Source organism: Manihot esculenta, chromosome 10 (assembly GCF_001659605.2).
Source record: "Manihot esculenta cultivar AM560-2 chromosome 10, M.esculenta_v8, whole genome shotgun sequence".
Taxonomy (NCBI): domain Eukaryota; kingdom Viridiplantae; phylum Streptophyta; class Magnoliopsida; order Malpighiales; family Euphorbiaceae; genus Manihot; species Manihot esculenta.
Window position 1 is genome coordinate 3,155,857 of NC_035170.2, and position 140,785 is coordinate 3,296,641.

Genomic DNA, 140,785 nt, shown 5'->3' on the forward strand with positions numbered 1-140,785 from the left:
TTATAGATTAATTTGTAAAATTATATGAGCTTATTTGTAAATAATATAATATTTAATGATCAATTCATAAAATATAATGACTTTTTTGTAAATAACTAAAATATTTAGAAACTAATTTGTAAAGTATAGTATATTGTTTTTAAATAATTATAATAAGTAAGGATTAATTTTATAAAATTATAGTTCAAAACTACTGAATTAATTATTTTTAGCTAAGGAAAAAAAAAAAAATTATTTAATTCAATTTTAGCTGAAGGCATTCATGTTTTTGTCCCTGCATGCTACTCTTCGGCTTCTTCAGAATATGGGTTTTGTTGTTGTCTTTCTTGGGGTCTTGAATGGGTGGCCATGGAGATTCTCTAGTTTCTTGCTTCACAGTTTTGGATCTCCCATGGTCTTAACAGTGCTCATTTGAAGATGATGATGATGATGATGGCTGCCAAGCTTCTCTGCCCATTACAGATCCAGCCTATCTAAAAGTTTTTTTTTTTGTGGGCTTAGATTTGTGCTAATGGGTTAATGCTTGGGCCTTTTTCTTATAAATAAGCTAGTAGAGTACTTGCATAAGTTGATTTTGCAGTGAAATACAAAGGATGTGTTTGGTATATACTGATTCAATATAAGATTATCAAAATTTCTATTGAAATTTAGTAGAAAATTTGATTTTATTATGTTATATTACCGCAAATATCAAACGTACGAGCTTCGTGTCAAATAATATCAAAATTTCTCATATACTTACAGAAATATCAGAACTATCTTCACGCCATGCAGTTATTTAATTTTTCGAACACATATGCAGACAGGATTGCAAAGTAACTGTACCTATTATTTTTCATCACATCACATCATCGGACTGAATATTTTTTCATCGAAGATGAATTCACAGATAATTCAATTTGTCTCAAATGATGAACCGATCAACTAAAGAAAATTTCATAGGCTTTGGATCAACGGTGTTTTTTTAATCCTTCGTCGTTTAGGAGTGGTGAGACTCCGTAATCATCACATTTCATCTTCTTAATTGGTACCATAAATTTTGGTGATTACATCTCAAAAAGGCAAATGATTATTTACATAATTAATAATTTTTTTTAAAAAAAGTAAAATATAAAATAGAAATGGATGGTCCAATTTACTTTTTAAGACTAAGCTAATGAGGCATGAGAACAATTTAAAAAAATTAAGTGGGACCCTAATGTTGGATCCTCAGAAGAAGCCATTAGTGTTACATCAAAATTAGGGATAGTCTTCATGGACCTCTGTTATCCCTACACCTTTCACACCATATCATTCAATCAAATGCTTTTTCGGAGACAAAGATTTACATAATCTTACATTATTTTATAATTACTCAAACATAGAAGATAATTAATTAATTAAATATTAATTTTTTTTTGTCTCTACTATATTTAACTCTCAAAACCCATTAATTTTATTAATTAAAATTTATGCAAAACAAATTCATAAAGAGAAACAAAGTGTTTTCTCAAATTTTAAAAATATTTTATATCATATTTTAATTAAAATAATTTTTAAATTTATTCTCATTTGATTTAAAATGATTAATTTAAAAGTTTCATACGGTCTTCTTATACCCTGAGAGGGTTGGAAGCCCATCGAGTCATTATCGAGCAGACCAGTCAAACATTGCTTGCCCCAATCCGATGACGTGAAGTAGGTCGAATTGACTACGTGTGTGGGTCTATCCGAGGATAGCTTAGTCGAGTGACGTGACAAGAAGTAAGAGAGCAGGTCTAGTCATCTCACAGCCCTATCAACATGTGCATCAGGGAAAATTAAATAGTTTTCCGATAAAGAGAGATATACTGGCACGTTCTGAATGATAGAAACATGTGACATTATAGTAGAGTGGCAGTTATGCGTCACTAAAAAATAAAAAGAGAGGGAATAGAGGGGAGAAACGTGATCTTCTCAAGCTAAGTTTACAAAAACATTCCAAACTCTATTTTCTGAATATGAGAACATTATATTTTATATCCAGAGTTTAAATTCGAGGCAAGTGATAAGGAAGAAGTGATTTATCCCATTAAGGTTTTCTTTTAATTGATTGAGAGAGATGGCAAATAACTAAGGAAGCACAAAACTCTTATTCCATTGGTGGTCAAAGCCTTATAGCTAGGCTGATAATTAGGATGATTAGTGTATTAAAAAAAAATTTATAGCCATCATTAAGAAAGAGATGTTTCGCTCAGCACCATGAAATTTTTATCTAATATCTTTTAATAAAGGCAAAGATATATTACTTAAGAATTAAGATATAGACAATATTAGCACAACTAGAGACAAAAAAAAAAAAAAAAGAAAAAAATTGGTTGATCAATCTTTGGTCCTAAAGCTTTGGCTAGCTTTAGCTTTATGCATATCTTGCATGATATAGGAGATAAGAATGGTCAATTACTTAAACACGCAACTTAACTGTCCTTTGCATTTAGTAAAGTAATATATTATTACCCCAAAAAAACAATTATTTTAACCTGATGACGTCCTCCAAACAGGACAGATTTGCTTCAACTTCGCCTATAATCATGAAAAAGAGATGCATGATTGCTGAGAAATGTCCCTAAGAAGAAGAAGACTTATAGTCAAAGTAAAGAGTTTCTAATAAAACAAACAAGGAAGTATCCACTAGCCAAGTAATTAGTGGTGGACATAATTTCTCAGTCTATATATATCATCAACAATGGCAAAACAACAAAAACCACTTACACAGTCAAACATATTTTTCCCCAACTTTCTGAATATGATGACATGTGTGTTTGGCTTGATTATTGCATGATTTAGCATGGAATCTCTAAAGGACTGTATGCATGTTTCAATCAAAATAATATTAGTGCTTCTTTATGCAAAATTCCACTATAAATTTACCATCTGGATGATTATGTGATTGAACAGCATGTATAAATATATCAAATCAACAAATTGGCGTCCCTTTGACCCTAGGGAGGGATAACAAAATAAAGTGAAAATTACATTTACATCCTTGAGTTTTTAAAACTTAACATTTTAATATTTGTATTTGATTATGTCTAATGTTCTGAAATTAAGAAAATAAAGTTACATAGATGTCAAAACTTGGCTAGGGAAGAAGATGTTCCTTCTCTTTTATCCCTTTTTCTTTTGTCCGCTAATGACGTCTAATCACCTCTCTGCAACAGTGTCATTGTTTCTGTCAGTTAGATCCGTACGTACGGATGTGTCAGGTAACTCTCCATGCCAGACGGCCATTTAATTCTTCCAATATGCATGCTGGCAGGGCTGCAAAGTGATCGGGTCTACTTTCCTTACATTATGTCACATTACCGGATTGGGCTTTTCATGAGTAGGCCTAAGCACATAATCACTCTGGTCCACCTCTCACTGCAGGAACGGTTTCGCGACGTTGGATCGTCTTACTTGCGTGAAGCTTAATGGGCTTTGAGTTCGTAACCTTCTCTAGAGCCATGCTTCGTTCTCTGGTTAGGGAAGCCCGACGATTATCAATGTCAAATCAATGTTTTTTTATTAGAGATTAACTTTTTTTTTTTTTTTTTAGAAATTGAGAGACATAATTGTTAAGGTAAGATGAATGAAGAAAGATGGATTTAGGGATAGGGAGCAATAGGGGACAATGAATAAGAACATATTTATGCAGCATCAAACGATTTAGCAAAGAATTATTATTAATTATATATTACTTCTACTATTGCTGCAATTCTATTATAAAGGCCTCTATATATTTAATATATATTTTATAAAAAAATTTTAATTTTATTAATTCGGAATATCACATAATTTATATCATATATTACTTTATATAATTAAATAATTTCTGCACCCGAAACATTTTGTGATAGAAGATTTGATATCTTGGAAGTAGACCATACATAACTTTTGGGTTGTATTGCCTTAGGTCCCTCTCCACAAAGGTGTGCTCACATGCATGTAGGGTTGCTTCATGTGAGGTTAATTCACACACATTTGTATAATAGAACGAATAGTTTAGGTATCTTATCGTATTTATTAAGAGAGTTAAATGTTTTAAACTATTATGTTAAGTCAGATCATTCGATTTATATTAAGTCAGATCATTCGATCGATCGATATATAGAAAAATCTCAAAATTATAGAACTTGATGTTAATTAATATAATTATTTTTTTTAGGTATTAATCCCAAGAAGAGGGAAAAAAGAAAGTATGGATGTTAATTAATATAATTTCTTTAGTTTGAAAGAAACGTATACTAAGTAAAGCTTTCCAAAACAGGCATCTAGAAATGAACAAGAATCTAACACAAAACATGATGAATGATTGAGCACATGTGGGGAGAACGTGAGGACTGAAAGACGAAGGCAAAGCCAAGAGCATAGTTTGGAATCTAAGACTGAACAAAAGAGAAACAAGAGAAAGAGAGGTAATAACAACAATGACTTCTTAAAAGCGAAAGCTGCCATCCAAACATACTCACGCCTATACTATTTCATCTACATGTGCCCATCAACTTATCATTATAACATTTCCCACCCATGATTTGGTTTGAAGTTTGAATCGACTCGAACTATTTTATAGAAATATTAAATTTTTTAAAAAATTAAAATTTTAACGTAGGTTAATTAAAACATATAAAATTAATTGAATTTGATTTTTATTTTGATAATAATCATGGGATTGAAGATGCACTTGGGTTAACTAAAAGTGGATTTTAATGGAATTTAGGGCAAATTCAGATATTAAAAGTACTAATTGGATTTGAGGTTGGGTGATTTCAATTGAAAAACCACAATACCTGCCCGCTGAACGCTGGCTAGGTCTACCTACTTTTATTACTAATGGCTTGGATTTCCGAGCACTTCGTCAAATCTTCTTCTTCTTTCTTTTTTAGCTTTTTTCACCATCCTGTTTAGATACCCATTTTGATCTATTAACCAATTTAGGATCAACTATCTCATCTGTACTATACAAACAACCGACCAAACAAGACCATATCCTCAGACCTCAGTCCCTGTTTCTCTCCCGCATATGAAAGAGAAAGGGAAAGAAAAAGAGAGATTTGCTTTTTCGACAGTTTAGGGATAACTTTATTCCTTGTTGGTAGAACAGTCTTGGTTATTGCAAAAGCAGATCCAAAACCCAGATTCCTTTTCTATTATGCAATTCAAACCCAAAAAGATTAACCCTATAACGACAATCTTTAAAAAAAAAAAATGTAGCTATAAGGTTTTGAATATTAATACCAGTACTGTATTATTTTAGCAGTAGTTATGAAATTATTATTTTAATATTAAAATAATAATTTAATTGTTTATTAAGTTTATTAAAGAAAATTTACTTTTTAATATATATATACTTATAATTTTGTTTTTTTTATTATAAAAAAATAAGTAAATCATTTTTTTAATCAATCGTAAAAATAAATAAAACGGTTTTCAAATCGTTGTCACTGATTATAATTATAATTAAAATATACAACGTAATAATTTAAAATTACTGTTTTTATTTTATTTTTATAGTAGTTTAATGTTTTTTTATACCTATATGTTCATAAGCTAGAAAAAAAAAATAGGAAACCAAAATTAAAACAAAAGGGTAATGAGGTGGTCGAGTGAGTTATCGAGCTTTTCTTTTCTTTTCTTTATTTCTTTCTTGATTTTTTTGGGATGCATTCTCAGAACTTTTGACCATGTGTGGAGGCATAGTCTTACGTTAGTTTTTGCAAAAATTTAAAATTTGAGAATCCTAAACTAGGAGCAGAGAGAGGATGAGTGGGTGGGAGGTTTGTTTGCATGAATTTGAGTGGGATTTTGGCCTTATTATTTTATCTTCTACTTGTCCATACATCTCTCTGAGTTTGAAACTGGCATATACAACAAACAAGTACTTCTCATTTTGGTCAATCACCCATAATTGTATAATCATTTTCTTAGTTCCCAAACAAAAACAAACAAATAAATACGTCCATAATTATGCTCCCAAAGCCAGTTTTAACCCTCGCTCTCTCTCTCTTTCTAGTGTCAAATCTAAAGAAAAAGCAGACTTGATTTGTGCTCGGCTGTTTTTCTTGGGTGCATGGGTGAAAAAGTAAGGTAGGTAAAAAAGAATTTCTAAGACCAATCGAGAAACTTCTGGGAATTTGAAATTTCCTAAGGAGATGATCATAGGAACTGAGATTGACAATGACCCAATTCAAGTTTGATTGTGATTAAACAACCCATTTGAAAGATCAGACAAATGAAACAGTAGCAGTACAGAACCATTCAGAAATCGTCCAGAAAAAGATTTAACTTGCTTGCTGTGTTTTGGCGTAAAAAGATCGAGCATGGTGAAATCATGAGTACACTTACAGTTCTACACTTTCTTAGGGTTCTAAACTTTCTCTTTATTCACAAGAAAGAGATGGTTGCAGGGTATGGATCGTCCAATGTTTCATGAAATTAGTGAAGCTAGTCAATTCTGCAGCTTGTTTCACTTAAGCATATGAGACTGAATTCCTCTGCTACTCTAGCATGTGGGCTTTTCAAAAAATAAAAGAGTAAAAAAAAAAAAAAGAAATCTCGACAAAGTAAAGATCTGTGCACACGTTGTGTTCTACCAATGATTAATTGGCAATATGTGGATAATTACTTAAATAATAATTGACTTGACTCCAGCAGGGATTTTTTTTTTAAAGAACTTAAGGGAAATTTTCTCACATATATCATTTCAAGGAAAATCATTTAGCACAGTGCATTGATCAAATTTATAGTAAAATAAGCCATTCATGTCAGATATATCCAACTCCATGAATACATATAAACTCTACTTCTGTAAACATACAAAATAACAAGCAAATAAATTCGAAGACTAGAAGCCTACCATTTCTAACTTTGAGTAGATCATGAGAAAGAGAGCCAGGCAAGTTCTTTCATCCATCCATAGCCTTCCATTTATCACCATCTTCTTGAATTTAGACTCTTGGGATCGATTGGAAACTTGCAAAGTTAGTGTCAAGCTTGGAAATCTTTGTCTTTGGTGAGTCGATTTATCTTTTTGTGGAACCTGTATCAATTAAGTGAATTATAAAACGCCAAGATTTTGGGTGGAGGCTTGAAGATCACAAGAGATGGCTTGTGGAAGAGGAAGTGAACCCAGGAATATCAGTCCATGCATTGCCACCCCAATATTGATCATTTCCTGAAATACCCAAAAAATTCTTCGACGAATTCAATCCTTGATTGTCTTCCATTTTCACTGAAGCCAACTGAGTAACCCCACTGTCCAATGGCTTAGACAACCGAAGCTGACCAACGTAATTTGGTGGCTCAATCCCTTCACCTTCATATGGATACAACCCAGTTGGTGGTTCTAAATTAGCAAAGAAGGGGAATTGCTGCACTTGTTGCAATCTCCACTGATCAACAAGCCCAGTAGATAATAAAGACCCACCAGCACCACCTGAACTTGTACTTCCAATCTGAAACTCCATACCACCAGCACTTTTTGCCGCCACTGGAGGCTGAATTCCGAAGAAATTTAGCCCGATTTCCGTGGAGTTATATTTACTAAGATGATGTAAAGGCGGCAGGATTGGCAATTGTGGTGGTGGATGGACCATGTGCCCTATAATATCAGTAGTGCAACTATTAGAAACAAGTCCACTAGTGGAGCTAGACCCAGCTTTAGTTGGAGATTTCGATCTACTGCTTCCTTTACTCCTTTTATTTCTTCTACATCCACCACCAACTGGTACGTTCCTTAGTGCACCTCCTCTGGTCCAGTATCGCCTGCAAGTCTTGCAAAAGTGGCGAGGCTGAGTAAGGCTATAATTATTGAAGTAACAAAATTTAGTATTTGTTGATTCACATCTCGGACATTTAAGGGCTGTCTCAGGTTGTGGAATCTTAGCCAGTCTAGCTCGTTCAGCCATAGAACCAGGCCTGATTGCTCCAGAGCTGCCACCGCCACCTCCAGGAGGCGGAGGTGGCAGTGGAAGTTGAGGGTTTTCCCCGCCAGCTCCCGGTTGCTGATTCTGCAAATCAGAGGGGAAAACAAAAAATGAAAGAAAGATCAACTATATGGTATATTCAGGAGAAGATTAAAATAAAAGTATGTAGGAATATTATTTATCTTTTGCTTGGCTTTTTCTGGTGAAGAAGCTATGCAGCAAATAGAAAGAAAATGGAAAAAAACCAAAGGAAAGAAAGAAAGAAAATTTACCTGCTGCTCCCAGTTGGGTGGATCTAGATAAACTGGAATGGATGAGAAGACCATGGTGCTTAAGCTTTAATCCTCTCTTTCTTTTGTAAAGGTTAAGGGGTTGTTGTTTTTTTTTTTTTTTGCTGCTTTTTATTTTTTTTTCTTTGAGAGAGATATGGTGGAGAATCACATCAAGAAGAGAGAGTTGCAGAGAGAAAGAAAGAATGAAAGAGCCGAGTGGAGATGGAAAGATAAAGGAGAGTCTTTGTTAAGTATGTGGAAGTGTGTTCATTCTATCTCTCTCTCTCTTTCTTTTTGTTTTATTAAATTTTTAGGGTTTGAAAAGAATGAAATGAAGCCATTTTCTTAACCTGTAAGCTTCTTTTTATACTGTTTTACAGTGGCCATTAAATTATAATATATAAAAGATAGTGGCCATGCATGTAATTCAGACAGTAGAGAATGGAACCCTAAGTTAAATTTAATAATTACACTCTACAAATACTCTTGTTTTTATCTTATATGAATTTAAAATATAAAAAAAAATTTCTATTTAATTTTTTAATGTAAAAGAACTCATTAATTAATCTTAATTTTTAAAATATAAATTAAAATATCTTTAAAGTTTTTAAAAAACTACTAATTAATTTATTTTATTAATTTTAATATTAAATATTTAAAAAGTTTAAAATCTTCTTAATAAAGAGTAATAATTAATAAATATATTAATTAATAAATTTTTTAATATTACAGAAATTAAATAGTAAAATATTTAATAATTAAAATTAAAGAAATAATTAATTAATAAATTTTTTAATACTAAAAAATATTTTAATATATTTTTTAAAATAAAATATTAATTGATATTTTTCTTAAAACCATATACACTAAATAGTATTTTTTATAAATTAACATAGTTTAAAGTAATAAATTTAATTTTTCATTTATATTATTTATGAAATATTAAATAGCACAATTTATTAAATTATTTTTATTGTGTTTTATCTTTAATGTATATTAAATAAAGATATATCAATAAATTAATAGTTAATTTTAAAAAAATAAAATAAAATTACCATTTAATTTAAGATGAATAAAAATAAAATACATTTTTACTTATTAATTAAAAGACAGAAATAATAATAATAATAAAAAAGTAGAGTTAGTTAAATAAATTAAAATGATAAAAAAAAAAAGAATTAAAAAGGAAAAAAAGTTGGTCTTGGTGGGGACAGTCATGGGTGGGAGTGTCACTGTCGAATGTACCTTTGTTTGTGGGTCCCATCTCCTGGCGGATTATTATTATTATTATTATTTTAAAAAATCGTTTGCATGGAAATTAAATATGTAATTCTCTTTTATTTTTTTAATATTATATATATGGTATCGTTCCTTTACGTAGATTATTGAAAGGAAATGCTTTATTTGCCCTTTATGGATTATGATATTTCAAATTCAGGCTCACCTACCACAAGCCAAGAAATGGTTGGCCATGATTTTGAATTATAAAAAATTCTTTAATTAAACTCACTTTATCACAATTTAAATAAATATTAGTAAAATTAATTTATTTTATATAATTATATATTTTTTAATTTATGATAGGTTGAATATAAATTCATTTATTTATATTTATTATTATATAAATAATTAAAATTTAGATGTATTTTTATATGTTTGAATTATAATTCAACTTGAAAAATTTTATACTGCAATCTAAATAAAATATTTTTGTAAAGTTAATATAAATTCTACCTGTTTTAAAAGTTAATGAGAGTTTATAATAATAAAATTTAATATTTTTAAAATAGATATAATTAGAAAAATAATAAAAAAATTATATTTTTAATATATATATATATAAATAAAGTAAATAAAAATTATGAAATGAAGAAAATATATCAGTATTTTTATTAATATTTAATTTTATATTTTTTAAAAATAAATAGAGTATAAAATTCTTTTATATCTATCAAATCAATGGATGTAGATATTATTATATAATAAATTTAAGAAAATTGCAGTAATTTAAATATTTATACATTTCGTTGTCATGATCTAAAACAAAAATTTAATTATCTTTAATAAGCTTATAATTATATAAATAAATTATTATATATAATAAAAAATTAATTTTTTATAATAATTTTAAATATGGGATATTATTTAATTTAAATTTCTTCCTAATATTAAAAGCAAAGCAGATTTTCATGGGAGACCTATCAATTAGTCGGTCAAGATTTAGTTTGACTCATTTTTAATATCAATAAAAATCAATTCTTATAAAATACAAAAAATATTAAAAAATTAATGTTCTGTTAAACTTTTATTGTTAAAGAAGTGACCCGCTAATAATAATTTAAAAATATTTTATTTATTTAATAAAATACTTCAAATTTTAATTTTATAATAATAATAATAATAATAATAATAATAATAATAATAATAATAAAAAATTAAATATGGGGCCCGCGTGGGTCACAGATTAGTACGGTGATTGAACTAGTAATTTGACAAATGAATGTGTTTGGTCATATCTCTGTTATTTTAATTAAGCAGAAAATTCAAAACCAAATAGCAAGCTATGATTTTAATATATATTTCTAACGCGTGTTAACTTAAAAAATTATAAATTTGTAGTCAAAATTTTTAATTTTTTAAATAAAAAATTCTCAATTTTATTATAATTATAAAAAAAATTTAAATTAATTTTAATCAAATTTCAACCACATAAATAAGCAATTTAATTAATTAGAATTTAAATTTGATCAAAATTAATTAATTTAAAAAGTTAATAAATTTAAAAATTAAAAATTTTAATTATAAATATAAAAATTTACAAAATGATGCATTCAAATTTTTTCACAATATTTCTAAAGTATTTGATAATTAATAAAAAAAAGAACATTTTAATTTAAAAAAAATAGTGGTATTAAAAAATAAAGTATATGAATATTGTAAACTAGTTATAAAACCACCAAGAAGCCAAAAGTTAATTAAATTGAAAATTTTATTTAAAGAGAATATGTGTAATTTAACTTTCATTATCTTTGAAAATCAGTTTTCGTGAATTTGAATCCCATATGCCCTTGATTGTGGCAGAATAATCTCCTTTTTTAAAAAGGGAAAATATGGTAAAATAATATTATTTTGACGGTAATTTTAGTCGCTTTTTAATATTAATTATTTTCTCTCTTTCATAATTTTTATTTATTTTTTTAATATTAATTCAAAAAGTAAAATGACTTGCATTATGTTCTACGTTATTCTTTTTTTTTTTCTCAAAAATATTAAATATTTCATTTATAAACTAGAAAAATTACAAAACTCATTATAAACAAAATTAAGCCTAAAGCCTAAAAAAATAAAAAATTTTAAGGGTGCATTTAGTTATAAAAAATAATTTCATGTTTCTAATTTTCAGTTTTATTTTTATTTTCTTTATTTTATTTTTAAAAAAAATGAAAAAAAATGCATTCATTTCATGCAATATTGAAATTTATTTTCAATTTAAAAAATTAGAAAATATATTCAAATTATAATTTTTTATAGAAAATATATTTAATTTGTTTTTAATACTCTCCGTCTTAATTTTTATATTAATTTAAAATAAAAAATCCATGCATTTATATTAATTTGAAATAAAAAAATTCATGCATATTTAAATATATATTTTAATTATTAAAAATCATATTTTATTTATATAAAGTTTATCTCTGTATTTTCTATTTTAAAAATTATATTTTTCAATTTTTCTATATAATAAAAAAATGTAAAAAAATAATCATTACTCAACCACGATGATTTTCTTAGAGCACCACTCTCCTTCTCTAGAACCAAATTGGCCACTGCTACTAGCTGGAACCAAAGGGAGGCCACCAGTGTTATCCGGAATCAAGGCTACCAAAATACTTCTCCAGCTACGGCAGCCGAAAAGGTCATGTACTCAAACTGAAGAACAAGGAGAGAAGACTTAAACATGCAAGTAACCTAGCATTTTAGATCACGAAGGGCAGAATGTCTGTCAATCACATGCAACACTGGACTGAGTGGAAGTTGTGACTGCAGACCCACAAACTGATGGAAGCATCATCAAATTTCGCAAATCACTGCCGCCAGAGTTAGGAAAGATACTGGCATGAATTGACAACTGCCGATCAAAGTATAAAAAAAGTTCAATTTTAATTTTTTTATTAATTAAAGTTTCCAAATTGTTAAGTAAAGTCGCCTTCACTAGAGCTAGCTAATTAAGAAAACGAAGTAGAAGAAGACATAAGGATGGTGGTGGTGGACAAACCACCGGATGTGGAGGGGAAAGACTAGTCGGCATCAGATGCTCAAGGTCGGAGGATGATTGCTTTTTCCCACGTGCCACGTCAGATGGTTTTGGGTCCCACTAAAACTATTGTTGTCTGTACAGTTTAGGTACCAAGAATGTGCATGAACATATATATATATATATGTGCATATGCACAGCCCCATCTCTCCCTGGGTGGGTGAAAAAAGCTTGGTAGTCAGCAGTCGCCATCCCCAATTCTAAGTTCCCCACATCAAACATGAGGCTAAGATTAGTTTACTTCATGCAGTAGCTCACATTTGATCACTTTCCCACATCAAATATCAACCATTTATCTTATTCATCACATAGATTTTCGGTGCTGATCAATCATTAAAAAAAGAAATTTCTATTATTACCTTTTTTTTTTTTTTTTTTGTTTTGAAATGGGGGATGGGGGGATTCGAACCTGAGATCTATCAGGTTTAACCGGATGCACTTACCATCAGGCTAAGCCTGAGAGTGCATTTCTATTATTACCTTGTTTGTTTGCAAAAAAAATAATAAAATTTTTATAAGGTAGAAAATGATATACTTTTTAAAAGTTATATTTTATATTAATCTTACAAATTAAATAATTACACTTTTATAAATGATCAAATATTAAAAATTAATCTATGACCTGATCATAAATGTTTGGAGAAATCTATAAGTAAGAGTATTAACGAGATAATTAGCTTTTATGCGCTGAATCTTATTGCTTAGATTAAGCAATTTAGTAGTAATTTTCGTAAAGAGGCTAATCTCATTCATACAAAACTGGAAAATATAAGGGATAAGGATGATGATATTTTTGTTTATATTGAAAATGGGCTGAAGATGAGAAAATATTTTGGAAACAGCTATCAAAAAATTTCTGCCTTACGGAAGGGGATAGGAATACAAAATATTTTCATACATAGACTTTAGCTTGTAGAAGAACTAATCATATTGACTTTCTACTTGATTCCCATGGAAACCGGGTCTGTGATAAGGATGGTATGGGAAATCTACTTGTTGATTATTTTTTTAATTTTCTTTTTTGATTTAAATGGTGATTATTCAGGTGTAGTTGCTTTACTCAAGCCAGTAGTTACTAGTTGTGATAATGATGCTCTTTTAGCTCCTTTTTCGGTTGATGTGTTTCATAGGGCAGTGTTTCATATACACCCGGATAAGACTTCAGGATCTGATGGTATGAACCCTACATACTTTTAAAAAATTTGGAATATCATTGGCGATTTTGTGGTAGTTTCTTGTCAAGAATGGATAGAGAATAGTAATTTTTCTTACACTCTTAATGACTCTACTATTATTTTTGCTCAAAAAAAAGAAAATACAAATGAGTTAAAAAACTTGAGAGCATTTCTTTATGTAATGTCTTATATAAGATACTAGCAAAAGCCCTTGCAAATTGTCTGAAATTACTTTTACTTGGTATTGTTCCTCTTCTCAATCTGCTTTTGTGCCCGGTAGATTGATTACAGATAATGTTATTGTTGCATTTGACCTTATTCATTGTATGAAAAGGAAAACAAGCGGGAAGAAAGGGGAGGTGTCTCTTAAAATTGATATTAGCAACGTTTATAATAGAGTTGATTGGAACTATTTTAATTTGTTATGCAAATTGTCTAAAATTACTTTTACTTGGTATTATTCCTCTTCTCAATATGCTTTTGTACCTGGTAGATTGATTACAGATAATGTTATTGTTGCGTTTGAGCTTATTCATTGTATGAAATGGAAAACAAAGGGGAAGAAAGGGGAGGTGTCTCTTAAAATTGATATTAGCAACGCTTATGATAGAGTTGGTTGGAACTATTTTAATTTGTTATGCTATAGTTGGGTTTTAGTAATCAATAGGTTGATTTGATTATGTTGTGTGTTTCTACGATTAGATACAATATCGCTTTGAATGGTGATGAATTTGGTCATCTTGTGCCTAAAATAGAGTTGACTCAAGGGGATTCTCTAAGTCCCTATTTGTTTATATTATCTTCAAAGAGCTTATCGGCTCTTTTCCACAATGCTGGACAATGGGGTTTAATTCATAGTACACTGGTATATCATAGAGCTCTTGCAGTTTCACATATGTTATTTACTAATGATAGTTTTTTTCTTTTTTAAAGCAGATGTTCTGGAATGTGGGCATGTGAAGGAAATTTTGGTGACTTATGAGTGTGCTTCTGGTCAAACCATTTTGGCAAATCAAGTATCTTTTTTAGCTCTAATTATACCAGTGATAATAGAGCCTATGTTTATTTAGCTTTAGTTGTTACTAATCCTCTAGACTAAGGAAGATATTTAGGTTTGCATTTTTAATCGGTAGAAGTAAAAAAAAAAGAGTTTTTTTCCTTTCTTATGGATGGACTATGAAAATGGGTGAAATGTTGGAATGGCAAGTTTTTGTCTAGAGTTGGTAAGAAAATTTTGCTTAAATTTGTAGCCCAAGCTATTCCCTCCTATGTTATGAGTGTGTTTGCTATACCTATCTCCTTATATGAAGAATTGAAAGGATGATGAACTCCTTCTGGTGGGGTTCTCAATGTCATGATAAAAGAATGATTCATTGGTTATCATAGAATAAGATGCTTTTTAGTAAAGGAAAGGGGGGTTTGGGTTTCTGAAATCTCAGGTGGTTCTTTAATTTGGCTACGCTTGGCAAGCAAGGTTGGAGACTAGTTTCCAATCAAGACTCTCTTCCTTTTTGTATTCTCAAAACTAAATATTTTTTTAGAGTTGATTTTCTAGATGCAATTGAAAGGTTTAACCCAAGTTTTGTTTGGAAGAGTATTTTGTAGGCTAGGAATTTATTGAATATTAGTACCATATGGAGAGTAGGAAATGGTCAAATGATCAAAGTTTGGGGTGATCTATGGCTTAATAGAGATAATGGTTTTTTTGTGTGGATACTCCATGTATTTTCTTAGAGTTGATTTTCTAGATGCAATTGAAGGGTTTAACTCAAGTTTTGTTTGGAAGAGTATTTTGTAGGCTAGGAATTTATTGAATATTGGTACCATGTGGAGAGTAGGAAATAGTTAAATGATCAAAGTTTAGGGTGATCCATGGCTTAATAGAGATAATGGTTTTTTTGTGGACACTCCATGTATTGAGGGATTGAGATTTTAGTGTATCGGGTTTGATAAATGAGAATGGTACATGCTAGACTTATAATTATTATCTGATCTCTCATTGCCTAGTGATGTTGATTGTATTTCTCGTATTTCTTTGAGTTTCTCTAAGCAAATTGGTTACCTTGTGTGGCACCATACAAAAAATGAAATATATTCAGTTAAATCAGATTATCATTTATTATCCGGTCTTAAGGAGAATCTAGACTAATTTGTTTCTCTAGGCAAATTGGTTACCTTGTGTGGCACCATACAAAAAATGAAATATATCCAGTTAAATCAGATTATCATTTATTATCCGGTCTTAAGGAGAATCTAGACTAATTTGTTAATCTAGGTTCATGACATAAGTAATGGAAGTTGCATGTACAACCAAAGATAAGAAACTTTATGTGGAGAGCTTTACGAAGTATCCTTCATTCCAATGTGAATCTGATTGATAGAGGTTTGAATGTTAGTCTAGGTTGTAACACGTGTGGCATGATAAAGTATGATCTTCATGTTTTACTTTTTTTGTTCTATAACTACTGAATGTGGGCATATTATGGTATGGATTTGCATATCTCTTTACAATCTATGTCTAACATGATTGATTTATTTCATTTTATAATGGATTTATCTGATATCTCTTTACAGGGCAGAGTATGCATGATTCTTTCGAGCTTATGGAACAACATGAACATTATTTATGGAATAGAAAATGTCATATTCAATGGATTATTCATTATGCAGTGGAGTTGTTGTTGGCTTGGAAAAGTACTCAAATACGATCATGTAACACCCCCTACCCGGTTATTTAATTAACTGAGCCGGAGATATTACATTATGCAACAATTCTCTTATTTTTCCACCGAAAATTCGGCAGAGTTTCCTCTAAAATATGGACTTAATTCCACCTGTGACTAGTAATATCACACTTCTATCAATTTCAACCTTAACCCCCAAACTCCTTTCAACATCAACACAATTTCAATCCAGATCAAACACTTCATAAACCATCTCATTAATCTCAACACAAAAACTTATACTACTAACTAATATTTACATCAACATTAACATATTCAAATACATCTAATTCAAACCATATACACATTTATCTCTAAATCTTTATGTACATGCCATATTTTTAAACTCAAATTCATATAAAATTTACAAAATATGCCCAAGATCAATAATGATGTAACTCTAACTGGATTGATGCAGATCTTGCTCTACTGTTTCTTGAATCTACAGCCTGCGCGAGGAAAAACAAATTTCTACGCGCTAAGCAAATTGCTTAGTGGTGCTCAACCTCTTTATTTATGAATAAAACATTTAAATCAAAATTCATGTAATAACAGTAATTCAAACAAATGATTGATAACTATATAACAAATAATTTGATCTAGTCCAAATCATATTATTAATTCACAAATATATATATGTTTTAATTTCCTAATCTTTTTTTTCTTTTTTTCCTTCATCATGTAACAAGTTTTATTCTCTCTTAATACTTTTATTTATTTATTATTTTTCTGTTGGCCCCTATAAATTTAAATGGGACTGTTAAGTCAGATAAGAAAACTGTAACTGTAGGGCACAAAGTGTCAAATAACTGTATGGCTCAAAAGCCGATTCTATAATTGTAGGATACCTCATTGTATCCCAAGAATCAGTGTAACTGTAGTGCAGTACTGCAAGATCTATATACGGCATGCCACACCCTTAAACTAACTCACAATACACACCAAAGTCACTAGGGCCAGACTTTGAATAATTTATACATTTAAACAAAGGACAAAAACTATCAATACACTGTAATAAACATCGTTAACCAAATTATTTTTCTATCCAAGAATATAAGTCATTTCATTTGTTCCATAACCTAATTTGTGATTTGAAAGAAGTGGAAAGGAAAAGTGGAAGTTCCAAAATGAAAGAAAAGGAAGAGTAGAGAAGTAAAGCTTGTAGAATATTTTGGAAATTCTAAGGTTTGTGCTCAACCCCATTTGAATCAATTCAAGAATTTGTTAATTAAGTTTTATTTGAAATTTTACTATTCTAGTAGAAGTAGACCAAGTGAATAATAGATTAATGATATTTGTATAATAAAAGTTCTTTTCTTTTTTTTTTTTTTTTGGGTGTTAGAGATCAGGTGTAGTGAGTTCTACGCTTAAACCTTCTTTGAATATTTAATGGTCTGTTCCTTACCCTGGGAGACTTAAATATAATGTAGATTAATGAGTTTTTTTCACTTTCTAATACTATTAGTTATGGTGCTATTATTTGTAATAAACTATAGTTTGTTCATTTCAACTTGTTTTGGCCACTCCCAGGGTAGTAATCAATCCAAGATAGCTGAGGAGGCACAGACTCTGCATGCAACTCTTTTCTGAATTTCTAATTGTAATATAAATCATGTCGATATTGAGTTAGATACAAAACTTATAATTGATGTTGTCCTCTCTGATAAAGAGAATATGTTTGAATTTGGTCAACTTGACTATGATTATAGGTATATTTTTTCAACACAGGTCTAATTAATTAGTCCTTGTTTTAGATTAGTCAACAAGTAAATACTCATATGTCCATTTGTTAGCTAGAGAAGCAGTATTTTACGCTAGTCCAACCCTCTTGTCCTTTTATCTTGATTTTTTTAGTAATATCCTATCTTCTGATATTATTTCATGTTTTTTCACTTAATACTTTTTATCCTATGTTGGGTGTATTGAGATGACCTGTTGATCTGAGTTAGTATATATCTATTATTTTAAGTTTTTTCTGAATTTGATGAATAAAAATTATATTAAAAAAAAACTATAAGTACAAATAACACATCCTTTGATAAATTGCAAATTTGTTGGAATTATATGCAAAGTCTTAAGTAGTAACCCCATTAGTAAATACCCATTGCTTTGGAAATTTGAGTGTTTGTTTTTACCAATCATCTTCTGAAACTCGCATGTCTCTATTGAATAATGCTTTCCTAAAAAAATTATTTTTTAGCAAATTTTTATTGTTTATATTTAATTTAAAAAATAAAATTTATTAATAAATTTATATATAAAATGGTAATAGGATTTTCAAAATAAAAAAATATTTCCTCCATTAAAAAGAAGTTAATTTCTTTAAAATAATTTATTTTTATTAGAAAAATAATTTTTATTATCTGATTTTTCTCAATATTCTAAATACTAAAAAATGTGAAAAATATTTTTTAAAAAAAGAAAAATCAATAATTTTTATTATATAATTTTTCTCTGTGTTTTAAATACTAGAAAATGGGACAAATACTTTTCTAAAAAAGAAATATCAGTTTAGTCATTTTATGCTTCTGACACTACATATTTATGTTTGTTTAAGAGGAAGTCATGAAAAATACCTATCGTGCGTTGGACACTATTAAAAATATATATAATTATTGGTGATAAAAACATCTTAGTATGAATTATTTGTAATGTGATGCATTGGGCAGGTTTTGTATTAAAATAATTTATACCATATTTCTACTCACTCAACTATCCACATAGTTTACCCTTTCCCCTAACCCTCTCATTTGCAAGTTCAATGTCAAGAGAGAGTCTTAGAGTTTTGCATAGGAATCTTTTATGTTATGATTCAATAATGGATATGTAATATTGTTAATGGATTAGAATTGTACAATGATCCTAAATCTCAATTTTAATGCAATCTTTATTATATGTTTAATTTTCATATTATAATTATTAAACTTTATTGTATATATTTGATGTTAGTATTAGAGCATGATTACCTTTTCATAACTACATTTATTCGCATGATGATTTATGTTGATGTTTTCATATATATTTTGATATCGTAATGAAATTATATCAAATACATATTGTATGTATATTAAGCTTGTTAAAAATTTAACTTAACTCGATTTGAATTAAATTTGAAAATAATAGTTGGGATAATAAATCAAGTCTAATTGGTGGAAAAATAATGAATATGGTGAGTAGGGAAGGCTGAAAAAGATGATAGCATGTTTGATGATTCTGTATAGTTTGTAAATGCAAAGTAAAGAAGCAGTGTGGTCCATTCAACCTGCAATAAACAACCCTTGTTATTGGTCTTTCCTCTTTAGCCAGCCCCACTTTTTTTCTTCTTAAAAATGATAACTTTATTTAATATTTATAATTTTAATTATTTATACTATTTAATTTGTATTAGTAAAGTTAAAAAATAATTAATATTTCCCTTCAAGACAATGTTAATATCACTAGTTAAAATTTATTAATATATATTTTTCTTTTTTAATTACAAAAGAAAAAGTATAATGACTTATTTTACCAATTTGCTAAATCAACACCCTAATTCAAAGTTCCATATGGACTTGACTTCTCAGCAATTTGATTTCTTCTTAAATCAGAATCAAACTTCTTTCATCCTTAATTTAAGATATAAGTTAAAAAGTTGAGATGGATGGTGTTACAAATTCAAATTTATTTGGATACTTGTACGAGATTATAGGATATTTAGTTTGAACTCTTTTCAAATCAAGTCAATCGAAATATTTAGACATTCATCTACATTCACCTACTTAAAGGAATATTTAGTTGAAAATCTCTTATTCTATTCTCGTACAAATCAAAAAAACAACTAATATGATGTAAAAATATCATCATCAAATAATAACAGGAATATAAGCACACCAACATAGCAACTAAGCAAAAATATTTAATGAACAAATTATTTATTTTATTTCAAAGGTAAAACTATAATTACATAATTATAGTAATGTCTGTAAAAAGTGAAGACACAATCTAGAAATTTAATAAGTCTACGGTAGCCAACTGGGCTTAGATATCATATATCATATCACTGATAGCCAACTAATCACTCTCTCCTAAAAAGTTTAGGAACAAATAAAAATATGATAGGAAAAGATATCAATATACCTGACATTTTTTAAATATTTTCACACAAGTTTAAATGATATATATATAAAAAAAGTAAATTTCTTCCTTTTACTCAATTTTAATTTTATTAATTAAAATTAAGTCTAAATACTAATAGACTTGGGAATCCATAATGTGAAACCTTTGAACGAGGATGGATGACTTAAGACTCAACAATATGAAACGTTTGAATGATGGTTGATTATTTACACACGCTTTTACATAGGATATTAAGCAATTGAACAAGAGTGTGATTCTTGCAAGAGCTGGTTGAAAATCAACACTCCGTTTATTTAGGAAAAATTACTTATATTTAGAAAATATTTTTTTGTAAAAAATATTTTTTTAGTAGAATGTTTTTCAAACAAGATAATTTGTTTTTCATATCTTAATTTTAATTTAAAAAATAAAATTTATTAATAAATTTATATATAAATATCTTAATAAATATCAAAAACTTAAATTGACTTTACCTTTTATCAGAAAAATATTTGTTATTATATATATATATATATTTTATAAATTTTGATTGTTTGAAATAAAAGAATCATTCTTTAAATTTATAATTTTTTTAATTTTCAAAGAAAATAAAATCATGTTTGAAGAATAATGAATGTAATTCACATAATTTAAGTTTTTATTTTTATATAATGAATTTTTAATGATAAGAATAATGAACATTTAACTATTAATTCAATTGTTTATGTTTTATTTATCTAATATTATCTACACAAATAAAAATTATAAAATCTCAATAGCAATTGAATTTTGTCACTTTTTCCTTAACACCTCATACTGTGCCTAAAAGCAAGGATCAATATGTCCTACATATTCAATTACTAAAATCTGAATTAAGCAAAATTAAAAATATATAATTAACTTTCCAAAGAGAAAAGAAAAGAATATTCTTACTCTTTTTATTCTTCTAGGAAGAAGATTTGAACTTTCCCCGTATATATTAAGCAGATTCTGTCCATATTATGTTCCCACTTTTAATCTCTCATTTTCAAATTCTGATTGCAATTGATTAAACAGTAATTCCGCGTTTTCATCAATTAAATCATCATTTATATATATTTTATAAAAAAAATCTCAGTTGTTTTTGTTGAATCTAAGATATTTTAAAATAAAAATAAAAAATTTTAATCTATAAAATATAACATAATTAATGAATTTATTTTTTAATTTTTAAAATTGAATATTTTAATCATTAATATTTAATTTCATTTAAAAAGTCAGCCCTCAATCCATTTGTTAGTTAAATCAATAGGTTTACGTGATCAAAGGTGAGAGATTATATTTTATTTCTCTAAATATTCTTAGTTTGTTTCTCTTCCTCTCCTTTCTTTCTCCTTCAGCTTTTTCTCCTTGAAAAATTCATTGAAAAAAAAATAATTATTGCACGTTTGTAAAAATTCAATAAAAATAAATCATAGTAAACGAAGAGATTTAAAAAAATAAAATTGGTGTTATGTTTCTATTGTTTTGAAAAAATTATTATTTAATTTTTATAATATATAAAAATTCATTAATTAATTTTTCAGTTTTAAAATTTAAAAATTTTATTAGTTAGTTTTTCTGATAAATATAGCCGTTAAATATTTTATTATTTAATTCTTATAGTTTTAAAAAATTAATTAATTGATTGTTTAGATTTTTAAAAAAAATTACTAATTAGTCCCTCTTTAATATTAAAGACATTATAGACTTTTTATAATATTTGACGACTTACAGTAATAGAGAAACTAATTAATAAATTTTTAAAAATATCTTAAATATTTTAATATATTTTTTAAAATATAAAAACTAACTAATAAATTTTTTTATAATATAAAAATTAAATAATATATATTTTTTTTAAGGTAAATATATATTACTTAAAGAGCTCTAGGCCCAATAATATAATATCAATAGGCCCAATAATACAATATCCATGCCAGCAAGCCCAACATATTAACATCCAAAGCATTATACATAAGGCGTTAAGTCTAAAGAAAGCAACAAGCTAAAAATGCATAAAAGCACCATACTGGGCTAAGGCCTGCAAAGATTGCATAGACACAACCCCAGAAACCCAAAAAAAATAGCTTATTGAGGAAGGGCAATTTTTTGGTTACGCCACCACAAGGGATGAAAATGCTGATAAGGAGGGACAGAAAGGTGGTTGTTGAGAAGAAAAAAAATACCAATTGGAAACGTAGGCAACCCAGACCTAGAAGTACCCAAGCACATCCAAGGATCAAAAGCTAAACACAACCGATAACCGCTATGGCTAAAGCTTCTCTAAGCGGTAAGAAGAATGCAGAGAAGAGATGCACTAGTGTTCTCAACCCTAAAAGATCGATCATACAAGCCAAATTAAAGCAATTAGAAATCTCTGAAAATCTCTACAGCAAGCCTAACCGACCTTTTGAAAACCAAGATACATTAATTACCTTCTAAAATACATGCACATGAAGGAGAATACTTAACTAAGTGAGAAGAAGCTCCATAGAGAAGATCACCACTCAGGATGGATTGCATTCTTATAAAATTTTATCTCAGCCGAGGCCACATCTCCCGTGCTTGGATCATCCTGATTAATGCTGTACTGGGATCCATGAGCTAAGAGTCTTTTGGGTTGAAACTACGGGCCTTGTATGGTTGGCTGGTTACTTGTTCTGGGGCCTTGGGCCCTGTTGGTCTGGAGTGGTTGATGGTCCCTGTGCACTCATCTTTCAAAATAAATAAATAAATTCTTTGCATTTTAATTTTATTCAATTAGAATTCTTAAAGATTCAGTATTTTAAACTCCTTAATTATTTCTATAGTATAGATCAATATTATGTATGTTTTATATTTTTTTTTCCTTTCAAGCAAATACTTGAATTATATTATGTATTTGTTTTGTTGAGAGTCTACAATTATATATTTTTAATCACTAAATTAAATTAGATTAATGAATTGTACTCTGTATTATATACTTATAAATATTTAAATTTTCATATATTATATATTAAATTATTTGTAATTTTTATATAAATATATGAATTTTATATAATTTTTTTAAAATAGTTAGCTGATTTAGTAACGGATTTTAGGAACTAAATTTTTGTAATTCAGTCCCTTAACACTACCTTTGAAATTGTTAATGAACCAAGTTTTAATAGAGTTACCCATGATTTAAAGTCTAAACCTTCAATAATTTAGTTTCATTTACTTGTGAAAAGTAAAAAAATGAATTATTTTTATATTTAATTATAATATTAAAAAATAAAAAATATTAAGAAATTTATATATAAAAAGTTTAGTGATATTAATATAATTTTTAAAGTCTATATTTTACTTTAAAAATGACTTAATTTTTGTTTATTATCATTTGGATGGGGAGAAATGAAGAAAATAAATGAAAAAAAAAATTATAAAATTTCTCTTATTTTGAAAAAAATAAGGAGAAATGAAGAGAAAGGAGAATAAAAAAAATGGAAAATACATTTTCTAATCACATAAAAATGGTCCAATTTATTTCCCATATATACGTGAATAAGGTGTTATTGTAAAATATGGTTAAAACTCATTTAAATAATTTTTAAATTTATTTTTTATTTAATTAAAATAATTAATTCAACTTATTTAATAATTTTTAAATTAAAATTTATATATTAATTATACAACATTTGCTTTGCTGAATAATGTGGGATTTTAAATCTCATATCAAATTGTCGTTGGATTCTACAATTTTTTTGGCCACGTTTAATTGCAATTTTGATATACTGAATCGAATATAATTATTAAATTGTAATTGAATCTTTAATTTTTATAATTTGTTAGATTTCAAACGGTTTCATTTTTTCTCTTTTCTCGTATGAATAGCTTTTTTTTTCACACTCACTAATTTTGTATAATTTTTTATTTATAATAATTTTGATATCAATTATAATAATACAATCTAAATTGATCTAAATAATTTTAATTATAGATATTTTGACTTTTATTGCTAGTTTATATTGGAGATTTTTTTTTTCCTTTTTTTTTTTCCTTTTATTAGTTTATGAGTTAATATTCTTGAAACATTTGGATAAAGTAAAAAACTCTAATAAATTATTAAGTTCTACCGAAGAAATATAGAGTATAATTAATTCCGTATAATTTTATATTCATAATAGTTTTGATATCAATTATAATAATATAATCTAAATTGATCTAAATAATTTTAATTATAGATATTTATATTGGGGACTTTTTTTTTTTCCTTTTATTAGTTTATGAGTTAATATTCTTGAAACATTTGGATAAAGTAAAAACCTCTAATAAATTATTAAGTTCTATCGAAGAAATATAGAGTATAATTGTTATTTGTCCTCCTTCCTTTTAAGAGTGAAACTTAATTTCTCCTTTAAATCGTTAACATTAGAAACATCACAAAAGAAATCAGATTTCATTTCTTTTATTTTCTCTTTTAAATTTCTCTCCAAATTCTCTTGTACAATTAAAAATTCAAATTAAAGATTAAAATAGAAAAATATTTTCTATTGATAAATTTTTACGAGTCTAAAACATGAACTGAGTCTTGAGCTTTGCATGCAAAACTATTGACGCTCCTATCAACATTAATTTTAACCCAATTGAAGGGAAGAACTTCTCAACTAGACGAAGCAAAGTTAGTGACGTAAGGACATTTTTTTATCCAGACAATTTCACTTGCACATTTGCATACTAAGAGACTGCTTTGCAACGTAATAACAAGACAAAACTAAGAAGTCACATGGATTTCTGCTAATCAAAACAGACTATTATTCACTGGGAGAAATACAAAGTGAAGAAAAAAGAAAGTCCGCATCAAGCAGATGAGTAATTATTTTCTCTGTAACATCTGCTAATGAATTCTGAATGAAAGGGGAGGTGGGAAAATTTTGAGTAGGTATACTGCTGAATAAATGCTCCCTTAGTTTTTTTTTGTTTTTTTAGTATCTGATTTTTCATCTTTAGCTAATTAATTGCAGAAACAAAGCTGCGTGCAGCAATTGAGCTAATCAGTATTAAATAAGGAATCTCAACCACTATGATCCTCCTGACATAAGCCTGATTAACTGAGATTGGACAACTTTAAATTCGCAATCAGAAGAGCCAACAACCAAAAAGAAGAAGAAGAAGAAGAAGAAGAGGAACCAACTTCCAAAAAATGGCTAGTTTTTCCAACAGAGACATGTTCGAAACAGACAGGCCCCATTTTTTCAAAGTAATTCTTGATGAAACCATTCACGACAAGAAGCTTGTAAGAGTCTCACTTAATCTCTCTTGAATTACTACGTTACTTGTAATAATTTTTCAAAAATTTTTCCCAGGGAATTCCTAGGAGGTTTGTAAGAAAATATGGCAAAGATCTGTCAAGTCCTGTTGTCCTTGAAGTACCAAGTGGAAGAACATGGCAAGTGGAGCTTAAGAAATGGGATGATGAGATTTGGTTACAAAATGGTTGGCAAGAATTTCTGGAGTATTACTCTCTAACACATGGATTCTTCTTAGTGTTTGAATATACTAAGAGAAATTGCCATTTCAATGTCATCATATTTGACAAGAGTGCATCTGAGATAGATTATCCCATCAACGTCGTCACTAATGGAGATTTCCTGGAAGGAATACAAGAGCCAAAGATTATTCAAGAAACTGCAAGAGATTCTTCTGCTGAAACCTTGGAAGACTTCATGCCATGCAGAAAAAGAAAAGAGAAATCACCATTGCCATCCCCACTGCCTCACAAGATGATGAAGGTTGAGAATCCCACAGGAAACACAGCTTTGCATTTTCCTGGAAAACAAGATGAAGGTATGAATTTCCTCTTACAGAACACTGTTTTTTTTTTTTCGAAGTTTGGGCTTAAGAAGTTGATTTTGCAGGAAAGAGAGTCGACGGAGAAATTTCTGGTCAGAAACAAACGTCAGATACGATTGTTCTGAGGAAAAAACCTCTGAAAGCTAAAGAAAAAAATGAAGCTCTTCGTAGAGCTAGCACTAACTTCAAATCTAAAAATCCTTTTTTCCTGGTTGCAATGCAGCCATCTTATGTTCATCCAGCTGTAAAATTGGTGAGCTTTAATTCCATCTTTCATGTTTTTAATTTTTTTTTATTTTATAACTATTCTCTCTTTTTTTATGTTTAAATGCTTTTGCTAGAATATACAAGCAAGATTTGCCGTGAAATATTTCCCCAAGAAGCGGCAAAGTGGCGATGCCACACTGCATGGCTTGGATGGGAGAAGTTGGCCTGTTAAATTCTATTTATATAATAGAGCATGCAATGAGAAAAGAATGGCAAAAATTAGTCAGGGCTGGAGGAACTTTGCCAAAGACAATCACTTGGAAGTTGGAGATGTCTGTGCCTTTGAACTGATCATGATCAAGAGTTCTAAAGCTACGTTTCAAGTTACCATTTTTCGACACCACCGAGGTGCAATTTTTCATTCACTGTCCCGTTGAATCTACGTCTGCAAGAAACTCACTCAGCTTTCTACTATCTTACAGGCAAAAAGCAGAAACTAAAAGATGAAGAAAGCAATTCTCCTGAAGCCATTGAAGCTGCCAAGAGTTTCACCTCAGTGCATCCATTTTTCAAAGTGGTTATTTCGCCTGGCTCTGTGGAGAATTCCAACATGGTAATGATATGACCTGTAGATAAGAATCAATTTTTTTGTTTGCCTTTGCCATTACAGCGTTCTTCAAATTTCTACTTCTGTGCAGTGTGTGCCTATGAAGTTTATCAGCAACATGAAGCAAAGCACAGAGAAAGTGAAGTTGCAGATTGAGAATAGATGGTGGCTTGTGAAGCTGAATTTATATCCACAACTTGGCAAAGGAAAATTTACTGATGGATGGAGTGCTTTTGTTAGGGGAAATTCACTGAAAGTGGGAGATGTTTGCATCTTTGAGCTGAATAACAGTGAGAATTTGCAGCTAAAAGTCACCATTTTCAGAAATGTCAAGTAACTTGTTGTTCCAGTTGCTGTGTTAGTTGGAAAGGTTCAGGAGAGTGTTGTTGTGTTGTGGAATTACACTTATTTTACTCTTCTTGGAAGGTTTAGTGGCAGTAAGCTGGAAAGTTTAGTAGGTTTTTTGTGATAATTAAGGGCAGTGATCCACTCAGTGAACTCCTCCAACAAATGTGTGGTTCCACCCAAAAAAATAAAAGCTAGTTTGGATATCATCCTTAGAAATTCTCGTCACGATAACTATTGATTGAGTTGTATATCTTGACATCACCTAAAATTTATATATATATATTGTATTAGAATTTATAAATATATTTTATATTAAATTTTATAAAATATGTCTTAATTATAAGTGTGTAAACTTAGTTCTTCGGTTCATTTCCAATTTAGTATAATTTTGAATAATTACTATTTAATTTTTAATAAAAAATGAAAATTAATTAAAAAAAAAAGACATTGTTGCTAAGTTTGGAAGGATAGGGGAAGAATAATAATAGCACATTGTACTTGTATTGAACTTTGATTTCGGTGACTTCGTTGCGTTTCATGACTCTTTCAATCCTAGATTTGTTGCCCGCCAATTGCTCGATGAAATTACTGAAAGGGCATGACCCGGGTCCGGATCTGGACTCGGGTTCAAACTGTAACGGTAATTCGACTTGGTTAAAAATAAAATTTAAAGCAGTGTTTGCTTATCCGATTTATATTTTTAAATCACTTTTTATTATTCAGTAAAATGATATTAAGGGTGATATTATCGTTCTTGTTATGAATTCATACTCATTATATTATATTCTTAAATAAATTAAATGATTAAAATTTCACCTTGTTAAAGAAAAAAAATAGCAATTAGCAAACTGCCAAACACTGCTTGAAGGAAACTTCCAATCAAAGAAAAAAGGGAAAAACCGACCAAATCGTAACGGTTGACGAAATCTTAAATCGACGATCCAGACTCACCTACCGTAAGCACAGAACATTCTAGAATCAAAGCACAAAAAGCCTATAAATTCCAGGACCCTTGGAGGAGGGAATTTCATACTCAAGGCAAGTTCCAAAAAGAAACCCTATTCTCTTGTCCTTATCTTTTATACCGCCTCCATTCTTTTAAAATATCGTCGTTTTCGTGATCTGCGATAATGGCCGGAAAAGGAGAGGGACCAGCAATCGGAATTGATCTGGGCACCACATACTCGTGCGTTGGTGTTTGGCAACATGATAGGGTGGAGATCATTGCTAATGATCAAGGCAACAGAACGACGCCGTCTTATGTTGCCTTCACCGATACCGAGCGTTTGATTGGCGATGCTGCCAAGAACCAGGTCGCCATGAACCCCATCAACACCGTTTTTGGTGAGTATTTTTTTTACTGAGAGCAAAAATCTAAAATCGGCCGTCTATTTTTATGTTTTTTTTTACTTAGTATTCAATTGGTCGTCGTCGTTTAAATTCAAGGATTTGATTTCGAATGTCTGAGACGGTGAGATCTCATAGATGAGATCCAAAATTTAAGAGGATAGGACAGATGTTTTCGATCTGCAATCCTACGGTGAAAAAGATTATGTTACTCTATGTTTTAATTGATGAAGCAATGTAGATTAGGGTTGTGATCTTATGCGTTTAACTGACTGTTTTGTATACCGTATTCAACGCAATGATTAAATTATGTGAATTGTCAATAAAAAAAAAGATATTGCCTCTGTTTTCATACTAATATGTCTAAATCTGCAATGGTTTCTTAGCTAATCGAGAACAATATTTTGGACTATTGTTGTTTCTTGCCTGTTTCATTGCCCATTGCATTTTTTTTGTATGTCGGTTTGTGTTTAGTAATTGGAAGTCATGTATTGCAGATGCAAAGCGGTTGATTGGTAGGAGATTTAGTGATGCTTCGGTACAGAGTGACATCAAGCTCTGGCCGTTCAAGGTTATTCCAGGACCTGGTGATAAGCCTATGATTGTTGTCAGCTATAAGGGTGAGGAAAAGCAGTTTGCTGCTGAGGAAATCTCTTCCATGGTCCTCATTAAAATGCGTGAGATTGCTGAGGCTTACCTTGGCACCACCGTCAAGAATGCCGTCGTCACCGTCCCTGCCTACTTCAATGATTCTCAAAGGCAGGCTACAAAGGATGCTGGTGTCATTGCGGGTCTCAATGTCATGCGTATCATCAATGAGCCTACTGCTGCTGCCATTGCTTATGGCCTTGACAAAAAGGCTACCAGCGTAGGTGAGAAGAATGTGTTGATTTTTGACTTGGGTGGTGGCACTTTTGATGTGTCATTGCTAACTATTGAGGAGGGTATCTTCGAGGTCAAGGCCACCGCTGGAGACACCCATCTTGGAGGTGAGGACTTTGACAACAGAATGGTGAACCACTTTGTTCAGGAATTTAAGAGGAAGAACAAGAAAGACATCAGTGGAAATCCTAGAGCTCTTAGGAGATTGAGGACAGCTTGTGAGAGGGCAAAGAGAACCCTTTCATCCACTGCTCAGACAACTATTGAGATTGATTCTTTGTATGAGGGCATTGATTTCTACTCAACCATCACTCGTGCCAGGTTTGAGGAGCTTAATATGGATCTTTTCAGGAAGTGTATGGAGCCCGTGGAGAAGTGTTTGAGAGATGCAAAGATGGATAAGAGCACTGTACATGATGTTGTCCTTGTTGGTGGCTCCACTAGGATTCCAAAGGTGCAGCAGCTGTTGCAAGATTTCTTCAATGGGAAGGAACTCTGCAAGAGCATCAACCCTGATGAAGCTGTTGCTTATGGTGCTGCCGTCCAGGCTGCCATCTTGAGTGGTGAAGGCAATGAAAAGGTGCAGGATCTGCTGCTCTTGGATGTCACTCCTCTGTCCCTTGGTCTGGAAACTGCAGGAGGTGTGATGACTGTTCTGATCCCAAGGAACACTACAATTCCAACCAAGAAGGAACAAGTTTTCTCTACATATGCAGACAATCAACCTGGTGTGTTGATCCAGGTTTATGAGGGCGAGAGAACAAGAACTAGAGACAACAACTTGCTGGGAAAATTTGAGCTCTCAGGCATTCCTCCTGCACCAAGGGGTGTTCCACAAATCACAGTTTGCTTCGATATTGATGCCAATGGTATCTTAAACGTGTCTGCTGAGGACAAGACCACTGGCCAAAAGAACAAGATCACAATCACTAACGATAAAGGAAGATTGTCCAAGGAAGAAATTGAGAAAATGGTACAGGAAGCTGAAAAGTACAAATCTGAAGATGAGGAGCATAAGAAGAAGGTTGAGGCAAAGAATGCCTTGGAGAATTATGCCTACAACATGAGGAACACTGTTAAGGATGAAAAGATCAGTTCAAAGTTGGATGCTTCTGACAAGAAGAAGATTGAGGATGCTATTGAACAGGCCATTCAGTGGCTAGACAGCAATCAGCTTGCAGAGGCTGATGAATTTGAGGACAAGATGAAGGAGCTTGAGAGCATCTGCAATCCCATAATTGCCAAGATGTATCAAGGTGCTGGTGCTGACATGGGTGGCGGAATGGACGATGATGCTCCTCCAGCACGCGGCAGCAGTGGTGCAGGTCCCAAAATTGAGGAAGTTGACTAAGGGATTCTTTTGATATTTTTCGAGTAACGGATAAAGTTCAAGTATTATTGCCTCCTCTGTGTTAGTTTACATTTTTATGTTAAACATTGTCTTCTTGTTAGTAGATTTTCATTTCGGCCTTACGTCATTGCCGGACAAGTTTTGCTATTGCCATCAATCAAAAGCAATTGAAGTAATATGTTTCAATTCATAATTTTGAAATTTATTTATCACCTCTAAAATGTAATTGCTTGCTGCTATGCGACTAGAATTGCGATCACTGCAAAATCCATTTAGAAGCACAAACCATTCAAAAATTTAAATTGTGCATACTTTTTACTTTAAAAATGAGAATATTGTAAATTATAAAAATAAATAAATTTATATTTGACAAAAATAAATAAAATTAATAAAATTTTTGTGGAAAATTTAAATTTCAAATAGAAATGAATTAGTATAAATCAAGTTAAGATAGAGACAAGTAGATAATATTGAGTCTTATTTAATAATTTTTCATTCATTAAATAAATGAGAATGGAGGAGATATGATATAAAATAAAATTTTGGCAAGAGGCATCGGGTGAAATTGTACATCTCATGCAGTAATCACAAGTTTACATGTAAAGTTGCCCAGAGTTGTTTGCATAGGCATGAGATTAGATTTTAATTCTTTTTTTTAATTATTATTCTTGATGTAAATTTATTTATATGTACATAAAAGTGGAAAGAGAAAAAATGTTAGGACTTTTTAAACTATTCTTCTTATTATTATTTTATTAATTATAATTTAATTGTTATTTAAAATTTTTTATTTTATTATTTAATTATATTAGTATTTTATTTAAATTCAAATTAATTAAAAAAATCTCTAAACATTTAAATTACTATTGATTAAATTTTATCATAGAAGAATTCTCTTAATATTTAAATTATTTATATTAAAACTTTATTATATATTAAATTAAATTTTTTCAAAAAATATTACAATTTTTTCAAAAAATATTACAATTTTTTTAAAAAAATTAATTTAATTATATTATTAATCTATTAAAATTTAAATTGATTGAAAAAAATTCTTAGTTAAATTTTATTATAGAAGAAACAAAAATTTTTTATATAAAAATATAAAAAAAATAGTATCTTATGTTGAGAATCAAAATTTAATACTGTATTATTTTATTTAAAAATAAAAATTTAAAGCGGTTCTTTAATTTAAAAAATAGTTAGAATTGTAAATATTTTTTAAAATATTTAAAATTATAAGTATTAAATATTTTAATAAATAAAAATTAAAGGATAAAAAATATTTAATTAAATAAAATATTATAATTAAAAGTTAATAGAAATTTAAATATTCTTTCAAATGAAAAATTATTATAAAAAAATTTAAATGTTTGATTTAAAAAAATATTATGTTAAAATTTAAAAATTAAAATATATTTTATTTAACAAAATATGTTAATTTAATTATATTAATATTATTTAATTATAAGAAAATAAAAATAAATAAATTTGTGATGAGTAAGAGTAAAACAAAGGCTTAATTGAGAAGTTGCACGCCAACGACAGTCAAAAGCTAAAGTGAGAAATCAGAAGACTCCGTAGAGTTTCGCTGCTCCTCTCTCAGTATTGTCTCGCTAGTAGCAGGCACAGCCTTAGGCCATGAGTACATCTACAGAAGAACCTCCATCACAGCCACCGGTTGAGTGGGACCAATCCTCATCAGACGGAGAAGAACCATCACCATCACGGTCACCGTCGCAATCGTTTGACAGGGATCGCCACGTGGCTTACTTGGAGATGATGTACCAGATGCTGCCCAGCGATTACCAATCGCAAGAGATCAATCGGCTTACTCTCGCCTACTTCGCCATTTCCGGCCTTGACATCCTCGGTGCTCTCGATCGCGTAAGCTATTGATCTAAATCTTAATTACTCTCTCAAGGGCCTGTTTGCTTCCTGGGAAATTAGGAAATGAGAAGAATTTTACTTGGGAGATCTTTGGTTGTTTATTGCGTAAGATTTGGAATTTTGTTGATTATTTCAGTAGAATTGAAAAATTAGAATTCTAAGTTGGTATCAGGACAAGTTTTAAGATAAGATACTTTTAGACATGGATTTGGATTATCTGCCATGTAGGGGTGATTGTTAACAGTAAGGGCATCAGTATGGTTATTTGAAGTTACTTTGAGCCAAATGATTTTGAAAATGCAAGAAAAAGTTGAACATTTCGGGGGAAAAAGTAGGAATTGAACGAGTGGGTATGAAAAACTTTTAAATCATTAAAATGACCTCTGGAATCAAATTTAACGTATTTCTTATAGTTGAGCTTTGTTTGCTGTGTAAAGCGTGAGGATTGGAATTAAGAGAATTTAAATCTGGAATTAGGGATGGAAAGTCTGAAATTTTCTTCCTGCCTCAAATATAACTTAGTTGTCTCCACAGTGGAAATCACCTTTTTCTTCCATGTCTTCTTTCTAAATTTAATATTCTGGAGACCAATATTGATAAAAGCTTGATGAATTATGTGCTTCAGGTAGACAAAGATGCAGTTGCTAGTTGGGTTTTATCCTTTCAAGCTCACCCCGGTGATAAAGATCAACTGAACAATGGTATGAACTTGCCGTGGCACTACCAGTTTAAGCATCAGCCCTATTGAAAATGAGGAAAAAAAGAATGATGAGCTATTTGTTTGTTGCAGGACTATTCTATGGGTTCCAAGGTTCCCGATCCTCTCAATTCCTTTCGGACAGTGATGGGGTATTACAGAGTTGAGCTATTCCTTGATTATATGCTTGTGGTTGGCAAGCTTGCAATGAGCAGTTCATTTATGTTTTGCTTGAAGGCTTGCAGCTACTTGCCTCCTTGCTACCATAAAAGCTGTAACTTTTTTCGTTTGATTTTCCTCCAGGTTTTGATTAACAACCTTAGTCATCTGGCTAGCACATACTGTGCCCTAGCCATACTGAAAATTGTTGGATATAATTTGTCAAATGTTGACTCCAAATCACTATTGACATCAATGAGAAACTTGCAGCAACCTGATGGCAGGTATACTTTATAGATCTTCTTGGATATCCAATTCCTTCTTGGAAGTTTACTTTTGTATAGCTTCAAGACTATTATTCTGCACTCTGATAGAAATTGTATACAGGTGAACCACCCCCCCTCCCCTTCCCCTTCCCCTGTCTAAAAAAATTTAAACAAATAAATAGAGAGGCCTTGTTTTGTGAATCTGAATTGTCGTTAACCTTTTATTTATTTATGCAGTTTGCTTCCCATACATATTGGGGCAGAGACAGATCTTCGTTTCATATACTGTGCTGGTAAGAAAAGAAAATATTATGCATGTTCATGAATATATTTAAATGATGTAATATCTATACAGCTAATTGATGTATCAGCGGCCATCTGTTTTATGTTGGAGGACTGGAGTGGTATGGATAAGGAAAAAGCCAAGGAGTACATCATAAAATGCCAAGTAAATTTTATTTTCTGATCTCTTTATTTTGTCATATTTATGTTCAAATTGAATCATTGATTCTTATGGTAGTCATCTTTTCTTTATTGTTTTTTTAGTGTGTTGCATATTATTTATGTTGAAGTGAAACTGTCTTTCAGTCATATGATGGTGGCTTTGGGATGGTTCCTGGCTCCGAATCTCATGGTGAGTTGAAAAATTTGTTGTATGCTTGTATGCATTCTCTTAAATTTGGGATCAAGAGCAGTATAAATCAGATTTTCCAAGTTCAATAATTCTGTTGGTTTTAGCAAACTCCACATGAAGCTCAGTTTTAACTGATGTTCTCTTATAGCTCCCCGCCTTTGATTTTTATTCCAATATCTAGTTTTACTCCTTCAAGTGTTATTCAGAGATTATTTTACTGTTTAATTGCAATGATTTCTATGTACTAATTAGTGAAATTTTCACATGGATCGTTTTCATTTCTCTGTTCCATGGTTTTGTGACCTTAATTCTTCTAATGTTATTTACCAACAATGTTCATCATAGTGGACAGGTGGTGGAACTTACTGTGCAGTTGCATCACTTCGACTGATGGGTTTTATGGAAGATGACCTTCTGTCTACAAGCAGAGCATCTTCTATCATAAACCTTCCTTTGTTGTTGGAATGGTGCTTGCAGGTTTATTTTCTTCATTTGATTTTTGGAATCATTTCATAATATTGGTGACAGATTTCATAGCCGCGGTGTTGAGAATTTAAAACAATGAATTGGACTGACCCAAAGGGCATTCAGAGCTAAAAGAACCACAAAACTGCCTGAATATCGTGCAAATCATTGCCTCCATTGTTCTCTATATTGTCTTTGAAGGTTTTCCTTCTGCCCCACTTGTAACTTTCCTTATTATTTTTCTCTGCTTCAGAGGCAAGCAGCAGATGGTGGTTTTCAAGGTAGACCAAACAAGCCTAGTGACACATGTTATGCATTTTGGTAATTGCCCAACTTGAGAAATTTCATGCAATAAGTTCGCATTTCTTCCATGCCTTCACAATGGCAACACACTTGTGCAGGGTTGGAGCAGTTTCGAGAATTTTAGGAGGCTACAAATTGATTGATGGGAAAGCTTTACGTGAATTTTTGATAACTTGTCAATCCAAGGTGCTGATCACCCTTGTTTCCAGAACTTCAGCACATGCATTTAGTCAAGACCTTTAGCCCTGAAAACTAAAGATCTCTTTAGCTTATTAGTTCCTAAGCACATGCATAATAATGGGCTTTTCCATCTTTAGAAAATAGGAATCACGCCAGTGCTGTTAAAATCTTTCCACCTTTTACTGACATTGATAGTTCCTATGGTTGGATGATTATGACCTTTCGCCATTGAAAACTTCCTGGGATAGAAAACAGCAGAAAGGATTTGTGAGAAAGAACTAATGATTGTGATATGCTTAAAATTTCTGAACTTCTTCAACTTCAGATAAAATATGACTATCTAATTCCTGATTGCTTATAATTTTTTTTGCACAGTACGGGGGTTTTGGTAAATTTCCTGGTGAGTGGCCAGATTTATATCATTCCTACTATGGATACACAGCGTTCAGTATTTTGGAAGAACCTGGCCTTAATTCACTCTCCTTCGAATTGGGAATAACAGATGTTGCTGCCTTTGGAATCTGATTTGATTGTTTTTCTTCTTTCGAAGGCTTTGCAATTCCAGCTAATTTGTTCTCTCTGTCACACTGAAATGTTATACATGAAGATTACTAGTAGACATGGTGATTGTCATTGTTGATCTCATTGATCCAACTGATTTTTTTTTTGTTATATAACACTCAGGTGTAACAATAAGGCCCAGAGTGGAATTGTTGTGACTTTGCTATAAGAGTAGTGGTTTTATTGCAGGTTATCGGCTCCGTACCCCCCATCTGCTATCTTTTATTAAAGATAGTTTCATGCTACACTCCTCAATATTTATTTTACCAGCTTTTGGATAATGACAGATTACTTCACCGACTTCCTGTCGTCGGCCACTGTACGAGGTGGATGTTTGTGAAGTCTTGTATCATTGTGGTAATTTGTACTAAACATAATGACTCGAGCTGAGGGCTTATTAAACTTGATGACTTCAGGAGCTTTGCAATGAAGTTTGGCTTCTTGGAAAGGTAAAATTATTTAATAAATATAATAGAAAAGTTTTACATTTACAAATCTCTTATTAGTCTGTTGTTAATTAGTGGATCACTGGCCCTATTATTAATTAATGATAGAATATATTTATGGTTAAATTTAGAAAAACCATTTTATATGATAGATAATGAAAATATTAATTATTTATTCCTTAAATAATAGAACTAAAACTCTTTAATCATTTTAGTAAAAAAAAAAAATAGTTGAGTTAGTTTTAGATTGTAACTATTTGCTTATTAACATTCCAACTATTTATATTATCTAGTCTCATTAGTTTTAACCATTTATACTATTTAGCACTTCTAATTAAGGCTAAAATATATTTATTAATATTTTATTAGACAGAAGGATAAAAACTTTTGTTTTACGAAAAATAATAATATTTAATTAAAATTTGAAAAATAAAGATTAAATAATTAACTTTAACAAATACTTAACTTTGATTTTTACAGGAATCTAATAAATAATTTTACCCAATAATTCATAGTATTAACCCCTTGTCTATCATTTTAATGGTTGATAATTAAAATAAGAAAAAAGTAAAATTTGGTTTACTTGAAGTCATGAGTTTGCTTTCTATTCTTGAATACACGTCATTTATCACCCTCTAAAAAAAAGCTTCTCTTTTTAAGTTTTATAAAAACAGTTCTTCTTTGATTGAGGTTGTTAGTGTGTAAGGCAAGAGGCCATTATCTTGCTTTGCCCCTCCTAGGAAAGGGTGATACTATCCACCCTGTCTCGATGGACATCCTTTCCATAAAATTGTAATTAGTCTTTTTTATTGTTTATTTTTTCTTTTATTTTCTTGCAAGCGAGCTTAGCGAGAAAGTAGATATATGTCCTACCTTGTGTGTGGACATGTGTTTTTTTTGTGTTCGATCTTTTTTGGATCTAGGACTCCATAAGTGCAACAATGGAAGGTGAAATAGCTCCGTTGATGTCTTTTGACCAAGAGTTCTCTCTTGAATCGAGCAGTAGTTTCTCAACGTGATTGTGAGAGAGTCTTTCTTTCCTTTTATGTGGAATCGAGATTCGTTGATTAGTGTAATTCAGTGTTGTTATATCATATGTAGTGGTTGGTAACTTTGTTTTCACGGTATAATAGTAATTTTTATTTCTTGACTCACAAGGGCGGAACATCTTCTTTTTCGGGAGTTGTGTTCTAACTTATGGGCTCTTCTCTAAATAAAATTACAAGTTCTTTGAGTGCCTTTTCTGGAGCTCTGTTTACTGTTAGAGATATTATCAAGTTTAGCTGACAATATTTGACCTCTTGAATCTCTAAAGGTTTCAAGAGGAGAAGAGAAACGTACTGTGGAAGATGATACAATTGAATTTGGGTCTTCTTTTGAATTGCCATTCAAGTCTAGAGTTTTATTCTTTTTGCATCTTAATCTCTAAAACTTCTATATGAGATACCATATATTATAATTTTGGACTTTTTCTAATGAGATACCATATATTTACAATTACATTGGTTCCATTGACAAATTTACTAGTAGAGAGCAGCCACAACAATGTCCCATTTTCCCTAGTTTTACACACAGAAATGTATTCGTTTGCTTTGCTATTAATCTCTTTGGGCACAAGATGTTTAAAATCACTCCACCACTAGAAGACTTGTTTCTGTTAAAACTATAATCGTCAAATGTGCAGGATTGACACCATTATTAGTGCAATTATTGTTTGATGAAATGGAGAGCTTGTTATCCAAGTTGCCATAGAAGAATAAAAAAATTGGGATTTACTATCAGAAGAAGATGACAATGAGGAGAAGTCTCGGTCGAAGATTTTCAATATCTTAATTTGGCTTTCCAAGTGTTGAGGGTGTAGAAAATTAATTTGGTGATATCGAAAATTCCAATGGTGATAACATCATTGGACAAAGAAGGAGAAGGATAAGAATATTGAATTATGCATATATCCTGTTTGATAAAATATCTCATAAAGATATTGAGTGAGAGTTATATTTTTTAGAGATTTTTCAACTTAATTAAGGGTATTATGGTCATTTTTTACTTTATTAACATCAATATTAATAGAAATACTTATCCTTCCACAGCGGAAGGGAATGTTAACAAAGAAAAGAAAATAATAAAAAAAAGTATTTTAGATATTACATTTATTTAACCATGCATCTCATAAGTAGTTTTTGCTTGATTCGTAAACAATCCCACAAAAACCATTTGCTTGCTTTAAGTTTAAAACAACTTCATCTTTGATTTCTTCTTAAATTATATTCTAAGCTTACTCATCTTTAACAATAAATTAAACATCTAAAATCAAAGAGGCACATGATTGGGAAGCTAGAAAATTTGTGAATCACAGGGAAAATGGTTGCATGCCTTAAAAAGAGAAACCCCAGATCCACAGGACATGGGATTCTTCACTATAATTCTTAAGAATTTGTCTAATAATAACCCTGGTAGGTTCAAGGTTGGCAGGTGATCAGCCAGCTAGCTTCAATAATAATAATAACAACAATAATATAAAAATTAACCATTTCCTCAATCTTTGAAGAATTACTATTTAATTTTTATTGTAATGAAATTAATATTTTAGGGAATTAATATGAGACTTTTTGAATTTTTTATTATTTATTTGTTCATATTTTTCTAAAACTTTATTTTATTCTGGCTATCACTAAAATTTGCAAAACTTTTGTTTTAAATATTTTAAAACAGTAGTTTCAAAAAAAAAAATTAAACCAGCATATATATATATATATCAATTATTAAACATCAATTATGAAAAAATAAACAAATTTTTTTTAAAAAAAAAGTTATAATTTAAATATTTTTTCTATTTTTTTCAACAAAAATAATTTTCAACACGTTTTTTCAATTTTTCATAAAAAATAAAACAAAGAAAATAAAAATAAAACTACAGATAGAAAGTAGAAAATTATTTTTTATAATTAAATATACTCTTAAACTTTCAAAAAATGCTCAAATTTTATATATTTTATTGTCAATTTTTTATTGACTCCTTGAAAAGTCAAAGGTAAAATAATTCAAAAGCAAACTATTTGAACCAAAAAAGTCCTCAATTCAAGCCAACTTTCATACCTAAATTCATTCATCTTCTTGTCCAGTACCAATCTAGCAATGCAATCAACAAATATTAAAATAAATTGAATAAAATTGGAGGAAAAAGACACTAAACAAGAAAATGCTTGGTCCAGCACGATTGCCACTACTTTGTCATCAAAACAATTATATGAACTCGCATCTTTCAGGGATGGTGCCAATGGAGCAAAGGTTGACAGCAAAGATGGGTTGGAAGGAGGGTCAAAGGGCTTGGGTGACAAGATTAAGGGATCACAACACCATTGATGGCAAAGGAAACTGATGGTAAGGCTTGAGTGCTCGTGATACAAAGCTAGCCAAAAAGGTGAAGAGTGTGAATTTCAATGGACCACCTACTCAGTTTTTCAGCTCCTTGACCAAATGTTAAATTCACAAAAACATCTTTTAGGCACACACGGCCTTTCCTTTTCTCTATTTCTCTTGCCTTTCTTTTTCCCCAGACACTATTTATGGGATTTCAAATTTGGTCTGATCACTGATCTTGACCTTTTCTTCAATTGTCCAGCTCGTTTAAATCTCCTTCCCACCTTTGCCTATGATGTGCATAATACACTTGAATGCAAATGAGTCCCAAGTTAGATTGTAGAGGTTGATCAAAGTGCAAGCAGCAAAAAGGGTGAAACAAAATTTGCAACACTTCTTTCACCTTCCTTGTTTATGTTCATATCAAATATGAACCTCAATCAAGGTTTAGGATTCAGTAGGTGAGGGACGGATTGAACATCCCAATAGCGAATGTGAATCAAATTGCAGACCACTAATTCTAATTCTTGAGAATCCAAACTGTTACAGCTAAAGCAATTCATGTTATTAGAGCAGCTCTCAAACATCTAAGCTGTGTGATTACTTACTCTCAGTTTGGCAAGAAAAATAATTCAAATGAATTCTTACAAAATCATGTATGATTTCATTTTCTTTAAAAATAAAAACTGTGCAAGTTAAAAATGGAAATGAATTTTTACATTCCAAACATGAAATTTGATAGAAAAGGAATGAATTGTTTTGAATTGAATTGAATTCTTGTGAAATCTTTGATTCCAAACAAGGGGTTAAAGAAACATCAAAGATTCAGAAAGGATGTAGTTCTAGCCTCTAGAGGGCAAGTGGGTTTAAGGGTTTCCACTAAAATTCTCATAACTTTCACAAGAAATGTGAACTAATTTAACAAAGATCACAGGAAATCAAATATGAGAAGCTAGGTTTATACCCAAATGACAGCAGACCATATTAAGGCCAAATCTGCAAGTTTTCCTACAAAAAACTTATATGGATTATAGTTATTAACCAAATGCAACTATACATGTTATTTATTATATCCAGAAATACTATTTTCAGCTAGATCCACCATAGCCTAATGAAACCTAAAATCAAAGGTTTAACTTTCTTCCCTAGAAATGCAAGAAAACAAACAAGCAACTATCACCAATTATAACCAAAAGAGGAAAGGTTTCCTTCCTGCTCCTTCCTTGCCCACCAAATCTCATCTATTCTTTCTCAAAATTAAACAAAACCCAGTTAACAACAAATCCAAATACAGAATTATGCGCTTAATTACTCAAAGCTACGACAGAAGCAATAACAAAGCATCAGCATAAAGCAGTAAAAGTCTTTCTATTAAAGGGAGACGAAGAAAAATATACAGAGATGGATCTGTAACCAGTAGCTTAATAATCCATCAAAAAAAGACCATCAAGAAAACAGAATACGTGCATACTCACACAGATTAAGATGAGTTTATCGTAATCTAATCTGATTTTTTTTTCTTTTTTTTCCCTCTTCAATCCGCACAATAATGTTAAAAAATTGATTTTTTTTTCTAGTCATCATTATCATCAAAGGCATAGACCAGTACACTGGAGATCATCAATAACAAAGTCAACCTGATCCATCGGTGGAAAATTCAGATCGAAAGGTAAGGGCTTCCGGCAGCTCAAGGACGAGGATGATGCAATATCACCATCGTCAATAACCGAAGACGACGAATCACAATCGCTTTGACAATCCTCCGGCACCATCGGTTGAGTCCTCTGATGGGTCTTCTTCGGGGCAGTCGCCGACAACAAAATCCGCGATCTTTTTGTTGCTGTTGTTGACACCGGTGGCCTGGGACCGCTGAAAGATTCCACCGTACTGCTCTGACTGCTAGAAGTGGGTCTCTGGGGATTTACGTGATGCTCATCAAATCCATCTGCTGTATATAACCTGTGATCCATGAAAGAATCGGGGGGGTTTTGGTAGGTGAAAGGGGATAAATGGGAGGATGAGATGACAAAATTGGTTTTGGCCTTGGGTCCACGGAGGGAAAGGGCGGCAGCGTCATAAGCACGGGCAGCATCCTCCGCGGAGTCGAAGGTACCGAGCCAGACTCTAGTCTTTTTCAAAGGATCTCTGATCTCGGCGGCAAATCTGCCCCATGTTCTTTTCCGGACTCCTCTATATCTGGGTTCTTTCCCCTTTATTATATTTTGAGGTGCAGATCCGTTTGGTTCCACTACTCCTTCAGTTGCTGCGGCGGTGGTGGCCGCGGCGGCGGCTGCTGCTCTTCTTCTCCTCATACGGGATTTTGAAGAACAATATGAAAGAATAGAACGAAATAAAAGGGCACAGGGTGGATTGTGAGGAAAACGGAAAGAAAACCCACAATCAACACCAAATCAAGAAATCAGGATCAAGAATTCATATTGTTGAATGAAGCTTCGTCGAATGGATAACGGAGAAGAGAAGGAAGAGGCGAAAATGGTATAGAAATCATAAATGGATGAGAGGAAAAGAGAGAGAGAGAGAGAGAGAGAGAGAGAGAGAGAGAGCAGAGGATGGGAATCAGTGCGCCAGCAACCGGATGGCACACCACCTTCTCTCCTACACAATATTTATTATTTTTAAAATTTTAGTTTAATTTTTTATTTTTAACTTTTAATTGTTTTAGAATACATTTGTATAAACCAAGGTTTAAATATTTTGATAATTTTTATTTGAGTGATTTTTTGGTCATATCTAATAATTTTTTTTTTATTTGCTTGAGTTTGGAGGCGTCTATCAAGGGTTTAAAACGGACAAATTAATCCAAATACAAGGAAATCCAAAGGAAACCTAAAACTCATATATATGAAACCTTACTCTTATGCTTGAAAAAAATTGATCCACCACCTTAAGGGACAAATGCCAAACGAAGGAGGTTTAAGGTTGCTTGGAGACAATCCAGATGAAAGTGCAAGAAACTACAAATGCAACAAATTATAATCAAAGAAATCACCTGGCCGAGAGAGAGGATGGTGACCGTATTTATCAGTAATTTCAACACATCTTAAGAATTAATCGTCTGCAGGTCGAGAGAGAGGATGATGGCCGTGTTTATTAGTAATTTCAACACATTTTAAGAATTAATCGTCCAGCAGACATAAAATGGTACATAATTTTATAATTGATCAACAACAGAGCTAAAATATGTGATCTCTAAAATTATTTGAAAAATAATAGAAGCCTTCCATAAAGGGAGCACCGTCTCTCTCTACCACATGCAAATGGCTTCAAGAAAATGAACAAAATATCAAGACTCTTCGGTCTATATACATATCAAAAAATTAAGAAATTAAAACATAAAGACCAAATAATAAGGAAAGCAATAAATCTAAGGAAATCCTCAAAATTTCCACTGTATTTGTTGTAAGAAAATAAAAATATAAAGAACTACTTAGAGGTGAGGTAGAAAAATGTAACCACTTGGAGGTGAGGGAGAAAAACATACTCTTCAAATGGTAGAAATGAGAGATCTTTTTTTGTTCAGGCAAAGCAAAAAGAGTTCAATGAATAGTAATAAAATGGAGCTAATTTTAAGAGAAAAGAAATAAGATGAAAATTCTCTCTTTAGATTAGTCTAGAGAGGAAAAAAAAAATGTGTAAAGAGAAAAAATAAACGTATTGTGGGTGGTTGGGAGATTTCAAAAACTTAAAATACTAACTTTTAAAATTAAAGAAAAAAACTTTCAAACTTTTAAAATCTCATTATTTCCTATATTTTCATTAAAAAGCGCAATAATATGTTAAATTCTTATTTCAACATATTAAACATTTTAATTTTAACATAAAAATAGATCTATGGAAGCAGCTAATGTCACGCATATTATTTATACATCGGATTGCACAAATTGTATAGTTTCATTAATGCAATTAAAAAATAGAGTTGTACTATGATTAGCTAAACGTGTAAGAAAAAGAATGTGAGGTGGCGGTAGGTGTCTATAACAGTCACTCTAACGCTCAAATCAGTATATTGGAGAAGAAAGTGAATGTAACGAATGGTTTAGAATTTTAGTATAAGAGAATAGCGTACATTTACCTCTGTGACCGCTCTCTTTTTATATTGTAAAAAGATGAAAATAAATATATATAGCATTTCTTGATAATCCAGCAATAATGTAGCTAGCTACTTGATAAGGGATATCGTCAGCTCATAGGTTGATGATCCCGCAATTACAGGCATAATGAGGATATGTTGGATTGTGTCTAATAATGGTAACTTAGTGCCGAGACTTGTATTATCTATGGGAGGGCAAGTCTTAGTGATGAACTTGAGTATCAAGGTGTCTAGATTTTCCTTTTCTCGTGCGGAACTATATTTCTCACTTATCAGATCATTGCCACGTGGATATATTCTGTAGTGATAGCTCATGGCTTACTTTAGATAATATTTATGTAGCATCAAAGGTCCCCTTGTGGGTCTTCGATTCTTCAGATTCAAAGGTGATGGTTTGTCTCTCGATTTGGGATATGTGGCATGATGTGGTTGGCCTTCCCTTCTGGTGCTGCTTTGCCTGCCTTTATCCATAAATGATGATTGCCTTAATTCTCAAGCTGTATTTAGAGCTTTGTCGGCTACTCCTCTATATAAAAATTATTTTTTCTCTACTTTTGCTTATAAATGTCGTCCGAGGAAGAAATGAATAGATATACTTTCTTTTCTTCTTTTTTTTCCATCGATGAAAATTCTACCTTCGGCTTTTTCTTTGTGTTTTCTTTTCTTCTCTGAGGATAACTAGATCCATGTGGAGGATACCATCATAGTGTATGAAGAGCAACTGAAGGCGGATCTTCATGAAGGTGCAAGCATCTTGCTCAGCTCTGTGTATCGGCTGAGGACTGTAACCAGCCTAACTATAATGGTTTTCATTGTCACGGCCCCTGGGAGGGGGGTTCGATTGTGCAAGATTAATTTTGAGGGTCAGGCCAAGAAGGCAGTTGGAGAAACGGTCCTCTCCATAAGATTTTACCTGGACAGACAATATTTTTCCGGAGGATGAGGTCAAGCAAAAAAGCGAGGGACAGGCTGAGGAGAACCCCTCCGACCGAGTCTTTGCTAATGACGTGATAGATGTTTAAGAAACACTAATGTAATAGAGACTTCTGAGGAGGGAACTGTAGTCCTCCTTCTTCCCCTGTGACATTTTATAATGAAAATACATATTTTGCATATCTCTTCACTATTCTTATTAGGTGTTGGTAAGTTCCATATCTGTCCCGTATAATAATCTTGTAATAATTAGCTAAGGGGTTATTACCCCATCCAAGCCATGATCCTAGGCATGTGGCCTGGTGGACTCCCGCCTTCCAATCATAAAACACCTTGGAGAAATTTTGCAATAAGGAACCTTCACCTAGTCACTCGTCTTGAGACTTTGTCATAAGCCTCACCTCATTGACCTTAATCTTTTATTAACACTTTCATCTTTTGGGGATTGGTATACCTATCTTGTGGCCTGGTATAAATGATTTGATTAGTGGAACCAACGCCTGGATTATGGTCTGGCAAGACCCGCCTTGTGACTGGCCTAGCGGAACCCATCTTGTGGTCTTGTTCAGTGGGACCAACATCTAGATTGTGATTTGGCGGAACCCGCCTTATGACCTAGTCTAGTGAAATCTGCCTTGTGGCTTTATTTAGTGGGACCAACAACAGATTGTGGTCTAGCGGAACCTGCATTGTGACTTGGCCTAACAGAACCCACCTTGTGGCCTGGCCTGGCGGAACCCGCCTTATGGCCTCTTCTTGTCTTTTTAAACTTTTTAAGGAAGGCAATCCCATCATTCCTTGTCACTGAAGAACACAACATATGAAAAAAAATACCTCATTAACTTGTTATTGATAAAATTTTCTCAGATTGTAAATATTTCAGAAATGAGGAATGACTTGACCATCTAGCTTAGCCAGCTTATGGAACCCTGGATGAATGACCTTTGAGACCCTAAATGGTCATTTTCAGTTCTCACCCAACTTACTAGACTCAGCACTGCCACTCGTTACATCTATTCTTTTAAGGACTAGGTCCCCTATATTAAAAGCACACGGTCTGACCTTACTGTTGAACATTCTGGACATTTTATTTTTGTAAACTGCCATTCTGATTGCAGTCTTTTCTTGTAGAAATTTGGATTGATTCAAATTAAATTGTATTTCTTCGGGATTTCCTACCATCTCAAGGTGTTGTATCCTGAAGCTGCTTGTTTGGATTTCCACAGGGATTACTGCCTCAGCCTCATATACTGTATGCCGCATAGTATATGAGGTAACTCCTCAAGCCAATTGCCCTTGGCTTGATCGAGCCTTTTCTTTAGCCTTGTAGGATAGTCATGTTTGTCACCCCGGTCATTCCATTGGTCTAGGAGTAATAGATTGAGCTGAACCTCAAGTCAATTTTCTATTTCTTACAGAAGTCTTTAAACCTGGAGCTTGCAAAATGAGTTTCGTTATCAGTGATCACTATATTTAAAATTCAAATCAAGTGAAGATATTTTTGCTGACGAAGGAGATCGCTCGTTGGATAGTGATGGATTGTACTGCCTCTGCCTCTGCCCACTTGCTGAAATAATCTATTGCTACGATTATGAACTTTCTTAACTTGAATGCCTTATGGAACAGGCCAAGGATGTCTATCCGCACTGAAAAAAGGGTCAGGGGCTTCCATTTGCTGCTTGCATTTCTCCTAGGGTCCTTGAGATGTTTGCATGTACTTGACATCTTTGACACTTTCGAACAAGATGTTTTGCATCTTGCATTATCATCGGCTAGTAATACCCTTATCTGAATGCTTTCCGGGCGATTGTCCGAGCTCCTTCATGGCTCCTGCAATTACCTTTATAGATATCCTTTAAGATTTCCTAGCCTTCTTTCTCTGTAACACAACGTAGCCATAGCTGTGTCGAGGACCCCCTGTATAACTAACCATTAATTAGTGCATATTTAAAGGACTTTCTTATTACCTGTTTGGCTGATAACTCATTGACTTAAAGATCATCTTGTGTTAAAAATTTATATAAGGGCGTCATCCATGATTCTCCCTTTTCTATGGGAAAAGATTCTTCCACATCCATAGCTGGAGTGTACAGTTCCTCGAACTGAAGCGGTTGAGTCAGGTGCTATTCACCCGCCACTGCCATCTTGGCTAGAATATTCGACTCTTCATTATTGCCTCTGGCCACCTGGCAAAGCTTGCAGCTGCCCTGCCCGTCTTTGATCATCTCTATTAGGAACTGAACCTTTTCCTCGTATTTGACAAGATTCGGTTCTCGGACTTTAAATTATCCCTGGCACTGACTAACAACCAATTGTGAGTCAATAAAAACAATGGATTTTTGTATACCTAATTCCTTGATAATTCTCAGGGATATTATTACAGTCTCGTACTCAGCTATATTGTTAGTGGCATTGAAGGTGAGCTTTGTCGCATACTGAAACTTTATACTAGTTTAATACTGCAACAGAATCCCAATTTCAAGACCCCCAGCCCTGCAAGCTCCATTTGCCCAAACTTTTCACTCCTTTATGGTTGATTCATGGGACTACGAAGGATCTGACAGCAGAGTCATTTTCGCGACAAAATTGACTGGTATCTAGGCTTTCATGGCCTTTTGAAAAATATACCTGATATCATAAGCCAACAATGTTATCACCTAGGTGTATAATCGCTCTGATAGCTCTGGCCTATGTAGAACCTTTTGCAGAGGATAATCTATTCTGACTTCTATGGTGTGTGACTTGAAGTATAGTCGTAGCTTTGTGGCTGACATTAGGACTGCAAATGCCAACTTTTCGAGAGGAGGATAATTCAGCTCGGATGCCTTCAAAACTTGACTGGCATAATATACTGGGCTTTGTTCTCCATTATTTTCACGAACGAGTACCGAGTAAACTATTTTTTGTGTCATAGACAAGTATAGAAATAAAACTTCACCTTCGACAAGCGGGCTTCACAACGGAGGAAATGATAAAAAGGTTTTTAGACTTTCAAAAGCCTCTCCACATTCAACCCTCCCATTCAAATTACCTTTGTCTTTTAAGGTTTTAAAAAATGGGAGACACCTTCTGGATGAGTATGATATGAAATGACCTAGGGCAGTGAATCGCTCGTTCAACCTTTATAGTTCATTAATGGTTTTGGGTGTTTTTATGTTTTGGATGGAGTTGATCTTCTCAGAGTTTACCTTTATGCCTCTTTCTGAGATTATATACCCCAGAAACCTCTCAGCTTTAATCCCGGAGGTACATTTTTCATGGTTCAGCTTCATATCTCCCGTGTCTAGTACGTCAAAGACTTTCCGGATATCTTCTAGATAGTCTTTCAAGGATCGACTATTTACTACCATGTTATCTATGTACACTTCAACTATTGACCCCACCATGTCTTTAAAGATTCCTTATATAAGCCTTTAGTAAGTCGCCCTGCGTTTTTTAATCCAAATGACATTACCTTATAGCAATAAACTGCTTCATCTATTGTGAACACAGTCTTCTTTACATTCTCGGTGTCCATCACAATTTGCTAGTAACCTGAAATGGCATCAAGAAAGGAAATTACTGTATGACCTAAGGTCGAGCCTACTAAACAGGTAATGATCTTTTGGACATGTTTTATTTAGGTCAATAAAATCCATGCACATTCTCCATTTTTCGTTAGCTTTTTTCATTAGGACCACATTAGCGAGCCATGTGAGATATTGGACTTTTTTTATTAACCCTGCACTCAAAAGCTTGTCAACCTCTTCTTTGATCACTTGTTGTCTCTCTGGTGCAAATCTTCTTTTCTTTTATTGGACCGATTTAACGGTTTTGTCAACAAATAAATTATGGGTGATGAGAGCCGGATCCACACCTATTACATCTTTGGAGACCAAGCGAAAGTCGTTACTCAATTCTTTATCAACTATATTAAATTAGTTTTTATTTCACCAGTTAACGTAGTATCGAACCATACCTTTTGTTCTTTACCTAGTTGGGTCTCCTCTACCGGGTTTGCTGGCTCTGGCTTTACGTGGGATTCCAACTTCTTCAGCAAGTCGATGGACATTGATGCTTTCTCGAGGTTTTTTATTGGGTTTCCATAACCTTTTTTAGCCAACCTCTAATTGCCTCATACTACGGCTGTTCCTCCTAGAGCTAATAGCTTAAGACATATAGCACATTGTATGCAAATAGGATATCTACTACCGTGAATTTTATGTACAACTCTTGCCTATACTTTTCATCACTCAGCAGTACGAGGAGGTTGATGGTGCCCTGTAATACCCGGCTAGATTCCGGCATCGGAATCCCTACCTTCCGGCGGAACCTCCGTTGGAATCTGGAATTTCTGAAGATGCCAGAGGCTCTAAAGAGGTAAAATGTGTTTCTAAAAGGTTTTTACTGATTTCATGGTTTTAAATGAAAAAGAATTGAGTTTTAAAAAGAAAAGACCAAGGAGGCATTTGCCAGGTTCGGCCGCCGAAAGTGAAGTTCGGCCGCCGAACATGGAAAGGCTTCGGGAGCGCCTTTGGCCTCCGAAAGTCTTATTTGAACGAGCCAAGGTTCGGCCGCCGAAAGTCAAGTTCGGCTGCCGAACATGCATGAGTTTAGGTGGCACATTAGGCTGCCGAAGGTCTTCGACCAGGCCACCTATAAAGGGCCCTCAGATCGGAAATGGGCGAGTTTTCTCCCCATTCTAGAGCTCAGGTGAGTTTTTGTCCTCCCTTGGCCGTTTTCATGTTTTTCTTCATCTCCTTCATGTTTTCATGAGTTCCATGGTTATTTTGAAGAGTTTTCAAGCTTAGATCAAGTTTTGGGAGCTTGGAGCTTTTGGAGCTTGGATTCTCCACACCTCCGAGTTAGACATCACGCATGTAACGACCCCAAAATGGACCGTCACCGGCGCTAGGATTCAGGTCGGCTTAAGGCCGCCAGAACCCGTAGCAAGCCTGCTATACTCTCTGAGTACCTGTAAACCTCATACATGATCATACATTTTCTGTGAAACATAAACTCTTTTCTGAACCAAGGCTTAACCTGTGCATGCACTATCTCTGTACTCTGTACTCATGTACTCTGTACTCTGTATCCCTGACTAGAGCTTGCTCTAGATGGGTTAACTCATACCTGTTAAGCCTAGTTTTCACATACAAGAAAACATACATACATATACAGATCATGTACAAAACATACATCACTAGGTCAAGCAACAACTATTACATCTCTTTAATATTACATGTCCACTCTAAGCTATTACAGATCTCTTTACTTTTCTTGTACTCTGCTGGACTGTCCCTGTACACTGTACACTGAACCTGCAAAACTGGGGTTAAGGGAGTGGGATGAGCTCTATAGCCCAGTGAGTCGAACAGTAAAACATCTCAGTAAAATATGATCTCATGGAATGCACCATATCACAGACAAGCCACATCAAGAGTAAACCTGTCACCACATAGTCCCAGTAACTCTGTGCCAGGGCGTAGAATCGAGCACCTGGTCTTCCTGTCATATATGTATATGTGTATATAACACCTGTGTACTTACCATTGCCAGGGCGTAGTCAAAGGCTCCTGGACTTTACTATATACCTGCCAGGGCGTAGTCAAAGGCTCCTGGACTTCTCTATACCTGCCAGGGCGTAGTCAAAGGCTCCTGGACTTCCTGTCTGAGACTATTGGATCATTCAGCATTCACTCACATCACCAATTAACGATGCAATGCAACATATTCGTGAATACTAATGCAAGCAACCTATGGCATAAACATGATGCATGAGATATGCTAAAAGCAGTTTGTGGTTCAATTAAAAGTCATCAGTTTAGTTCCACTCACCTCTGGCTATATTGACTGACTAATTCTGCAGGCTCTGAACCTCTGGAGCAGTACTCACTGCTGCTCTCTCTGGTTCCTCTGGTCTGTACCTATACAGATGGACTCAAATGAGGGACCAAACAAACGTAGAAATAACTCTCCTAAACTGCCCCAAGAATCCCCTTAAACTCACTCAACTATCCCTGCAAAGCATGCAAAAGAAAGCTGGACAGGACACTTTCGGCGGCAGGTTCGGCGGCCGAATGTCCTTTCCAGAGACGAAACTCAAGTACCTTCGGCGGCACCTTCGGCGGCCGAATCCCCCAAACAGAGCCGAACATGCAAAAACACTCGGGGGCAAGCTGTGGCAATTAAGCCACCATGCAAGAGGTTCGGCGGCCGAATGAACCTTCGGCTGCCGAACCTGAGTTCCTCCAGAACTCAGCTTCAACGGCAAACCATCTTCTCCTTCCCTTCAACCACTCAAACCAGATATACTCCAACTCCTCAACACACATATACTCACGTATATGATCACAGGGGTCCAAAACTATCTAATAACCCCAAACACCAAATCAAACATAACGCAGAAACATGTATACATGCATAACTCATCAAAACCACTCCTTCTCACTTAAACATGCAGCTCTCTCCCTTAACTTCCATAAAACCTTCAGAAAACACATAAACAGGTTCAAGAGCGTTACTTACCTCCTGTAACAAGAAGATGAACACTCTGAACAAGGGAAACGGATTAACTCTCCTCAAACTCCGCAAACCCTCACACTCGCACAAACGTAGCTTTTTGCTTCAACACATTCACAACCTCAACATATTCTGCATGAGCTGCTTACCCTCAGCAAATAAACCAAGGGAGACGTGGCCAACTTCTGGACATGGTCCGGTGATAACACCTGGCCACAATGCTGACTAAGGGATACATACCTACTGACCAAGCAACTCAGCGTCGGCTGCCAAAGCGCATGCAAATCCATGCAACATTCGGGGGCCGAACTTACCTTCGGAAGCCGAACACTTTCGGCGGCCGAACTTACCTTCGGCGGCCGAACTTGGCTCAACTACCTTAGGTCCTTTCAACTCAAAACTCACTTCTATTACTCTAACACAAATCACACTACTTTAGTAAACCATAAATCCTACCTGGTTTATAGAATTTCGACACCCCGGATTCCACCAACTAACAGGAATTTCGGTGCCGGACTTTAGCCGGGTATTACATTCTCCCCTCCTTAAGAACATTCGTCCTCGGATGTTCCTAAAATAAACAACAATGACAACAAAAGGAGGAAACAAACCTCAAAAGAGATATGGATACTGCTGGAGCATAGACTCTCGCGTCTCCCAGGTGCACTCTTCTAGATTATGGTGGTTCCATAGAACTTTCACCATCGGAATCTCCTTGTTCCTTAGCTGTCTGATCTGCGTGTCCAGAATCCGCACTGGCTGCTCTATATAGGTGAGATCCGTATGAATCTCCACCTCAGGCTCACTCAGAACCTGATTCGGATCTGACACAAACTGTCGTAGCATAGAAACATGAAATACCGGGTGAATTCTCTCCAGAGAAGCAGGTAAATCCAGCTTATACGACACATTTTCGATCCTCTGCAACACTTCAAAGGGTCCAATGTACCGTGGAGCCAATTTACCTTTCTTGCCAAAACGAACCACTCCTTTCATTGGAGACACTTTCAGCAATACCCAATTACCCTCTTGAAATTCTAACTGTTTTCTGCGAACGTCTGCATAACTTTTCTGCCTACTCTGAGCTGTTCTGATTTTCTCTCTGATCATGGGCACCATTCTACTGGTAATGTCTACTAACTCTGGCCCTGCAAGAGCCTTCTCTCCTACCTCTTCCCAGCAAACAGGGGATCTGCACTTCCTCCCATACAAAGCTTCATAAGGAGCCATCCCGATGCTCGCATGATGGCTGTTATTGTAGGCAAACTCCACCAAAGGTAGATGCTGCCTCCAAGAACCGCCAAAGTCTAACACACATAGTCAAAGCATATCTTCTATGGTCTGGATGGTCCTTTCTGACTGTCCATCAGTCTGTGGGTGGAAAGCAGTACTAAAATCTAATCTCGTGCCCATCGCACTTTGCAGACTCCGCCAAAAGCGGGAGGTAAACTGAGGTCCTCTGTCTGAAACTATAGACACTGGAACTCCATGTAATCTCACTATCTCATCCAGATAGACCTGTGCCAACTTATCCACAGAATAGTTACTCCGTACTGGAAGAAAATGAGCAGATTTCGTGAGTCTGTCCACAATCACCCATATCGAGTCTATCCTGTTGGACGCTACTGGTAAACCCACTACAAAATCCATGGCTATGTTCTCCCATTTCCACTCTGGAATCGGTAATGGGTTAAGCATTCCGGCTGGTTTCTGATGCTCTAATTTCACCCTCTGACAAACCTCACAGGCTGTCACGAACTGCGCCACTTCTTTCTTCATAGCTGGCCACCAATAGACCCTTTTCAGATCCTGATACATCTTGGTGGTTCCTGGGTGAACACTATACCTCGCATTATGAGCTTCCCTCATAATGTCTTCCTTCACACTGCCCCTATCTGGTACACAAAGTCGACTCCCATAGCGAAGGATCCCTTTGCTGTCAAATCTGAATTCTACACCATTGCCTGACTGAACAGTCCTGGCAATTTTCATCAACTCAGGGTCCTCATGCTGTCTCTGAGCTATCTGCTCCAGAAACACAGGTGTCACTCTCATCTGTGCTATTAACGCACCTGTACCAGACAACTCTAGCTGTAAGCCCTCATCAAAGAGCTTATAAAGCTCCATCACAACTGGTCTCCGCTCTGCTGCTATATGGGATAAACTGCCTAGTGACTTCCGGCTTAGGGCGTCTGCGACAACATTCGCCTTACCCGGATGATACTGGATTTTACAATCATAATCACTGAGCAATTCGACCCACCTTCTCTGCCGCAAATTCAGCTCTCTCTGACTTAAGATGTACTGTAAACTCTTGTGATCGGTGAAGATCTCGCATTTAACCCCGTAGAGGTAATGCCGCCACATCTTAAGTGCAAAGATAACTGCTGCCATCTCTAGGTCATGGGTAGGGTAATTCAACTCGTGCTTCTTCAACTGTCTAGAAGCATAAGCTATTACTTTATCACTCTGCATCAATACACAACCCAATCCCACTCGAGATGCATCACAGAACACTGTGAACTCGTCATTACTGACAGGCAGAGCTAACACTGGTGCTGTTGTCAATCTCCTCTTGAGCTCCTCAAAGCTCTCTTCACACTGGTCTGACCAGATAAACGTCTGGTTCTTCTGCGTCAATTTGGTCATAGGAGCTGCTATCTTTGAGAAGTTCTGAACGAACCTCCTGTAGTAACCTGCCAGTCCCAGAAAGCTTTTAATCTCAGTCACTGTCGTGGGTCTGGGCCAGTTAGCTACAGCCTCGATCTTCTTGGGGTCTACCTCAATACCCTCTGCTGATACCACATGTCCCAAGAAGGCAATGCTCCGTAACCAAAACTCACACTTCGAGAACTTGGCATATAAACCATGTTCTCTCAGTGTCTGCAGAATGATCCTCAGATGCTGGGCATGCTCCTCTGCATCTCTGGAATACACTAAGATATCATCGATAAATACAATGACAAAGTGATCCAGAAACTCACTGAATACTCTATTCATGAGATCCATAAATGCTGCAGGGGCGTTAGTCAACCCGAACGGCATCACTAAGAACTCATAATGCCCATATCTGGTCCAGAAAGCTGTTTTAGGCACATCTGCCTCTTTGACTCTCAACTGATGATACCCAGATCTCAGATCTATTTTCGAGAAACAACCTGCTCCAGCTAGCTAGTCAAATAGATCATCAATCCGAGGTAAGGGATACCTATTCTTGATAGTGACCTTGTTCAACTGTCTGTAGTCGATACAAAGTCTAAGGGATCCATCCTTCTTTCTGACAAAGAGCACTGGAGCACCCCAAGGTGAGGTACTAGGGCGGATGAAACCCTTATCTACCAAGTCCTGCAACTGTTCTTTCAACTCTGTTAACTCAGCTGGCGCCATCCTGTAGGGAGGAATAGAGATAGGTCTGGTACCTGGCAGTAATTCAATTTCAAACCCTATCTCCCTATCAGGTGGTAGTCCTGGCAAATCGTCTGGGAACACATTGAGAAACTCTCGAACTACTGGTACTGTGGCTGGTTCCCTCACCTGACTGTCTAGCTCTCTCATATGAGCTAGAAACCCCTGACAACCCCTCCTAAGCAAACGACGAGCCTGAAGGGCTGAAATCAGACCTCTGGGTGTACCTCTCCTGTCTCCTCTGAAGACACACTCTGACCCATCCTGGTCTCTGAGACTCACTAGTTTCTCTCGACAGTCCAACGTAGCACTATATGTAGATAACCAATCCATCCCTAGAATGACATCAAAATCCGTCAAATCTAGAACCACAAGGTCAGCTGGAAGGTATCTACCCTCAATAAACACTGGACTGAAACGACAGACTGACACTGACACTGCCACTGATGGGTCACATCTAGGTCCACTGACCCAGAGAGGATACTCTAACTCAGAACTGATCAAACCCAATCGCTCTATGGCTCTCGAAGCAATAAAGGAATGAGAAGCACCGGGGTCCATCAAAGCATACACATCTGAACACCCAATGATGAGCTTACCTGACACCACTGTGTTCGACGTGTTAGCCTCCTCCTATGTCACTGTGAAAATCCGTGCTGGGGCTACCGGATTTCCACCTCGGGAACCTGCTGCTGAAGTAGAGGCTACCCCTCTCCCTCTACCTCTGCCACTAGTCTGAGGCATGACTGGAGCTGCTGGCCGTACAACTGGCTGTACCACACTGCCTGAACTCATCTGCTGGAATGGTGCAAAAGTCATCTGCGGACAATCCCGAGCAATATGCCCTTCCTGTCCACAGCGAAAACAAGCTGTAGATCCCAACCGACAAACTCCTCCATGTGGTTTTCCGCATCGTCTACAGACTGGAGCTGTGCCAGAGCTTGCGCCACTACCTATTCCCAGACCTGACTTGACTTTACTCCAGAACCCTTTCCTTGTTCCTTTCGCTCTATCCCATCTTTTACTGCTTGGTGTGGGGGCTTTAGAACCCGAAGCCTGTGCCTTTGACTGTTTCTGAATATTGGCACTAGCTTCCATTTTCCTGGCTGCGTCTACTATGGTATGGAAACTCTCCTTTTCTGCTGGAAGAATCAAGGAAGCATACCTAGGATGCAGTCTCATAGTATATCTCCTTGCTTTCTTCTGATCAGTATCATAGGCTTGACCCACATACTGGAGCAGATCCAGGAACTTATCTGTGAATTCATCAACACTCATCTCATCTGTCTGTCTTAACTGTTCAAATTCAATTACTTTCATCTCCCTCGAACTGTCAGGAAAAGCCCACCCTGCAAACTCATTGGCGAACTCTCCCCATGACATGCTGTCCATTCTAGGCTCCACATAATGCTTAAACCATTCTCTGGCTTTCTTGCATTTTAATGTGAAACCTGCCATCTCAATGGCTCTCCTATCATCTGCTCCCAATTCACTAGTTATCATCCTAACTGCTCTGAGGTAATCAAATGGATCATCTCCCGTGTTGTATTTAGGAGCATCCAATTTCAAGTATTCCGTCATTTGGACTTTACCTCCAGATAAGCTAGGTTCATGTCTGTCAACAACAGGGGCTACTGGTTCTGGTGGCAGTACTGGTTCATTTGGCTCTAGGTGTGCTGCACTTGGATGGGTAGGGGAAGAGGGATACATAGGATATGGTGGATAATAAGGATAAGGCATATAAGGAGGATATGGCACAAAACTCGAGTACTCCGACATACCTCCCATCGGATACTCTGGATAGCCAAAACCTGAGGTCTGAGCACCTCCCTGCGACTCTCCCATACCTTCCTCAAAACTGCCTATACCCATGCTGTCATCTCTAGACTGATCAATCTCCATAGCTTCCCTCCTTTCCTCTGATCCTCCCCTAGCTATTCCTCTTCTGCTCTCGTCGACAGACCTTCTAGGGTCTATTGACGTACCTTCCCTGCTAGATCTCTGAGACCTTGCCCTTGGCAAAGCAGGAGGACGAGCAGCTGGTCTCTCATTCTCTGGTGGGACTCCAGTCAATCGAGCTGATCGACGAGTTCCTCGCATCTTTACTCTGGAAACACAACATATAACATAGCACTTTAGCACATAAACATCACATAGCACTCATACACATGCACCACTCATGGCATATCATAACAGATAGGACTCAAGACCCTATCCTAGTGGATATGATTTCCTATTGTGCTTGACCACTTCTAACCTGTCTGAGCCCAACACTGACTCTATAGGTCCGATCATGTGAACCTAGGGCTCTGATACCAATCTGTAACGACCCCAAAATGGACCGTCACCGGCGCTAGGATTCAGGTCGGCTTAAGGCCGCCAGAACCCGTAGCAAGCCTGCTATACTCTCTGAGTACCTGTAAACCTCATACATGATCATACATTTTCTGTGAAACATAAACTCTTTTCTGAACCAAGGCTTAACCTGTGCATGCACTATCTCTGTACTCTGTACTCATGTACTCTGTACTCTGTATCCCTGACTAGAGCTTGCTCTAGATGGGTTAACTCATACCTGTTAAGCCTAGTTTTCACATACAAGAAAACATACATACATATACAGATCATGTACAAAACATACATCACTAGGTCAAGCAACAACTATTACATCTCTTTAATATTACATGTCCACTCTAAGCTATTACAGATCTCTTTACTTTTCTTGTACTCTGCTGGACTGTCCCTGTACACTGTACACTGAACCTGCAAAACTGGGGTTAAGGGAGTGGGATGAGCTCTATAGCCCAGTGAGTCGAACAGTAAAACATCTCAGTAAAATATGATCTCATGGAATGCACCATATCACAGACAAGCCACATCAAGAGTAAACCTGTCACCACATAGTCCCAGTAACTCTGTGCCAGGGCGTAGAATCGAGCACCTGGTCTTCCTGTCATATATGTATATGTGTATATAACACCTGTGTACTTACCATTGCCAGGGCGTAGTCAAAGGCTCCTGGACTTTACTATATACCTGCCAGGGCGTAGTCAAAGGCTCCTGGACTTCTCTATACCTGCCAGGGCGTAGTCAAAGGCTCCTGGACTTCCTGTCTGAGACTATTGGATCATTCAGCATTCACTCACATCACCAATTAACGATGCAATGCAACATATTCGTGAATACTAATGCAAGCAACCTATGGCATAAACATGATGCATGAGATATGCTAAAAGCAGTTTGTGGTTCAATTAAAAGTCATCAGTTTAGTTCCACTCACCTCTGGCTATATTGACTGACTAATTCTGCAGGCTCTGAACCTCTGGAGCAGTACTCACTGCTGCTCTCTCTGGTTCCTCTGGTCTGTACCTATACAGATGGACTCAAATGAGGGACCAAACAAACGTAGAAATAACTCTCCTAAACTGCCCCAAGAATCCCCTTAAACTCACTCAACTATCCCTGCAAAGCATGCAAAAGAAAGCTGGACAGGACACTTTCGGCGGCAGGTTCGGCGGCCGAATGTCCTTTCCAGAGACGAAACTCAAGTACCTTCGGCGGCACCTTCGGCGGCCGAATCCCCCAAACAGAGCCGAACATGCAAAAACACTCGGGGGCAAGCTGTGGCAATTAAGCCACCATGCAAGAGGTTCGGCGGCCGAATGAACCTTCGGCTGCCGAACCTGAGTTCCTCCAGAACTCAGCTTCAACGGCAAACCATCTTCTCCTTCCCTTCAACCACTCAAACCAGATATACTCCAACTCCTCAACACACATATACTCACGTATATGATCACAGGGGTCCAAAACTATCTAATAACCCCAAACACCAAATCAAACATAACGCAGAAACATGTATACATGCATAACTCATCAAAACCACTCCTTCTCACTTAAACATGCAGCTCTCTCCCTTAACTTCCATAAAACCTTCAGAAAACACATAAACAGGTTCAAGAGCGTTACTTACCTCCTGTAACAAGAAGATGAACACTCTGAATAAGGGAAACGGATTAACTCTCCTCAAACTCCGCAAACCCTCACACTCGCACAAACGTAGCTTTTTGCTTCAACACATTCACAACCTCAACATATTCTGCATGAGCTGCTTACCCTCAGCAAATAAACCAAGGGAGACGTGGCCAACTTCTGGACATGGTCCGGTGATAACACCTGGCCACAATGCTGACTAAGGGATACATACCTACTGACCAAGCAACTCAGCGTCGGCTGCCAAAGCGCATGCAAATCCATGCAACATTCGGGGGCCGAACTTACCTTCGGAAGCCGAACACTTTCGGCGGCCGAACTTACCTTCGGCGGCCGAACTTGGCTCAACTACCTTAGGTCCTTTCAACTCAAAACTCACTTCTATTACTCTAACACAAATCACACTACTTTAGTAAACCATAAATCCTACCTGGTTTATAGAATTCCGACACCCCGGATTCCACCAACTAACAGGAATTCCGGTGCCGGACTTTAGCCGGGTATTACAACGCAACCCTCGATCTTCAAGAGGTAAGTGTGGATCTATGCTTTCTTTTACGTTTCATGAAGTTTTAAGTAAGTTTTAAGAGGTTTTAATGGTTAAGTATGGGTAGATATGCATGTTAGGCTTTTTGTGGCTTTTTATGCCCAATGTATGTTATGTGAGGTTTGTGTTGAGGAGTTTATGTTAGTTTATGCTCCTTTATGCATGTGGGAGAGAGTATGCATGATTGGGAGAGAGTATGTGAGGATTTGGGTTGTTTTGATGGTTTTGGCCTATGTGGGTCATAAGCTATCTATGTATATTTTGATGTTGTTTCCGGAGTTTAATCAAGTTGTTAAGCTCCTTTGTGCATGGTTAAAGGTTTATGCATATTTTGGTAAAGTTGGGTGCTTGTTTTGGGGGTGTTTGGAAGGTTTGGGAGGCTTGAATGCATGAGAAGCTGAGTTCTGCCCTTCTGGGAAGAACTCAGGTTTGGCCGCCGAAAGGGCTTTCGGCCGCCGAACCTGCCTTTGGATGCATGGTTTGGCCGCCTAACCTTGCCCCCGAAAGTTGAGTTTTGGCTTGAAAGCAGACTTTCGGCCGCCGAAGGAAGGTTCGGCCGCCGAAAGTGCCTGACTTTCGTCTCTGGAGAAGGACTTTCGACCGCCGAAGGTGCCGCCGAAAGTGCCTTGTCCAGCCTTTTCATGGTTGTTTTCTATGCATGTTTAAGTGATGTTTTAAGGAGTTTTTGGGTAGTTGTTTATGAGTTGTTTAGAGTGTGTTGGCACCTCATTCGAGTCCACCTGTGTAGGATCGGACCCGAGGGACCGAGGAGGCCATCAGTATTAGCAGTTGCAGAGTCAGTCCAGCGTCTGCCAGAGGTGAGTAGAACTAAACTTAATCTTTTATTGTACGGAATTCAAATGCCTAAAGCATGTTCACGCATCATGTTTATATGTAATAGGTTGATTGCACTAGTTACACGAATATGACGCATTGCATTATTTATTGTTGATGTGGATGGACCAAGGCGACCCCAATAGCCCATGTTATGTATGAAAGACCTGGGTAAGTCCCTTCGTGGGCCAGGCACTATGTTATGTATGAAAGACCTGGGTAAGTCCCTTCATGGGCCAGGCACTATGCAGAGGGAGTTTTGGTGGTCATGTCCGTCTGTTATGTGGAATGTTTGTGCTGTGACGCATTTCATAAAAGCATGTAATTAATGAATCGTTTTCTTTATTTCTACTCATTGGGCTTTTTAGCTCACCCCTCTCCCCTAACCCCAGTGTTGCAGGTTTGAGGTTGATCGGGAAGTCTCAAGAGTAAAGGTTTTGCTTATGTAATAGTATTAGCTTAGTACTTTTAGTGTGGACATGTATTATAAATTGATATAATGATTTGTAAGAGAATGTAATGTAAAGTTAAGTGGAGTTATGTTTATGGTTTAGTACTGTGCTTGGCCCTGAGACTTGGTTAGTCCCTGTTTAATACATGATGAATGTTATGCTAGATGTTGAGTTGTGTTTGAACTAATCTTGTGGCATGTGTTGTTTACCACGCTATGTTAATTGATGAGGACCTTAGTGGAGGTCTTATGTGTGTGGTTTGATGCATGCACAGGTTATGTTCTAGTTCCTTGGATGTAATCCCAGCTTGATGTATGTTATGTTGACCCAGCTAGAGTTTTGATGAGGGCTCTAGTAGGAGATCCTTTTATGTTTTCAGTTATGTCGCATACAGGTCAGGCTCGGTTTGTACATCAGATGTTTGAGTTTTTATGTTAAAGTTTCGATCATGTATGGGATTTGACCAGGTGATAGGAGGCATGTTTGGCTTGCTACGGGTCCCGGCGGCCTTAAGCCGATCTGGATCCTAGCGCCGGTGGCGGTTCGGGCCGTTACGGTAGGGTATCGATTTTCAGGTCATTACAGAGTGGTATCAGAGCTTTGGGCCTCGAGAGTACGGTGTGTTGCACATCGGAAAGAGGTTGGTTTAGAGGTCATAGAAGGGCAAGCACAGTAGGAAGAATCATGTCCACTAGGATAGGATGTAGGGTCCTGTCTTGTATGATGATGATGTGAGATGCCATGATTTTATGCATGGGCATTAATGTTATGTATGATATGTTATGTATGATATGCTATGTATGTTGCAGGTTCATGTGTTTTCATATGAACCGTATGATGCTAATGATTGATTGTATGCTTGTGTGTTGTTCTTCAGAGGAGCCAGAATGCGAGGTGCTCGTCGATCTGTGGAATCGACTAGAGTTCCATCTGAGAGGGAAGGTATGGACACCTTTCCCCCTGCTCTGCCAAGAGCGCAGTCGTGGGGAGTCGGCAGATGGGGAACATCAAGGGACCCTGGAAGGTCTTTTGATGTAAGCAGAGAAGGGATGGCTCCAAGAAGGATGTCAGTTAGTGCGAGAGAAGTGGAGATGGATGTTCAGAGAAGATATGTCAGTTTGGGAGTCAGAGTACCAGAAGAAGGTATGGGAGATTCTCAGGAGAATGCTCAGACTCAGGATTCCAGAATCTCAGGTTCAGGAGGGATTGATCCCTCCACTCTGAGTACAGCCTCCACGAAAAGCAAGAAGTGGGGCAGAACCCTGAGGGGGAAGAAGAAGAAGTTGTGGAGTCGGTTGAAGTCTAGTCTGGGATTAGGTGGTGGTTCGAGCTCTGGCTCAGGCAGTTCAAGATGCTTGAGGTACGGAAGGCCGCACAAGGGAGTCTGCCGTTATGGGACTAATCTATGTTACAGGTGCGGACAGGAGGGGCACATAGCACGTGAGTGTCCCACTGCGCCCAGGTTGGCTCCGTCCCAACAAGCAGCTTCAGGTAGAGCAGCTCAGCCAGTAGCTCCACCCGTGTTTCAGGTTAGTGGTCAAGGCAGAGGAAGAGGGTCAGCCCCTCATTCCTCAGGTTTCCGTGAAGAAGGTCCATCAGCTCCAGCTCGGATCTTCACCCAAGCTCAGCAGGAGGCAGACACATCGAACATGGTGGTGTCAGGTACGCTCACTTTTGAATGTTCTGATGTGTATGTTTTTGTGAACCCTAGTGTTTTTCTCTTTCTTTAGTTGCTCTAGGAGCCGTCGAGAGGTTGAGTTGATAGCTTCGGGGCTAGAGTGTTCTCTTTGGGTCAGTGGACTCACGTGTGATCCATCTGTGGCAGAGTCAGTCTGCCGGTTCAGTTCTGTGACAGTGAGGGTAGATGCCTTCCACCCGACTTTGAGGTCCTAGACTTGACTGTCTAGACGTCAATCGAGGGATGGATTGGTTTCTGCTCGTGGTGCTATCTTGGTTTATAGAGACAAGGTAGTCAAGTTCAGAGGACAGGATGGGTCAGAGGTGGTCTCCTGAGGGAACATAGTAGGGATGCCTAGAGGTTTGATGTCAGCCTATCAGGTTCGTAGGGTACGTAGGAGGGGTTGTCAGAGGGTTCTAGCTCTTGTTTGAGAGTTTTGCAGTCAGGTCAGGGAACCAGTCTTAGTGGTAATAGTTAGAGAGTTCTTAGTTGTTTTCCCAGGCGAGTTGTCAGGTTTACCACCTGTCAGGGAGTTAAAGTTTGGAATGGAGGTGGTACTTGGTACCAGGACCATTTCTTTCCTTCCCTATAGGATGGCGCCTGCGTAGAGAGAGGTAGTAGTCAGAGTAGAGGCGAGACTTAGTAGACAGGGGTTTTATCCGACCTAGTACCTCACCCTGGGTTGTTCCAGTGTGGTGGTGGGAAAAGAAGGATGAATCCTCGAGACTTTGTAACAACTGTAAGCAGTTGACCAAGGTCACTACCAAGAGCAAGTATTCCCATGCAGGATGGATGATCTATTGGGACAGCTAGTAGGAGCTGGTTATTTTCCAAGATAGGTCTGAAATCCGGGTACTACCTGTGAGAGTTAGAGTTAGTTTTGGGTCAGATGTGAGAAGAAGCCAATCAGTGAAGATGGAGAGAAAGAGTAAGGATCAGAGAAGCGCAGCGGAAGCTAGTGGAGTTTAGGAGTAGGTTGGGTACTGCTAAGGTGTTTCTTTTGGTAAGGGTGATTTCCTATGGAGAGGATCCATTCGGATTTCTATGTTCCTGTATTATGGAAGCTCGTGTCAGATCCAAGTGAGGTTCTTAAAGAACCAGAGGTGGAGATCTCAAGGGATCTCACCTATGTTGAGCAGTTAGTGCGGATCATGGACACACAAGTCAAGAAGTTGAGGAACAAGGAAATCCCGATGGTGAAAGTTTTTGAAAATCACCACTGGATGGTAGTGAGTGTTTGGGAGACCCGGGAGTTTATACTCCAGCAGTGCCTGTGTCTCTCTTTTAGGAGAGAGGTTTTAAGTTTTGCATGCTTGGTTGCTTGCTTGTTTATGTATGATTGATGCTTTGATTTGAGATGCTTGTTTGTTTGAGGAACATTCGGGGACGAATGTTCTTAAAGGGGGGAAGAATGTAATACCCGGCTAGATTTCGGCATCGGAATCCCTACCTTTCGACGGAATCTCCGTTGGAATCTGGAATTTCTGAAGATGCCAGAGGCTTCTAGAGGGGTAAAATGTGTTTTCTAAAAGGTTTTTACTGATTTCATGGTTTTAAATGAAAAAGAATTGAGTTTTAAAAAGAAAAGACCAAGGAGGCATTTGCCAGGTTCGGCCGCCGAAAGTGAAGTTCGGCGGCCAAACATGGAAAGGCTTCGGAAGTGCCTTTGGCCTCCGAAAGTCTTGTTTGAACGAGCCAAGGTTCGGCCGCCGAAAGTCAAGTTCCGCCGCCGAACATGCATGAGTTTAGGGGGCACGTTAGGCTGCCGAAGGTCTTCGACCAGGCCACCTATAAAGGGCCCTCAGATCGGAAATGGGCGAGTTTTCTCCCCATTCTCGAGCTCAGGTGAGTTTTTGTCCTCCCTTGGTCGTTTTCATGTTTTTCTTCATCTCCTTCATGTTTTCATGAGTTCCATGGTTATTTTGAAGAGTTTTCAAGCTTAGATCAAGTTTTGGGAGCTTGGAGCTTTTGGAACTTGGATTCTCCACACCTCCGAGTTAGAGATCACGCAACCCTCGATCTTCAAGAGGAAGTGTGGATCTATGCTTTCTTTTACGTTTCATGAAGTTTTAAGTAAGTTTTAAGAGGTTTTAATGGTTAAGTATGGGTAGATATGCATGTTAGGCTTTACGTGGCTTTTTATGCCCAATGTATGTTATGTGAGGTTTGTGTTGAGGAGTTTATGTTAGTTTATGCTCCTTTATGCATGTAGGAGAGAGTATGCATGATTGGGAGAGAGTATGTGAGGATTTGGGTTGTTTGGATGGTTTTGGCCTATGTGGGTCATGAGCTATCTATGTATGTTTTGATATTGTTTCTGGAGTCTAATCAAGTTGTTAAGCTTCTTTGTGCATGGTTAAAGGTTTATGCATGTTTTGGTAAAGTTGGGTGCTTGTTTTGGGGGTGTTTGGAAGGTTTGGGAGGCTTGAATGCATGAGAAGCTGAGTTCTGCCCTTCTGGGAAGAACTCAGGTTCGGCCGCCAAAAGGGCTTTCGGCCGCCGAACCTGCCTTTGGATGCATGGTTTGGCCGCCTAACCTTGCCCCCGAAAGTTGAATTTTGGCTTGAAAGCAGACTTTCGGCCGCCGAAAGTACCTGACTTTCGTCTCTGGAGAAGGACTTTCGACCGCCGAAGGTGCCGCCGAAAGTACCCGAGTTTCGTCTCTGGAGAGAGGGTTCGGCCGCCGAAAGTGCCCTGTCCAGCCTTTTCATGGTTGTTTTCTATGCATGTTTAAGTGATGTTTTAAGGGGTTTTTGGGTAGTTGTTTATGAGTTGTTTAGAGTGTGTTGGCACCTCATTCGAGTCCACCTGTGTAGGATCGGACCCGAGGGACCGAGGAGGCCATCAGTATTAGCAGTTGCAGAGTCAGTCCAGCGTCTGCCAGAGGTGAGTAGAACTAAACTTAATCTTTTATTGCACGAAATTCAAATGCCTAAAGCATGTTCACGCATCATGTTTATATGTAATAGGTTGATTGCACTAGTTACACGAATATGACGCATTGCATTATTTATTGTTGATGTGGATGGACCAAGGCGACCCCAATAGCCCATGTTATGTATGAAAGACCTGGGTAAGTCCCTTCGTGGGCCAGGCACTATGTTATGTATGAAAGACCTAGGTAAGTCCCTTCGTGGGCCAGGCACTATGTTATGTATGAAAGACCTGGGTAAGTCCCTTCATAGGCCAGGCACTATGCAGAGGGAGTTTTGGTGGTCATGTCCGTCTGTTATGTGGAATGTTTGTGCTGTGACGCATTTCATAAAAGCATGTAATTAATGAATCGTTTTCTTTATTTCTACTCATTGGGCTTTTTAGCTCACCCCTCTCCCCTAACCCCAGTGTTGCAGGTTTGAGGTTGATCGGGAAGTCTCAAGAGTAAAGGTTTTGCTTATGTAATAGTATTAGCTTAGTACTTTTAGTGTGGACATGTATTATAAATTGATATAATGATTTGTAAGAGAATGTAATGTAAAGTTAAGTGGAGTTATGTTTATGGTTTAGTACTGTGCTTGGCCCTGAGACTTGGTTAGTCCCTGTTTAATACATGATGAATGTTATGCTAGATGTTGAGTTGTGTTTGAACTAATCTTGTGGCATGTGTTGTTTACCACGCTATGTTAATTGATGAGGACCTTAGTGGAGGTCTTATGTGTGTGGTTTGATGCATGCACAGGTTATGTTCTAGTTCCTTGGATGTAATCCCAGCTTGATGTATGTTATGTTGACCCAGCTAGAGTTTTGATGAGGGCTCTAGTAGGGGATCCTTTTATGTTTTCAGTTATGTCGCATACAGGTCAGGCTCGGTTTGTACATCAGATGTTTGAGTTTTTATGTTAAAGTTTCGATCATGTATGGGATTTGACCAGGTGATAGGAGGTATGTTTGGCTTGCTACAGGTCCCGGCGGCCTTAAGCCGATCTGGATCCTAGCGCCGGTGGCGGTTCGGGCCGTTATGGTAGGGTATCGGTTTTTGGGTCGTTAAACCAACACTGCCATGGTCTTATGTCCTAATCTTACTAACGGATAGGAAACTCTGACGAAACTATTTTTATCCAAGCCTAACTTGTTAAAAACATTTAAGATGAGAAATTTAACTGAACTATCTGTATACTTCAATACTCACCTTATTTTGTACCTCTTCAAGAGGATCTTGACGACCAGTGGGTCATTTTGAAAGAATCTGATCGCTTTATCTACAGGGTCGGACCTTACCTCCTTCTTGGCCCATGATTCATGTTTAACTAATAGGACGTCTTCTGTTATACGCTTATTTTTTTTATCTTTGCCTTTATAAGGTCTTTCCGCAATGACGTATGCAATTCCAGCCATTTCAATAGATTAAGAGGAGAGATTCCTTTTTCAAAGTGAAAAGAAACAAGAGACCGATTTTAATAGAGAATTCAATGGGTCTCCCTATAACGGAACCAAATAATATAACCAGAAAGTAGAGTTATACTGTGATTGGCTAGACCTGCAAAAAAGAGAATATGAGATGGTGGGTACCCACAGTAGCCACTCCGACACTCAAGTTAGTATACTGGAGAAGAGAGTAAATGCAACGAATGACTTAGAACTTTAGTGTAAGAGAATAACGTATGTTTGTCTCAGTGATTTCTCTCATTTTATACTGTAAGAAAATGAAGATAAATATAATATTTCTTGATAATCTAGTGAAGATATGACTGACTGCTTGATAAGAGATATTACCAACTAATAGGTCGATGATCCCTCGATTACAGATATAATGGAGATATGCTGGATTGTGTGTGATAACAATAACTTAGTGCCGAAACTCGTCCTATTCATGGAAGGGTGAAACTTAGTGATAAATCAGATGTTAAAATATTTCGGACCGTGTTTCCTACTTATCATATTATTGTCCCGTTGATTTATTTTGTGGTAACAATTTATAGTTTAATTTGAGCGATTTTTGTATAGCATCGATCATAAATAGCTATTTCGAGATTTTCCATAGCCAGGTAGAGATTATAAACAATATTGGTACAGGTAATACATTAAAATAAGATAATAATAATAATAATAATAATAATAATAATAATAATAATAATTAATGTAATTTTTAAAATGTTACAATAATTATAATTTTGAAGAAAAATATATGATGAAATTAAAAAAATAACAATGATATCAATATTTTTATTTTATTAATATCTATCTTTGAGAATCTAAAATTAAGTTTATTGTCAAAATTTTTTATGTAAAATTTAAGTGTTAATTTATTTCCTAAATCTTAATCCTCCACTATAAGTAATTTATTTTATAAAAAATTAATTTAAATAAAATTTTATAAAATGATATAGGATTTTTTTATTTGAAAATAAAAAATTTATAAATTAAGAAAATTCTTTCATTATAAATAAATAAATTAATAAAAATTAAATTAAATTAAATTAAATTTTTATCAATTTTTTTCATTCGAAATGGAGAGTAAATAATTTTTTTATTAGTAGAATAATTATTTTAAAAAATATTTATTTTGTAAAAGAAGTGATATATATTATTCATAAATTTATTATTTTGTCCACGTTTAACCATTCATTCGGTTCCTACGTGTTCATCGTATGATTTAAACAAGAGTCTATTTAATTTTATCATTGAAGTTGCCGTTAAAAAGTATTTTTTATTCATAATAACATTAAAAATAATAAAATAATATATTTTTAACTGTTTTTTCAATTTCATTTAAAATATATATTTTTCAAAACTTTTCAACCTCAATATCAGTCAGATACCAAGTAAATATAGATTTATTCAAATGAAGCTATTTCGAAAATAACAAATTAATGAAAGGTAAATTAAATTAAAAATGTGAACAAATTAAATTCAAGCAAATAATAATTAAATCATACTAATCAAAATAAATCAAATTACATAAAAAAATAAAATTAAATAAATAAATAAAAATTACTTCTGCATCGATTCAATTATACCATATAAATTTTTATTAAATTTATAGACCCGTTAAAACTAAAATATCTAACGAATATTATCGAATGCAAGCATCAAAATTTTTATTAAATCCATAAACTCATCGAAGTATTGCAACAAATTATTAGTACAAAAATTTTAAAAATAAGAATAACCATCCATACATCAATATAAAAAAGAGAATATTGCATAACTCTGCTAAATGAAAGTCGCTGAACGTAATGACATAGTATCAAGATTGAAATTTCCAACATTAAAGTTTTAGAAAATAATATTAAAATTTTTAAAAAATAATATTAAAATAAATTAATAAAAAATAAATATCGAAACAATTTATTATAATTTATTTTTATGTATTTATTTTGACACATCGAATGAGATATGAAGTGCCCACGATTGACTTGTCATTGAGAGCCGTAAAAAATAAAACAAATTTTTTTTTTTATCGAAACGTAACTATACAAAGGTGATCATAATCTTCAAAATTACATATAATGCGGTGAGCGTGGATCGAACACGCGACCTTCAGATCTTCAGTCTGACGCTCTCCCAACTGAGCTATCCCCGCTTGATGTCAATTTAGGAGTTTGTCCTTAAAATCATCGTTATATTAAAATTAAGCACAATGTAATAGTAATATTTTTCCTTTATTAAATTAGAAAAATAAAGGCTATTTTAAAATATGGATGTTTTGGTTTAATGAAGTCAAAATATAAATTTTAACTAATTGAATTTAAAAAAATTAAATATATATGAATACAGAAATATAATTTCTTTTAAGATTGAAAAATGTTAATCTTTCTAATACCCTTAAATAATATATAATTGAATTAAAAATAATTTTTTATTTAGAAAATATATTTTTGTTTGAAATATCAAAAAAATAATTTATAAAAAGCTTCTTATCAAAAGAAAATTAAAGTTGAAGGAAATATGTTTTTTTTTGAAAAAAGAAAAAGAAATATTTTAAAAATTAGGGCATTGATTCATTCCCTTTTTGTCATACATTACATAAATAAGTAAAGATTAAGGCACCGGGAGCTGGAGTAGCTCAGTCGGTTAGAGCGTGTGGCTGTTAACCACAAGGTCGAAGGTTCAACCCCTTCTTCTAGCGTTTACATATAGTTTTTTTCTAAAACAAATTATAATAAATCTTATAATGGGCTGCACACTGCCCTGTAAGTTCTTTTTAATTTTGAGGGCATGTTTTGGGTTAAGGATCCAATGCCCCTTAATGGCTATTGACCCATTACCACATCAACACCATTAGACATAGAGACTAGTTGCCCACTGCCCAATTTCAATTTGGTTGACAAACTCCCAAGATGTGCCCTTGTTCATCTTCATCTTAGTTTTCTCATTACAACTCTTATATGATACAAAAATTTTATTATAGTGATTGATTATGATAAATCTTATATAGGTTTCACTATAATTAATAGTTAAATTTAATCATTCTATATATAATAATTATATATGATGCGATTCGATTTCACATATAACTAAGTCAAGTATTACCGCTGCATCTCTTTTAAAATTTGTCACTTTTTTTTGAGTTTGCATGTGAAGTCATTAGGTATTTTAATCATTGAGTATCCACACTCATAGTAAAAATTTATAATAATATTAAACTTGGAGTAAATTTAGACTTAACATCGTATATAAACATCTTATATTATACTCTATGGAAATGGTCTACAATAACAGTAAATGCTCCAATATTTGAGTATTTAATTGTCTAATAATTAACTAGTTGTTATTAACTGTTTAACTTAGTATTAATGATAATATTTATAATATTTTACTATTTTTAAATTTATAGCAATAGTTATTTTCTTAGTGTATAAATATAAATATAAAATTAACACTCTAAAATCACATCTTTTAAAAAATATAATTTTTAACGTTTAAAATTTATGCATATTCTCTGTTTCCCGTTAACTTTTTCACCAGAGCCACATTAGCAAACTATGTGAGATATTGGACTTCCTTTATTAATCATGTGCTCAAAAGTTTGTCAATCTTTTCTTTGATCACTTTTTGCCTCTCTGATATAATTTTTTTTTTCTTTTATTGAATCGGTTTGACGGTTTTGTCAATAGATAGCTTATAGGTGTGAGAGCGAGATCCACACCTGTTATATCTTTTGGAGACCAAGCGAAAGTCGTTACTCGATTCTTTAGTAACTCTATTAAATGAGTTTTTATTTCATCCGTTAATGCAGTACCGAACCATACCTTTTGTTCTTTACCTAGCTAGATTTTCTCTATCGGGTCTGTTGGCTCTGGCTTTACGTGGGATTTCAGCTTCTCCAGCAAATCGATGGGCATTGCTACTTTCTCAAGGTTTTTTGTTGGATGTCCATAACCTTCTTTAGCCAACTTCAGATTATTTCATACCACGTGTAACAGCCCGGCCCGTATGCACGGCACTGTTACCACTCACGGCCCAGGGCTATCCCTCGCCTGGCCTCTTGCCACCTCGGGCTTTCCACTGGCGTCGTGAGCAGCTCTTAACATCCCTTCACCCTCACGGGTTCCAGGCAGGATTTGTCCCTCGGGGGAGCCATTACGGCCCGCCCTAGCCCGAGTGGATTTGGCCCAATTCCTTCCTCTGGGAATTAGGTCGCCTCCCCCACTGCTCGAACCCTTGACCTCCCACTTTAAGGGAATAGTCTGGTGAGAGTGAGTACCAGTCGGCCAAGGTGAGTCTCCGCCGCTCCTCCCTCAATCTTGAGTGTTTTCCCTAGATCTTTCATGGTTTTCACGAGTTTTAACTTCTATTTTGAAGATTTGTGAGCAAAGAGCAAGTTTTGGGTGCTTGGAGGTTCAAGGAGCTCAATCTCTTCATCTCCAAGCTAGGATCGTCTTCCCTCTCATTTCTTCAAGAGGTAAGCTCGGATCCACCCTTATTATGTGTTCTAGATAAGTTTTATGCAAGATCTAAGGGTAGAAATGCATGCTAGGGTATATGTTGAGTTATGGGTATATTTATAGATGTTTTGAACAATGTGTGTTGTTTGAGTATGTTTGAAGTGTTGTAGATGGGGTATATGCATGTTTGAGGCCCCTAGGAACTTGTATGCATGCTTTGGTTGAAAAATATGCATGTTTGGAAGGTTTGGAGGCGAAATGTGCTAAGGGAGCCAAGTTTCTGCCCTTTGGCAGAAACCAGGTTCGGCAGCCGAAGGTACTTTCGGCCGCCGAACATGGCTGGGGAGGCAGGCCTTTCGGCTGCCGAAGTTGCCCCCGAAAAGAGACTTTCGTCTCTGTCTGGCACTTTCGGCCGCCGAAGGTGCCGCCGAACCTAGCTGAGTTTCGTCTCTGTCCAGGACTTTCGGCCGCCGAAAGTGCCCTGTTCAGCCATTTCATGCATATTTTCTGTGATGTTTTCATGATGTTTTAGGGGGTTTTTGGGGGATATATTAGAGTCATGTTTATATATGTTTGGTCCCTCATTAGAGTCCACCTGTGTAGGTTCGGACCCGAGGAACCGAGGACCCCAGCAGTGAGTTCAGCTGCTTCGGTATTGTTAGAGTCAGCCAGAGGTGAGTGGAACTAAACTCAATCTTTTAAATTAAATGTTTTATCATGTCTCATGCATCATGATTATGCAATAGGATGATTGCATTAGTTTTCACGAATATGCCGCATTGCATAAATTGTTGTTGTTGTGGGTGAATGTTGGATGACCCAATTAGTCCAAGACAGGAAGACCAGGACCCCATGCTACGGCCTGGCACAGAGTAAGAAAGACCAGGCCCCAGTCTACAGGCCTGGCACAGAGTAAAACACAGTTATGGGACTCGAAGACCAGGAGCCCAGAGGAGGCCCTGGAAAATGGTAAGTAATGTATGTATGACAGGAAGACCAGGACCCCATGCTACGGCCTGGCACAGAGTTAACTTGGACTATTTGGTGACAAGTTCACCCAACCCTTATGTGAATTGTCTGTGTTATGATGCATTCCATTTGAGCATAGTGTTAATGTGTGTTTACTAGCTCTACTCACTGGGCTTTTAGCTCACCCCTCTCCCTTTTCCCTCAGGCTTACAGGTACAGGATATAGTGCGGGAGTTCGAATAGAGTGAAGAAGTCATGCTTATGTAATAGATAGAAATGGACATGATCAAATTGTAATGTAAAAGTACAGATAGTTATGTAACGAGTTTTATGGATGTTAGTATGTGCTTGACCATAGAATGTTGTATCCCTTTTATACATGATCTTAGAGATTTTGATGATGTTTATGTAAACCAGCTCAACACAGGTTATGTTACCCTTTGAGGGCACAGATGAGATCCCTCAGAGGGATCAAAATTATGTTAATGATATGCACAGGTTGAGTTTGGTTGATGTTCAATGGAAAGAAAAGTTTTAATTTTTAGGCATGTTGTTGATCATGTATGGGATTATACAGGTTTACAGGTTTTATGTTAGGCTTGCTACGGGTCCCGGCGGCCTTAAGTCGACCCGGATCCTAGCGCCGGTAGCGGTCCGATTTTCGGGTCGTTACACCACGACTGTTCCCTTAGAGCTAACAGCTTAAGACATATAGTGCATATGTTAATAACAATACCGTCACAGTTTAGGACTGGCGGCCGAGTATCACTTTATGTATAACTCTTACCTATACTTTTCATCACCCAACACTATGGAGAGGTTATGGTGCCTAATACTACAACGATCTTATATCCTAATTCCACTAACGGATAGAAAACTCTAACGTAACTATTTTTATCCAAATCTAACTTGTTAAAAATATTTAAGATGAGAAGATTAACAGAACTACATGTATCTACCAATACTCACCTTATTCTATATATGTTCAGGAGGATTTTTATGACCAGTGGGTCACTTTGAAAGAATCTAATCGTTTTGTCTGCAGGGTCGAACCTTACCTCCTGCTTGGCCCATGGTTCTTATTCAACTGACAAAAGATCATCTAATACATGTTTATTTTTTTCTTTACCTTTATCAGGTTCTCTCGCATGCAATAACATGTACAATTCCAACCATTTCAAGAGATTGAGAGGAAAGATTTCTTTTTCAGAAAGAAAAGGAATTAGATATCGATTTTAATAGAGAATTTAATAGGTCTTTCGGCAGTGGAACCAAATGATATAACTAGAAAGTAGAGTTGTACTGCGATTGGCTAGACCTGCAAGAAAGAGAATGTGAGGTGGTGGTAGATACTCACGACAGCCACTCTGACGTTCAAATCAGTATAAAGGAGAAGAGAATAAATGTAATAAATGACTTAGAATTTTAGTGTAAGAGAATAACGTACATCTGTCTCTGTGATTGCACTCTTTTTATATTATAAGAAAATGAAGATAAATATAGTATTTCTTAATAATTTAACGTTGATATGACTAACTGCTTGATAAGAGATATTGCCAACTAATAGGTCGATAATTCCGCGATTACAGGCGTAATGGAGATATGTTAGACTGTGCATGATAACGATAATTTAATACCGAGACTTTCCTTATTTATGGAAGAGCGAATCACCGGATGTCAAAATGTTCGGGACTATATTTCCTACTTATCAGATCTTTATCACGTTAAACTATTTTATGACGATAATTCATAAATTAATATGATCAATCTCTGTGTAGCATCAATCATAAATAGCTATTTTGAGATTAATTGTGGCAAGGTAGAGTTTATAAACAATATTGGTACAGGTAATACATTATAAATAAGATGATAATAATAATAATAATAATAATAATAATTAATGTAATTTTTAAAATGTTAAAATAATATGATGAAATTAAAAAAATAACAATGACATCAATATTTTTATTTTATTAATATCTATCTGCTAAGTACATTGAGAATCTAAAATTAAGTTTATTGTCAAAATTCTTTATATAAAATTTAAGTGTTAATTTATTTCCTAAATCTTAATCCTCCACTATAAGTAAATTATTTTATAAAAAATTAATTGAAATAAATATTTATAAAATGATATAAGATTTTTTATTTAAAAATAAAAAATTTATAAATTAAAAAAAAATTTCATTACAAATAAAAAAGTTAATAAAATTAAATTAAATTAAATTAAATTTTTGTCAAATTTTTTCGTTCGAAAGGAAGAGAATAATTTTTTTATTAGTAGAATAATTATTTTAAAAATATTTTATTTTGTAAAAGAAGTGATATATATTTACTCATAAATTTATTATTTTGCCCACGTTTGCCTATTCATTTGGTTCCTACTTGTTCATCGTATGATTAAAACAAGAGTCTGTATAATTTTATTGTTGAAGTTGTTGTTAAAAGTATTTTTTATTCATAATAACATTAAAAATAATAAAAGAATTTATTTTTAACTGTTTTTTCAACTTCATTTAAAATATATATATTTTTTAAAATTTTCAACTTAGCGAGACACCAAGTAAATATGGATTTATTCAAACGAGGCTATTTCGAAAATAACAAATCAATGAAAGGTAAATTAAATAAAAAAATTTGAATAAATTAAATTCAAACAAATAAAAATTAAATCATACTAAATCAAAATAAATTAAATTATATAAAGAATAAAAGAGAATCAAACAGATAAAAACTATTGCATTACATCACAGAAAATTTTATGTAAATCCATTAAAACACTGTTGCAATAAATATTATTACAAATAATCCAAAACAATAATAAAATATCAAACCAACTAAATGCAAGCATTAAAATTTTCATTGGATTCATAAATCTATCGAAGGTGTTGCAAACCATTAGCACAAAAACATAATAATTGATAATTAAAAATAAATTTTAAATTAAAAAAAAAAAAAAAGAGAAAACAGCAATATAAAGCATAGCCTTTGAAAGTAGAAATATATATCCATGTATAAGCACATAAAAGAGAATGTTGCATAACTTAGCCAAACACAAATAGAAATGAAAATTATCAAACGTAATGAAACGGTACTAAAATACTAATATTAATAAAATTATACTCTCTTTAGCATAAAATATGAAACCCTCAAACAAATATAATTTTAAGAAGAAACAGAATCTGAAACCTAATAAAAAAAATAAAATAAAAAAAATAAATAAATATCAGTCACACAATTAGCAAAGACAATCGAATGTCAAATATAAAATCCACTAAAATCTAAATATTTTCTCTCCGAAAAAGAATTGAGAAATAAAACCTACTACAAAAATATATGAAAAATTATCAACTAAAAATGAGATTCTAAAATATAATTCAACTTATCGATCAATGTATTCTTAAATCTAATTCTTTTCTCTCACTTATTCCCTTTTCTTCTCCTTTTTAAGTATTTTTTTTACATATGTTTATAATAACTCATTGAAACAAACATCCATTACCTTTTCTTCAAATGTATTAAATTAATTTATTGAAAAAATATTGGTTGGAAAATGAAGAAAATAATGCATTCATTCATTTTTAGCGGTGGAGCTTGGTATGGCGGCCTTTGTCATGCGAGCCGTAAAAAATAAAACAAATATTTCTTTCATTTTTTTTTTTTGTTCGAAACGTAAATATCACAAAGATGATCATTATCATAAAAAAACATATTATGCGGTGAGCGTGGATCGAACACGCGACCTTCAGATCTTCAGTCTGACGCTCTCCCAACTGAGCTATCCCCGCTTGAGATTCTTTTATTAGTTATATAATTATTATTGTATCAAAATCAAGCACAATGCAATAGTAATATTTTTCCTTTATTAAATTAGAAAAACGAACGCTATTTTAAAATATGGATGTTTTGGTTTAATGAAGTCAAAATATAAATTTAAACTAATTGAATTTAAAAAATTAAATATAAATAGAGAAATATAATTTCTTTTAAGATTGGAAAATGATAATCTTTCTAATACCCTTAGATAATACATAATTGAATTAAAAATAATTTTTATTTAAAAAGTTTTTTTTTTTTTGAAATATCAAAAAATTAATTGATAAAAAGCTACTCATAAAAAGAAAAATAAATTTAAAGGAAATTTTTTTTAAAAAAAGAAAATGTTAAATAAGTAAATATAAGGCATAGTGAGCTGGAATAGCTCAGTCGGTTAGAGCGTGTGGCTGTTAACCACAAGGTCGAAGGTTCAACCCCTTCTTCTAGCGTTTATGTATAATTTTTTTAAAAAAAAAATTATAATAAATCTTATAATGGGCTGGACATTGCCCTATAAGTTCTTTTTAATTTTGAGGGCATGTTTTGGGTTAAGGATCCAATGCCCCTTAATGGCTATTGACCCATTACCACATCAACACTATAGACATAGAGACTAAGTGCCCACTGCCCAATTTCAATTTGTTTGACAAACTCCCAAGATGTGCCCTTGTTCATCTTCATCTTAGTTTTCTCATTACAATTCTTATATGATACAAAAATTTTGTTATAGTGATCGATTATGATAAATCTTATATAGGTTTCAGTTAAAATTTAATCATTATATATATAATAATTATATGCGATACTGATTCAATTTCATGTGTTATCGTTACGTTTTTTTTTAATTAGAGTGATATTTTAATATTTTTTAAAAATTAATTATTTATTTATTTTTTTTGTACTGTTAATATTAATAGTATTTTTTTTCTTTATTTCTCCTTTTAAAATTTTTTCTTATTTCCCTATACAATACTCATCCAAAAGGGTAAACGAAAAACGAGAAACATAAAACATTAGATTATCACATAGTTCGTGATTGTACAACAATGTTTTGCAACATACTTACATCTTCAAGCACATTAGCTCTTTGAGAATCCATTGTCCGAAACACAACCTGTGGAGAAATAGCACTAGTGCGACACACAGGACAATTGGAGTGCGAGTATAGCCACATATCTATACAAGCCATGTGATAAGAGTGCATGCATTCAGGCAACCTACGTAACTCTTCACCTTCTTCAAATTCACTCAAGCAAATTGCACAAGTCTCTTCATCATCCCCAACTAATCCCTTTCCCTTTTGATACTTAAACAATGGGATGAGATTGGCTGTAGAATTCTCCATGCTGCTTGGGTTCTCTCTAGCTTGCGAGTTATGTCCGTGTTGGGAGGTAGCTCGATCTCGGTCTCGGTTTCGGTTGCACCACCCCATGGCTATGCAATGGTAGATTGTGACCACGAGTGCAGCTGAGCCAACTCCGATCAGAAGGACGGTGACTTTGTTGCCGAAATCATCGTCACCTTTGAAGAGAGTTGACATTTGCAAAAAGATGAATTGCTTCATACTTGGGAGATGCAAAATTAAAGTAGGGATAAGTGGTGATAGTTACAATGAAATCATTGTTAATTATGGACAAAATATTATATTTGTAAGAGAAATTTGTATGATGCTTATAACTACAAGATGAGTGTTTTGTCTTGTGTATATTTCGTTGTGTGAATTGACGAATTGCTAGAATATAAATCAAATAATGTTTATATTTCAAGAACGATTGGTCTGGTCTGGTTTGGGTTCTAAGTTCAGCCTAAATTTACTTAGTTGTAGCCCAAACGGGTTTTTACGTGAAATGTTTCTTGTTCCTTTCTAGAGCTGATATTAAAAGCTCACTTAAAAAATAAAAAATAAAAAATAAAAAAGAAGAAGAAGAAAGGCATAGTGAATCCTCTCATTGAGTGTACCACCTTAGATTGCTAATAATTGTAATAAAGGTACATTGGGATTAAAAATTTAAAATTTTTTGATTTGATTTAAATTTTTAAAAATTAATAAAATTATAAATTTTACTATAATTATATCCAATTTTACTATTCAAATTAAAGAAAGTGTGTCTGACTGATATTGTATTACCACATTAATTATTTTATTATATTTATATATCAAACAGGGAAACAAATAAAAAAATTTAAAATTTTTACTATCTTATAATTTAATTTAAATTTTTAAAAATTAATATAATTCAATTCAAAATTATTAATTTGTCCTCCATCACCACTAAATTTTTAAAACTTTATTTTTATATTTTATTCTTATTTTCTTGGTATAAAGAAACCATAACCATTCTTGATATCAAATATAGTATTTATAATTATGTTTAAAATATCAATGATACAATTGAAATTATTTTTTATAATGAATATAATTAAATATATTGTGATGTGCATCTATTAAGATATTTAAAAATAAAAAAATTCAATAAATAAGACATTTATTCTAGTTTCTGTCGAAACTAGAGGTAAATAAAAAGAAAATTGTGATTTTTTACAATAAATTAAATAATAAAAAATAAATAAATAAATTTAGAGATTTTAAATTGAATTGTATTGATTTTTAAATATTTAAATTAAATTATAAAATAATAAAAAGTTTTGAATTTCTTATATATCAATAGAATAGTCTATCTATATATATTATATGAGTATAATAAAAAAGTCACATGATAAAACTATACCGTGCTCTCTAATTCAAATTTTAAAATTGAATATAATTATAATAAAATTTATAATTTTAAATAATTTTATTTATTTTTAAATATTTAAATTAAATTGTAAAATAATAAAAAAAATTTTGATTTTTTTATATCACACGCCGAAATAGTAAAATTCTGAAATTTATAATATATAATTACTATTTATCCACTTAACCTAACTTATCTAGTGATTAAATATATTATAATTTATCTACTTTGATCTAGACATTACTCACCTATAAATTTAAATGGAGCATTTAAACTCCTAACTCATTATTATACTAAAAAATAATAATAATAAAATTTATTGATCAAATTATAAAAAAATAATTATTAAAATAAATTATTGATTATTTATTGACTATTTAAAATAATAATAATAAAATTTATGTTGATCGAAATGTCAATAACTTTTTTTTAAATGAAATCGGAAATTGAAGGAGTAGAATATGATATCTCTTAGATTTATTTAGATACACTTATCATCAGACTTAAATATCAAAATATTATAATTATATTTTTACTTTTACACTAGAATAATTTTAATAGATAAATAATTTATTTATTTATCAATAACATGTGGTCATCTTTTCTCCTTCATGTGAATACACGGGTGAATGGCATTAAGACATTTCAAATGCCAAAACACTTTGATGGATTTGTAAAGAATAACAAAAAAAAAATCAAAGTGATAAGGAGAATAAGGAACAAACAAAATGGGGGTGGAGGTGATATCTGGGGAGAAATGGGTGATAAGGAAACCCAACATCAAGCATGTGCCTTTCACAACACAATCATACCAAACCCTAGTTGGAGAATGTATGGTGGTGGAACTTTTTTAGCCATTGAATTCCCACATAAATATATCTCTTCATCCAATTGTTTCTTTTCTTAAAAAAATTTAAAAAAACATCTCTTTCATCAAACTCCATTAATGTGCTTTAATTATTCTTAACAATCATTCCTCAAGATTGATGTTATTTCTTGTTCAAACTTCTTAACCTTTTTTTTTTTCAAATGGGGGATGGGGGATTCGAACCTGAGATCTATAGGTTTAACCGGATGCACTTACCATCAGGCTAAATCTGGGAGTGCTCAAACTTCTTAACCTTGATATGAGTAATTTAGTTTTAATTAAATTATAAAAATAATATATTAATAAGTATCGAATGTAATAATAAGTCACTCTTTTTGAAAGAGTCAAGAAAGAGCACCCTTCAAACAAGTCTTATAATATGTGTGGTTGTAAGTTTAGAGGGAAAGAAATATATTCTTCCCATTTTAATCCTTTTCATTTATCTGCTAGTGACACGAAATGGCTTCTCTGTTACAGTGTCACATGTTCTGTCATTCAGATCCATATGGATGCGTCAGAATCTCTCTCCACACCAGACGGCCATTTAATTCTCCCGACGTACATACGGACAGGACTGCAAAGTGACTGAATTTATTGTCTTTTCTCATGTCTTATGCTCGCAAGCGATTCGATCTGTCTCACGTATTCGGGTCAGAACTGGAGATGCTGGACCAATCGACCAAAAAAAGCTTTTATGAGTTTTGAGCCAACGCTATCTTCTTGGACTTAGTCTTGTTCAAAAGTTATGAGACCCAATTATCATAACTTAAAAGCGACTAAGTAAATCTCTCAAATCATGCTCAAGGAATGCACATAGAAAAAACCTACATCGGCATTGAGGAAAGCCACTCCTTTACCCCTTGAGATAAAGTAGAGCGGCACTAATGACAAATGAAAGGATTTTACCCTAGGGAAAAAACAAACAAACGAGAGAGAACGAATGCGGCAATTGAGTCTGGAAGTTCAAACATACTTAAAATGAGTATAATATATTTTATAATAAAAAATTATTATTATTATTATTTTATTGATGTATTAAATATTAATTAATTGGGAAATTTCCCTGAAACTGAACAGAAGAGTAGTTGAACATTATATATATTCCACTAAAAGAAGACTTTCTCAAATGAAAGATGGAATCTTCTTCAATAATGCAAGTTTCCATTATTACTTCAGCTCTGATCACCAATAACCTATCACCAACACTTGCCCATTATATTATAACATAATCAAATCCTTATAATTTAATTAAAATTAATTTTTATATTAAAAAATAAATAAATAAATAACACTCACATCACATGCGACTCTAGCAACCATAAACAGGTACTATCTGGGACATCACTTATCAGAAAGCCTCAAAACTAACCCTAACATTTGTTTTCTGACACACGTTTCATGCAATTTTTGACGCCGTTAGAAGAAGGCCCCCTAACGTGTGAACTCACAGTGTCTTTCCCCACGTCACGTGGTGGTCCAATGAACAAAATCACCGTTTACGGTGGTTCTCTTGGGCCAAGGTACTGCTCTGCGGGGTTTAGAAGAAAATAATTTATATGGAAAAAATTTTTTTTCCTTTTAAAATGGTGTTATAGAACGTAATTAGATTATACAAAAAATTTAATAAATGTGTGGATTTTGGCCTATCAGTATTTAGAACGATAATAATTTAAATTAATAAATAAAAATAAGTGTAGGATATAATTTTATGAATTCATTTTAAATCGGGGCGATAGGATATAAATGAATTGAATCGAATTGAATTGAGTTTTAAAAAATTAAAATTTAATTCGTTAAAAATTTTTAAATTTGAGTTATAATTTAAATCGAATATTAATAAATTTAAATTTTATTTATTTAATAAATAAATTTAAATGAGTTAATTTTTTTTAAATGAAAATGATTCAGATATAATTCGTAATACCTGCTAATCTATTGTATGAAATCAAGTTTTTTCTTTTAATTAAAGTAATATATTAATTACTTGACCCTATATTAATTTTTGAATAAGTCAAGTATGCTCGGATTTATTTTAATTAATTTCAAAATTTAATATTTCGAAAATAAGTTATATAAAAGTACCATTAGTAAGACATTTAAGCGGTTTTTAATTTTATATAATTTTTAAATTAGCTAATTTAATGGAAAAAAACATTAATTAAAGATTTAAAATATATATTAGTTGAGAATATGAAGATTACAGATTTTAATTGCACCAAGAAAAAATTGATAAATAGTTACAAAATTATATACTAATTCAATTTCTTTATTAAATAATTTATAAGAATCGAATATAACTAATGTTATTTCAGTTAGTTTATTTCCAAAATTTAATAAAATTTATAATTTAGTCTCAATCATTTTTTTATAATTACATATATTTTTATTTAATAAAATTTATAATTTAATCTCTATTATTTTTTATAATCATAAATATTTTTAAATTTATTAAAATAAAACTAGTAGGTAACACCAAATCGATTCATTAAAGAATAAAATATAAATCCACGATTAAGAATGAGCATTCAGTCGATTCGATTTAAAATTAAATTGAATCGAGTAAAATCAAAAATTAAAATTTTAGTATTTATAAAAATCGAACTAAATCAAACTAATTTTGATCAAAAATCAAATCGAACTGAACCAGTATGATTCGATTCGATTCAATTTATTTTGATCGATTTGAATTTTTAATAAATTTTTATTTTTTACACTTTATTTTGAGTATTTTAAAATTTAATTGAAATATTTTAATCTCAATATAATCTAATATTTCTGTATTATTAAAAATAACATATTATTATTATTAATAGATTCAGTTTAATTTTTTTGATTTTTTTCTGATCAAAATTGAATCGAATTGAAATAATAAAAATTTTTAAAATTAAAAATCAAATCAAACTGAAATAAATAAAAAATTAAATAAAATTTTTAAACTAATTCGATTCAGTTGATTTTTTTTATTTAAATCGAATACGGCTCAATCCTATCCACCTTTCCACCCACTCAAACAAGAAGGGTGCAAGCACTCGTTCCAATATTTATTGATTTAATCTCTATTATTTTAATAATAAATATTCTAATTTTTAAAATTTCATTCCGCTAATAAAATAATTTTTCATAACTATTAAATTATAATAAATTAATCTTTTAAATTTTATTTTTTCAAATAATTTAATTTTTTAATTATAATAATTTGTTAATTACTTTAATTTAAATTAAATTATTTAGTTAATAATTAATTAATTGTTAATAAAATATTTATTATTAAATAAGAGAAATTAAATTATGAATTTTTATTAAATTTCATGAATTATATTTTAAATTTTAAAAATAAGTAATTTTAAAAGTTATATATTTTTTTAAATAAAAGAATTAATTGCAAAATTGTTTTATTTTAGATGTAGAAAAAAAGGAGAGAAAAGATGGAATCTTGGAAAATTTGATGATGATCTTATCAATAAAGGGCACGAACTTATCAGCTGAATGGAACAGGATGGAAAAGACAGCCTCAATTATAAAACACTTTTGCCACCAAACAAAAGTGACCCAACCACTTGCTTGCCGTCTCCGCTCTTTCTGATAACCCATTTTTAATTATTTCATTTTAACACATGGAAATTAATTTTTTTCCCTATTCAATTAAAAATTAAATTTATTAAAATTTCATTAATTTAGATTCATCTGATTTCATTTCACATTAAAAAACTAAATAAAGCAATTATTTGTTATAATTCTAAAAGTTTGAGGTATTTTCTATTTAATTTATTTAAATATGTTTAATTTTTTAATGAAAAAATTGAAATTTAGCCCTAAATTAAGGGGCAAATTTAAGTTTTTTACCGCTTTAGCTTCATGAGAGAGAACATAACGATTTTGCCTCTTGTGTCCCTCAAAACTGTTACTTAACGCCGTTCAATTCTAGCAGTCGCCCGTTATCTTTGGCATGGCCGCTCTCCTATTTAAACTCCGTCTTTTTTAACACCCACCGTTACTCTCACACTCTGCTTTCCTCTATCAAAAGGGGGGGATCGAATGTGCAGGCCTCTGTTTTGGGTGGATTTGGAGCCTCTCTTTTAGGTAATTTTCGAATCTATATGATTTTATTCATTCTCAATTTTTACTTTTAAATAGGTTTTAGGGTTCCATTTTTGGGTCTGATTTGATCTTTTTTAATCTGTACCTTTTCTGCTAATATCAGAGAATTTTTATCAGATTCTATGGATTTTCGAATTCTTTGTTTGTTTCCGGTTTATTCTCTGTTTGTTAACTCAGAAAGTGCAGGAAAATTAGTCGCTTTGGGCAATTTTCAATTTGGGTGGTTTAATCTTTTTGATGGATCCTGTAAATTCGGAAGCTTTCATTTAAGGATGTTCTATTATATCTGAATGTTTCACTTGATTTTTAAATTTTAGCTTTAGTTCAATTATTTGGCCTCTTTCCGTGGCAATTTTATCTTTCTTGGAAATACAAATTTCTCAGTAGAAGAGGAATGTTCCCTTTTCATTTTGTTGACTTTCTTTATATCCAATCTGATGGATTGGTTTGTTTGGCACGTATGATTGATAGTATCTAAACTGTGATGTGAAGTCCATTGTTTTGATTTTGTTTAGTTGAACTCTCTCTCTCTCTCTCTCTCTCTCTCTCTCTCTCTCTCTGTTGCTGTTTCTTTTCTTCACAGGTCGGTGACATGCCTGTGATGTTGGTGCGATCATTTGCTGTTCTCCGGATTCATTAATGAGTATTTGTCGATTATTGCACTGGGAAGTTTTGGGCATTTAAAAATGAAGAGATTTATGAGTTGCCTGTTTGGGTTTGTTGATTGATTGGAAGTTCTGCTGATTTTTGTGGGTTACATTTGATTCATGATGCTGCTGATGAGTTTCTAGCAACTGTGGTGGGCTTGCCAGTCACAAACCAGAAGCAAGAAGAACAAAAGAGAAGGGGAAGGAAAAAAAAAGTGATGGGGGAAGCACTCCTCACATCCTTGTCAATGGAGAACTATCATCCATCTACGCTTTTATCCATGGATTCAAGTTCTCTGACACATGATGAATTGGAGAGAGAGATGACACGGCCAATCATTCTTTCACGGCCCCCTGATATCAATCTCCCATTGTCATCTGAGCCTAGCCCCCCTACTTCCTTGGCTTGGAATGATCCATGTGACATCCTAGATGTTAGTCTTGCACCTCAAACTTATGAGGTTGAGACAGTGGTTACTGTCCCAAAAGTTGCAAAGAAATGCACCAAACGGATTGATAGCATTTGGGGTGCCTGGTTCTTCTTCAGTTTCTACTTTAAGCCTGTTCTGAATGAGAAATCAAAGTGCAAGGTAATCAGGGACAGTAATGGTGTGTCTGGGTATGAGAAATCAGATTTGCAGCTTGATGCTTTCTTGGTTCAGCATGACATGGAGAACATGTACATGTGGGCTTTCAAGGAAAGGCCTGAAAATGCTTTGGGTAAGATGCAATTGAGGAGTTACATGAATGGGCATTCTCGCCAAGGTGAGCGCCCATTTCCATTCAGTGTCGATAAGGGCTTTGTTCGATCTCATAAGATGCAGAGGAAGCATTACAGGGGTCTCTCTAACCCTCAATGTGTTCATGGCATAGAAATTGTCCGATCTCCCAATCTCGTGAACCTTGATGAAGAAGAGAGGAAGAAGTGGGTGGAGCTTACAGGTCGAGACATAAATTTCACAGTTCCTCCTGAAGCAAGTGATTTTGTTTCCTGGAGGAACCTTCCAAACACGGACTTTGAGCTTGAGCGCCCTCTTCATCCGCTAAAGAGTAATGGAAATTCCCAACCGAGAAAATTGCTTAATGTTACTGGTTTGAATCTGTCTACTCATTCATCAGATCATAGCAATAGTGAGAGTGTGGACCATTCTCCTATCAGCCACAAGCGGAAGAAAGACTATTTGCCACATGGAAATGAGGATGAATGTTTGGCTAACAATTCACATGGTGAAAGAGTTGATATGAATATCCATCCAGTTGAGCCAGCGTGGATAAATGAGTTCAGTGGAGTAATGAAGAATGTGTATGGGCCTGTTGCAGCAGCGAAAACAATATATGAAGATGATGAAGCATTCTTAATCATCATCAGCCTCCCCTTTGCAGATCTTCAGAGGGTTAAAGTCACTTGGAGGAACACTAAATTACGTGGAATTGTGAAGATATCTTGTATAAGTACAGCCTGCATGCCATTTATTAAGAGACACGATAGGACATTTAAGCTAACCGATCCAACACCAGAGCACTGCCCTCCAGGGGAATTTGTTCGGGAAATTCCCCTCCCCAACCGCATTCCTGAAGACGCTGAACTGGAAGCATACCGCGATGAGACAGGTACAATGCTTGAAATTATTGTCCCCAAGTATCGTGTAGGACCAGAAGAACATGAGGTCCGTGTATGCCTTCGCCCTCTCCTTGGAGGGAATGGGCATTTATCCACCTGAAAGAGTAATTTATTTGAAGATGTAAGGATGGTTAGAGTGGTTAGTGCTTAATTGTTTACTAACCTCATTCCATAAAGAAAATCTATGAACTGATATTTGCCCTTTTTTATGTGTGTTTTCTTCATTTTCCATAAATTTACATTGCTTTTATCCATTCTTTTACATGTAGATAATAATTTTATGACCATCTTCAGCCTTCACCAGGAAAATTATCCTTGCCAAGGTAAAGCAAGAAAAGAAAAGATCTTTTTTTTTTCTTTTTCCAAAGAATAAAAGGACTATAAGTCTGCATCGCTTGAACGTGCACTGTCTTTATGTTGGCATGTTTTAAGCATTCTGTTAATTGTTGTTTCGAAAATTATGGAGTCTTGACTGCATGTTTTCTTGAATCGTGTACAATTAGTAGGGGAACACTTGTCTGGACAATTGCCGAGTTAGTAGTGATTTGTTTCATGGAGGTAGCTTTGGAAATCTTGCTATATATGTATAACACGAGTGCATGATGATATGGTCACTGACAGATTTCACTTCCCAGAGCAGAAATCACCTCACATAGCTTTTAATTTAAGGACGGGACACAGGTACAGTCACCGTACGCTCACCGTGTTCCCTTTTTCCCCTATCATCAACTATTCTTGATTTTGTTGATATTAATATTATATTTGGTATAAAAACACTACATGAGAATGAGTTGAGTGCTGTTCAACTAAAATGTTTACCAGTGATTGATAAATACTTGACGTGTTTGGCTATAAAAATTTTTAAAGTATATTTATTAGTAAAATTAGTAAAAAATAAATATAATTTTCTAACAACTAAAAAATAAAATATAATAAAAATTATGAGAAAAAATAATAATATACGGATCAGCTTATATTTAGAGTTTATAAATTGATATGACCACCTTAGCTTAGCTATGATGAAAACTATTTTGCTCAAATTTTAAACTAGCGAAGTGCGATGGTGGAATTTGAGCCAGCGATTTACTTTGATTTGGTGAAAAGAAGTTTGCTATGATTTTTTGGCCATACAGAGGGGAGAGGCAATGAGCATTTTGGCGTGCAATTGTGAAACAACAAAGCTGCACCACTTCCATAATGGAAGGAGATCAATTTACACTTGTGACAGTTCGTCTCACCAATAATTCAGCCGACCCACCAATAATTCAAGCATGGATATTTGTGCTAGCCAGCCACTCAATCTCGGTCGTTGATGTCAGATGAGCATTAGTTTCTCAATTTTATCTCATGTCTTTCATTGATGTGATACAACAAATGCCGTCCCCAAGCTAAAAATATCAGATATTTTAGATCCAAGAAGGAAAATTTTTATATTTTGTTGGTTGTTTTCTTTCAATTTATTAAGAAAATAAGAACCATATAGAGAATATCTTTTTTATAAATTATATATATATAGTTTTATATCTATTGTTATTTCCCTTTTATTAATTTTTATTTTCTGTTTATCCAAATACAAAAAAAATGGTTAAATTAGTGAAAATAAATAATAATTTTTATTTTTTTTCCTCTTCAAAACGCTTCACTTTAACACATTTTTTATTTTAAATATTAGAGATTGAAAAAAAAAATTGAACCTTAAGAGATGTTTAAATATATTTTTTTCAACTATTAGTAAATAAAAATTATGAGAGGAAAAAAAAAATATAGGTTTTAATTTTTATTTATTTATTTTAACAAAATAACAAACATGATGTAATAAATAAGAATTATATACTTGTTCTAATGATAAAATAAATATATATAATACATATTGATTTCCTAGTCATTTATATAGATTAAGAGCATGAGTTATATAAAGTTTTTGTTTAATTTAATCTAAATCTACCATTATATGATTTACTCATTTATTTTAGAAGATTTTGTTATAAACTATTTATATTTAATTAACATTTTATATAATAATGTAAGTAAATAAAATAATTTAAACACTGCACTAATAGTTAATTATAAGAAATACACTGTTACCGTTTTAAAAAAAAAGTACTAATTAGTCTGAACTCCTTAATGATTTATTGATTTTAAAAAATATAATAAAATATTTTTAATCATTTAAAAAATCTACTAATTAATCTATTTATTAATTTTAACTATTAAATATTAAATTTTAACCATTAAATATTAAAAAATTTAAAATATTTTTAATATAAAAATATTAATTAATAATTTTTTAAAAAATTTAATAGATTAATTAATAAAATTTTTAAAATTACAGTAATTGAATAATAAAATATTTAATAAAAAATTAATTAGTAAATTTTTTTAAAATATTAATAATATTTTAAAAAATAATTTTAATATATTTTTTAAAATTAAAAAGTTAATAAGTGAATTTTTTTATATTATAAAAATTAAATAATAATTTTCTCTTAAAAAAGTTTTTTTTTTTTTTAAACAACACATGACACCGCTTAGCTTTATGAAAAGCCAATCAAATGACAATATGACCCTAATATTCTTCACCGTTACTCAACGTCGTTCATCTCCATCAGTGGCCGTTATCTGCTGCAGGCTTCCAGTGCCTATCTCCTGTGTTAGTTAACTCCGTCTTTTTTAGTTTTTTTTACACCCTTCGTTACACTCGCCTTTGAGTATCTGTGGCCATTTGTTATAATGAATACTAGTTATTTTTCTGGGATTATTTATTATTTTAATTCAATATATTTTTAAACAAGAAGAGGATTTATTTGAGAAATAATTTTATATTTTTCATATTATATTAATTTTAGTGTTTGATACTCGAATTAAGTTAAAACAACTAATTACTATTAAAATAATTAACTATTTTAAATTAGTATGTTGAATAAAATCTAAAAAAAAAGAATGAAAAAGTTGAATATGATATATCTAGATAATTTAATTAAAGAGTGGTTAAAAAAATCCGGAAAATAACTAATCCAAGCATTTTATGATACATGCATATAGACATGAGGATGAATGAGGAGATCCTGTAATAGTTAGTGGGCGATAGAGAGGGCCATCAAAATCAAATACTTTTTGCTTATCTAATGCTGTTTTTCGCTTTTTCACTTTGGCACTAAATCAGGCATCCATTGCACTTGGTGTCCACAATACAATTGTTATATTCAACCTTTTTTTGCCTTTTATCTTTAAAGATTGCCATTTGGTTGATACATTTGTATTTGATACCAGAATCCTATACTTATTGAGTGAGACAGTGGTGGGAAATAGTCTTATTTAAGTGGATGATTTTTGTTTATATATTTTCAAAAAAAAAGTTAAAAAGTTGATAGGTTATAGAGGGGATTGATCAATTCCATAGTGGTATATGCACACGTTTGACTATACTCCCACCAATAATACAGCCCACCCACCCACCAACAATTCTTTTTCCCTTTTTTTTTTTCTCATAAAGAAGAAAAGAGCCAATCTTGCTGTACTCAGGGAGGGGAACTTGGTGTATAGTCATGAGGCGACTATCATGGATATTTCAGAGCCTCTCAATAACTCATTTCCAGTCGTCTATGACCACAACACCCAACAAAAGAATATCGTTGAATGGTTGTAATTGCGGAGTTTGATAGGCCGCAAATCTACACTAAACTAATTTATGTTTGAATGGAGAAAATAAAAATGAAGGAAAATGAAAACATTTTCCCTTGAAAGGAAAATAAAAGTGAAAATTAATAAATTAAAATTACTACTCACTTCCTTGAAAAATGAATAAAATTACTTATTTATTTCCATAATCATTTATTTTTATTTCAATTATCTTATTTTTTCCAGGAAGAATATATCTTTTTCTGTACTTGGGTCAAGTAAATTTACCAACCCTATAACCCTCTTAATTTATCATGTAGAATGCGCAAAACGTTTAAATTAACTATATTATTTTTCCTTGGATCTTTGACGCCAACAGTTTCTGCTGTATCATTGATAAGCAAAAACCGCTTCAAGCAAGAAAGGGCAAGTACTGGACAGTAACATCAAGAGAAATAGGAACTTCACACCTCACAGGAGATGTGCAAAAATAACAGTTCAAACAAACACGACTGTCTTCCAATTAGAAGTTGGAAGCAGCATCTCAAAACTAATATCCTCCAAAATACAACACCACAACAGATCATTTCCCATCGGCACAACTTCAAACTGCTGCTTTAGTCAACTTCTTCAATTTTAGGGCCTGCACCACTGCCACCAGCTGAAGGGATATCTTCATCCATACCACCACCCATGTCAGGACCAGCACCCTGGTACATTTTGGCTATGATAGGGTTACAGATGCTCTCAAGCTCCTTCATTTTGTCTTCAAATTCATCTGCCTCAGCAAGCTGATTAGCATCTAACCATTGGATAGCCTGTTCAATTGCATCCTCAATCTTCTTCTTGTCATCTGGGGAGAGTTTGGAACTGATTTTCTCGTCTTTTACAGTGTTTCTCATGTTATACGAATAATTCTCCAGTGCATTCTTGGCATCAACCTTCTTCTTATGTTCCTCGTCCTCAGCCTTGTACTTCTCAGCTTCTTGTACCATCTTCTCTATCTCTTCCTTTGACAATCTTCCCTTGTCGTTAGTAATTGTTATCTTGTTCTTCTGTCCAGTAGTCTTATCCTCAGCAGAAACGTTTAAGATACCATTAGCATCAATATCAAAGCAAACAGTGATCTGAGGAACGCCTCTTGGGGCTGGAGGAATGCCAGATAGCTCAAATTTTCCAAGTAAATTATTGTCCCTAGTTCTTGCTCTCTCACCCTCATAAACCTGGATCAAAACCCCAGGTTGGTTATCGGAGTAGGTCGAGAACACCTGCTCTTTCTTGGTGGGAATGGTGGTGTTCCTTGGTATCAGGACAGTCATTACACCTCCAGCAGTTTCCAGTCCAAGAGACAGAGGGGTAACATCCAAGAGCAGCAAATCTTGCACCTTCTCATTACCCTCACCGCTTAAGATTGCAGCCTGTACAGCAGCCCCATAAGCAACGGCCTCATCAGGGTTTATGCTTTTGCAAAGCTCCTTCCCGTTGAAAAAGTCCTGCAACAACTGCTGCACTTTAGGAATTCTAGTAGATCCACCAACAAGCACAACATCATGTACGGTGCTCTTGTCCATCTTAGCATCCCTCAAACACTTCTCAACAGGTTCCATACACTTCCTGAAAAGATCCATATTAAGTTCCTCAAATCTGGCACGGGTGATTGTCGTGTAGAAATCAATACCCTCATACAAAGAATCAATCTCAATAGTTGTCTGAGCAGTAGATGAAAGAGTCCTCTTAGCTCTTTCACAAGCTGTCCTCAATCTCCTAAGAGCTCTGGGGTTTCCAGAGATATCCTTCTTATTCTTTCTCTTAAACTCTTGAACAAAGTGGTTCACCATTCTGTTATCAAAGTCTTCACCACCAAGGTGCGTGTCACCAGCTGTGGCCTTTACTTCAAATATACCCTCTTCAATAGTTAGTAGCGAGACATCAAAAGTACCCCCACCCAAATCAAAGATCAAAACATTCTTTTCGCCAACACTTGCCGCCTTCTTGTCAAGACCATAAGCAATGGCTGCAGCAGTGGGCTCGTTGATAATACGCATAACATTGAGGCCAGCAATGACCCCAGCATCCTTAGTTGCCTGGCGCTGAGAGTCATTGAAATAAGCAGGTACAGTTACAACAGCATTCTTTACTGATGATCCGAGATAGGCCTCGGCAATCTCACGCATCTTAATGAGCACCATAGAAGAAATCTCCTCGGCAGAAAATTGTTTATCTTCACCCTTGTATGTAACCACAATCATGGGCTTGTCACCAGGACCAGGGATAACCTTGAAAGGCCAAAGTTTTATGTCATTCTGTACAGAGGTATCACTGAATCGCCTCCCAATCAAACGCTTTGCATCTGTGAATCATATACAAATTGTTAGCTACCTAAATTAAATCTTCAGCACATAATTTAAGCACATACCAAATTCAAAATCAGTTCAGATGGGCAAATATTCAACACAGCCAGAAAGGGTTCTTAAAACAGACGATTCGACTTCGAGAATATTTATCAAAATATATTATTGTTCAAACAAAGAACAAAATTTATGTTGAACAATAATTTTTGTTTATAATATTTCACGAACTATCCTAATTTAAAACTCATAAACAAATATCGTAGGTGCTGTGCGAGAATTCACCGATTTATTTGCATTTTTTGAAAATAAAAATTGTAAATCATCAGCTAAGTCATAATTATCAAGTCGAATAGCATGAAAATCCAAGGACAATTCAGCACTTCTTCAACTCCCATTATTCTAATTTCAAAGCATGTACCTCGATCCTTCTACTCAGGCAAGGAGTAGTAAGAGCAAGTTTCAGGCTTCTAAACAGTTTTCAGAAAACAAAGACCAGCATAATATAGAAGAAAAAGAAAAGGGAGGAAAGCGAAATTAAAATTGTTGTACCAAGTACTTACCAAAGACGGTGTTGATGGGGTTCATGGCCACCTGGTTCTTAGCAGCATCTCCGATCAATCGCTCAGTATCAGTAAAAGCAACATAAGACGGCGTCGTTCTGTTCCCCTGATCATTGGCTATGATCTCCACTCTGTCGTGCTGCCAAACGCCGACACAAGAGTACGTCGTACCGAGATCTATTCCGATCGCTGGACCCTCTCCTTTACCGGCCATCACAGAAAGTACTAAGATTACCAAATTCTCTTTTTTTATTGGCGGAAAAAAAAATTTCTCAGAACAGGGACGAAGCAGACGCTGTAGCTTATAAAAGCGACTGGTATGAGTTTCGAGAAGGTTCGCGTGAAATATCAGCCGTTGGATTGAGAATACACGAATGGTGGATCTGAGCGCAAATACAGTATTAATATTTTAAGGTTCTGGTTGGTTCGTGAATGTTCGAACACGGTATTTGACAGTTGGAGGAAAAAGCAGAAATATCTTCCACTGTCTTCCGGACACGAATACTAACAGATCGTCACGTGTCGGCGCCTTTGCATGTTGATTCCGCCCGCCATTGAATTGTTTTGCTCTATTTTGGGCCACATATTTTATACCAGGCCCAGTTTTACATTCATTTTATTTTAATGGGAATATGGATTTAATGGATAGTTTTATTTTTTTTTTAAATTACTTATTGACTTAATACACCAGCTTAATATAATGAGGTAATACACTCACAGAGTCACAGTGTTCAATAATTTCTCATTGATAATCTAATTAGCCGGGTGTTCTTGAACTAAGGGGTAAATGAATTAAATCGTTTTTGAGTTAATCGAGATTCGATTCAATAAAAATTTAAACTAAGCTCGATTCAATTCCTAAACGAATTAAGTTTGAAATTAATTTTTAGTCTCATTTAGTAAACAAGTCAAATTAGAGATTTATAGTATTCAGTTTATTAAAAACTCGTGAGTTCAGCTCATTTTTTAGTTTATGAGTAGACTCGCGACAATCTCGTTAAGTAAGTTAATAAAATAATAAAAATAAACTCAAATAATGCATATATTTTCATGAGTTAAATTTAAATTTTTTAAAATTTATCTTTATATAATTTAATTACACTCTTAAATTTGTATATATTTGGATCATTAAAATTTAAAAATCCATTTTTATAAGTTTACGAGCTAATGTATATATATTTATTTAATTAAAATTATTTTAGTTTTAAACTTATTAGTTTTAAACTAAAACTTATTTTACATATAAATAAATTGAACTACTCATGAACTATTTGATACTAAACTCGATAAAAATTCGACTCAACTCAACTCATCTAAACTCATTTACTAAACGAGTTAAACTTAAATTTTTTAATACTCAATTCGAGTTTGAAATGAGTAAATCTCGAATTAGGATCGAGCTCGAAAAAATTTTAACGAATCAAATTTAAACTTTTCAAAATTCAGTTCGATTGGGTTCTTTTATGCACATGTAAATTTTAGAGTGATAATTTTTGTATAAAATTAAGTTTTTGATCTAATTAACATAAACTTAAGATTAAATTAGCCTACTTTTAAAAAATCCAAACTTAAGACCTTTAATAACAAAGGAAAGATTTCCGATTCAGAACCAACTTTAAAATTAGCATAGAATATGGCTATTCTAGTTAATTATCAGCGTAATACAAGATTTACAATTAAAATTTATTTTTAAAAATTTAAATATTCTAATTCATTACCCATAAAATAACATGTTATTTTTATTTTTCTTAAATTTGAAAACTCTACCCTATTACTCATAAAAATAATACTTATTTATATTTCAGATTTTTTAAAATTTAAATTATCTAACATATTTTCAATTAAACTCTTTTTTTTTAAAGTTAAATAGTTAATGAAAGCTATTAACATAATCATAAAACACCTTTTTCTAAAAATTTAAAATTTAGAAAATTTTAACCTTTTGCCTTCTGTTGGCTCCACTCTTGTATATGGTATTTTCTGATTGATTGAGTGCATAAATCCAACTCTAGAACCAGAAAAATTAACATATTAATTAAAAAATTAATAAAATATTATATTTTTTAATATATATAAAAAAATTAAAATGAATAAAAATTATGAGATAAATGAAGTATTATAATTTTTGTAAATTAATTTGAGAATATTTTTATTATATTTTAAAAAATAAAAATTCATATGAAGTTGAATATATTCTAGATCACCCAATAGCTACATAAATTGCTAGAATTTGTCAGTCACAATTCATGGATGAAATCAAAAGAGGGCATTAAAAGAATATGGAGGGGGGTTTTATAAGAATTACAGCCATTGATAATGGACTTTTGCTTTTTAATTCCTCTCGTGATATGACCTAAATATTTTTTTTAGTAAAAAATTTGAGGGTTGAGAATAAAATTTATTATACAAATAATATCTATGTAATAATTAAATTAAGGTGTAGTGTTTAATATTTTAAAGTGATATTACACTCACATGTTTAGTCTGATAATAAGTGCATTTAAATAAATTTGATAAATCTCAAATTTTAATTTTTTTTTTATTTTAAAAAAAATATTTTAAACTAATATTTAATATGATAAATCTCAAATTCTACTTTCCGATCTCTATTTTTAAAAAAATATTTTAAAATAATATTTAATATTTTAATTAATTTTTAAAATAATATTTAATAGAAAAAATTATTTTTTAGTCCCTGAGGTTTAACGTAATTAACACTTCTGTTCCTCTATTTTGGCGACCCAACACTTAAGTCCCTCACTTTCTCTTCCGTCCAAATTCGTAGTCCTTCCGTCCATTTAAACCGTTTGGTCATAGAGTCAAAGTTGAGAGGTGATAATTTTTTCTAATAATACCCTTCTCTCAATGTAAAATCTCTATTTTTTTTTCTTTTATGTTTTCTCCAGTTGAAGAAGAAGAAGAAGAATAAATTGCAGAAAGGATAGAAAGAAGAAGAATAATAATAATAATAATAAGTTGCAGAAAGGGTAAAAAGAAGAAGAAGAAAAAGAAGTTGCAAAAAGGGTAGAAAGAAGAAGAAGAAGAAGAAGTTGCAGAAAGGATAGGAAGAAGAAGAAGAAGAAGAAGAAGTTGCAGAAAGGATAGGAAGAAGAAGAAGAAGAAGTTGCTTTGGATGGAAGGACTACGAATTTGGATAGAAAAGAAAGTGAGGGACTTAAGTGTTGGGTCGCCAAAATAGAGGGACAGAAGTATTAATTATGTTAAATCTCAGGAACTAAAAAATAATTTTTCCTATTTAATATTTTAACCCGATCAGGATCGATGAAGTTTTTTATAAAAAACTTTTTGTTATAATATTTGAGTAACCACTACCTCAGTAGCTATCCATTATTTCAATAGCTAATGGTTATTACAACCACTAGTGTTATCGAACAAGACCTTAGGGATTTATTATAAATTTTGTGGACATCTAAATAATAAATTAAGTATATATGTATTTAAATATATATGAAATTTTAAATTATGAGAAAATTTAGTTTTTCATTTTTATTTTAAAATCACTGGAAATTTTATATTTTATAAAATTAATTTTTTTAATATTTTATTTAATAAATTATCTGTCATTTTAAATTTTTATATCATTTAATCTTTATAATTTTAACAATATAATTTTGAAAATCTACACCATTTAATTTTTTTTATTAAAATTAAAATATATTGATTGATAATTTTTTTATAAAATGATTAAAAAATTTAATTTTATAAAATTTTGAAACGTTTTAATTTAACAATAAATAGAAATAAATTAATTTTATAAAAAAAAATCAAGGATTTAATAGTAATTTTCATATATATATATGAGAAATTTATGAATTAGTAATGGGTGATGTTGTGTTGTCAATTTCCTTGTGGATAGACATAATAATTGTGGGAATATTATGCTTAGATCTTAAGGACCATACAATTATATATTCTTTTTTATCAATTTTCTCCTTTGTCTTTTTTATTTTTCTCTATATATTACTCATAAAAATTATTTTATTCAGAGGTCACAAAAAAAAAAATCTAAGTCTCACTTTTTTTAAAAAATATTTTGAACAGTTACTATTTTTAATTTCTGTAGTAAAAAATAATTTTTTTAATAAATTTATTATATAAAAATTCAATGATATTAATAAGATTTCCAAACTTTATAAAATTAACTTTTTAAAAAAATATGAAGTGATATGTTTCTTAAAAATGAGTTAATTTTTTTATTAAGAAAAATATTTTCCTTTCTAATAAATTTCTTTAAATATGTTAAACATGAAAATTGTGAAAAATATATATGAGTTTAGATTTTATTTTAATTTTTCACGAGTAAATTAAATGCAAAGCGGATATAGAAAATATTTTTAAAATCATTTTAAATATTGTTTGTTTTTCTTACGAGGAAACTAATTAGTTTAATTTTATGATTTAAAGTCATTAAGTTTAATAATAATACTATTTAATTTTCATGGATTAAATTATGATTGATGTTGAGATCTAACATCTCATAATTTTAGTAATAATTTAATGTAATTAAATAAAAATATTTTAATATTATTAACATGTTTATCTTTTAATTAATGTGTATTGATACTATGAATTATGGCTCGAAAATAAAAAGTGGGATTAGATGATATCCGATTCTATCAATAAAAAAAAATTTTAATATTGTAGATCTTATTTTTTCATTAAAATTCGCCCTCTCAATTATATAACAAGATTTTATGATAAATTGAAATTTTTGTTATACCGATAATCGCAAAATTTTATATTTACTAATCGATACTAATTAAATATTTAGGATATGTGATAATTAACTCTATTTTTTTACTGTATAAAAATAAATAAATTACAAAATTTTATATTTACTAGTCAATACTAATTGAATATCTGGAATATATAATAATTAATTTTATTTTTTTATTATATAAAAATAAATAAATATATAGATCAATTTATGTAATTTTAATATTATTTTTAAATTTAAAATATCTTATTACACTCGCTTTTATTTTTAAATTATTAACTTAAAAAATTAGAATAGCGGTCAATAATTTCACATTTTATTTTTTATAAATTGACTAATCGCAATTCAATGAATTCAAATATATTATTAATTTTTTAATTCTTTTTAATCAAAATTTGACATAATTTGATTTAGATTCTAATTATTGATTTTCTTCAACATATTGTTGAGTTTTTACTTAGTCCAAATGAGATATATAACGATACGTTAATTATATTTAAATAGCATTCTTGAAATTACAATTTTATTTGCTGGAAATTTTTAAATTAATATTTAAAATACTAATATTTAAAAATTAAAAAAATATTTTTTAATTTTTAATTAACTACTACAAAATAAAAAAACGCTATCACAACAATTAATATTATCGAATTATGGTCTTCTATCTTAATAATAACTATTCAAATTCCATCATTCAAATATTAATAGTATTCACCTAAGTCATTTAATTTCACTTCAACAATCTTTTATTACATATTTTTTAATATTTTAGTACATAATAAATAAATATTAATCCTTTTTAAAATTTTTATATTTTATTAAAATAGTAAATAAATATTAAGAATGCTTAATTTTGAAATTGATAAAATAAATGAAATATTCCTTATAAATTGGTTGGTGTTGTTTTTAATTATTTTTTGATAAAATATATTTACTTATTAATTAACTGTTAAATATACATTATATCTTGATTATATAACAATAATTATATAAGTTTTATTATATAATATTATGAAAATTTTATAATATATTACATTAAATAATATTTTTATTATAAAATTTTCATAATTATTATTAAAAATATAAAATTCATAATTATTGATAGCGTGGAATACATATTTAATGATTAAATTATTTATTTTTAATTTTACTGAAAATTTAATTAAAATTTAAAAATATAAATATTACTCAATTTATTCAAAATATAAATATTTGAATTAAAATAAAAAATTATACAAATTTAGGTTTTTCCAACAGCCGTAAAGTTTGTCCCATGAGATTTTATAAAATCTATAATTTTTATATAATTATAGTTTGTCCCATGAGATTTTCTATAAAATATTTTCAATAAATTAGTTAATTATAAAAAAAAACCTTGATTTAATGGAAAAAATAAAGTTCCTTCAGATAAAAATATATAATATCTTTGTTATATTATAAAATACCTTTGTCAAAAAAATATTATAAAATACCAATTACAATTATGAATAAGTATACTCATTTAACACTTCATATTTAAAATTTGTGATTTTAATTAGAATTATTTTATGAAAAAAATTATAATATTGCAAAAAATAAGATTATTATATAACACGATTTTGCAATTTACCTCAAAATATTTTCTGTGAAATATTAGTCCTGTTTCATAAATTAATTAATCAAGAAAAATTGCTAATTAATAATTAAAAATTAAAAAAAAATACATAATATTTTTTAATATGCACAGATTTAACCTAGTGGTAAGTGCATTTGAGTAAATTTAAAAGATTTCAGATTTTACTTTCTAATTCACGATTCCTATTTCAAAAAATATATATATATTTTTTAATATTATTAAATAAAATATTAATTAAATATTGATGACAGAAATTCAAGAATAAATCTAGACTCAAAATATATTTTTGTTTAAGTTTAATTTATTTTTTCCTCTTATTTTCTTTTATTTATATATTTTTTTTATCTTTTTATGACGTACAAAGCTATCATGGCTTGTGCCTCCATGTCATATTCGCATTGGATATATGTATGGATGTACTGTATTTTTTTTTCATCAAGTAACTATTTAATTTTATTCGGCGTCACTCGGACACGACTCCGAACATCACGAGATTTATTGTTATATGAGCTAATAGATATTTGAGGTTAGGGCTCTCATGGATAGGTTTCTGTCTAGTCCAAGTTGGACTGACTTTGTGCTTGCACAAGGTGTAGAGTCGCGCATTGGATCCTAATTGAACTTAGACTTGGTATTCCTAGTATGGGCTTTGTCAAGGATCAGGCATTTGGAGCCCGGCCGTCATTAAATTCTCTTTTATTAATTATTCCATTATTTATGAGGGTAAATTTTGATATCCCAATTATTATCGCGCGATTTTAAGAGAGTTCTGTCAAAACGTCCATTCTTTGTCTTTTCTCATTTCAAACTTGTGCTCTTGCTTTTGCTCGTTGTTCTGCCTCTTGTGCTGCTTCCGCTATCTTGCTCTTTCTCTTCTTTGTAATCCCCGATTTCCCAATGCAAAATATGTCTTGCTCTTCTCATGACTTCTACTAGGATCTTTGATGTGGTTGATTTGGTGTTTTTTTTATTATTTTTCCTGTGACTTTGCTGATACCATAATCTTCAAAATTAGGGCTCCTTTGCCTAATGAATGAATAGTTCTCCCTAATTCACCGCCAGTAGACCTGATAGATGTTCTGCAAGGATGTAATATAATCTTTTTTGTAAAGCAACATAAGTTCGATCTTATCTTTCTGTTTACCTCCTTCTTCATCGAAGTTTTCCTCTACTTTAAAGTGACCTTTCGAATGTTATCTCCTAACTCCATTTTGTTCATGTGCTGCTTTTGGTCTATTTACTTGTGAGTCGAGCTCAAGTCCTTCGGAGTGGTTTTCGTATGGTTTTCTCCATAATTGGCCATGCGAATCTCAGTGGGTAAATAGAAATGAGAACTTTGGTGCTGAAAAAATCTCATTCGTTCTCATAGACGGTGCCAATTGGTGTTTGAGATTCAAGAATGGGTCTAGACTCCGAGTGTAATTTTTGTAAGCTCAATTTTGTTCTTCCCTCTTATTTCTTTTTATTCCCTTTCTCTTTTGTCTTTTTGTGACTTATAACCACTGTCTAGCGCTTGTATCTTCTTGTCATATTCACGCTGTACATATGAATGTGCTGCATCATTTTCTTCCATTAGGCAGCCATTTAATTTCATTTGACGCCAGTTGAACACAATCTCGAATGCTATGGGTTTGTTGTTCCATATGAACTACTAGATATTTGAGGTTAGGGACCTCATGGACAGATTTTTGTCCAATCTGGCTTATTTGGATAGATCTTAAACTTATATAAGGTGTAGAGTTGCACATTAAATCTTAATTGAATTTAGGGCTGATCCTTTTTAACATGGACTTTGTCAAGTCCAAACGTCTAGAATATGACCGTCATCAAGAATAATAATATAATGTATAATTTTTAAAAAATTATATTTAAAAATTTTAATAAAATTTACTGTAATATATTTATCTATTAAAATTATTATATGTTTTTATAAAAATGAAAAATTTTAACTTCTGTTTAAATTCAGTTTTTATAATTAATTAATTTACAAGAAAATATATTATATTACAAAAACTATAAAATACAAATTAATATTAAATCATGTTTAACTTTTATTATAGATAAAAAAAATTTACGATAAATTATACTTTAAAAACTAAATTTTAATATAATTAATTGATTGATTCATACATTTTTTAAATTAAATACTTAAATTTTTTAATAATTAGTCTATTTAAAACACATTTTATAATTTATTGTCCATCTATTATAATTTAAACATTTTACTTTTTATTTTTTATTTGAAAAAATACTTAAATTTCTATAACTTTTATCTATAATATCTCATTTAAATAATTTTTAACACTTTTTATTTTTTAATTTTCATTCATTAAAATATTTTAATACTTAAAATTTTAAAATTTTTAAAAAATATTTACGATTTAAGTTATTTTAAAGCGGTACCAAGTAATTTTTAAATAGGTTGTAAACTTTTATAAATAGTATTTTAAGATTGTACTTTCAGACAAAGTTTGACTATTTACTAATTTTGAACTAATATTTATAATAAATGAAAAAATTTTAATTTTAAACGAATTAAATATAGAGGATTGTGAGGAGTTAGTTTTAAAAATATAATAACTCATTTATAAATTATGTTAAAATTTAGCTACATAGTTTATATAATATAAAATTATTTGCTTATATTAGAAAAGATTTAAATATTTATATTTTAGGTATTTGAAATGTTTATTTTTTAAAAAATCTCAAATTTAGATAAATTAATTATATAAAAATTTAAGTATTTAATTTTAAAATATAAGAACGGATCGATTAATTATATTAAAATTTTGAGACAGAATAATTTATCTAAAAATTTATTATTTAACTTACGTACAAATTTATTATTTGATTCATTAAAAAAATTTATTAAAAATATTATTAAATTAATTATAATCATTAAATATTTTATTATATGTAGTTAATATTATATAAAAAAATTATTAATTAATCTTTTAAAAATATTTACTAATTAAATTTAAAAAAAATTAATTTTTTAATATTTAATAAATAAAATTAATTATTTAAAAGATTTTTTAAACTTTATATTTTTTGAAATGGATGATTAACTAATGAGAATGGACGAGATAATAATATTTTAAAAAGAAAAACTATTATTTAATTTTTATATTATAAAAATTTTATTAGTTAATTTTTTATTTTAAAAAAATTTATTAAAATATTTTTAATATTTTAAAAAATCTATTAATTAGCTTTTTTATTAATTTTAATTATTTAATATTATAAAAAAATTTAAAATATTATTAATATAATGAGATTAATAATAATTTTTTTAAAAATGTGAAGAATTATTAATAAATTTTTTAAAATTATAAAATTAAATAATAAAATATTTAATAAAAAAATTAAATAATAAATTTTTTAAAACATTAAAAATATTTTAATATATTTTTTAAAACTCATAAACTAAGTAGTGAAATTTTATTGTAGGGATTAAATAATAATTTTATTTTTAAAAATAAAGTAATATTTTACTTTTTATTCCCAAACCTTGGCCCACGTATGAAAACCCTCCCCTGCTTGGTTGGAGAGAACGCAGAAAGCAGAAAGGTTTGATAGAAAGAGAAAGCAGAAAGAGGAGAGAGAGCCTTCAGGGACCTGAAATTCCCTTTTTGCTTCCTCTCCTTTATAAATAATTATCCATAACCAAATCACCATCAGAAGACCTTCTCCTATAAGAATCCTTCAGTCTTCGTTTTGAGCTTCCTCTCCCTCTCTTTGTAATCAGTAGCTAATCAATGGCAGCGTCTCAAGCCAGTCTTCTCCTCCAAAAACAGCTCAAAGGTCAACCTCCCACCACCAAACCACAAAAATTCGATTTCCCCTTTATGTTTTTGAATTGGGTTTTTCTTTATTTGTAAAAAGTTTTTGATTTTTTAACTATTGATTTGCAGATCTTTGCAAGAAACCAGTTGATGGATTCTCTGCGGGTTTGGTGGATGAGAACAATATATTTGAATGGAGTGTTTCAATTATGGGACCCCCTGATACCTTATAGTGAGCACCAATTCCTTTATATATCTTATGTGAAATTTTGAAGTTTCGGTTTTAAATATCCTGTGAATTTTTTTCTCTTTTTTACCTTTGAATTTTGTTTGAGTTTTTAGATTATCCGAATTTGATTATAGGGTTTAGCCTCTTTTGTGCGCATGTATGTTTAGTATTCTTGTTATTTGTTTGACGATGGAATTCTAATGTGGCTGATTTATTTTGTTTTCAGGGTTTATGGGTTTTTATTAGATTGAACACAGACTGTTTTTGGCCTTATCATTGTTAAAAGTTTCAATTTCTTGTTTAGATAATATAATTTTTGTGTCTTTGAAGTTTAAACTGCACCGATTATTGATTTTGATTATGATTCAACACCCTTATTGAGAAGCTAGTGTTCTAAGTATTAGTATTGATTTTTCACTTAGATTATTTGATTATCTGACTTTGATTTTGTTTTATGACGGAATTCTAATGTGGCTGATTGATTTTGTTTTCAGGGTTTTTGTTTTGGGGAGTTTTTACCTTATTTTTTGTTAGACGTTTCACATTTCTGGTTGAAGTATTCAAATTTTTATATCTTTGAGTTTGAACTGCAGTGATTATAGATTTTGATTATGATTATGGTTTAACACTCTTCTTGAGAAGCTAGTACTTAACATTTTTCTGGTGTTGATTGTTCACTTAGATTATTTTTTCCATGTAATGGGGCCATCTATGCATTTATTTGTTTTTGGGCTTCATTGCTTCGGCATATTTTTTGATAATCTTGACGCAAGGCTTATAGTATGGCACACACCCGTTTATACAAATATACACATCTGAGCTTCCAGAAATGTAGTTTAGTATTTTGCTTTACGGACAACTATATTCAGAGCTTTCTTGACAAGAAAATCTGTTATTTACTTGAAATCTCTTCTCTGGTTGCAGTGAAGGTGGGTTCTTTAGTGCCATCATGAGCTTTCCACAGAACTATCCCATCAGTCCTCCAACTGTCAGGTTCACTACAGAGGTGTGGCACCCAAATGGTGTGTAATTTGGCTCTTGATCTCCTATTTTAGTTGTATGTTATCAATTTTAAATTTGTGTATGCCCGCAAGCATGTATATTTGAGATGCAAACTGCTAAATGTTGCCACCTCTTAACAGTTTACCCAGATGGAAAGGTTTGCATATCAATTCTTCATCCACCTGGCGATGACCCTAATGGCTATGAGCTTGCAATTGAGAGATGGAGTCCAGTCCACACAGTATGTGATGCTGTTATGTTTTTCTGTTGTTCCATTATTACTGATATTTCCAATTGAGATAAATTTGTTTTTTTTTTTTAATCTTCCTGCTTATTTTTTTGCCTATTAGCTATTGGGTGGACTATTTGCATATATTTGTTTGTTCTCTTTGTAATTGTTGTGAACGCTAAAAGCTGCGCAGTAATTATGGTGTTGTGTTAATCATGATATACATTGTTATCTATGGTTTAGTAATCTAACCATTGGACACTCGGGCATACTTCATTCGTGGATGAGGATGAATGCCAAAAGAGATATGCATATGGTAAGTCTTTGCATTCGTGCATGTTTTAAGTAAACATTCTGGCATGATCATCTGTTGGCTGTTCTGATTGGCAGTGCATCTTGATGTTGGGCAAAACTGTAAGGACAGAAACTTAAAATGACTGCAGGACTGAATTCACATCAGCTCTTAGGGGCTTAATAGTACCCCAGATTGAGGTGCATTTTCCTAGGCCCTTGTGCAACTGCAGTTTACTGGAGATTGCTTGGGTTAGGATTGTTTAATATTCTAAAACCCATCATGCGTGTGGGTAACTAGAGAAGCTAATTTGTGAAGGAAAACAAAAATGGTAGTGATGTTGATATGGTAAATGACGAAATGAAAGTGATTTTTTTTTACTCAAATCATCTGTCTCTTTGTTGAAAGGGAGAAGCTAATGAAAGTCGGAAATCAGAAAATCTCTTTGTGGAGTAGGAGGTTGGAGAGTCATATTTTCCAACTAGCAGTAATGTGTTTTTTTAAAAACAAAAACTGTTGAGGAATACGACTAACTTTTACTGTTTGCATGAGAGAAAATTCAAGACGGAAAGCCTGAAACATTTCATCAATGCATTACATAAGTAATGTATGTTGCATTTTATTTTGTTTCTGTACGAGTTTGACCTGATCTTCATAAGTAATTTAACAGCTAATTTCTTGTTATACTTCTTTCTTGTATTTTCTTTTTAAATCATGTTGCATGTTTTCTCTTAGCTCTTTCTAATGCTTGTTTGGCCAACTGGTCTCATTACGTATTGTTATTCACTGTCTGTTACTAAATCTAGTTAATAATTGTGTGATTATACTTGGCAGGTTGAAAGTATTGTTTTGAGCATAATATCAATGCTTTCAAGTCCTAATGATGAGTCTCCTGCCAATGTTGATGCTGCAGTAAGTCTAAATATCATTTATTTTGGTTAAAGATGCCTTTTCACAATTGCTTTTGGGGCGTGGTCCTTCGCTAGGACTTGATGTTGTGAATTTAAGATCCTAAGACTTGAGAAAACTCTGTTAATAACTGAATATTCTAAGATAGGATTTATGAATATAATTGATTATTGATATTAAATCTGGGTAAATAGGTTAGACCTCCAATCCCCCTATGGTATAAGAGAATTCATTAGTTGGTCCCTAGTTTTGAAAAGTACATTAAAACGTCCTCTGAGATTGTAAAATATCTGTTAACTAGTCATTTCCTTAGTTTTAATTGTTAAATGTTTTACTATTCGGGTCTTGTAATATGAAAAAACTCATTCGTTGTTTACTCAATTGTGTAAAAAAGTCTAATAATTAGCCCTACACTTAATGGCTAAAATTAGTAGAGAGATTCATCTGTGGACTTTTTAAAATCGTAGACTAATTAATGAGTTTCTTCGCCACTATCGGCTAGCCAATCAATATTTATGGGATTTTGCTGCTACCTTTGCATGATAAAGTAGATGCATGACATTGCATCTATGGGTTCCTCCAGAGTCAGCTCCTTTCTAATGCTTCCAGATTGTATATCTGCAGAAACAATGGAGAGATAGCAAGGAGGAGTTCAGGAAGAGAGTGAGCCGATGCGTGAGAAAATCGCAAGAAATGTTGTGATCCGATGAAGTGCTGAACAGCTTCAATGAAGAGAGGTGGCCATCTGACCATATACTGAATCTGTAACATTCTATTTAACTTTTTGTTATTAATCCCTTATAACCTTAATCCTTTTTGCTCATCATCTCATCTCTGGGCAATAAGTGTTCTTGTGAACTTGAATCAACTTTCTTCAATTCTTAAAGAGATAAATAATAGGTGTTCTTCAATTCTGCCCAGTTTTAACTACAAAACCGACAACAGCACTACTTTACTATGATCAGGATGAATCAAAGATCAAATCATCCATGTCGGAAACTGTATTCACCTTTAGGGTTTACAGAAATTTTCTTAGGTTCTCTGTTAACTTATTTAACTTTTTTACCATTTTTTGATTCCGGCTATCTGCTATTATATCCCTTTTTTTTAAAGAAACTATATATATCCTTTAAAATTTATATTCTCTAAAAAATAAATAAAAATAATATTTAATAATATATACATATATAATTAGATTATATATCATATTTAAATATAATATATTTTTTTAATCAAATAATATATTTTTATTTGAATTTATTTTTTCAATTAAAATATAACAAAAAAAAAAATAATTGATAATCTGATATTCAGAAAATTGGGTTTTATAAGGGTTTTGTTAACTTAGAAAAAATTTAGCCCTAGAGTAGAGTGTTTCTTCCCTTTTATCCTTTTCTCCCACTCACGCGAGATGGCCCCTCCGCTATAGGACCACCTACCCCTTGGTGCAGGTCCGTACGTGTAGGTAACTCTCGGACCATTCCTGTGTCAGACAAGCATTTAATTTCCTTCGGCGTGTGAGTGGACAGGGCTACGAAATGATTGGACCCGCAATCTTCGTGTGACTGGATTTGAGGAAAAGGATCGGAACCTAAGAAAGGGCTGGCTTTAAGGCTGGAATGAGTCGGACCGGTCTGAGTGAGTGACTTAAATAGAAGTCCGATCCGGATGATGAATGGATTGGGCCTGCTTTATTTGGGGACTTAAGAGCCTCTGATTATGAGCTGCTACTGTTGGCCCGGCCTCGTAATGGGATGAAGAAATTCAACGGTCATTAATAAATAACGGACGCAGAAATCTTAATCAAAGTTTAATTTTATCTAGTCAAATCTCTAATTTCATTTACTTTTTAAGAAAAAAAATTATGTAGATAATTTTTAAATTAAAAATTCAAGTTAAATAGAGCGAAAAAAAATTACATTGAAAATTTTACAAATTGAATTATTTTATCTACCTCAAATATCAAATATGGATCTTTAGATTTTTTTTATTTTATAAATTTAATAGTTTAATTTATTATTCATAGAAATATTAATTTTTATTTATATTTTAGATATTTTTAAATTTAAATAATCTATCTCATTATTTATTAAACTCATATTTTATAGATTTAAAATTTATATTCTTAAATTTAAATAGTTAATGAAATCTATTAAATGATGTAACTATTAAATATTCATGAAATTTTCTAAAAATATAAAATTTATTTTTCTAAATTTAAATAGTCTAATATATATTTTCATTCACATAAATAGAAATAAATAAAATAATTTTATTAGATATATTAAATAATATAATTATTTAATTTTATAAATACTAAATAATAGTATTTAATAATATAAATATTCAAAGTATATTAATGCTTTTTTAATGAAAAGAATAAATTTGAGTTTATAAAATATAAAGGTGTTTTAATTACATTAGTTTTAAAATATAGATAAATTAATATATTTTTTAAAATTTCAAGTATTTATATTAATTATTTTTATTTATTTAAAATTTTTAAAAAAAATTATATGAATAATCATAATAATCTTGAGCTTAGTTAAATCTTTAAAATAAAATTTTATATATAAAAAATATGGAAGAAAATGAATTAAAAGGGTGTGAATGAAGCTATAGAAAAAAAAAAAATTAATGAGAAAAATATTTGAAAGGAGTAGGTTTTATTTTATTCGATCTTGGTGTGAAATTTTTTAGAGAATTTCAGGGGTTGGCCCCCTGTCCCTCGGCCAGTGAAAATAATAATATTTTCTTTTACAATTTTTCCTCCTCCTTTATTATTCATCACTCTAAAAAAAAAACCTAAATGTCTTATTCTTCAAGCCTCAGCATCATAAAAAAAAAGTTTTAGATGCTCAAAATATAATATTATGATTTTACTCATTTTTATTTAAAAAAATTGTTAATTCTGACATAATTAGACTTACAAAGCTAAATGATATAAATATTTATAATTAAATAATAATTTTTACATAGAAATTAAAACTTTAATTTATAAAATATAGGATGGTTTAACTGTGTAAAATAATAAATATAATTTTGATAAAATATAAAAATTCAATAATAATTCATCAATTGTGCTTTGTTGAGATTCTTTATGGGAACTTTTCTTTCATGTAATAAAACTTATTTTATTAGTAGAAACTTCTAGATAAATTGATAGCATTTAATTTGACAGAAAAAATAAAATACAATTATATAAATTATTTTCTATAAATAAATGGAGCGTTAATGCGAAATTTTTTTATTTGCTTATAAAATTAGAAAGCAAATTGTAGTAAATATATATATATATATATTTATAATAGACCCTTTTTTTTTTCTCAGAGAAGTTGAAATATTCATCAAGAATTAAAAAGCAAACGAATGCAGAGTAAAGTGGAAGGGCACACCAAAACATGCCCACACTAGGATAATTCATACTCTGAAGCGGTTTCGACAAAAAAAAAAAAAAAATTGCGAAGCTGTGTATCCCACACTTGATAGAAGCGCGTGATGATACTATTGGCGTGGCAAGTGATAAAAAGCAAAGCCAACCCGGAAAAAGCAGCAAGGATTTTGATTTTAGAAATTATAAAAAAGAAAGAAAGAAAGAACGAGGGAAAAGAGAAAGGAAAGATACAAAGATGGTTTAATAGTTTAAACCTCATCATTTGCTGCTTGCTGTCTGGCTGCTGTTTCTATTTTCTTTCTAACCAAACACCTCTCTCTCTCTCTCTCTCTAATCCCTCTAAACAAATTCCTCTCTTTTTTCTCACATCTTTTATCCATTTCTCTCTTTCTTTCTTTTCCCACCTTCCTTCACGTTTCCTTCCTCCGCCTTTTCTCTTCCTTTCCTTCTTTCTCTGTTTCTTTCCTTCTCTTTTCTCATAAATCCCATATGAAAGTCTTGCTATGTCCCGTGACTCCAACTCTTCCTTCTTCCTTCTCTTACCTTTCCTCCCTTTTCCTCTCATGAGTACAGCTTTTCCTTCCCTTTTTCCTCTTTTCTACTTCTATTTTCTGCTCAAACTTACCATCATCACCATCAAGGATCATGCAGTCTCCACAGCCCCTCCGTAACGGCGAGACTCCGTCGCCCCACACGCGGATCCCGCCTCCACACTTCCACTCCACTGTCTCCGTACAGAAGCTCAAACGATTTAACTCACTGATTCTGGTGTTCCGACTCGCTACTTTTTGCTTTTCTCTCACATCCGCTGTTTTCACGCTCACTAACTCCAGAGGATCCGATTCCCCTCATTGGTACGATTTCGACGCTTTCAGGTATCAAATCTATACCACCTAATCCTTTATTCCTTTTGTAAATTTCCTTTCTTGTCCCTGTTTGGTTGCTCAGAAAGTTGTCTGCTTGCGTTTCAGGAACTTCGGGTTTTCAAAATTTTGAAAAATTTTCCTTGCATTCAAATTCTTTTAGTTCCCGCTATTCTCATTTTCAATTTTATCACTTTAAAGCTATAAAGTTCGGTGTCAGACATTAATAATCCAAAACATTTACTATATTCTTTAAATCATTTTTCCTTTCCATTACTTCAGTTTCTCCGCAACCAAACTAACATTTAATGCTCCTAAATCTCAATTTGTGTATGCAGATACGTTTTCGCCGCAAATGCAATTGTCACTCTTTACTCTATCTTCGAAATGGCCGCCTCTATCTGGGAAATTTCTAGAGGCGCCACTCTCTTCCCCGAAGTCCTCCAAGTCTGGTTCGACTTCGGCCATGACCAGGTACCACCAAAATTACACGCAGCTGCATCTTTCTCCTAGGGTTTTTGAAGTCGGTGGGAGCTTTAATGGCGAATTTTTGTGTGTGTGTAGGTGTTCGCATACATGCTATTGTCGGCTGACTCGGCGGGGACGGCGCTGGCGAGGACGCTGAAGGGCGGTGACACGTGTACGGTTAGCAATGCATTCTGCGTGCAATCATATATCGCGATCGCTTTGGGATTTGCCGGGTTTATCTTCTTAGGGTTATCGTCTTTGCTGTCGGGTTTTCGGGTCGTATGTTTTATAATTTACGGCTCTCGATTTCATCTTTAGATTAGATGGAGAATTTATAATATTTTGAGTGGTAATTTTTTTAAAAAAACTTTTTTACTGTGTGAGGGTACTGATTGCTGAGCTGATGACTGATACGGTGTGATAGTGTGTCGTTTTGGTTTTTCATTTTTAGTTCGTACCTTTTTTATGACCGTGTACATGGGATTTTTTTTTCTGTATTCTTTTTTCTGTAATATTTTATTAACTAATTAATTAGCTTGAAGTTGATGCAATTTCAGAAGAGGCAATTCGTGTTTGCAGTTTCTAATTTAATTAATAGCAACTTTATATTTCATTGGTTTGTTTCTCAGTGTTGGCAGCGGAGAAAATGCTCAAAGTCTCTTATTTTTTTAAATTTATTTTTTTTTTGTAATTTCTAAGTGATAAAAAATTAATACATATCTTTTTATTTTTTTACTTTTAATTATTGTATTTTAATTTTATCAAACTTAAAAACCATTCATTTGATTTTTATCAATTATTTATAAAATAATCTAAATACACTTAAATATATTATTTAAGTATCAAAGATAAAAAGAATTACAGTGTAAAGAGGTTAAAATATATAATTAAATTATGAAATTATGAAAATGCTTATAGGTACATGTTGATTAATTAATTCCAAAAACAATTGAGTAATTACCTAAAATTTAAATCGTGTATAGAATGAGAAATATACATCCTTTAAATTTTACCTAATTTTTGAAAGAGAGAAATTAAAAAAAAGTACATATTCATATGAGAATTATTTTTCACTCATTAATTATACATGAAAATAAGTGATAATATTTTTTTATTAAATATATTTATTTTTATGCATTATCAATAACTGAAAAATTAATATTAATATAAGTAGATACCTTTTTATTCTCTCTTTTCTTCCAGATACAAACAAAATAAAACCTATGGTAGGATTAGCGCCTCTTGTTCATAATAGGCTAAGAGGTAATGGCTATAATTGATTGGAATGCATAATCACGCTAACAATGACGTCTTAACTTTCAATGTCCAAATATTCCTCTAGCTGTTCCAAAATGCTTTTCAAATTTCTAATTGATATGAAAGCAAGTTTTGAATGGGACCTACTCTTTTAAACATGAGTTTTGTTTTTTTCCCTTCTCCAAATATAAGAGATATTTAATTAAAATAGCAGATCACCAGCCCAAAATAGAGTAGTACATCAGTATGCCAAAAGGATGGGCTCATGCAGGCCCAACCATAAGCACTCTTAAATTTAGGACCACCAGGCCCGCCAATAAGAAAGCCTAGAGCTGCCCACTGGTATGGGGATAGGACGAGTTCTGTACTGCCTAGCACCAATGTTTGCTGTCCTTGCCGAAGCAAGGGAGTTGATGCCCCACAAGGGCACAGAAAAGCGCCAACTATCAAATCCAGAGCTAGCCTCTTTTCCTCAATCACTACCAATTCTCGTAAGCCCTGCTCCTTGGCTTTCTATTGAACTTCACAAGGCGGTGTACGAATCCAGAGCTACCAAACCAAAAAATATAAAAAAAAAGACCTAAAAACGCTGCAAAACCTATAGAGAATAAGGTCCATTTGAAGCCCCAGCAGTTGATCATCCTACATGCAGGCCTCAGACACAGTAATCACGCAAGGATCGGAACCCACGAACCAGTACCAGCTATTATGAGGAACCACTGAGGAAGTGGTTCTAGCTGAAGCAGATTTACAAATACCCTTACTCATAAGAATTGAAACCCTTGGAGACAAAAAAGATAGAAAGGAAAGGAAGTTCTCTACGAAATTAGAATGAGAAATTTTTTGAGTAATAGAGCTAAGACACTTCATTAATCAAGATTAACCAAGAGAATGTAGAACTCCATATATAAATTTGTCAAAGGAGAGAGAGACAAAATACATTGAGGCTACTTGTGCTGTAAATGTGATAAAGCACTCGTGAAAAGCAGCCAATTACCCGTACACAGAATGCATTCCAATCTTCCAAAAAAGACACAAAAAAGAAGAGGAAAAATGATCATATGAGAAAGTTCACACCCTCTCATAATCATGAATGTAAGCACAAACTAATACAAGCTCATTCTATTGACCACGTCTTGACGTTTGTTTATCCAATCCCATCCAGCTATGGCACCCAAAACATTATATCTCACGTAAACAGATGATCACGATGCATTGATTCATATGATAAAATAGCTTTTGTTAGGCCAAAAAAAATTTTATACTATTGAACTTCACCAAAGTGGCACCCTGAGAATGTCCTATAAGCACCTGAACTATCAAAAGTGTAATTAAGATGACTTACAACCTCAGTACAAGATAGCATGAACTATAAACACACCAACAAATATCCACAAAGTCCAAATTGTAGCCTCAATTTGCCACCAACAGTCAATAGCTTAATGACAATAATCATACACAATGCACAAAATTTGAAATTAAAACTAACCCCATATTTTCTACACACAAAAAGTGTTCTCTTTCAATTCAAATTAGTCTTAAAAGTTAAGACAATTCATGTTGCCTGTTAATTGTAATTGCGAGATCATCTTAATTCCACATTTAAGCAGTTCAGATATGTCATGAGACATTTTTAAAGATCAAGATGCCACTAGATTTTTCTGATAAAGTTCATAGTGCAAACATGTATTATTTTTGACCAAAAATAAAGAAAAAAAAAAGCATGCATCGTGTCTATTTAGTATCATGACAAATAGCTAGAACGTAAATATTTTGGACCCATGCTGTTCATGTTGCACAAAGAAAAATCCTTAATAGGCTAAATGCCTAAACAACTTTGATTTTAATGAAGAAGACTATAAAGCATTCAAATGATGTTAAAACAGTCGGAAATATAGCGGAGAAAATTTTTCATTACAGCAAAGCTAATGAAATTAACATGTGCAAGTATCACTCAGCCTAGTATCTAAGCAACACCAGTTTCAATTGCCTTCATATTTTGGGTCAGCCATCACATAATGATAAGCTATCACCAGGACAAATATAAAAATGCCAAGAAAATTGGCAAAAAATCCCAGGTCTTGATCATCAAACATCTGCACAAACACAAACAAAATCAAATTTTTCAGTAAAGAAGCTCATTTGTTATTTTATCGTATCACTATCAAAAGAAGAGTGGCAATGAACTTGCTTATGCTTACAAGATCATAACATAAAGAAAAATAGAACTATTATTTTGTTATATTCCTTTCTTTCTTAGCATGTTGAATTTACGGACATATTGTAGCATCTTTAAGATAATTGCAGTTCACGCAGATAATTGCACATCCTATAATGAACAAGGTACTGACTAATGTAATTAACTCAAACTAGTAAAACCAGTGAAAATAGGTTATCCAATACTACACTGAGCTCAACTAAAGAACATGATGCAATGCCTCAATATAGTAGCATTAGTATATCAGACACATTTCATGGAATTGAGCAATGCTGAAATGAACACATCCCAGATAGCAAATTCACTATATAAAAAAAATCTTAAGGAGGAAAAAAAAATGACAGAAGAGAAGCGATCGCAGTGGGATTCGAACCCACGACCTTTAGATCCGGAGTCTAACGCGATATCCACTCCGCTATGCGATCGCGTATATTCATATGATTCGCCCTTTTCAATTTAATAGTTGAAAATCAGTAAACTCCAAAAGAGAAAATCGCAACAAATTCTAAGCACAATCCCTAGTAAGAGAGAAAATATAATTCGGATACATTTCAAGCGACCAAAAAAAAGAATAATGAAAAAAGGTAGCTTAAATGTCGTTATTTGATCCAAACAGAACACAGTTAGATCTGTGATACGATCCGAGTGTCTAGCACGGGATGAAGAGAAAGAGAGATGAAGGATGTTACCTTTTGGCTGATTCGAGGGGGAGTAAGCCAAAAAAGTGAGTAGACGCAGATCTCAATAACCTTGAGTGTAAAGCGTCTCCTTCCAATTGACGGAGATGTTTTTGTAGCGGAGCCGGAGAGGTTAAGAAAGGGATGAGTTGTTCCTAATGCAAGTTTTTGAAGCTTAAATCTTGATGGACAAACACGTAGATAGCCCATGATTATGTAGATTTTCGTTTCTGTATTTTTACCTGAACTGGACCCATCAACGTCTGGGCTGGGCTCCTCTCTGCACCGAAGCTATTATTATTATTTAGCCCCAAATACTATAAAAAAACAGAAATTCATTAATTCATCATTCAATTTTGAAATTATTCTAAAATATTTCTAAAGAAATATTAAAAAATTATCAATCACTTTTCATTTTATTAATTAAATTATATAATAATTAATTATCAATTAAAAAAATTAATATAGTAAAAGTATTTTTAAAATATTTTATTAATTACTTAATTAATTTTAATTATTATATATTTTACTATTTAATTTTTTAATTTAAAAAATTTATTAATTGATTTAAAAAATCTACTAATTTTTTTCTTATTTTAAATTTTTTAATAATATTTAATAGTTAAAATTAACAAAATTATTAAATAATAAATTTTTTAATACATCATAAATATTTTAATATATTTTTTGAAATAGAGAGATTAATTAATAAATTTTTTTATAATATAAGACTGAAATAATAAATTTTTAAAATAAAAATATAAAATTACCTAATTTTTCTTTTTACTAATTATGTTATATTTATTTAAATATTTTTTTAATAGAAATACAGTAGGGAATCTATTCTTAAAAAATACATGTTATTTCAGTAGGTGGCACCCTCATGGATTAGAGGGGTGAAGAGAATATAACAAAACAATTGTACCAAAAATATGTGGCTGCTGGGATTCGAGCCCAGGTCTCCACGGCCACAACGTGGAATTCTTACCACTAAACTACAGCCACAAGATGTTAAACATCTAAATCATATCACTTTAGTAGAATTTTTATTAATTATCATTTAAAGTACTTCTATTTTACGCGAACCAATCGTTTTAAGTCAGAGTTCAGACGCGGCACGGGCATGTTTTCCCTTCTAAGGGGGTAGTGCAACTCTACATTTGAGAATCAGTAAAACTTCAACTGGTCAACTTATCTTCTTATATAACTTTTGGGTGCCTAAATATTTGAGTGTATAAATTTCTCTGTTATAATTTCCTTTGATGCATTTCCAGACGTTGAAGCGTCAACTGGGAGACCAAGTCTAATGTCAGAGTTCCATATATTTTGTCCACATATGTCCAGTGAAGAATTTGACTTAACCTCTCAATGCTAGGTAGCTGCTACTTTATACCTTCTATTTCTTGGTTTGCCGTGCTGTTATATGTAATTGGCTTGCACAATTTTCTTCGCAATGTACTTCCCCAAATATTCGTATCCATGGAAGTATAGAGCCTCAATTTCTGCTCTTTTTCCACTTTGAATCATTATTGCCAATTCTTCCCTGTGGCTCTCCTGTCATGTAAGCATTTCACTGATTAAAGATGCTTGTTTTTACTATTTTCATCATTTGAATATCAATGAAGCTTTAAATGCAATTGCACCGGTAAAATTTCTGAGGCCATCAAGCTATTAGCAATCTGCAGGTCCCGTGGCTTTAACTGGACTAGTGATTCTTCAGGTATTAACTCTAGATCAGCCCCTCGCAGTCCCAACCACTTCACATTGCAAGCTGAACAAAAGGAAGAAATCTTTTAGGAAAATCCTGGACAAGGAGACGAGAATAAAATTTAGAACGATAATCAAGCACCATATCTGTATGCCTCCAGACCCATCCCTATGCTTCCAAACTTGAAGGTGCATAGTATAGCTAATCCTGCTGGGTTCCTTAAAAGTTTCAAGAAATTATTTGCCAGCATTGACCATCTGTTATATGCAAATTGACAGGAGTAGAGACTAGAAGATCGTCTGTACCAGTCAACCAATGCCAAAATTGGCAATTCAGGGAAAGAGCGGCTCATTCGATGAAGAAGAAACCTATATGCATTTAATGATTAACAAAAATCAAAGGAATAGAATAGCTAAAACTATTATCACTTGTAACCCTTCTAAATTTCTGTTTTCTAATTTTTGTCAATTGTTCATAAGATACCTTGTGGCTATATCAGGGTACCCTTTAGCTGTAATGAGAATGCTAGGAATCTGACTGAAAACACGATCCTCAGCCAACCGCTGGAATATTGCGTGCTGCAAAACTCAAGAATACTGTACTTTGGAAACTGGGATGCCATTGTAAAATGTTCACAGAAGCACAATTATGACAAACAATTACCTTCTCCACCACAATGATGTAACGTGCATCCGTTGTCATAAGCAGTTTGTCTAACATATTCAAGTCACCAGAAATGGCATACCCAGAAGATCCACATTCAGCACAATCCACAACCTCTTGGTTTGGTTCCTAATCACATGTGAAATAGAGAAAAAAAAAAGGTGTAAGACTGAAAAAAGATCGGGCCTAATGCAGTCAATGCAGCTATAGGCTTCTGGCGAGCATCAGGTTGATGAATTAGTCACAAACAGAATGCCAAAGAGAAAATTAGGTGCCTGAAGCAACAAGCGCCCAGCAACAACTCCTCTGCTAGAGGCCATGATTGCAAGACTATAACGGCTGCACCGAAGCAAGGCCACCAAATCTGTGACACAAATGGAAAATCGTGAGTATTCTGTTCTATCAATTAAGAAAGAATAGCAAGACCCACAAAGGTGCAGAAATAAGGAGAGAATAAACCTTGGATTGTCCTGTTAACCTGCAACTGAGATGGGAAATAGTCAGGGGAAACACAAAGCAACTTGTAAAACAGCTCTCTCTGTGTGACCCTCTTTTCTTGAACCAGAACCTGAAAGCACACCTCCATCACCTTCCACACTGAACTACCCGCAAAAATAAAAAGAAAAAGAAAAAAAAGGGTTTTAGTTCATGTTAACACAAAACAGAACATAAAACGAAGTGAAACGATTTGGCTTAGTACCTCTAACAAACGCCTTAGCTGCATTGGCTCTCATAAGAGACCTTGTACAAAATGAATGAGAGAGGAAAACCCACGAAAGATCAGTCAACAATCCATGACTTACTCTGCTATTACTCGAAGTCCTTTTTATCTATTCAATTCAAAAAGGAATCTCCTCTTAATTTAACCTTTTAAAAAATAAAATTCAATCAGAAATGTGATTGGATACCAGAGGAAGATCTGATATTGCAGGATCAGGAGAAGTCAAGATCCTGAGAAAATTGAGCACTGCAACTTCGATTCTGGCTCGAACCTTATGAATTTGTCAAAATAGGGGGAAAAATAGATAAACAAACAGTTTTGATAAAGTGAGACTGAGCATTAGTAGCGCGATGAATACCTCAGAGGGAGTGAGGATATCGGCGTAGCAGAGTTGTTGATCGGAGAAGAACTTCAGCGATGATCTGCTCAGATTTTCCATTACTTGTTTTGCTCTTTGGAATTAGAGAGAAATTAACAGTATTGGAGAGTCTCTAATATGCGCTACTTGCGCGCGCGAGAAGAGAGTATTTGAATTCGGCTTCGACTTTGGAGTTCAGACTTAATTAGAAAAGAAAAAAAAAAAAAAAAAAGAAGAAAGAGATGTACTATTTGTCTATTTTACTAAAGTTTGTATATATATAGATAAAAGAGAAAAATTATTATTTAGTTGCTACATAAGGAAGAAATTTGTTTATTGATTTTCAGTTTTAAAAAATTTATTAATTAATTTTTTTATTAATTTTAATAGTTAATTATTTTACTATTTAAATTTTATAATTTTAAAAATTTTATTAGTTTATTCTTTAAATTTTTAAAAAGTATATTGTTTAAATTTTTTGTACTATAAATATTTTAAATTTTTTAATAATATTTAATCGTTAAATTTAATTAAAAAAATTAATTAATAAAATTTTTAAAATATTAAAAGTATTTTAATATATTTTTTAAGATAAAAAATTCAATTCATAAAATTTTCAATAATATAAAGAAAATAATACAAAGTTCATGTGACGAAATCTTGTACATCTGAATAAACTTTCTGCCAAAAAAAAGGAGCAGCTTAATTACTTTCTCTTTCAACAAAAGAAAATGGTGATACAATACCAGAGATTCTGCAATTACATCCTTGATGCATAATGGAGATGGCTTTTCTTATCAAGCTTTAATAACGATTGATGAATTACTTTCAAACAATAATTTCCAAAAACATGTATTTCTGGCTAGCAACAAAGTTTTTTTAACATGTCATGAATTTTAATAATAAAAAACAAAAAAAAAGTTTCATAAACGACAACACTCAATAAAAGTACCATAAAATAAAAAATTAGTATTGAAATAGCACCATAATTAGATGCGGAATGACTTTTTATTTTAAAATAAAAAGTTTTTTTTTAAATAGTTTAATTTTTTTTTAATTAGAAAAATATTTTCTGTTCATTAAATTTATAAATATACTAAACGTGATAAAATATGAAATTTTTTTTTCTAAAAAAAATTCAATGAAATAAACTGAACCTGAAAATAGAAGCTACTTTTGGATGGGGACTCAAATCCTACTATAATCCTTTTTTTCTTTCTCTCGGTTTTGGTTTCTCACTTCTATCCTTTGGATAAATTTTTTTTTTCTTAATGGTATATATCTATAATGTGGGCAAAATAAAATTGTACGGCTATTGATTAATCTTACAAGAAAAAGAATGTGAGGGGATTGATGCCTATAGTAGCCGCTCCTTTGTTTAAGTCAATAAATTGAAAAATGGAACGAATGTAAGAAATTACTTAAAATTCAAGAGTAGTTGCGTAAAAATTACATATTTTTATCTTTATAATCATTATATTTTATACTTTAAAAAATATTATAATATTTTATAGAAATTCGGCGGGTGTCGGCTAATTGATAGGAGATTTCATTGGCTAATTGATCAGAGTTTCTGTGATTATAGGTGTATCGGGGATCTGCTGGATTGTATCTACTAATGATAACTTTATGTGAAGACTCAGCTTATCCAGGAGAGTGTGAGTCTTGATAGAAAATCGGGTGTTATGATATCCCAATCTTCCTTTCTACAGATCGGACCACGTATTGGCTTATTAGACCCTTACTATGTGACCCTATCTTATGATGACAGCTCATGACTTATTTTGAGCGATTGTTGTGTAATATCAGAGATCTCTCAACTGGTCTTCAATTCTTTATATACGAAAGTGACAATTGTTTTCACGATCTAGGGCATGTGGCTAATTTAGATTGGTTTTTTTCTATTCACGTCATTTCGTCTGCTTTTGCCCATTAATGATAACTGCCATGTTTCTCGAGTCACATTAAAGCCTGCCGTTGAAACTGCCATATAATAATCTTTCTTCTTCTCTAAATATCATTCTTTTTCTCACAACTGTCATCTTTGATTTAAAAAAGACTTAGTCACTCCTCTTTTTCGTTTATACTTCCTTGCTTTCACAGTAATTCATGTTTGCTTTTTTTCTTTTAAAATAAATAGGAATACTTCCTCTTCTCTCTTACTCCCAGTGAAAGTTCCGCCTCAAGCTCCTCCTCCGATGGCCCCATCCACGCCTCAACTCCTATTGTTCCACTGGGGGCGGCTTATGAAAGGAAAAGCAGCCTGATCAGTGACATTCCTTCTATACTAACATAGCAAGATGTAGATCACCTTCATGACAAATACCAAATTCTCAAGAAATCTTATGCGTCTTTGCTCCATCCTCAAGCTTTCACACAGATGACCAAATCCTTGCGGAGGATACCATCATAGTCTATGAAGAGTAGCTAAAGGCGAGTTTTTGATTCCCCATGGACCTGTTTTGCCGAGGTCCTTCGATTCCATAAACTTTTAGTCACCCAGCTGCATCCCAACAGCTGGAGAATCTTAGCGGGCTTTCAGTTTATTTGTTTTAATAACAACATTGAGTCGAGCTTGGCCCTCTTCTCTCAACTGTATCAGTTGAGCACTGGAAGAAATGAGGAGTTTTGATTTTTCAATGGGAGAAAACGCTAGATACTATTTGACCGGATACCTTTTTCACTAAAGTGATGGAAGAACAAGTTCTTGATCCTCCATCATTAGACGTCTAGGGGTTTTGGACGCCTCCAAATGAGTTAGAACATGTGAGTAGAGCTGAGGAACGATAGGGTCTAGCCACGAAGGGATGAGGAAGAAACTTTAGACTTCATCCAGGCCCCATCCCAGAAAATAGACATCACCAAGGTGGTGAGGAACGCCGTCTTATCTTGGTAGAGCCTTCTTCAGGTGAGCAGGTCTGCTCTGGATCCTCACCCGCCTAGCCTTCCTTGCCTTTAGGGAAAGCACATCTCTAGCTATCGAGCACGATATTTTCTTTCCGACTTCTTTTGTTCTTCAAACTGCCTTACTTACTCATCTTTTGCTCTATGCAGATATGGTCAGGTCAAGAAATAAATTTGCCGAAGCAGCACGTACTACTCGAAAAGGCAAGGCTATTGCTGGGGCATCTAGTCTAGCTCCTAAACGAGCTCATTGGACGGATGAGATAATCATGCTTTCTCCTCCTCTACCCCCACCTATAATAGAATAGTCGGCCCCTTCTCAGCTCGAGTCTTCTACATGGGGTGCCTCTATAGCAGTCCCCGTCCCTGTTGAGCCCATTCCAACAAACGCAGGGGGTTGAGTCCTTATAGCCTCGTAGCATCCAACACCTGGCGCTAGCACTGACCTGGACGAACTTTCTTCTTGAGGAACCCAACCTGTCAATCCTAATAGCCAAGAATGCTTTGAGGCTAAGGGACCGTCATCACCTAAACGACGTTGAGACATAAGCTTTTTGACAACATCATGCACTCTGCCATGGAGAGTGTCCTCTGTGTGTACATGGCCAAATAGCATAACAAGACTCTAAGGTGAAAGTTTGAGGCTCAAGAGACAGACAGAAGACTCTTGGAAGAGGAATGCTCAAGGTTAAAGAATCAGATTAATGAAGTGGAGGATACCATGAAAGAGACACTGGAGTTGGTAGACAAGCTCCAGGTAGGCCTAGGTGAGGCCAATGCTTCCAAGCTTGTCCTTGAGAATTGAGCTAAGAGTGTTGAGGATCAAATGGCCATGCTTTAATGCCAAGTCCAGGAGTTATAGTCTCAGCTTGAGGGGGCATGGGTCGCCTCTTCCAAGATCGCTTAACTTGAAGTAGAACTTCAATAGACGGTGGCCTGGGGCGGGGAGATATTCATACACGGGCAGGACTCTATCAAGAAAGAGCTCATCAGGCAATTTCCTATAGAAGACTTCTCCTGGATTGACGACATCTTCCCAGACAAGGAGGACTGGAACGAGGATGGACAAGACGAGGAAGGGGTAATTAAAGATAACCCTCCGACTCGGCTTCTACTGTAATAGCAAATGATAAACCTATAACAAAAACTTGGGAGGAGATGACTGATGATGTCCCTCCAGCCCTGTAATACTCCTTTTTATTTGAATGAAAAATCTTTTCATTTTATTATTTTGACAAAGTTTGTATGATCAGTATTCGGCCATAACGCTCGTCCAATCATCATCAACAAAACTTAAATGATTTCTTTAAAAGATTGTTAAGGGGATAACACCTGACTATAATAGTGGCCATAAAATAATTAACTTAAAAAATGGGATCAACAAATGGACATGTGGCCTGCCGGACACCCGCCTTGTGGCCTGAGTGTGAAAAGCCTTAGAGAAATTTTCTATAACATGTGACTAACACCCAGTCTCGTGGCTTAGCGAATACCTACTTTGGGAATCAAATGCCTTAGAAATTTTTATATGGGATTAACACCCGGTTCATTGAACCTGGTGAATATCCGCCTTGCGGCCTGGGCATTAAATGCCTTGGAAATTTTTATATGGGATTAGCGCTTGGTTGTTGAGCCTGACGAATATCCACCTTGTGGTTTAGGCATCAAATGCCTCAAAAAATTTTATATGGGCCTGACACTCGGTCATATAGCCAGGCGATACCCGCATGGTAGCCTTGCCTTAGGAAATTATATGGGACTACCACCAAGTTCATTGAGCTAGTGGACACCCACCTTGTGGTCTAGGCATAAGATGCCTTGTTTAGTGGGATCCAGATTATGGCCTGGCGGAATTCACCTTATGGCTTAGCATAAGGTGCCTTATTTAGCGGGACTTAACACCCGGATTATGACCTGATGAAACCTGCCTTGTGGCCTGGCATAAGATGCCTTATTTAACGAGTCTAACACCCAAATTAGGTGGCCTGGCAGATGCCTACCTTGTGGCCTGCCATAAGATGCCTTATTTAGCGGGACTAACACCCAAATTAGGTGGCCTAGCGGATGCCCGCCTTGTGGCCTAGCATAAAATGCCTTGTTTGGTGAGACTAACACTTGGATTATGGCCTGATGGAACCCATCTTATGGCTTAGCATAAAATCTCTTGTTTAGTGGGACTAACACCAGGATTAGGTGGCCTAGCGGATGCCCACCTTGTGGTCTTACTCTTGTCTCCACACTTTCATTCGATGTTCCTGATAAAAAAGTTTGAAGAACATATCATAGTTTTGTTTATAACATTTCTATAAATGCCAAACATTCTTTCAGTTATCTAACTCGACCAATTTCAAAACTTTAGAGTTTGACTCAGAAGCTAAATATTTTGTGACGTTCTACTTCTATAGGCCCTTATTGCCACTCGGTTTTAACCACATGAATAACCCCTTCAGGTTCCCTATCATGGGTGATTTCCTGAGTTGTTACCTCGGGTTTAGGTCTCCTCTCTTTCTTATTCTTTCTGGCGAAGTCTCAAAGTGTGTCATCCTTTATTAAGCTCTCAATCTCGTCTTTCAGTTGTTGGCACTCCTTCGTTGTATGTCCATAGTCTTCGTGAAAATGGCAGCATCTAGTCCTATCTCGCTTTTCAGCTTTCTCAGAGTTGAGCTTGGGAGACCACCCGATATTCTTGTCGTTTTTTCTAATCCACATTAAAATATATGTTCATGAGTCATTCAATGGAGTATAATTCTTATACTTACCTTAGCTATTCATTCTTTAGGAGACTAGGTAACTTCTATAGTCTCTCCCGTATACTTGCTTCTCCAGCTTTTGGTCTTGCTTTCGAATCGTCCTTTTGTCCTCTCTCAATGCTTGAACTTCATCATATAACCTGATGTATTTCTAGACTCTGTCCATTAGCTGTTGGTACGTAGCAGCTGGTATTCTTGATTAGGAAATCTATAAACTTGATGTTTCGTGTTTCTTTCTTTAACGCTTCACATGCTAACTTATGATTTAATTCCACCATCTGTATTGCTTCTGGATTAAACCGTGAGATAAACCTCCTTAAAGACTCACCCTCTTCTTGGCAGGTCTTTCGCAAGTCAGAAAAGAGCTTTTTAGAAGATAGACAAGTAATAAACCTGGATTTGAAGAATGTAGCAAATTGTGTAAAGTTATGAATTAAACCTGAGCTCAAATATTGGTACCACTTCTGAGTCAAACCTGTGAGGGTGGACGGAAATACTTGGCACAACACAAAATCGTTGACGTATTGAAGCTGCATTGTCGCTCTAAAGATTGCTAGGTGACTCTTGAAAGCTATTGTCCCGTCATATTTATCCAAACTTGGGAGTTTAAACTTAATAGTAAAAGTTTTTGCTAGGATCTCATCTGAGAGAGACGAAGCATCATCCATGCCAAAGTCTTCTTCCTGCCCTTTCTGGTACCTTTAAATAGCCCGTACTAGCTTTTAATCGACATTTTTTAGAGCATCGTCTGATGACTCTTCTTCCTCGAACTTGTCCTTTCCTTTGGACTGTGTTTTGATTACCTATTTTCGAGTCCTTGAGGTATCAATGAAGGCTTCCTCCCTTTCCTTGGGAGCCATGAATGACGCCTCCTTCCGAGTTTTGCGTTGCTCAAGAGTAGCCTGCAACTTTTTGATGTATTGGAGCATTTGCTCAATGTTCAGATTATTAAGATCTGCTTCGTTGACCATAGATGGTGTGCTGTGTCTACTGCTAGGAGTGGAAGAAATGATAGCGTCCTTATTGGTAACAACCTTAGCAGTAGCTCGTGAACTGACGGCCATTTCAAGAGAGAGAAGAGATAATTCTTTTTAAGAGAAAGGGAGATAAGAGACCAGTTTTAATCCAAATTGTCAGGGAGAATTCAATGGATTTCCTAACAGTGGAACCAAATGATGTGACCGAAATAGAGCTGCGTTGTGATTGGTCAATCTTGCAAGAAAGAGAATGCGATGTGGTTGGCGCCTATGGCAGCCACTTCGACGCTCAAGTCAGTAAACTGAAGAATGGGGCAAATGTAAGAAATTGTTTAGAATTCAAGTGTAGTTGTATAAGAATGACGTATATTTGTCTCTACGATCACTAGTTTTTATACTGTAAGAAGATAGAGTTAATTATAGTATTTCTTAAAGATTCGGCAGGTGCCAGCTAATTAATAGGAGATTCCTTTGGCTAATTAATCGATATTTTTGTGATTACAAGCATATCGGAGATCTACTAGATTGTATCTGCTAACGGTAACTTTATGTGAAGGCTCGGTTTATCTAGGAGAGGGCGAGTCTTGATGAAGAACCGAGTGTTATGGTGACTTCTTTCTATGGGCTAGACCGCATAGCGATTTATCAGACATTTGTCATGTATCTCTATTTTATAGTGACAATTCATGACTTATTTTGATCGATTATTGTGTAACATCAATTTGATTTTATTTTTTTTCGAAGGAAAAAAATTAAAAGTTCCTAAAAAACAAAGAGACAAGATTCATCTTAAAAATACATTTTTTGTATAATTAATATAAATTATAAAAATAGTTACCTCAGAACCAGTATATGAATAGAAAATTATTTTCTCCAGTTTAATTCTTATGCACTTAGCCGTATTAATAATTTGCTCAATATTCTATCACAAGCACATATATTTTAATTCTATACAAATACTGATAATTAAAATGTATTTTAATTTAATGAGTATTAAAATAAATAATAGATATTCTCTTATTTATATTTAAATATTTAAATATACTTTAAATTTTATTTTAAACAATAATTATTTTATTTTTATTTTTATCTTAATCGGTTAATTTATTTAATATTCAACATATGCCTTTTCTATAAATAATTATTTTCACCTGACAGCTTATTTTCTTAATTAACAACATAGTCAAAACAAAAACTAACAATTAATAAGATTTTGCCAAACATCTATTCACAATTAGGTTAGTTTATTTAAATGGAAATAAAATTAGAATTTTTTAAATTGAAATTAGTCGTTTAGTTTTGAATTAAGATTAAGAATGTTTAATTTATGTGGATTTTTAAATTGCTTCCTCGCCTATTTAAATAATAATTGATTTTTATTTTTATTTTTATTTCAGTTATGTATAATCTGTGTAAAATTTTATCCTCTTTAAAATTTTAAAATTAATTTATATAATAAATTTAAAAAGTCAATAAAAATATAGCTTTTTACTAATGTAAATAATATAAAAAAAATAAAAGCTAACAAATTTATGATATTTTTACGTAAGGATCACATTATAAAAAAAATTATAATAAAAAGTTATTTAAAATATCGAGAGTATTATATGATATAATAAAATAATATTTTGTATTATTTAATATATGAATTAAGATAAATTTAATGAGCTGTTAATTATTATTTTTTAACTGTCTCATGTAAATAGTAATTTTAATTTTATTAATTAGAAATACTTTTATGGAATTTTCTTCAGATGGGCTGGATCGACGCGGAGGATAAGGCTGGTGCGTGGAACATCATAGACTGCCACTTGACTGTTAGCTTCTCTAATTATATAAAATTAGCTGTATCATACGTGGCAAATATTTCTGCAAAAGCAATAGTTTCGGATGACGGTGAGAAGTAAAAATCGTCTGATCCGTGGACCACATTGTTACCCGTGGACCAAACCAATCCAGACGCTGATTGACGCTATTTTCCACTTTTTAAAATTTTTTTTAACGTCAAATTCAAATCCGTTACATTATTATAATTTATTTATGTTTTATTTTTTTTAAATAAAAATTAAAAATCGAAAAATAGAATATAAAATCTCTCACATTTATTATTATTATTATTATTATAAAATTAAAATTATTATTTATTAGATTTTAGAGTATAAAGTATGATAATTTATAAATAAATTTAAATAGAATATTCTTAATTTTTATTATCCAATTTAGAAACAAATTTAATATTTGGGATTTTGCAAATATGTTTCTCTTAAATTTTTGATATCCTAAATTTCAATCCTTCAAACGGGAAATTTTGATTAGCCTCTCGTGAGGGCTACCGCATGGAAGAGTGCCCCAAGAGTAAAATTCAATTACGTTAACAAATTGCAATCCAGAAGAGAAAGGAGTACGTGTCCTTCGGTGATTGCAAAAACGGCATCGCATGCCGGCGTTTTTGGAGATGATGAAAACGAAATCGTAGTTCTGGACATCTAGCGCCAGTCTCGGTTGCTTATCCTTTCACGATCAAACCATTCAAACATTAACGTCAAACACTCCCCTATATATAGTGTTGTCTTCATGTCTATCCACTATATAATTGATTCTCTGAAATCCTAGAATCTTGAATCTCTCTATCTCAAGTCTCACTAAATTCAGCGGTAGTTTCCCAGTCTAATCTCAATCTAATTTCTTTTTTCTTTTGGGGTTTTGCGTTTTGGTGAGGAGTTAGTGTAGTTACTGTGATTTTGAGGTCAGATTCAGATCTGCAATATTGGGGTGGGGTATGGTTTTGTTTCGGTGATTTGAAAGCTTTATGAGCTTTTCGTATTTTTGAAGTCTCCTTGCAGTTAGTTAGTGTTAATCATTGTTTTTATTGTTTTGTTCTCTTTTTTCTTTTCTTTTTTTTCAATCTTGGAATTTTGTAAGTCAGTTTGGTGGACTTCAGTTCCTTATATAAAGCTCTAAGCTTTCAGCTTTTCATGCTCCATTATAAAAATTCAGATATTTTCTATAATTTTTTTGGGGGCAATTACAGGTGGTTTTAAAAAAATTAGTTTTCTACTTTTTTCTGAGCTGAAATTTGTAGGTTGATATTATTGAGGTGTATAATTTTGTGGGTTTGCAGTAAAATCGTTAGTGGTGGGGAATTTGGAACAATTTGTTTGAAGAAAACTGTTTGGTTTTCAGGAATTCGAGAAGAATGGCTAAGGAAGCAACTAATGGAAATCACAACTCTGCATCAAAACCCCCACCAACACCATCTCCTTTGAGATTCTCCAAGTTCTTTCAGGTGCCAATATATACATATTTGTTCTTAACAATATCTTTCGCTTTTGAATCAGTTTGATCTATTATTGACATGGTATAAAATTATGGTAGTTTGTCTGTGCCAATTTGTGGATACGGCTGTCTTTTCTTTCTACTTGGAATTCTTTTCAGACTATGTGTGCTACGGAAGCTGAATTGTTGCTTAACACTGAAATTTAGTGCAATGCAGTTAGTTGCTTACCAGAATATGTTAGCTGCAATCTTTTTTATTATTCTTTTTTCAATTTAAGTATTGGAAAAAGAAATCATCACTCACATTATTTCAGGGAAAATAAATATGGTGAAAATTTCCAAACTACATTACATGGAAATAAGGATTTGTATGGACTACTGCAGAGAGTTTTAAGACCCTGATACCAGTTGGACATAAGATCTACTAATTAGTAAGTTTATATAACTCAAAACATAATAGGAATAACAATAAAATAGGAAGATATCTAAATGCTAGATGTAATAGAAAAACTAAATAAATCCTAATAGGAAAATATCTGAGAGCCTAATTTTGCAGCTATATTATGAGAAACAGGAAGTAAATGTGAGGTTTGGACTGATTGGTGATGTGTCTGGAATTGTGATGCAATGCTAAATAGGGAAGAAAACTCCCCTGGCGTGTGCCTGCTCCATAGGGCACAGGCAGAGGGCTTGTTCCTGAATATACAGCGAAGCTGAAGACATCTTTTTTCAGTCCAGACACTTTGTAATTGAGTCCAAACTCAAATAATACAGCTATAAAATTAGCTTTTAGATGTTTTCTTATCTAGTATTTTCCAATTGGTGCCTTTTTTTACCAGTTCACTTTGTTGCACTTTATTGTTTTTACCCATAGGTGAATCATCACTAATGCTTCCAATAGCGGTATATGCAATGTTCTAATAATAGCATAGACTTGAAGTTAATTGCAATATTTCTTTAACCCTACAAGAACGCTGTCACTTGTGGTATTCTTCTACATTTATTTTCGTATTTTTTTTATCATTGCAATTGTTTGTTATGAGAAAACAGATTGTTTCTTTATATCAAGCATGGTGTAGGGTATTATCTGACAACCTTTTTGCTTTGGGTGGCAGTCCAATATGAGAATTTTGGTCACTGGAGGAGCTGGATTTATTGGTTCTCACTTGGTGGACAAGTTGATGGAAAACGAAAAGAATGAGGTGAGCACATTTCCTATTTAAATTCTACAGTGTATTTCTTGAATTTTGTTAGCAATGAAGATGTGCAAATGGAGTGTCATGGTTTTTTCAATTTATTTACTTAACTTTGGTTTAATGGTAATGCCCCTACTTTAGCAGTCGAGGACACCTGTACACTCCTCATACAAGTGACAAATAATGCTATGTTTAACATTTTAAAACTTATCTACAGAAGTTTTTAACCTCTAATTCTATTTCCCTCAGGTGATTGTTGCAGATAACTACTTCACTGGCTCAAAGGACAACCTAAAGAAATGGATTGGTCATCCAAGATTTGAACTCATTCGTCATGGTACTGTTGTTCTGATCTTATTTCAGTATTTCACTGCCAAGCCATGTTGACAGTGTTGAAAATGAAGGAATGGGTTTTATATATGGTAAATGTTGCCTCTCTATCTTTCTGCAGATGTCACTGAGCCTTTGCTTATTGAGGTTGACCAAATATACCATCTTGCCTGCCCTGCTTCTCCAATCTTCTACAAATACAATCCTGTAAAGGCATGTGTGTCTGTATATAATGCACCTCTGTTCCCTCTTCCTGAAAATAGTCCCTTGGGTGAGTTCTGCTATTATTGGATGTTGAGTGGTGGTTTGACCTATAACTTTCCATATCTTTGACAGACCATAAAGACAAATGTGATTGGTACATTGAACATGTTGGGTCTTGCCAAGCGTGTTGGAGCAAGGTTTGAGATACTACTGAGTCCCAGTCCCTTTGATAATAGCCTGTTTTATGTTACTTATGATATAATAATTGGTAACAGGATTTTGCTTACCTCAACTTCAGAGGTGTATGGAGATCCACTTGTACATCCTCAGGATGAAAGCTATTGGGGAAATGTCAATCCAATTGGTAAGTTTACTGTTTTATACAATAACTTATGGATTCATTCAACTGCATATATTGGTCGCAGGAAGATGTTTCAGTAGTTGATGGTTTTCCAAGTAGCTATATGATTTTTAAAATCATTTTGTGGATTGTGATGGTCTTTTGCAATTTTAGGAGATATGATTGCATAAGGGATATATAGTGTGGACGGGAGTTGCAGGATGATTATGAGAAGTTTAAGCTGGAAAACAAAAATCCCTCTCCAGCTGTTTTTTGGTTGAGGGTTGATTAAATACTGAGTTTATGCTTTTTGTTGCTTTTAAGGTGATTTTTTATGCATGGAGTTTTTGCTTTTCAGCTTAGAAATACAAATGTGCTTGGCATACAAAAAACTTGTGTTCCGTGTTCATGTATACTCTAAGTCATAACAGATTCTTATGTTTGCAAAATTTTTCAGGAGTCAGGAGTTGCTATGACGAGGGAAAGAGAGTAGCTGAAACTTTGATGTTTGATTACCATAGACAACATGGGATTGGTAAAGTTCCTCCTCTTTCCTCCTCTCATTCTCTTGGTTAATTTTGTAATATGGTATCAATTTTTTTTCCTCACCTAAATTTGATTCTCTACCAGAGATACGAATTGCCAGAATTTTCAACACATATGGACCCCGCATGAACATTGATGATGGGCGTGTTGTCAGCAATTTCATAGCCCAAGCTATCCGGTAAGCTGTTTAAAAGTCTGATCTAAAGCGGACCTTTTGCTATTAACAATTAGTTCTTATTACTATCTTTGTGCAGCAACTTTGATATTATTGACACATGCTTGTTCAATTAATGCAGTAATGAGCCCTTGACTGTTCAAGCACCAGGAACCCAAACCCGGAGTTTCTGTTATGTATCAGACATGGTGTGTAAGAATTTAATCATTGCATATGATAATGACAAATGATGGAGATGAATAATAATAAGATGCTAATCATAATTTGTCTCTCGTTTTGATGATAATTGTCAAAGGTTGATGGTCTAATTCGATTGATGGAAGGAGAGAACACTGGGCCTATCAATATTGGCAATCCAGGTTATTGTTTAAACTTCTCTAACAAATAATTGGTTTCTAAATAAGTTTCTTAACAAAATAGATGAGACACCTTTGTTATTGTTATTAAGCTTGGGCTTTTTGATGTTTTAGGCGAATTTACAATGCTTGAACTTGCTGAGACTGTAAAGGAGGTTAGTTTCAGTTTTGCCTGCTCCCTATATCTCTTTGAACCTGACTTGAATTGCATTCTTCTTGCATGTGATGTTTGTTGCAACAAATAATGTATTGCCATTGTGTTGATGGACCTTTTATGCATAATTGTGGTTTTTTGACGTCCCAAAAATAATATATCCTAAGGCAACTGATGAAATATAAGAGAACAAATTATCAAGTTAAGCTTTGTTGTGTGTAAAGTTATTAACAAGTTTTGGGAACTCATAACTGAAACATGTGCATTGCAGCTGATCAATCCTGATGTAAAGATCACAATGGTGGAAAACACACCAGATGATCCGCGTCAAAGGAAGCCAGACATTACAAAAGCAAGGGAGCTGCTAGGATGGGAACCTAAGATCAAGCTGCGTGATGGTCTTCCGCTCATGGAGGATGATTTCCGACAGAGGCTTGGGGTCCCCAGGAAGAATTGATATGTATGCTACTAGCAAATCTTCAACATCTGTCTCTCCTAGATCCCAATACCTTACCATAATTTACAATAACTGGATTGTGATCTCATGATTTAAAGCAGGCGATTTTATGTAAACTGTAGAACTTTATCTCTAATGGCGATATATGGATTGATCATCAGAGGAGAATTACGTGTCATGGATGAGTTCATCATTCCACATTTTTCCTTCCCTATTTTTCTGAAGCGTTGATTCTATATCATGGGATTTAATTCGAGGATTGGTACAAATTGCACCAAATCACTTTTGGAGATGCATTAAATACCTTTCTACTGTGCAAGTTCTTATCGGTTAGTATTATCCGAGGAAGAAATCATATTTCTTTTTTCTTAGAGAAATTATATAAAGGTCCATTTTCATAGATTGCTGTTGCTACAAGCAACATCCAAAATGTTAGAAGAAATTGTCTTTTGTAAAAGGCAACAGATTTTTATTAATAATTATCAATTCTACTCAAATTCTTGGCATGCACATTTGATAGCCATCTGCAATGGCAAAGCCAAACACGCCCTAAATGAAGAAATGGTTAAGCAGTTTATTAGCCTAAATTTGTATCAACCACGATAATGTTGATATAAGCACCAGCCTTTAAAAAAAGACATAGTAAGGTTCAAAATAAATTCAACATGGGGCTTCTAAGCCTCTGCGACAACTTGAGACTGACGTTTTTTCTCCTTGTTTTTCACTAATTTCTTCCTTGCTGTTTCGCCGTCTTCCGTTTCTGTTATGCTCTCAATCCTCGCAAAGACAGGTTTCGGCTGTGCCATGACCTGACCTCCCTTCAAGCCACCCCACTTGGTCTCGCTCTACAATGCAAAATCCAATAACAAATTATTCAAACAAAGAGAAGAAGGAGCATTTCTGGTATTCATGCATGCATATAGATTATGAACCGAAGAGTGCGTTCGTGTGCGCGCGCATATGCATATAGGGAGGGAGGGAGAGAGAGAGAGAGAGAGAGACCCATGTCACAGCGTTAAAATGGTCCTTTGAGTAGCCAAGCTGAGCATATATTCTCCAACATAAACTTGGTGCCACAGGGGACAAGGCAATTGCTATAATCCTCACTGTCTCCAATATGATCACTAGATCCTGCTTAGCATAAACCAAAATGAAAATAGCATGTCAATAGCCATCTCATGTTAGGTCAGTTTTAATTAACTTGAATTTTTAATCATGCAATGCTCAAGCAACACTTTCTTACCAACTCTATAGAGCAGTAAGTGGTTTACCATTACAAGATTGAGACATTCCAAAGTAGAATGTTTCTTTCAAAAAGGAAGCCATTGATTGATAACAGTGAGATAATATTGCTAATGAAGTCATTCATTGATAACAGTGAGATGATATTGCCAAAGACATTCTTCAAGAAACAGAGGAACATAGAGAAACCTTAGCAGCGGCTTCAGAAGCAGCACCCCCTTGCTTAAAAAGAGACCATGGTGCGCGCTCATCCATATAGACATTGCCAGCATTACCGATCTCTAGAATAGCCTCACAAGCCAAAGAAAGCGAGAGATTTGCATAATGAACCCGAGCCTTTTCAACCTATAAGTACAGTATTTTTAAGTCACTACACCATGGATGGATAAAGCTGCCAGGAAAACTAGCAACTGACAACTAGTAAACAGTACTGGAATTAAGCATCAGGAAGCATTCAATTTTATTGGTGCCACCAGATTTAAATTAGAAGCAAAATCAAACTCTTCAAGTATGAAAGGAACTGCATGGTTAAGAATTAGAATGGAGGATTCAAAGCAATCGTTTCTTGGTGATTGAAATATTTTAACAGAAAGGATATATTTTTCACCATGCTCAAATGTGGATGACACTAATATCAAAAATTTCAAAGGCCTACCAACTTCTCAACAGTCTCTTCCAATGAATTTCCTTCAGCTGCAACAGCTGAATCAACCACCAAAGTTGATTGACAGTTCTTTTTAAGAAGTCCAAGTGTACGGTTAAGGAGGTTTCCTGCATAGGATGAGTAAGGACTATTTTATCTTTTTGATAATGTAATTAGAATCAGTATATACATCTCATCTTCATATTGCAATAAATGTAAATATAATTATAAATACCTATGGTATTGGCAAGATGTGCATTGACAATGTTAATAAATCGTTCTTCTGAGTAGTCCCCATCATTGCCAAACTCCACCTCTCTAAGGAAGAAGTACCTGACTGCATCAGCTCCAAATTTTTGAACCAGCTCATTTGGTTCAAGTGTATTCCCTAATGACTTTCCCATCTTCAGGCCATCCTATCATTTTCAAAATAAAAAGCATTGCTGCATGAAATAAAATTAGGTGTAAGAGGAAAACAAAATTAAATCAAACATGCTTGTTCATACAATACTGTTTTAAAGCTATCGATGTAAATTCATGTTTCAACTTCAAATAAACATGCACCCAAGATGTTAAAGAATCTTCAAATTCATTAGAAATGATTAACCACGCCAGAAAAATAAAAATTCTTAAAACTATAATCATTAACCTTTTTGCTATTCCTTGGATGTGTTATCTAGGATCAAACCATTCATTTATTGCTAAATCCAAGGAACAAGTGTGCTCTTGCAAATGGCACTTAGAAAGATTTATAAATATATAATCACTAGCTTGGTTTGCAATCTGTTTTCTGAATTTAAAAAGACTGGGAATTCCCTTTCAGCATCTTTTAAATAAACCTAAGAGTTTGCAGCAATCAATCTTTATTCACTCAAATGCAATGCATAGAAGCAGATCCTGGAACTAATTTAAGTAGCCAATACGAGTAAGACTAAGACCCATAAAAGGGAGAAGTACTTATGTATATCTAGTTCCAGAACCTATACAGAGCACATTAGAGGTGATGTAGGAAGGAGAACAAATTGCTAAAGTTACCCCTAAGGTTTGGTATAATTAACCATTAAACCTTTATTGTTTCAAAACCTATGAACTCCAAGAGTGCATTACTTTAGTCCTTAACATGACAATACTGAAAAAAAAAATTGTTCACTTCAAAATCTAGTATACTTGGGAACTGTTTGATTCATGGAAAATAACATGCATATAGAAAATTTGTTCTATGGAAACTGTTCTCTACGAAAATTTTTCCATTGTTTGATTGCAATAATTAACTAATTGTACGTATTTATCTCATGTATGTATAAGTTCTTTACATTTTAAAGTCTAGAAAAAAGACTTTATCTTTTGAAAAGATGAAGCCATTTTCCTTAAAAATGACTTAGCTTTCCCTTTGACTAGTAAAATATTTCCTGCTGGCCTATTTTTTAATATCCCAAATGTTAGAAAATGCAAATATATTCTGTATAAAAATGTTTTCTACAGAACAAACAAGCCCTTAATCTCTAAATTTTGAAAAGATGCAACACTTTAGTCTGTCAAATCCTTGGGCTTTATGGTGATGGTAGCACAAAGACTAGAATGTTTTTGAAACACAAGGACCTCAGGGTTAATTTTGCTAGACCTCTTGAGTGTTCTAGTAGTTTTCCCAAATAAAATCAAATTAAAAAGAAAAAAAAAAGGCTTTGCACTTTCTACTCAAGAAGTCAAAAGAAAAATTACATTATCTGTTGGGAAGAGGACATGCAAAAATTTGGGAATTCCTACTTGAAGGTTGTGGCATTGCACACATTTAAATCCTACTGAAATGTGGGTCAGGGACTTCGTGAAACAATGGAGCATATCGATCTTGTCATCCAAAATCCAATGGGCTACCACTGATCCAAAAAAGATGGACAAGGAGAAGATGAAAAAAGCGATCTACTCTAGAAGTGGTCCTCCCCTTCAGCATTTTTGCATATGAAGATTTTCAAGTTTTCAATCCAGAACCCTTATCATTGCACTAGGGAATGTCTCCCAGGAAGATCTAGAATCCTCATTTAATTATAAACAGCCAGTTTTAAGGAAATGATGTAATATACTGGGGTTAATAATATGAATACCTTCGTCAAGAATCCATGCCCAAACACCATCTTAGGGAGGCCAAGGCCAGCAGACATCAGCATAGCTGGCCAATAAACTGCATGAAATCGTAAAATATCCTGCAGAAGAAAAAGAAAATTATAAGAGAAATTATCAACTGAATTAGATATCTTTTTTGACGAAAAAGGTAGCTAGGAAGCACAAGAGGTAAAACAGGAAAAGGTTGAATAAGGCAATTAAAAAACCTTTCCAATTAAATGTAGTGAAGCAGGCCAGCTAGAAGAAACAGCACTTTGTAGATTAGGTTGCCCCTTGTCCTCTGACAAAGCTGATATATAACTGCTCAACAAAAGCAAAAAGTCAGTCAAGTAACAAATTGAGGCAGAAAGGTCAGCAATCTATACTCTCTTCTATGTTTGTAGGGCGCTGCAGACGAAGAAGAAACTTAAACAAGTGTATTGATCCAGGAGGGACAAGCTTAGAATATGTTTCTGAACTACATGAGAAAGAATTATACCCTAGTAAAGCATCAAACCAAACATATATAGTCTGCTTATTGTCATTAGGGACAGGAATGCCCCAATCCACTGATGCACGTGAAATTGAAAAATCTTTCAAGCCACTTCTGATCCAGCTTTGTACCTAAAAGTAATGATAGTGGAAAGAGATGTTAAATGCAACTCCATGGATGGGGAAAAAAAGAACTGTGCAAGTAAAAATGCAAACAGGTTTCAGAAAGCTATCTACTTGACAGAAACAATAACTTTTAGGTTCGCAAAAAGATATTAAAAAAGCAAAGAAAAAAGACAATCGGATGCTAAAGAAACTCTCAGATTTCTAATGCTTCCATGGTAGCACGAGCAGATGTCCAAACAATGAACAACAAAAGCACTAGGCATCCCAAGGCAATATTCCAGGCACATGTTGCAACTAACATTAGTGCCAAACAAAGGCATGTTTAAAACAAACAAAATAGCTGACATTCTTCTATCCCACATTTCACTCCCTAAAATTACAGATGTTCTCTTGCAATTGAATTTGAAGTCATCTGCTGATACATGGAAACCTGAGGCTAGAGTAAGGGCATTTTAGAATCTCTATCATCAAAATTCAGAACACCTTTAAAGGACAAAACCAACATTTTCTTGGCACATATAAGAAAATACCATATTTTAAACTTGAAAGTAAGCTATTTGTTATCCTATAGGGATTTGTAGTGCCCATCCAAATTTAGAGGTCTAGTTCTCCAAGACATAACATGAAAGCTAACATTAGCAGTTAGCACGAGAGCTTGAACTGTAATTGACACAATTTCCCATTTTTGACAACATTCTTGCTTATTCTTCAGCTCAGTCAAAATGACCACGAACTGATTCCATACTGGAGAAACTTTATATGTAAAAGGGAGTCAGATCCCTTGTCTGGGAGAAATTAGGACTCCAGCAACAGACAATTAAATCTGTTCTGGGAAGAATGTTTAGAAGACTTCAGCTCAAGAGAGAAGACACATAATCAAAATAACAACTAAGCCTTAACCCCAAATTAGTTGGGGTTGATTATGTGGATTTAACACAACAAATTCATATGCTTCTAAGAGAGTGTTTATAAAATACAACGCAAAAGAATGCTTCAATTTAGCTGACTAGAAGAAAATAAAAAGTGTTCATTCCCAAACCTCATTCAAACGGAATGAAGGCTGCACAAAATTTGGATTTTGAGTCAAAGTTTCTTCTAATAGTTTTTGGTACTTCGACAAGGCAAAAAAGTAATTATCCTCTTTCCGCTGAATACATGGCTTTAGATGCATTGGGCAACAGTTGTTATCAAGTAGCTCCTTTTCATCCTGTAGAATTAAAAATTTTAATGCTGTTACTCACCAGCAAATACTGATATCAGTAATGGTTGACAATTTGCATCAAATCATTAAAAAGGAAAGAAATTTTATGCAAGATAAAGAACATAGGCTAGGAGCATCATCTCATATCAACAATACAATTTCTTCTCTTTGAAATTTGAAAGAATGTAAAATGAAGAATTTGGATTTTTTTTAATTTTATTTTATGTTACCAATCTCATTGATTGTCCAGGAATATAATATAGAAGCAAAATTAGCTGAATCAGAAGTTCAGAACCCTCTTCAAGCCCATTAATTGCAAATACAAAGTAATGCATATAAACATAAAGCATAGAAAATGAGATAGCATGAAATGATGGAAATACAAGGGTCCACCTTATACTCCTCACAGTTGACACAGTAGAGTCCCTCATAGTCAGCACGATAAATGTCCCCATTGGCAAGAACCCTTGAGTAAAATTCCTTCACAATTGCTTCATGCTTGGGATCAGTTGTTCGAATGAATTTGTCATAAGCAATTTCTAACTGCTCTCCAGAAAACATAAAACAGGTACAGCAATCAGAACATTCACAAAAATCAAACTGGCAAGTGAAAAGAGTAAAATTGTCAGGCGGAGAAGAAAAATATTCACATCTTTCCAAAGTGTCTTGTAAGCTTGAGATACGATATCACAGTGCTCACTTGGGCTGGAGCCACTGGCAGCTGCAGCAGTTGCAATCTTCTCTCCATGTTCATCTGTGCCAGTGACGAATATAACCTTCTTTCCTAAAAGCCTCTGCCAATTGATATATGAAGTAAGAATTCTTTTATCCAACACAACAACCACAGAAAGTACCAATTGTCCATATTCAGGAGCACAGCTTTATAAGTGAAACCACGAAGAAAAAATAAATATTGAAAATGCCAGACAAAAAAGCAAGATTAAAAAAAAGGGATAAATTTTCAATAACTTAAACTTTGAAACAAAATTAATCCAATTCACACATGCTAATCAGAAGCAATATGACCAAATAAACAACAAACTTGTCCTAACCTATCAGGCTAAAAATTCTTATAAATTAACCTGAAATCGAGCTATGGCATCAGCAGCGATGGTGGTGTAGGCACTACCCATATGCGGAGGAGCATTCACGTAATAAAGCGGAGTTGTGAGGACGAATGTTTCAGCTGCCACAGATTCTGCACTATTGTTATTGCTACTGGCAACTGTGCAAAACGCAGCCTTTCTGGATTTATAAGAAGAAAAGAATAGGCTTGTTGGAAACCTGAGACGGTTCTTCAAATGGGTGGTTACCATTGATCTTGTACTCATCGAAGAATGTAGAGGGTTTAGAAGGGAAAGTGTGTTTTGTATCGAATAGTTTATTCTCGCAGCCATTTCTTTTCTTCCCCTTAGAACTCAGTACTGGGTTTCTCACTGTTCAGGGGAGTTGCTGCAGCTTGCAATCAACTTCTGATTCTTCTCTGAAGCAGACGCCTATGGATAAAGGACATAAGAGGAGGAAAGGAGGAGAGAGCGGGAGAGGCCTATCGATAAAGCGGCTGCGCTCGGTTTTGGTTCCGTTAGCCCAAACTGATGACCCGACCGTCAGTGTAAATTTACCTTACTACGATGTCGTTTGGCTGTCCTTATATGCTTCATTTCCAGAGTTTCTGTTTCTTACGAGGCAAATTCCTGATCACCGCCGATTTGGAAACTCCGTAGCTACGCAACATTTTCCCTAAACGTCCTGGTATTCCCTTTTCCTTTATCTCGAAAGTTAAGCCTCAGATCAATAGTTATAGTTTTCCGTCTTCTTTATTATTTCCTCCGTCGTCCGCCGTATTGTTTTGTGGTTTTCGTTTATGGATAGTAATATCTTAAAAACAAGAGAGATTGATCATTATTAATAAATTAAAATTTTAATTTTAAAAAAATTATTTTGTGGTTTTTGTTTTGTGATTTTCTCGTTGTGATGGATCCTTAAGGTCCAATGCCGGAACTGATCATTTTTCAGCCTTAGGTGGTTATCATGAAAGGGGGAAAATTGTTTACCCTAAATTCCTTTTTTTTTTAACCCTAAATTGTTAATGAGTAATTCAAATTTGTTTTTATTTAATTGCTTTTTACCCTAAATTCATTTTTTTTTCCTTTTTCCTCAAATTGAATGTCGAATGGGCCAAAATCTCTCAGTATGAGGCTTTAATATGCTTGTTTGAAATTGATGGTGTCTTCTTTAAACCCCTCCAGTTCCATTGATGCCCATTCTACACTCCATAAAATAACAAGGCCTTTAAAGGACCCCTTTTTCTATTATGATTTTGTTCCTAGGAGATCCCAAGGCCAAGCCTAAAAAGAATAAATATCCAGCTCTCTAAATGCCCTTAGATATCTCCACCTGGGACAAGGACAAAATCATTGAACTTGCTGAGCAAATTGCTGGCCTGCCCCCTCAGGAGTGAGATCAAATTGGCCTACTCACTCTCCAATACAATTAAAGCATGCAAAACTGCAGCCACTTTCAACTGCAGGCATGGACTTGGGTCCCTTAGGAGCCCCAGCTGCCGAAGCTACAGAGATTGAGGAGAACATGGAGAATACAGCCTTTGATATGGAGTTGGATAATTTTATGAATAGTATAAATATCTAGAAAATAGGATTTACAGTATAATTGTACGTTTAGTCGGAGAGGAATGAGTTTTTCCCCTTTTATTTCTTTTCTATTTGTCTACTAATGACGCCTAACGGCCTCTTTACTACTGTGCCACCTATCCCTGTCGTTCAGATCCGTACGTACGAATGCGTCAGAGTCCTCCACGTCAGGCAGTCATTTAATTCCCCTAGCGTGCATGTAGAGAGGGCTGCGAAGTGACTGGACTTGTTGTCCTTCCTTATGTCACATCACCTGACTGGACTTCTTCCTATTGGATCTAGGCTCACGGACAATCCGGCCTGCCCCGCGTATCTAGGTCAGGCCTGAAGAGACTGACCGGTTGTCCAAAGAAGGCTTCCTGGGTTTTGGTCAACGCTGTCCTCTTGGACCCGGCCTTGCCTAGGGGTGGTGAGACTCGGCGGTCATCAATTGACCCTTTACCTCCTCAGCAGTTATGGCATGATTGATGAGGGAGCAAATCCCTAGATCCCATTATGACCGCGCGGCCCGATGACGGCTCCCATCAAAACGTCTCTTCTTCACGTTACTGTTTTCAAAATTCAAAACCACGAATCTTCGCCCAACCCTTCTTCTCCTTTTGCTTTACCCTACAATGGAGAGTCTTAAGCTTCCCGATGTCATGAATCTAGGGTCCAATGTCATCTTCTCTTCTTTCGCGACCTTCTTTTCTCGAGAGTATTTGAATATCCCTCTTTTTCGCATCAGGGCCCATTGTAATGAGATGATTGTCCTTCCCGATCCTCCCCCTCTGGCCTCGTTGACCCCTAAAGGGATCGTAGCCTAGTCTTTTTTGTTAAACAACGTGAGTTTGGCTTAACCTTCCCTTTTTCCCTTTTTTTTGTTAAGATCTTCCGGTACTTCGAAATAACTCTTCGTATCCTTGCTCCCAACTCGATTCTCTTCATGTGTTTCTTTGAATCTGTC

At 33.3% G+C, this 140,785-nt stretch overlaps 14 protein-coding genes and 6 non-coding genes across 25 annotated transcripts; 9 read left to right on the forward strand and 11 right to left on the reverse strand.

Moving 5' to 3' along the window:
- Positions 1–6,698: 6,698 nt before the first annotated feature.
- Positions 6,699–8,515, reverse strand: LOC110624383 (dof zinc finger protein DOF3.6). Its single transcript, XM_021769480.1, has 2 exons — positions 8,195–8,515; positions 6,699–8,006 (listed from the first exon to the last, which is right to left on the reverse strand). The coding sequence occupies exons 1-2, from the start codon at positions 8,246–8,248 to the stop codon at positions 7,092–7,094; spliced, it is 969 nt and encodes a 322-aa protein (XP_021625172.1). The 5' UTR covers positions 8,249–8,515; the 3' UTR covers positions 6,699–7,091.
- A 17,151-nt stretch (positions 8,516–25,666) lies between these two features.
- On the forward strand, positions 25,667–27,666 carry LOC110623877 (B3 domain-containing transcription factor VRN1). Its single transcript, XM_021768892.1, has 6 exons — positions 25,667–25,777; positions 25,848–26,328; positions 26,400–26,587; positions 26,676–26,949; positions 27,024–27,154; positions 27,240–27,666. The coding sequence occupies exons 1-6, from the start codon at positions 25,685–25,687 to the stop codon at positions 27,483–27,485; spliced, it is 1,413 nt and encodes a 470-aa protein (XP_021624584.1). The 5' UTR covers positions 25,667–25,684; the 3' UTR covers positions 27,486–27,666.
- Positions 27,667–28,518: 852 nt separating this feature from the next.
- On the forward strand, positions 28,519–31,269 carry LOC110624669 (heat shock cognate 70 kDa protein 2). Its single transcript, XM_021769890.2, has 2 exons — positions 28,519–28,840; positions 29,341–31,269. The coding sequence occupies exons 1-2, from the start codon at positions 28,627–28,629 to the stop codon at positions 31,074–31,076; spliced, it is 1,950 nt and encodes a 649-aa protein (XP_021625582.1). The 5' UTR covers positions 28,519–28,626; the 3' UTR covers positions 31,077–31,269.
- Positions 31,270–32,597: 1,328 nt separating this feature from the next.
- Positions 32,598–36,419, forward strand: LOC110625254 (geranylgeranyl transferase type-1 subunit beta). Its single transcript, XM_021770858.2, has 11 exons — positions 32,598–32,963; positions 33,592–33,667; positions 33,757–33,815; positions 33,967–34,106; positions 34,326–34,381; positions 34,460–34,536; positions 34,677–34,722; positions 35,075–35,199; positions 35,441–35,508; positions 35,589–35,676; positions 36,046–36,419. Exons 1-11 carry the CDS (start codon positions 32,718–32,720, stop codon positions 36,193–36,195), a joined length of 1,131 nt encoding a protein of 376 aa, XP_021626550.1. The 5' UTR covers positions 32,598–32,717; the 3' UTR covers positions 36,196–36,419.
- A 4,967-nt stretch (positions 36,420–41,386) lies between these two features.
- On the reverse strand, positions 41,387–42,609 carry LOC110623902 (ethylene-responsive transcription factor 3). The gene has a single exon (XM_021768923.2). It carries the CDS (start codon positions 42,347–42,349, stop codon positions 41,627–41,629), a length of 723 nt encoding a protein of 240 aa, XP_021624615.1. The 5' UTR covers positions 42,350–42,609; the 3' UTR covers positions 41,387–41,626.
- A 26,326-nt stretch (positions 42,610–68,935) lies between these two features.
- Positions 68,936–69,008, reverse strand: TRNAF-GAA. Its single transcript has one exon. It is a non-coding gene; the product is annotated as a tRNA-Phe (tRNA).
- A 472-nt stretch (positions 69,009–69,480) lies between these two features.
- On the forward strand, positions 69,481–69,554 carry TRNAN-GUU. The gene has a single exon. It is a non-coding gene; the product is annotated as a tRNA-Asn (tRNA).
- Positions 69,555–75,997: 6,443 nt separating this feature from the next.
- On the reverse strand, positions 75,998–76,070 carry TRNAF-GAA. Its single transcript has one exon. It is a non-coding gene; the product is annotated as a tRNA-Phe (tRNA).
- A 403-nt stretch (positions 76,071–76,473) lies between these two features.
- Positions 76,474–76,547, forward strand: TRNAN-GUU. Its single transcript has one exon. It is a non-coding gene; the product is annotated as a tRNA-Asn (tRNA).
- Positions 76,548–77,035: 488 nt separating this feature from the next.
- LOC110624766 (RING-H2 finger protein ATL52) lies at positions 77,036–77,677 on the reverse strand. Its single transcript, XM_021770060.2, has one exon. The coding sequence runs from the start codon at positions 77,660–77,662 to the stop codon at positions 77,120–77,122; it is 543 nt and encodes a 180-aa protein (XP_021625752.2). The 5' UTR covers positions 77,663–77,677; the 3' UTR covers positions 77,036–77,119.
- A 5,952-nt stretch (positions 77,678–83,629) lies between these two features.
- On the forward strand, positions 83,630–86,276 carry LOC110624773. The gene is made up of 2 exons (XM_021770087.2): positions 83,630–83,781; positions 84,383–86,276. Exon 2 carries the CDS (start codon positions 84,665–84,667, stop codon positions 86,165–86,167), a length of 1,503 nt encoding a protein of 500 aa, XP_021625779.1. The 5' UTR covers positions 83,630–83,781; positions 84,383–84,664; the 3' UTR covers positions 86,168–86,276.
- Positions 86,277–90,119: 3,843 nt separating this feature from the next.
- LOC110624683 (heat shock cognate 70 kDa protein 2) lies at positions 90,120–92,878 on the reverse strand. Its single transcript, XM_021769918.2, has 2 exons — positions 92,597–92,878; positions 90,120–92,035 (listed from the first exon to the last, which is right to left on the reverse strand). Exons 1-2 carry the CDS (start codon positions 92,808–92,810, stop codon positions 90,303–90,305), a joined length of 1,947 nt encoding a protein of 648 aa, XP_021625610.1. The 5' UTR covers positions 92,811–92,878; the 3' UTR covers positions 90,120–90,302.
- A 9,601-nt stretch (positions 92,879–102,479) lies between these two features.
- Positions 102,480–106,315, forward strand: LOC110623940 (ubiquitin-conjugating enzyme E2 14). Of its 2 annotated transcripts, XM_021768965.2 has the most exons (6): positions 102,483–102,753; positions 102,864–102,966; positions 103,888–103,985; positions 104,106–104,206; positions 105,321–105,398; positions 106,020–106,315. In XM_021768965.2, the coding sequence occupies exons 1-6, from the start codon at positions 102,708–102,710 to the stop codon at positions 106,095–106,097; spliced, it is 504 nt and encodes a 167-aa protein (XP_021624657.1). In that variant the 5' UTR covers positions 102,483–102,707; the 3' UTR covers positions 106,098–106,315. The 2 variants fall into 2 exon arrangements, with proteins under 2 accessions (XP_043816473.1, XP_021624657.1); XM_043960538.1 differs by lacking the exon at positions 105,321–105,398 and having other exon boundaries at positions 102,480–102,753.
- Positions 106,316–108,953: 2,638 nt separating this feature from the next.
- LOC110624111 (CASP-like protein 4C1) lies at positions 108,954–110,694 on the forward strand. Its single transcript, XM_021769210.2, has 3 exons — positions 108,954–109,664; positions 109,991–110,126; positions 110,217–110,694. The coding sequence occupies exons 1-3, from the start codon at positions 109,435–109,437 to the stop codon at positions 110,436–110,438; spliced, it is 588 nt and encodes a 195-aa protein (XP_021624902.1). The 5' UTR covers positions 108,954–109,434; the 3' UTR covers positions 110,439–110,694.
- A 2,489-nt stretch (positions 110,695–113,183) lies between these two features.
- LOC110624532 (dolichyl-diphosphooligosaccharide--protein glycosyltransferase subunit 4A) lies at positions 113,184–114,443 on the reverse strand. Its single transcript, XM_021769728.2, has 2 exons — positions 114,285–114,443; positions 113,184–113,473 (listed from the first exon to the last, which is right to left on the reverse strand). The coding sequence occupies exon 2, from the start codon at positions 113,471–113,473 to the stop codon at positions 113,360–113,362; it is 114 nt and encodes a 37-aa protein (XP_021625420.1). The 5' UTR covers positions 114,285–114,443; the 3' UTR covers positions 113,184–113,359.
- Positions 113,948–114,020, reverse strand: TRNAR-CCG. Its single transcript has one exon. It is a non-coding gene; the product is annotated as a tRNA-Arg (tRNA).
- A 694-nt stretch (positions 114,444–115,137) lies between the features above and the next one.
- LOC110624678 (meiotic recombination protein SPO11-2) lies at positions 115,138–117,922 on the reverse strand. Its single transcript, XM_021769910.2, has 11 exons — positions 117,723–117,922; positions 117,552–117,635; positions 117,344–117,473; positions 117,103–117,240; positions 116,919–117,007; positions 116,644–116,772; positions 116,464–116,558; positions 116,286–116,348; positions 116,122–116,198; positions 115,916–116,043; positions 115,138–115,826 (listed from the first exon to the last, which is right to left on the reverse strand). Exons 1-11 carry the CDS (start codon positions 117,801–117,803, stop codon positions 115,692–115,694), a joined length of 1,149 nt encoding a protein of 382 aa, XP_021625602.1. The 5' UTR covers positions 117,804–117,922; the 3' UTR covers positions 115,138–115,691.
- TRNAH-GUG lies at positions 115,206–115,277 on the reverse strand. Its single transcript has one exon. It is a non-coding gene; the product is annotated as a tRNA-His (tRNA).
- An 8,813-nt stretch (positions 117,923–126,735) lies between the features above and the next one.
- Positions 126,736–131,565, forward strand: LOC110624450 (UDP-glucuronic acid decarboxylase 6). 5 transcript variants are annotated; one of them, XM_021769594.2, is made up of 13 exons: positions 127,233–127,384; positions 127,537–127,639; positions 128,745–128,831; positions 129,075–129,162; positions 129,277–129,368; positions 129,492–129,556; positions 129,635–129,723; positions 130,157–130,234; positions 130,330–130,423; positions 130,542–130,608; positions 130,716–130,779; positions 130,891–130,931; positions 131,202–131,565. In XM_021769594.2, exons 1-13 carry the CDS (start codon positions 127,329–127,331, stop codon positions 131,385–131,387), a joined length of 1,110 nt encoding a protein of 369 aa, XP_021625286.1. In that variant the 5' UTR covers positions 127,233–127,328; the 3' UTR covers positions 131,388–131,565. The 5 variants fall into 5 exon arrangements, with proteins under 5 accessions (XP_043816867.1, XP_043816869.1, XP_043816868.1 ...); XM_043960932.1 differs by lacking the exon at positions 127,233–127,384 and adding an exon at positions 126,736–127,007 and having other exon boundaries at positions 129,492–129,723; XM_043960934.1 differs by lacking the exon at positions 127,233–127,384 and adding an exon at positions 126,745–126,888 and having other exon boundaries at positions 129,492–129,723.
- Positions 131,566–131,834: 269 nt separating this feature from the next.
- Positions 131,835–139,033, reverse strand: LOC110624449 (methionine--tRNA ligase, chloroplastic/mitochondrial). Its single transcript, XM_021769593.2, has 12 exons — positions 138,271–139,033; positions 137,839–137,982; positions 137,582–137,731; positions 137,027–137,194; positions 135,869–135,993; positions 135,597–135,690; positions 135,372–135,470; positions 133,508–133,688; positions 133,285–133,400; positions 132,819–132,974; positions 132,390–132,518; positions 131,835–132,232 (listed from the first exon to the last, which is right to left on the reverse strand). Exons 1-12 carry the CDS (start codon positions 138,583–138,585, stop codon positions 132,062–132,064), a joined length of 1,848 nt encoding a protein of 615 aa, XP_021625285.1. The 5' UTR covers positions 138,586–139,033; the 3' UTR covers positions 131,835–132,061.
- Between the last annotated feature and the right edge of the window lie 1,752 nt (positions 139,034–140,785).

Bases quoted from the DNA above. Each gene is read 5' to 3' on its own strand.
- LOC110624383 (XM_021769480.1), bottom strand. From the start codon at position 8,248: ATGGTCTTCTCATCCATTCCAGTTTATCTAGATCCACCCAACTGGGAG. The intron at 8,007-8,194 runs GTAAATTTTCTT...TCTGATTTGCAG, and splicing joins CACCCAACTGGGAGCAGCAG to AATCAGCAACCGGGAGCTGG.
- LOC110623877 (XM_021768892.1), top strand. From the start codon at position 25,685: ATGGCTAGTTTTTCCAACAGAGACATGTTCGAAACAGACAGGCCCCAT. The intron at 26,329-26,399 runs GTATGAATTTCC...TTGATTTTGCAG, and splicing joins TCCTGGAAAACAAGATGAAG to GAAAGAGAGTCGACGGAGAA. The intron at 26,950-27,023 runs GTGCAATTTTTC...ACTATCTTACAG, and splicing joins CATTTTTCGACACCACCGAG to GCAAAAAGCAGAAACTAAAA.
- LOC110624669 (XM_021769890.2), top strand. From the start codon at position 28,627: ATGGCCGGAAAAGGAGAGGGACCAGCAATCGGAATTGATCTGGGCACC. The intron at 28,841-29,340 runs GTGAGTATTTTT...CATGTATTGCAG, and splicing joins CCCCATCAACACCGTTTTTG to ATGCAAAGCGGTTGATTGGT.
- LOC110625254 (XM_021770858.2), top strand. From the start codon at position 32,718: ATGAGTACATCTACAGAAGAACCTCCATCACAGCCACCGGTTGAGTGG. The intron at 32,964-33,591 runs GTAAGCTATTGA...TATGTGCTTCAG, and splicing joins TCCTCGGTGCTCTCGATCGC to GTAGACAAAGATGCAGTTGC. The intron at 33,816-33,966 runs GTATTACAGAGT...ATTTTCCTCCAG, and splicing joins TCCTTTCGGACAGTGATGGG to GTTTTGATTAACAACCTTAG.
- LOC110623902 (XM_021768923.2), bottom strand. From the start codon at position 42,349: ATGAGGAGAAGAAGAGCAGCAGCCGCCGCCGCGGCCACCACCGCCGCA.
- LOC110624766 (XM_021770060.2), bottom strand. From the start codon at position 77,662: ATGAAGCAATTCATCTTTTTGCAAATGTCAACTCTCTTCAAAGGTGAC.
- LOC110624773 (XM_021770087.2), top strand. From the start codon at position 84,665: ATGGGGGAAGCACTCCTCACATCCTTGTCAATGGAGAACTATCATCCA.
- LOC110624683 (XM_021769918.2), bottom strand. From the start codon at position 92,810: ATGGCCGGTAAAGGAGAGGGTCCAGCGATCGGAATAGATCTCGGTACG. The intron at 92,036-92,596 runs GTAAGTACTTGG...TATGATTCACAG, and splicing joins CCCCATCAACACCGTCTTTG to ATGCAAAGCGTTTGATTGGG.
- LOC110623940 (XM_021768965.2), top strand. From the start codon at position 102,708: ATGGCAGCGTCTCAAGCCAGTCTTCTCCTCCAAAAACAGCTCAAAG. The intron at 102,754-102,863 runs GTCAACCTCCCA...ATTGATTTGCAG, and splicing joins CCTCCAAAAACAGCTCAAAG to ATCTTTGCAAGAAACCAGTT. The intron at 105,399-106,019 runs GTAAGTCTAAAT...GTATATCTGCAG, and splicing joins CTGCCAATGTTGATGCTGCA to AAACAATGGAGAGATAGCAA.
- LOC110624111 (XM_021769210.2), top strand. From the start codon at position 109,435: ATGCAGTCTCCACAGCCCCTCCGTAACGGCGAGACTCCGTCGCCCCAC. The intron at 109,665-109,990 runs GTATCAAATCTA...TTGTGTATGCAG, and splicing joins TACGATTTCGACGCTTTCAG to ATACGTTTTCGCCGCAAATG. The intron at 110,127-110,216 runs GTACCACCAAAA...GTGTGTGTGTAG, and splicing joins TCGACTTCGGCCATGACCAG to GTGTTCGCATACATGCTATT.
- LOC110624532 (XM_021769728.2), bottom strand. From the start codon at position 113,473: ATGTTTGATGATCAAGACCTGGGATTTTTTGCCAATTTTCTTGGCATT.
- LOC110624678 (XM_021769910.2), bottom strand. From the start codon at position 117,803: ATGGAAAATCTGAGCAGATCATCGCTGAAGTTCTTCTCCGATCAACAA. The intron at 117,636-117,722 runs GTATTCATCGCG...CAAATTCATAAG, and splicing joins ATATCCTCACTCCCTCTGAG to GTTCGAGCCAGAATCGAAGT. The intron at 117,008-117,102 runs GTTTATTCTCTC...TTTGTGTCACAG, and splicing joins GGTTAACAGGACAATCCAAG to ATTTGGTGGCCTTGCTTCGG.
- LOC110624450 (XM_043960931.1), top strand. From the start codon at position 127,329: ATGCTCCATTATAAAAATTCAGATATTTTCTATAATTTTTTTGGGGGC. The intron at 127,385-127,536 runs GTGGTTTTAAAA...TTTGGTTTTCAG, and splicing joins TTTTTTGGGGGCAATTACAG to GAATTCGAGAAGAATGGCTA. The intron at 130,609-130,715 runs GTGTGTAAGAAT...TAATTGTCAAAG, and splicing joins TCTGTTATGTATCAGACATG to GTTGATGGTCTAATTCGATT.
- LOC110624449 (XM_021769593.2), bottom strand. From the start codon at position 138,585: ATGGCTGCGAGAATAAACTATTCGATACAAAACACACTTTCCCTTCTA. The intron at 137,732-137,838 runs GTGAATATTTTT...TCTGGAGAGCAG, and splicing joins ACAAGACACTTTGGAAAGAT to TTAGAAATTGCTTATGACAA. The intron at 135,994-137,026 runs GTTTGGGAATGA...CATTACTTTTAG, and splicing joins CTTCATTCCGTTTGAATGAG to GTACAAAGCTGGATCAGAAG.